Source organism: Erinaceus europaeus, chromosome 7 (assembly GCF_950295315.1).
Source record: "Erinaceus europaeus chromosome 7, mEriEur2.1, whole genome shotgun sequence".
Classification (NCBI taxonomy): Eukaryota; Metazoa; Chordata; class Mammalia; order Eulipotyphla; family Erinaceidae; genus Erinaceus; species Erinaceus europaeus.
Window position 1 is genome coordinate 67,174,483 of NC_080168.1, and position 110,306 is coordinate 67,284,788.

Genomic DNA, 110,306 nt, shown 5'->3' on the forward strand with positions numbered 1-110,306 from the left:
TCTTTGATATGTTGACTCTCTCAAAGGCCTAGACCAGGGAGAACAGAAGCAACCGGTGGCACAGCTATATACAAGATGTTGGGTATTGTACAGCAAATCCTAACAAAGGGACTTTTCAAAGTTAACCCAATTACCAAATAATGTGATAACAATAACTATCCATTATCATCTTAAACCCTAAGACAGCAGGAACCTCACATTTCCACTATAGAGCCTATATTCCCCCCAGTCCTGAAATCTTAGGGTGGGGCGTACTTTCCTGCATGCTTCTCTCAATTCATAGCACCTGCTGACCACAACCCAATCAATACAACAAGTGCCACCTCAGCATGCTTCACTTCAGACTGTGTCCAGAGACTTCAGGTGTGGAATGACAACCCTTCAGCTTCATCACTCGGGTGAGACCGTTCCTTTCATAGTATTCTCTAATTCCATTCCAGGTGGTTCACTTCCTAACAAAGTCCCAAAACCTAGATATAGACCAGGTCCTCTGAGATAGAGCATATGTTCACATGTGTCCGTAAACTAGGGAAAAATATATACCTGAAAGCAAAAGTACACAATAGTTTGCAGTGAGTACCTCCCAACACTTCATCTGCACCACTATACCAGCCTTTAGGTCTATGATTGTTCAACAATTTGTTTGGCTTTGTATGTTAACTCTCTTTTCAGCCACCAGGTTCTAGATGCCAGCATAATGCTGACCAGACTTCCCTGGACAGATGACCCCACCAGTGTGTCCTGGAGCTCCACTTCCCCAGAGACCCACCCTACTAGGGAAAGAGAGGCAGACTGGGAGTATGGATTGACCAGTCAACGCCCATGTTCAGCAGGGAAGCAATTACAAAAGCCAGACCTTCCACCTTCTGCATCCCACAATGACCTTGGGTCCATACTTCCAGAGGGATAAAGAATGGGAAAGCTATCAGGGGAGGAGATTGGATATAGAGATCTGGTGGTGGGAAGTGTGTGAAGTTGTAACCCTCCTATCCTACGGTTTTGTTAATGTCTCCCCTTTTAAATAAATAAATAAAAATAGTAAAGAACAAGGGCTGGGTGGTGGTGCACCTGGTTGAGTGCACCCATTACAGTGCACAAAGACCCGGTGCAAGCCCCCAGTCCCCACCTGCAAGTGGAAAGCTTCATGAGTGGTGAAGAAGGGCTGCAGGTGTCTCTCTGTCTCCCTCCCTCTCTATCACCCCCTTCCCTCTGATTTCTGGCTCTGTCCAATAAATAGATAATTTTTTTTTTACAAAAATGGAGGAGAAAAAGGAGGAAACAGGCTGTTTGTAATACTTGGTGAGAACTATGGTGTTAATCTTTTGGGAGGTGGGTGTGATGTGGAACTATGCCCAATAATCTTAAAAGATTGTAACTCACTATTAATCACAAATAAAAAAGAAGATAAAGGGGGACAGAGAAAAGACTAGATTGAGATAGTGAGGAGGGAGGGGTGATGGGAAAGGAAGAGAGCAGAGGAAAGACTAGATTGAGATAGTTAACAGAGAGGAGAAGAGAGAAATGGGGAAAGTGGGACACAGGGGTGATGGGAAAGAAAACTAGAGTGGAAGTGAGAGAGAAGGTGGGATAGAGAAAGACTATATTGATAATGTGAGGGGGGAGTGAGACATAGAGATGGATGAGAAAAAAGAAAGTAGAGTGGGAGTGCTGGAGAGAAGAGACATGGATATGTGAGAGGAAAGACTGGATTGAGATAGTCAACAGAGAAAGAGAAAACAGGAGAGGGTGGGTGACGGAGAAGTGAAAGTGGGGGAGGAGGAGAAATGGTTAGAAAGAGGAATAGAGAAAAGGAGAGAGTGAGTGATGGAGAAGAGAGACATGGGTAGAGATAAGGAAAGAAAGGAAACTAGAGAAGAAGAGAAAGTGGGATAGAGAAAAGACTAGATGGAGATAGTGAGGGGAGAGAGAGGGATGAGGGGAGAAGAGAGAAAAGACTGGCAGAGAGAATAGCGGAGAGATGGTTAGGAAGAAGGAAGAGAAAGTGGGATAGAGAAAGGACTAGACTGAGATACAGTGAGGGGAGAGAGGGAGAAGAGAGAGTGGGACATAGAGAGGGATGAGAGGAAAGAGTAGACAGTGAACAGAAAGAAAGAGAAAACTAGAGAGGAGAGACCATGGATAGAAGGAAGTGGAAGTGAGGGGAGAGAAAGGGTGACAGGAGAGAAGACTGAATAGATAGGATGTGCAGGAGTGGAGGTGGAGAAATGGTTAGAAAGAAGGAAGAGGGGGGCCGGGCGGTAGCGCAGCGGGTTAAGCACACGTGGCACAAAGCTCAAGGACCGGCGGAAGGATCCTGGTTCGAGACCCCAGTGCAGGGGGGTCACTTCACAGGCGGTGAAGCAGGTCTGCAGGTGTCTGTCTTTCTCTCCCCCTCTGTCTTCCCCTCCTCTCTCCATTTCTCTCGGTCCTATCCAACAACAATGACATCAACAACAATAATAATAACTACAACAATAAAACAACAAGGGCAACAAAAGGGATAAATAAATAAACTATTTTAAAAAAATAAAGAAGGAAGAGAAAATGGGATAGAGAAAAGACTAGGTTGAGATAGTGAACACAGAAAAGATTGGACAGAGAGGAGGAGAGAGAGAGAAAACTAGAGTGGGACATAGAGGGGAGTGATGGAGAGGAGAAGAGAGATGGATAGAGAAAACTAAAGTGGATGTGAGGAAGAGAAATGAGGAGAAATGGTTAGAAGAGAGAGAAAGTGGGATCGAGAAAAGACTAGATTGAGATAGTGAGGGGAGAGAGGAAGCCAGTAGGCGCGATGGAGAGAAAAGAGACATGGATGGGTGATGGAAAAGGTGAGAGGAAAGACTAGATTGAGAGAGTGAACAGAGACTAAAAAAACTGGAGAGAGTGGGTGATGGAGAGGAGGAGAGAGATGGATCCAGAAAGAAGCAAGAGGAGAGAGTGGGACATAGAGAAGGGTGATGGGAAAGGAAGAGAGAGGAAAGACTAGATTGAGATAGTTACAAGAGAGAAAACTAGAGTGGATGTGAGGGAGAGAATAGAGGAGGAGAAATGGTTAGAAGGAAGAGAAAGTGGGATAAGACTAGATTGAGATAGTGAAGAGAAAGAAGGTGATGGAAAGAAGGTGAAGAGAAAGAAGGTGAAGGAGAAAGGAAAGACTGGATAGAGAGAAAGGAGAGAAATTAAGTGGGAGAGAGAACAGAGGAAGAGAGATGGTTAGAAAGTGGGATAGAGGGAGTCAGGCGGTAGCGCAGTGGGTTAAGCGCACATGGTGCAAAGTACAAGGATTGGTGTAAGGATCCCGGTTTGAGCCCCCGACTCCCCACCTGCAGGGGAGTCGCTTCACAAGTGGTGAAGCAGGTCTGCAGGTGTCTTTCTCTCCCCCCCTATCCAACAATGACAATGACATCAATACTAATAATGACTACAACAATAAAACAAGGGCAACAAAAGGGAATAAATATTAAAAAAAGAGAAAGTGGGATAGAGAAAAGAGTAGATTGAGACAATGAGGGGAGAGAAAGAAGCCAAGAAAAGGTAGAGAGTGGGACAGAGAGGGGAAAGACGAGGTTAAGAGTGAGGAGAGGGGTGATGGAGAGAGAGACGGAAGAGAAAGAAAACTAGAGTGTAAGTGAGGGAGAGAAGGGAGAACAGAGGAGAGATAGTGGGACAGAGAAAAGACTAGCTTGAGATAGTGAGGAGGGGTGATGGAGAGGAGAAGAGAGACATGGACAGAAGAAAGGAAATGAAAGACTAGATGGAGAGTGAAGAGAGGGTGATGGGAAAGGAAGAGAGAGAAGGGTGGAGATGATACCTGGCCTCCATGTGTTTGTCCGCTAAGCCTGGGCACACCTATGCTGGGAGGAAAAAAGCCCCTGCCCATCCATGTACTCAGTAAACTCCCCCTGTGGCCCGCCCCCCCCCCCCCCACATCCAGAGTGAGACCCAGGATGGGCACAATTGTCCCCGCTGGAGACCCAGGCAACACCTCAACCCCTCCACCTTGATGGCCTGGCTGGGTGACAGGTGCATGACGCCCACCCACCACGTCCCGTGGGACTCGGGACCCCAGGGTATCACCGCACTGAAGTGGGCCAAGGCTTGCCCCCTGTGCCACCAGCTGCTGGGGACAGGGAGAGGTCAGGCCCTGGCTGCCAGGACACCAGCCAGCTGGCACCGGGGACAGTGACTATGTTCCTGGTGCGCCTCTCCCACAGGGAGCTAACTCACCCCTCCAGCTGGTCAGTGCACACCCTCTCTGCACCAGGGCAGCCCTGCTGGAGGGGCGCAATGGCCTGGGGGCAGATGGTGCGCACCTGGGGCCGCCTCCAGGGGGTGCCCCAACAACTCTGTTCCTGGACACACAACCCTGGCTGACCACTGCTCTTGGCCAGCTCGGGCTGGATGTCAGGTGAAGCACAGCCATGGCCTCAAGACAGACAGCAGGGCCCGTACACCACCCGAGACTGGAGCAGCCTCAGCAGCAACCACGTTCGAGTTTAATGAGCCCCCAAGCTCTGCCTGTGGGATGGCCAGTCATGGGGTTAGGGGTCCTGCAGAGGTGGGGCACCTGAGAGCTGGGCCAGCGTCTCCAGCTCCTTCATGACCCTCAGACACAGCTCTTCCTGCCACGGCAGGGCCACACACTGAACAGCCACTGGCAGTCCCACGCCGCCCATGAACATCTACGGGGTTTGAGGGGGTGCTCAGCACTGGGTGGCCCTGCTGCATCCAGCCCCAACAGGAGGCAGCCTTCCCTTCTGCCTGGCCTGTCCCCCTCCAGGCCCATGGCCCTGCCCGGCCTCACTCGCCTCAGGGACATTCTTGCCCAGCAGGTCCTGGTGGTAGCCCTTGTAGTCCTTCAGCTCCTCCTCATCCTGCTCTGTCACCCTGCCCACAGGGACAGTGCCCGCAGGGAAGTTGATCACGTTGTACAGGATGGTGTAGGACCACAGGCCTGCAGCCCGAGAGATGGTTAGAGCCCCCCCCCCAAGAGTCCCTTCTTCCGCACGCAGAAAGCAGGGCCCTAGGGGTCTTCTGCTGAGAGGCCCCTTCACCAGGATGACCACTCTCCTCTCAGCACTGTGCACAGCACCCAGGGAGCCCCATGGAGGGTGGGTCTGGTCACTTGCATAGCTGACTGGAGCTGGACAATGGGAGCAGCCTAAGAGGCCACAGGGTGTGTCTACAATGGACACTACAGTGAAAAAAGATGCAGTTGTATCATCTAGAACACAATAGGAGGACCTGGAGGTGGCCACACTGAGGACAACAGCTGGCGGCTGTGCTGGTCTATGCAATAAACAGATGATCAGCTGCCTCCTGGGATCTGTTATACCATATTAAATCTGCCACCCTAATAAGTCACTGTTAAGAAGGAAGAGTCTACAGCTACTCAACACACAGCCACTCAGCAAGCTAGGAGATGAGGGAGCTGAATGCACCTGCTACCGTGCACAAGGACCTGGGTTCAAGCCCCTGCCCCCCACCTGCAGGGAGAAGGAAGCTTCATGAGTGCCAAAGCGGAGCTGCAGGTCTCTATCTCCCCCTCCCTTCTCAATTTCTCCAATTTTTTTAAAAGACAGAGTAGCAGCTTGGAAGGGGTGGCCGTGCCATGACATGGAGCTGTATCCAGGCTGTGTGTGCAGAGGAGGAGAGGCGGCACCACTTACTGACGTGGCCAACGAAGACTGAGCTGGGTGCGGGGCAGGGGCAGGGGCAGATGAGGACATCCAGCTGCAGGGCCTGCCACTGCTCCATGAATTCATGTTGGTACTCCTGGGGGAGAGCCAGGCTCATCAAGGTTGGGGGGGGGGTCTCATGAGCCTGGAGGCTCACAGGGCCCAGCATGGGGACCACCAGCTCCTGCACAGCTGCCCAGGGCCACTGACATGCCCCTTTCCCAAGAGCCCAGAGGCATGAGGGCTCCAGCCCAGCTCTTTCGAGCCCTCCCCCAGCAGATGGTCACCTTCAGGGCCTCCTGCTGCCTCCAAAGCTCCTTCACAGACCTGCAGAGACAGACAGATGTTCAGGGCAGACCCCCACAGCTGCTCTCTATTCCAGCTGGGTCCCACACCAACGCCCACAGGCAGCTCACCTGACACCACAGGCCAGCCTGAAGTTCTGGGCCACCTGTGGGCACTAGAACAGACAGATGCAGGCCCATCAGTGTGGACTGCAATGACAAGGGTGTGGCAGCCCTTAGTCTCTCTCTCTCTGTCTCCCCTCCCATTTCTCTGTCCTGTTAAATAAAAAAGGTGGGGGGGCAGTGGAGCATGGGGTTAAGCTCACATAGTATGAAGCACAAGGACCCTCTCAAGGACCCTGGTTCAAATCCCTGGCTCCCCACCTACAGGGGGGTCACTTCACAAGCAGTGAAGTAGGTCTTCTGGTGTCTCTCTTCCTCTCTGTCCTATCAAGTAAAATAAAATTTTAAAAAAATGGCTTCTAGGAGCAGTGGATTCATACTGAGGCTCTGAGCCCCAGCAATAACCTTGGAGGCATGAAAGACAAGAAATCTAGCACCAGGAGTGCTAGATTTGTTGTAAAAGCACTAACTGTAGTGACAACCCTGGTTCGAAAGAAAAAAAAAAAAGCCGCAGTTGGGTATTAACCCCAAAATACTGAATCCTGAAGTCTGCTGCTTTTGCTGTTCCAGCAAAGTCACAAGCCCAAGCACCAGGGGTGTGTCTGCCTATGGGGACGGGGATGTGGGGGCTGCAGACCACATTGAGTGTCCAGGTCAGGGCACCGGCGGGCAGCTGGGCAAGGCCCCTCTCTGCCCCTCCCTGAGGCTGGGCAATACTCCAGGCCCAGGGAATAGACATGGGCCCCTCCGCTCTCTGTGCTCCCGGGGGTCAGTCCCAGACTCACCAGGGGCCTCCAAATAAGGGACAGGATCCTCTTGAAGAAGCGGGGGTAGCAGCTCAGCCTGAACAAGCTCTGCAGAGTGCGTTCCACCGGCTCATCCTTCCTGGGATAGAGACAAGGGTGGTGGCCTCCTGCTCCCCTATCCCTATGGAGAGCTCCCCTCCTCAGACTCCAGCAATAGGCACTGAGCAGAGAGCTCTGAGACTCACAGGCATGAGTATATATTCTCCTGGCCGTCAGCCATCAGCCCCCCCCAGAAGAACTGGGACACGACTAGGTCGATCCTGGGCACAGAGAAGGGGACAAGCTGTGGAGTGGGGGTGTGGTCAGAGCAGAGGCCAGCAGAGGGAAGTGCCTTCCACACAGCACCAGCTCCAACCACAGGGCTAGCACCCCACTCCTGGCCCTGGCAGTCTCCCTAGGCTGCCAGAGTGTGGACAGGCCACACTGAGGTACAGTGCAGGCCTGGATCCCAAGGGTCCACACCCCTCCCTGGAGACCCCAGGGCCCAGAGGACAATTAGAGCACATATGCAGACTCCACCAAAGGGGATATGACACCCAGGGACCCTGACAGGACAGCACTGGTGTTGGGGACTGCCCTGGAGGCTTCTCCTCATCTGTGGGCAGAGGCAGCAGGAGGAAGGGTAGAGGCAGCAAGAGGAAGAACAGAAGACATGGGGAACAGAGGACTGTCGTCCTCAGCAAGATGTGGAGCCCTCACCCAGGCAGGGAGCTTGGTGTCAGAGACCTCCTGGAGGGGCCTGGAGACAGCTCTCAAGACAGGCCTGACCTCCCTCAGTGTCCCCTCAGCCAGCCAGGCTTCAGCAGAGATGAGAGAGTAGAGGATCCCTCCTCCCGCCTCAGACTTGTGTCCAGCATGGCAGCGGCCACCTCAGAAGGGACAGCTCACTGCTGTCACCCATGTCTGCAGGCTCCTCTGGCACCTGGACCCCACGGCAAGCCCTGTGACCACATGGCCGCCCGGCCACCTGCTTGGGCCCTGCTGGCTCCTCCTGACTTGTCCCCCGGCAGCCTTGCACCCTGAGTCCTCTGAGCTGAGGGAGGCCAGACAGCCCCACAAAGTGGCCAGAGGCATCTTGGGGCCACAGCAGGTGCTGGCCAAGGCCCCGGCCCCAGGTCCCCAGGTGCCCACCTGGTGGCCAGCCCCCTGGAGCAGGTGATAGGCGTGTTGCACAGCCCTCCGCATACTGGGCGTGGGCTGGCTGTAGCCGTCACTCTCGTAGTAGCCGACACGCAGGGGCCGGCGGCTAGAGTAGACCTGGATGCACCCTGAAGCTGCTGCACTGCCCACTACTCCAGACCTCTCCGGGGACCAGTGGGGTGAGCAGGGCGTGTGACCCCAGGGTGTGGGGGACCCAAAGTGTGGGAGATCTCAGGGCATGGGAGGTAGGGTGTGGTGAGCAGGGAGACCCAGAGTATGAGGGAGAGGGACCCCAGGGCGTGTTGGAGGGGGCAAGAAGTGAAGAGGGTCCAGGTTGTGGGGCACAGGGAACCACCAGGGTGTGGGGTGGGGACCTGTTATAGGGAGTCAGGCTGTAGGGGCCCAAGAGCAGGGCTCCCAACAGGGGCCCCTCCCAAGCTCCAAGGCTCTCCCTGAAAGAGCTTCCAGAAGGTTCTGGCCCCGCAGGGAGGAGCTGTGGGGTGGGGCTCCTGGCTGGGGTGTGGACCTGGCCATCCCTCAGTCCCTGGCTGTAGGCTGGTAGCCTTCCAGGGTCTCACCTCCTGGTTGAAGGGCAGTGGCGGTACCAGGGGGTCTAGCCGGAACATCTCGTCACACAGCAAGGCATGTAGGAGCAGGGCCAGGCTGTCCACATCCCTGGCCATTGGCCCCACGGCTGACGACACTGGGGGGCAGGGCAGCAGAGCCAAGGCCACCCATGTGGGGGCAAGGTCTAGAGCTGCCCTGGCTATCCCTGGGTCTGTCCCTGAGCCCGGCACGTACAGCCTCCCTAAGCTGGACTTGAAAGGACAGCCCACATGCTGGCTGTTGGCCCCAGCCCTGGCCCCAGGAGAGGAACAGGAGCACACCCAGCAGGGGCAGTGTGGGGACAGAAGGTCCGTGGAGGCCTACCTGTGGTCAGGCTGTTCAGGGTTTTCACCACTCCCCAAGAGCTGCAGGCAGAGACCCAAGGGACGAGTGCACACAGGGCCATAACAGAGAGGGACTCAGGGAGCCCCCCCCATCCATGGGAGCCCCCCCACTCAGCCCTCACCCCAGGGTGCCCGCCCTACCTCAACCGGGAGGCAGTGGGCTTGAGGCCGCAGATACCGCAGAAGGCGGCAGGGATACGGATGCTGCCCCCCAGGTCAGAGCCCAGTCCCACTGGGGAGCCCCCTGCTGCAATGAGGGCAGCCTCGCCGCTGGAGGAGCCCCCTACGAGCCTGTCAGGGTTGTGGGGGTGGAGGGTCTTCCCGTAGATGGGGTTGTAGCTGTAGTAGCTGCAAGGGCAGGAAGGTGGAGCCCGATGCCCTGCAGCCCCCCCCCCATGCCAGCTCCCCACAGACACCGGGGCCCCCACCTCATGTCCAGGCCCTCCACCCCTCCACCTCAGCATGGCCTGCGATACACTGGTCTTCACAAAGGGCAGGGCGCCCTGGCTCCTCAGCACCCTGACCAGCACACAGTCTTCTTGGGTGGGCACCCCCAGCCACTTCACCAGCCCACAGCTGGCACTCAGGCCCTGGGCAGGCAGGTGTCAGTATGGACCTCCCCCAGCCTCAAGAGACGGGACAGGATGGGAAAGGACCAGGGACGGGGTAGAGGGGCCTTCATGGGCCATGCACACCTGCCTCTGGGTGTACATGTGTGTGCACATGTGTGAGTGTACACATCTCCATGTGTGTGTGTGTGTGTGTGTGTCTGTCCATATGCATGGGCAGTGGGGCCCAGAAGAGCCTGGAGGGGGTTGGGGGCTGGGAGTCTGGGAGTCCAGGAGGTCCTGGAGGGGCTGTGGCCAGGGCGAGGTTCCTGGGGTGCAGGTACTCACCTTGCAGCCATAGTTGTCCTTGAGGCTGATGGGGACACCGTGCAGGAAGCCCTTGCGCTCCTGCTGCTGCAGCTCCCACAGTGGTTCCTCCCAGGGCAGGGTGGACGTGAGGCAGTTTAGGGCACGGTGCACCTCCAAGGCCTGTGGAGCCCCCCATTCCTCCGTCAGCCCAGGGCAGGGCCACAGGCCCTATATCCCCCTCCCACCCGGCAGCAGGGAGGCCCCAGGGGCCCTGGCCAGTCCTCCTGAGGAACAGTTCAGAGACCTGCAGCCTGGCTGATCCTGGGGTGCCCCAGTCCCCGCCCAAGACCAGGCCGGTGTCACAGGCTGTCCCCACTGCACCCCCTACACAGGAGGCCTGGCTCACAGCCCCGCACCGCACAGCCTTGTCCATTCTTCCATGTGGCTGCAGAAGGCAATTGATGGGGGGCAGTGGGAAGAGACACCACAGTACTGTTCCACCATCCATGGTGCCCAGTGGTGCTGTGGTGTCTCTCTCTCTCTCTCTATCTTCTTCTTCTCTCTCTCCTCCCTCCCTCTCTTTGAAGCTAACCATAGAATGCAAACTGGGCTGGCTCCTGTGGAAGGCTGTATGAACAGTCCTTAGATAAATAAACATGGGATTGCCTTATGACCCAGCAACACCGCTCTTGGGCATTTACTCAGTGGACACTCAAGCACTAACTGGATGGGTCACATGCAGCCCTGTGTTCACAGTTGCATCATTCACAACAGCCAGAGTGGAAGCAGCCTAAATGCCCATCCATAGATGACTTGCTAATGAAGTTATGGGATATAGACTCCATGGAATACTACTCTGTCATCAATCTTGTCAATATTTCCATTTTATAAATAAAAATTTTAAAAAATACAATGATGTGTCTTTCGGGACAAAATGGAGGGAATTGGAGGTGATGGTGCTTAGTGAAATAAAGACGCAAAAGACAACAAACAGGAGAGTTTCAATAATATGTGGGGCTCTAGAGATCTGATTCACATGAACTTACAAAAAAACCATAAAACAAAGGCAAAAAATTGCATCTAAGTCTTTGTGAGAACCCTGGTGGTCCTCTCTCGAGGTGGGGGTGGGGGGCACAGACTTCAGTGTTGAGAGTGGTGTGGAACTAGCCCGTCATCTTATGGTCTTCAAACCCAGGAAAAAATATGTATTTTTTAATTTCCATTTTATTGGAGAGAAACAGAGAGAAATTGAGAGGAAGGGGAGATAGAGAGGGAGAGAGACAGAGAGACATCTGCAGCCCTGCTTCACAGGCTTGAACCAGGTCCTTGCACGTGGTGATAAATAAGTGTGCTCAGCTAGGTGTGCCCTGCCCGGGCTCACTTCTAAGGGGAAAGGATGCCAGTGAAGTGCCCGTGTGCCTCTTCCCTCCCAGGTCTAAGGTGGGACCCCAAGAGCTCACCTTGCCCAGGTAGGTATAGAGGACATGCTCCGAGCTCAGGGTGTCCTTCTGCAGCTGCTCCCTCAATTCTGACAGGGGTAGGGTGCGGATGGACTCAGCCTGGACCTCAGGGTGCTGGGGTGGGGGGGTGAGGGCAGGGGACAGACTCACTCTGCAGCCCAGCCCCCACAAGCCCAGCTTAGAGACCAGCTGCAGAAACCCAGAGTAGGGCTTCGGGGTCTCCCAGCAGCAAAGAATATGTCCAACCAGGCAGAGAGGGCAGGGTCAGCCTCCTGACCAGGGGAAGGTTCTGTCATCCTCTCTGCAGGGATGCCTCCTCCAGCTCCTGGGGCCTGAGGCCAGCTCAAGGCAAGCGCAGGAACAAGGCCAGGGGGACAGGCAGGCTGTGCTGGAGCAGGGGGGAGCAGGGGGGAGGTCTGGCTGCAGGCAGGTGTCCCAGTCCAGCTAGCTGGATCAGCAGCCCTGCCCACCCACTCTGCCCACCCACCCATCCAGCTGCTGGAGCAACTTCCTGCCCAGGAAGCTCAGGAGGGTGGGACATGGGTGGGGGCAGGGGGCCTTAGGTGGACCTCTACCCACATGGTGGGGAGTGGGCTCTGCCTAAACCTGGGGAAAGGGCACAGCCCCCCGAGCTCCTCCCAAACCCCAGGGGCTCTACCCCCTCCCCCACGGGGGGCTGTCCCTTCCCCCAGTGGGCTCTGCCCCAAGGCCTGCCCAGCACCTGAACCCAGCTGAAGGCCTGAACACCCCCCACACACAGGCGCCTAGGAACTCCTGGCCTCAGGCCTGCACCCTGGTCAGAGGAGGGCTCAACCCACCCTCAGCCCCAGGGTTGCACCCTGGCCACCCAGCACCCACAGTGATGGACAGGCTATGTTCCTGGCAGGGTCTATCCCTGGTCCCTGCTGTCTCCTGGGCCTCCTGCCCCCCCATCTCCCATTCCACCCATCTGTGCCCCCGTCCCATGGTCCCATGCTACCTCTCTGCAGCCTCTCTGACCCCTCCTGTCCTGAGTCCCCAGCCTCCTATCCCCTTGTGACCATGGCCCCAGACCACTGTTACCCTGACACACCCTCCCTATGCTCACTGTCCCCAACCTGTCCACCCTGTCCCCAGTGTCACCCCATGTCACCCTTCTGTCCCTCACCTTGCTATCCTCCCGTCCCCTGTGACCTCATGTCCCATGTTCCCCCACCATTACCCCATGTCCCAGGACCAACCCCCAGCCCCCCAGTTCCCCAGACCCTTGCATCCCCAGCGCCCACCTGAGCCCTGAAGTGCACCAGGGCAGCCTCTGCCTGGGCCACCAGCCGTGCCCTCTCCTCCTGGGCCAGTGCCACCCTCTGGGCCAGCCTGCGTCGGGAAATCCAGCGCCGCAGCAGAAAGCCAGCCCCCCAGCCCAGGAGCAGGGCACCCAGGGGAGCAGCCAGGTGGGCAGGGGGCAGCTGCAGCAGCATCCGCAGCCCGGGCATAGTGGGTGATCACTGAACCTGGGCCTGAGCAAGGTGGATCATCCTCCCACTGGCCCCACACCCTCCAGGCTGATCATTAACCCTGCAACCTCCCTGCCTCCAAGGCCCCAGTTCTTCTTCTAGCGTTTGCCCTTCTTCCATAGCCAGTCAACAGCATCAGGTTGAAAGCTGTCAGGAGCTGCTTGTTGCTGGCTTTGAAAGTGACTGGGATCCATGTGGATTCAGTCGGCTAGGAAGGATCGTCAGTTTCCCCAATGAATGGGTACTCACGGGATGCACCACGAGAAGGTCGATCCAATGCATCCCAGGGCCCCAGTGACAGCAAATAGCAGCAGAGAGGCTCTCCCACCTGCAGGGCACTCTATCTTCCCTTCCTCTCTCAGTGTCTCTCTGTCCTAGCCAACAAAAAAATTGGGGAGAAAGGGGTGGATGCCCACAGGGGCAGTGGATTGGCAGTGCAGGGACCAAGCCCCAGGATCACCCAGGTGCCTCGAGAAGGGGCAGGGGGTGAGGGGCTGTGGCCCGTCAGGGTCACGGGAAGCAACTCAGCACTCAGCCTACAGGCGCTCCTCCCTAACCCCTCCCACCACCTGCAGCGCCAGCTCAATATTGGGAAAGTCAAATATTTAAGAGTGGAGTGTGGCAGGGCAGCTGATACTCATCTCCACTCCAGCATCATGCTGAGCCCTGAAGGCTTGATCTTCCCGGTGAAAACAGCCTGGCTGCAGAGAATGTGCTGTGACCAGACCTCAAGAAGCGGCAGGGGGTGAAGGTGGTGGCGAAGAATCGGGCAGGATCTACAGGTGCTCGACCCACTGTGACCAGGACAACCGTCCACAGTGGCCCGGGGTGGGCCAGCGGGGCAGGGCCCCTCTGCTGAGCAGTCAGCCAGCACCTGGCACCCAGGGCTGACACAGCCTGGGGTGACTGGGACAGGACAGAAGCCCAGGAGGGCAGGAAGCAGCATGGTCATGCCATGACTTGGCTGCATCCTTAGTCGACGAGCAGAGGTGTCTGTGACTGGGGGGCTTTGGCTGCATGTCCTCAGAAGGACTCTGGTGGCTGTTGGGACCCAGTACAAGTCCCTGACACAACCCCGGCCTTCTGAGCAGTGACTAAGGAGTGTCTCACAGGAAACCCCCCCCATGCCCTCTGAGCAGTGACTAAGTGGCATCTCAAAGGAAGCCCCCCAGTCCTCTGAGCAGTGAATGGGGATGTCTAACTTGCCCATGACAGTGAGTCAGGGCTGGCAGGTGTCAGCGGGGCTGACCTCACTGAAACAGCAGCCCCCAAGGTGACATGCAGGGACACTTCCTGAGACAATTTTTTTTGGGGGTAGAGGACACTGCTAACGCCCATGTTCAGCGGGGAAGCAATTACAGAAGCCAGATCTTCCACCTTCTGCACCCCACAATGACACTGGGTCCATGCTCCCAGAGGGATAAAGAATAGAAAAGCTATCAGGAGTCGGGCGGTAAGTGCATGTGGCGCAAAGCACAAGGACTGGCATAAGGATTCTGGTTCAAGCCCCCGGCTCCCCACCTGCAGGGGAGTTGCTTCACAGGCGGTGAAGCAGGTCTGCAGATGTCATCTTTCTCCCTCCCTCTCTGTCTTCCCCTCCTCTCTCCATTTCTCTCTGTCCTATCCAACAACGACAACATCAACGACAACAACAATAACTACAACAATAAAACAACAAGGGCAACAAAGGAGAATAAGTAAATAAGAAAAAATAAAAAGAAAAGAATAGGAAAGCTGTCAGGGGAGAGGATGGCATATGGAGTTGTGATGGTGGGAATTGTGTGGAACTGTACCCCTCTTATCCTATGGTCTTGTCAGTGTTTCCATTTTATAAATAAAAATTAAAAATAAAAAGGAGCCTTCATTTTCCTTCACAGCTGAGTAGTATTCCACTCAGCCACTCATCTGTTGCCAGACACCTGGGTTGCTTACAGGTTTGGGTGGCTACAAATTGCTCAGCTATGAACACCAACAAGGGATAATATGCAAAATCTACAAAGAATCCACCTAACTCAGCAACAACAAAAGCAAATGACACCATCCAAACACGGGGAGAGGACGTGGACAGAATATTCACCACAGAAGAGATCCAAAATGCCGAGAACCACATGAAAAAATGCTCCAAGTCTTTGATTGTCAGAAAAATGTAAATAAAGACAACAATGAGATACCACTTCACCCATGTGAGAATGTCATACATCAGAAAAGGTAACAGCAACAAATGCTGGAGAGGTTGTGGAGTCAAAGGAACCCTCCTGCACTGCTGGTGGGAATGTCAATGGGCCCATCCCCTGTGGAGAGCAGTCTGGAGAACTCTCAGAGGCTAGAAGTGGACCTGCCCTGTGACCCTGCAATTCCTCTCGTGAAGATACATCCTAAGGAACCAGACACACCCATCAAAGAAGATCTCTGCACCTGCGCTCCCTAGCGAGATCTCTGCGCCTGCACTCTCCAGAGATCTCAGCACCGACAGGCAGCAGAGCTGCAGTGGCTGTGAGGACTGGACAGGGCGCCGCGGGGGAGGCAGCTGACCGGCGTCCCCAGCACCGGCCCCAGGGTCCCTCTGCAGCTCGAGACCCGGACTGTGCCCCGGCCCCAGAGGGAGGGCCACTGTTCGGCCTCCACCGCCGTCCCGCGCGGCGGAAGACTCGGGCTCCGCGGGCACAGGCCCCGCCCCGTTCTTACCTGCTCACGGCAGTAGCCCACCGGCGCCCTCTGGCGGTCACGCGGGATCCCAGCGCGCATCACGGCACCCGCTTCCGGCGCGCTCCGCCCGCCCCGGCGATGACACAACTTCCGGTTGACGTTAACGTCACTTCCCGCGCGCCGTCCCCGGAAACGGTGCACGCAGCCGCGCGCCGGCCATGGAAGGCCACCTGTTCTCTGCGGCGCTCAGCGGCTCGTTCCTGGCGTCGTGCCTACTATTCGCCGCTGTGGGCCGCGCGCTGCGGGAGCCCTACATGGACGAGGTCTTCCACCTGCCGCAGGCGCAGCGCTTCTGCCAGGGCCACTTCACCGAGGTGCGCCCTGCCGTTGACCCCTGACCCCAGCCCCGGGCTGCGGGGTGGGGGGGCTGACCCCTGACCCTGGGTCCCCCAACCCACCCCGGGCTGTGGGGGAGGCTGATCTCTGACCCTGGCCCCCCCCACCCCGGCAGCAGTGCGGGCTGACCCCTTCCAACCTAGGGGCTTGCCAGGTGGAGGCTGACCTCTGACCCGCGCCCCAGCGGGGTGGGATCCTCCGGGTCAGTAGCAGATAAGGACCAGGGTCGCCTCGGCCCTGCCTGCCGGGCTGCCAACCACACTGCCCCACCTCCACCCCCGGGCGGGTGGACGCCGGGGTCCCCATCCCCCGACGGCAGCAAACCCACCTGGGGGACCCCCAGCCTCCAGGGACCCGGCCGCTCCTGACCCGCGCCGGGCCACCTGACTCCCCGCGGGTGTCCCCCGTAGTGGGACCCCATGATCACCACGCTGCCTGGCCTGTACCTGCTGTCCGTGGGCGTGGTCAAGCCGGCAGGCTGGCTGCTGGGCTGGCCCGAGCAGGTGGTCTGCTCCATCGGGGCCCTGCGCTTCGTCAACCTGCTCTTCAGCGCCGGCAACTTCTACCTGCTGCACCTGCTGCTGTGCCGCACGCAGCCGCGCCACAAGGTAAGGCTGGGGCAGGGGACTCGGCGGGCGGGCGGGCGGGCAAGCCGAGGGCATAGGGTTCCTGCGACTCCCTGTGCTTAAACCCGAGCGCATCCATGACCCCACGGTCAGCCCCGAGTGGGCTGGACAGCTGCCCGCCCTGGCCCCGTGGCTGCGGGCAAGCGGCCCCTAGTCCCAGGCGCAGAGGAGATGAGTGATTTCTCTCTAGAAGAGTAAGGCCTCGGCCCAGTCCCAGCATCACACGGAGCAAGCGCCATGGACGCAGGGCTGGGCGCCACCGGGCCACTAATCTCAACAGACAAACCGCAGACCTCACCCGACCAGGGGCTGCTGTGAGCACTGGGGGTACCCCACCCTCTCCTGTGGGGTGCTGAGGACTCTGTCTCTGCAGAAGGCCTCTTTCCACCTGGTCACAGCACCCCCTGTGCTTAGCGACCCTAGGCCCTTCAGGGTGCCCACCCCACCCCCCTGCCAGCTGGCAGTAGTCCTTGGGTGGGCCTGAGCGGACCTAGCCCCCCCCCCCACCTCCACTCAGCAGGCCTGGTGCCCCCGGCCCCTCCTGCAGGCCTCGTCGGGCATCCAGAGGGTCCTGTGCACGGTGGCGCTGGCAGCCTTCCCACCGCTTTATTTCTTCAACTTCCTGTACTACACGGACGTGGGCTCGGTGTTCTTCACGCTCTTCTCCTACCTCATGTGCCTGTACGGGAACCACAAGACAGCCGCCCTGCTAGGCGCAGGCGCTGTGCTCTTCCGGCAGACCAACGTGGTGTGGGTGGCCTTCTGTGCAGGCAGCGTATGCGCCCCAAAACTGGCGGAGGCCTGGCAGGCGGAGCTGCGGGTCCGGCCTGCGGGAGGGGGGCCCCTGCAGCGAGGCTGGGCGCTGGCCCGCTTCCTGGGGATATTCTTGGGACGCAGGGAGCAACTGTGGGCCCTGCTGCCGGCGCTGTGGCCCTACGCCCTGCTGCTGCTGCTCTTCAGTGCCTTTGTGCTGCTCAACGGTGGCGTGGCCGTGGGTGACAGAGACAGTCACGAGGCCTGCCTGCACCTGCCACAACTCTTCTACTTCTGCTCCTTCACGCTGCTCTTCTCCTGTCCACACCTGGCCACCCCCTCAAGGCTGCGAGCCTTCCTGGGCTGGGCACGCCGGCGCCGGGCCCTCTTCCTGTTGCTCACTGTGGCCTGCATGCTGCTGGTCTGGAGGTTCACCTACGCCCATAAGTACCTGCTGGCTGACAACCGGCACTACACCTTTTACGTGTGGCGGCGGCTGCTGCAGCGCCACCCAGCAGTCAAGTACTTGCTGGCACCCGCCTATGTCTTCGCGGGCTGGGCCATCCTCGACTCACTCAGGGCCAAGTCCATCTTCTGGACCCTGACCTTCCTGGTCTGCCTGCTGGCCGCCACAGTCCCACAGAGGCTACTGGAGTTCCGCTACTTCATCCTGCCCTACCTCATCTACCGGCTGAACGTGCCACTGCCTCCCACTGCCCGGCTGGTGTGTGAGCTGGCGGCCCACACCGCTGTCAACGCCCTCACCTTCTACGTCTTCCTCAACAAGCCCTTCCGCTGGCCTGACAGTCCAGACTTGCAGCGCTTCATGTGGTGATGAATGGTGCCCAGCCAGTGTGGGACCACCACCCCAAGACACACAGCACAGCCTGCCTGTGGCCCCCAGAACCCAGGAGCTGAGAGTTGGGGCCACTGCAGCCAGGGAAGGGACCGTCCACTGCCAGCAGCAGGCCCCTCTGTGCCCCCAGACCCATCCCCAGCCAGGCAGCAACAGGGGACACAGCCTGGAAAGATGTTCCCAACTGGAAGGCCGTCCCACAGAACATGGCATGTGATTCAGATCTTCAAGTCAAACAGCCTTGACACTCCTGAGTCTGGGATCAGGGGAGGTCAAGCTTTTAATGACCACTGGCCCATAGCTGGCGCCCACTGGAAAGGACTTGTGGAGGGTGACCCCTCTCAGGAGGCCTGCTGACCACTGACCCTGTGCTTATTTGCAGGGCTGCTCTGACAAGTGGCCACAGACTTGGGGCTTAACACACCCCCCTCCCCCATTCCAGAATCTGGGGGCCTAAAAGGAAGGTCTTGGTGGATTGGTTGTCTCCAGAAGCCCAGGAGGCCAGCTTTGACACCCCAGTAGCTTCTGGGCCCCCCGATCCCCTTCTGGTTCTCCAGGACAAGGCCTGACCATGGCTGGTCTGGATCCAGGCCCTGCCTCATGTCTGCAGGTGGAAATGGGCAGTTCCTGGGTGCCTAGTGACCTGGTGCTTTGTGAGATATGCTTCAGCCTCTCAGACTCAGCAGTGAAGAGTGAAGCCTCTAGCTAGGAAGTCACGTCTACGTAGACAGCTGTGCATAGCATTGTGTCTGTACAGGGAGGTCACGTGGCCCAGGAACTAAAGGCACATGGTGTATGATGTCGCTGTGACACGTAGCAGACTTGGATGGGGGGGGTCTTAGAGTCATCTGCTTGAGGCCTTTGTAGTTAGGGATGGCTGCAGGGGTGTGTTGTGTGTGATGTCTGCTGTTTGGGGGACATTCCTTATACTGTTCTCTCCTTACAGAAAAATAGTATTTGGACCCATGAACTCTTCTGTGTACCCTCAGAACTGTGAACAGAGTTTATCCTTAGCCTTTACATTCATAAACTGACAGCCACTTATTGGTCTTCACTACTGGACCATGTGTTCTCTGGACCTGAAATGACGGATTTGGGAAATCTTTGCAAATAGAACTTGTGCAGAGCTGGAGTTACGTGTGCAGCTCTGAGTCACAAGTGTGCTCTCTTAGTGCACAGACACACGCACTTAGAGGAGAGCTTGTAGGATGAGTGTTCCCACCTACACTAGTTCTTAAAATTAGACAAGAAAGCACAAAGAAACTATTCTTTAGCAGAGACCTGAATTGCAGGGAATCAAAGTTATGTAGAGATAGAAACTTCCTGAGGATTATTTCCTCTAATGAAGAAATGTCTTCTCTGACAATTTCTCCAGTCCAGCCTGGCGGTCAGGTGGCCGTGCCAGGCCCTGTCTCCGCTCCAGGTGCTAGGACTGTCCTAGCATCTGAGTGGATTTCCCAAGAGGCCTTGTGCCAGGAGGCAGGCGACAGTCCATGTTTCCACAGCACTGAAATGCAAGTGCCCAGCGAGTGAGGGCCCTGGACCAGCAGGTGCTACTGAGCTCAGCCTATGACAGCCTCCCAAGCTACACCTATTTTGCATTTTTCAGAAGTTTTCAAATAGGTGTTTTACATGTACTTTTTAAAAATCAGACGAGTTTCATTAAGAGGTGACTGCCAACATATTGGTAAGCCAGGGTCTGTAGAAACTCCTGTTACAGTAAAGGTCTAAACAGAACTGGTTGAAAGGATGCCATGAAAAGATCCAAGCCACCAATTCTTCAGGCCCAGTAATGACTCTTCTCTCTTTTCTACCTTGCATGGATTGTGCAGATACAGAGCATTATCTGTATAGGTTAGTGAAGCCCTCTTCCCATGGTTTTTACACTCTTAGCAGAGACTCAGAAATCATTTGTAATGTCTCTTACTCAGAAATGGAACCACCCGCATGTGACAGAGTTTAGAAAGCCTGTTCTGAGTAAAGACGTCTGCCAGCCGCCTCTGCTGTGCCTGCTGTGCCGGATCTGCCTCCAGGCTCCTGGCCCTGCAGCTCAGTGTGTGGTATCTGTGTCTGTGCACTCTGCAGCCACGGCTGAAGGGAGGGCATGGGGGCCTCCCTATGGATCACACCCACCAACCTGGAGCCACTGTTGGGAGACTCGCCTTAAAGTAAAATGTTCACATAAAACTAAATCCAGTGGCACATGCACTTGAGCACACGTTATAAGGCACGAGGACCTGAGTCTGAGTACTCACTCTCCACTTACTGGGCAGAAGCTTCATCAGTGAAGTGGGTCTGCAGGTGTCTCTGTCTGTCTCCCTCTCTGTCTCCCCCCCTTCTCAATTTCTGTCTGTCCTGTCAAATAAAGTAGAAAAGAAAAAAAAGGCCACAAAGAACAGTGTTTGTGATGCCGGTACCGAGCCCCTGCAAAGACCCTGGTGGCAATAAGAAAAATTTAAAAATGAATAAAATAAAACCCAACCCACGTCTGCTGGGCAGCAGAGGGTATTCCTCAGAGCTAACTCAGAAGGAGCACCCTGCTGTGACTGCCTGGGGCCTGTGCCCAGGGAAGCGGGTCTGTGAGGGCTGGATTCACGGCTGTGGGGTCTCAGGAGGTGGTGGTGTGTCCTGTCCAGCTTCTAAGGCAGCAGCTGCAGCAGAGTTCAGGGACTTAGAAAGCACAGGCCGTGTTATCAGGAGCTGATCTTAGGATGTAGATCACTTCTCCCAAGGAGAAGGAGCCAGAGCTGTTTCCTGCCCAAGTTTCCCGGCCTAGGTTAAAAGTCTCATACCCACCAGTGTTTAAAACCACTACAATTACTCACTCACCTGTGGACACACTGGTGCTTCTAAACAGGATGTGATTTGATTGAGACACTTTGAATGTGATGACAGGGATCCAGGTCACATCAACTGTCCCATCGTTAATGACAATAGCACACTTGATGGTTATTAGGCTTTGTGGAAAAAGAATCAGCACACTGTTAATCCAGCAGGGCTGCACTCTGCTACTTTATGAGCAATTGTTAAGTTTTTTAAAGATGGTGTTATCATAAGCACTTAAATGTCAGCCACAGAAGCACATCTAATATGCTGAAACATGTCAGTCAAGAATAATAAAATGGACAGATGGGGGGTGTCCCCAAGTCCCACACTCCAGTCTTCAGCGCTTGGAGACCATTTCCAGGGCAAGACATTTGTCCCCGAAGTAATTGCAGCATTCTGAAAGCTTGCTGCTGAGGTGACGAAGCCAGGCTGGCTGTCCACTCTGGCTGGACATGCTGCCAACATGAGGGGGAGGGGCATGCGTGCATGTGTGTATATTAACACAGACTGGGTCTGTGTTAATATAAACGTGGGCTTTTGTGTGAGAGAATGTGTATTAGTGTGAGTTTGGGCCTGTGTCTGTGCCGAGTGGGGAGCAGATGGTGTCCTGTGGCTGTTCCTCCTAGTACCCAGGCTCCTCCCCACCAGGCAGCACTACCCCTGGCCTGTGAGTAGAGACTGCAGGTTGCTGGCCTTGGGTGGGTGTGACTGGGTGTGAGGCCCCACCTGTGGCTCTCGATGGCACGCAAAGGGCAGGAGCAGTCCTACCCTGTGCTGACCCACTGGGGGCACGTGGCCTTGTGCTGGCTGCAGCTGCTTCAGAAACTGGAAACTGCAGGTGCCAGCTGTGGAAGGGCGGAGCCCAGAGGATGCAACAAGGTTGCTGGTGTGTCTGGGAGCTGCCATGCTCCTGCCCACAGGCTCAGTCAGGTGGGAGAAGAAACGGGGGGTGGGTAGGGGGCAGTCAGAGCTCAGTGGGGCAGGCGGCCTTTCCTGATCTCTGCGGGGTTGCAGATACAGGGAGGAGACAGGTCTCTACAGAGATGCCCCAAGACGCAAACACATTGAGCTGGCTCCAGAACCAACCTCTGAGGCTGACACTATGGCTGCACCCGGTGGTCTCTGTCCTGAGGCAGCCAGTCCAGTCCGTGTGCCTTGCTGTCTTGCTGTCGAGACAGCCCGAGGGCACTTCCAGCTCTGGTGGTGACAGTGCAGGGACCCTCTAACAGTCACGGGGTATCAGCACATGTCTCTGGGCAAGAGACGAGGGAGACACCCGAGGTGAAGCTTCTGGGGGGGCCTCACCCTGGGCCATGAGCCTGGCAGGGTGGGTACCCTCTCAGGGGAGCCATCTGCAAAAGGTAGTCTCGAATTCTTTCCTAGGGGAAGGGAGAACCCACGGCTCCCCTCCCTTTGCAGCTTCCTCCTGCAGGCCTCACACAAGGTGGCGGCAGGAGGTGGCTCAAAACCGGGTCCTGTGCAGGGAAGCCTTTGCCCTGTGGGAAGCCGCCTGGATTCCCTCCTGAATTTACCCCCAGGCAGCTCTGCCAGGTCCGAGGCAGCACTGCCATGTTCAAGGAGTCCAGCAGGTGGCGCTGCTGTGCTCAGACACCAGCGTCAACTCCTCTGGGTTTGGGTGATCCTGTGCTGCTGGAGCCACCCTGCCTGTGCCATCACACGAGTCCGGGCTCTGCTGGGAGCTTCAGCCTGTGTCCCCTGCACTGTCTCCCACAGGTGAGGTTGGGGGGGGGGTCCCTGGGGCACAGCCCACAGCTGCCTCCTCTAGTCCAGGGGACCCTGCTCCCACCAGGCACCTCCTGTGGGGCCCAGGGTTGTCACCAGCTGCCCCGTCTGCCCCTGGAGCTCTAGGCCCTTCCTACAGTTTCCCTAGCCAATTTTCTCCCCCCACCCCCCTTACATTTTTCCCAGAGCAAGGGCCTCTCACGTTAAGATTTCACACACACCCATGCCACTGTCCATCCAGAGAGAGGGACACACACCACAGTGTAGCAAGACGTGTGCCTGCCAGTGGGCTGCCTTTCCCCCTCCCTATCCTTCTTGTTCCTCCTCTCCCTCTCCCATATCCTCGTTTTTAATGGGGTTTACATTCAACAGTATTTGTATACTTTTCCCATATTTGGGAGCTACTCTCTTCCCTGATGCAGCTTTCTGGTCCTTTTTCCAGCCATGACATCATCTCCCCCAGACAATAACTTGGATCCACCTGCATATCAGATTTCAGGCTCAGGGGGAAAAAAAAACTAGTATAGTCACAGGCCCTTTGGGATAGAAAGAATTAAAATAGGCCTACTAGCTATCTACAAAATGGAGAAACCCCCCCCCCCCCCAACTCTTCATCTGCACTATTCCAGCCTTTAGGTTCATGATTAGTCAACAACTTGTTTGGCTTTGTATGTTAACTCTCTTTTCAGCCACCAGGTTCCAGATGCTACCATGATGCCAAACAGACTTCCCTGGACAGACGACCCACCAATGTGTCCTGGAGCCCCGCTTCCCCAGAGCCCTGCCCCACTAGGGAAAGAGAGAGACAGGCTGGGAGTATGGATCAACCTGTCAATGTCCATGTTCAGCGGGGAAGCAACTTCAGAAGCCAGACCTTCCACATTCTGCATCCCACAATGACCTTGGGTCTATACTCCCAGAGGGTTAAAGAATAGGAAAGCTATCAGGGGACGGGATGAGATGCGGGCTTCTGATGGGAGTTATGTGGAGTTGTACCACTCTTACCCTGTGGTTTTGTCAATGTTTCCTTCTTATAAATAAAAAAGTTACTCATTTTGTTCTCGAATGTTTTACTTATTTTTTTTATTATTTTTTTTTATTTAAATTTTTAATTTAAGAAAGGATTAGTGAACAAAAGCATAAGGTAGGAGGGGTACAACTCCACACAATTCCCACCACCCAATCCCCATAACCCACCCTCTCCCATGATAGCCTTCCCATTCTCTAGTCCTCTGGGAGCATGGACCCAGGGTCGTTGAGGGTTGCAGAAGGTAGAGGGTCTGGCTTCTGTAATTGCTTCCCCGCTGAACATGGGCGTTGACTGGTCGGTCCATACTCCCAGTCTGCCTCTCTCTTTCCCTAGTAAGGTGTGTCTCTGGGGAAGCTGAGCTCCAGGACACATTGGTGGGGTCTTCAATCCAGGGAAGCCTAGCCAGCATCCTGGTGGCATCTGGAACCTGGTGATTGAAAAGAGAGTTAACATACAAAGCCAAACAATTTGTTGAGCAAACATGGATCCCAAGATTGGAATAGTGGAGAGGAAGTGTTGGGGAGGTACTCACTGCAAACTCTAGTGTAATCCTGCTTTCAGGTATATATTTTGCAGTAGTTTATGGATACGTGTGCGCATACGCTCTCTCTCACAGAAACTGGTGTATGTCTAGGTTATGGGACTTTGTTAGAAAGTGAACTACCTGAGATGAAATTAGAGTGTACTATAAAAGGAAAGGTCTCACCCGAGTAATGAAGCTGAAGGGTTGTCATTCCACACGTGAAGTCTCTGGATACACTCTGAGGTGAAGCATGTTGAGATGGCAATCGTTGCTTTGGTTAGGTTGTGATCGACGGATGCAATATTATTTGGTATGGATTGGGAGAAGCATACGGGAAAGTGAGCCCTATCCATGGGTGCCAGGACTGGGGGAAGTAGGGGCTCTATAGTGAAGATGTGAGGTTCCTGCTGTCTTAGGCTTCAAAAAGACAATCAATAGTTAATATTATCATCACATTATTTGTTGATTGGGTTAACTTTGAAAAGTCCCTTTGTTATGGTTTGCTGTACAGTACCCAGTATCTTGTATATAGCTGTGCTATTGGAAGCTTCTAATCTACTTGGTCTAGGCTTTTGAGAGAGTCCGCATATCAAATACGTTGCCTATCTATTAAAAAGATTCAGTTTGTCTTTTGAGAACCTTTGAGACATACAATTGATTTCCCCCTCTCATATTAATTAACTACTGATTTATATGTCTACATTTTGCTAGGAGTGTACATAAACACCATTCCCATCACCAAAGGACCGTGACCCATCCCTCCCGCCCATTCCCACCCCCCACTGGCCCAGGAAGCTACATGTCTACCCCTCACCACTGGGTTTTTACTTTGGTGCCCTATGTTTTACTTATTTTTACTGGATAGAGACAGAGAAGTTGCAAGGAAGGGAGACAGAGAGATGCAGTGCTGTTTCCCCCCTGCAGGTGGAGGAGCAGGGGGCTTGGATCCAGGTACTTGCACACTGTAATGTGTGTGCTCCTGCCTGGCCCTTATTTTGATGAGAGAGACAAAGACCAGAGCCCTGCTCAGCTCTGGCTGCTGGTGGTGCTGGGGACTGAACTTGGGACCTCAGAGCCTCAGGCAGGAGAGCCTGCAGAACCCCTGTGATGTTACCCAGCATTATCATTATTTTCTTTTTTTAATTTTTATTTATTTATTTTCCCTTTTGTTGCCCTTGTTATTTTCCCCAGAGCCCTGCTCAGCTCTGGCTGATGGTGGTGCTGGGGACTGAACCTGGGACCTCAAAGCCTTAGGCAGGAGAGTCTTTGCAGAACCCCTGTGATGTTACCCAGCATTATTATTATTATTTATTTATTTTCCCCAGAGTCCTGCTCAGCTCTGGCTGATGGCAGTGTTGGAGTCTGACCCTGGGCCCTGGGGTCAGCTTGCAGAAGCTTCATGCTGTCTCCCTGGCCCCACTTCTTCCTCTTTCTACCCCTTTTCTTTTTCTCCCTGTCCACATCTTTTCAGTCATGCTCGTGCTCTATTTTTTTGTTGGTTTCTGTCGCTGGTGCCTGCATGACTCCACCACCCCTGGCAGAGTTCCCCCCCCCCCTCCTTGCTTATCTCTTTTCCAGACAGAAGCTGAGAGACAGAGAAGAGACTGCACAACACTGCTTCCCCAGTGCACCGCTCCCACACGGTGCCGGGGTCTCAGACCCCGGTCCCCCCACAGGTGCCACCTGGCTTTCTTTACGGGAACAACCCAGAAGCCCCTGGCTGAACCACCCCACCTTTGGGGCGGGCCTCGCCCCGTGGGTAACTGTCACCCTAGCCCAGGGATGCCCATGGCTCCCGTCCTGGACAGTCAGCTTCCTCAATGCTCTTCTCAGAGGACATCTGCATTTTCCTGAAATCCCTGGACAGCATGGACGGCACTGCTCTGAGCCAGCCTCATGCCCCAGAGTGCTCCCCACGCCCTGCTGGCTGAGGCTTCTGGGATCCGGGCCTCATTCTGTGTCCTGGCCCAGGACCCCAGGGCAACTCCTATGCACTGTCCCCGAGGGCTAGCTGCAGAGACATGTGGCTGTCCCTCTAGGGGAGACGGGTCTGACTCCTCTGGTCCCCGGGCACGTGGGAGCAGATCCAGGGGCGGTCTAGCTGCTACTGTCAGCTGACAGTTACTACTGCTGACATTTTCCACCAGACTTTGTCTTTTCAATCCAGTTTCAACAGTGAGTCAAATTTCCTGCACATTCAATATTCCTGCTTTCCAATTACCCAGAATGTTTGAATTTCTGATATAAAAATAAAAGACTTAGAGTCAACACTCTCATTCCCCTAAACCACTTAGTGCAATTCTCTCCTGCTCACACAATGCTTCAGGAATAAATCAACCACAGATGGCTCTCTCACCTACACTTAGCTGCCATGTGTGCCACTGGTTCTTTGCCATTTTAGCCTTTGCACTGCTTCACAAAAGCAATGAAGAATATGAAAAACATAAATTAGACAAACACAAGGCTCTGGAGGATCATCCAATATTAGATTTGAACACACTGTAAATGAAGAGCATGTTTCAGACTGAACAGAACCAAATGAGGGAAGAAGTCTGCCCAGCCACCGCCCAGGTGCAGGCTCCAAGCTCTGGGGAGGACAGTCATGCTGAGTACCCCAGTACCATGGCCTCCTCCCCACCGGAGGACCCACAGCAACCCAGGGATCCACGGACCCACAGCTCCAGATCCTCTCAGCAGCTCCAGCCCCCTCCCCACAGCTCCAGTGCTTACAGACAGTTCCCTATTACACAGATTCTTTTTTGGTGGTTGAAAATGCCACTTAACAATGGCATTAATAAAACCAGTAGTAGCAGGACAGCAATGTCAGGAAAACACATGCTCATAGTGAAATAATCTCATTTGGAGAGTTGATTTGATTCTTCCCCTAATGGATGGTGTTTTTTTCTGAGTTCCAATCACAGAAGGAATGACTTTGTAACCCAGCTGTTTCCAATACATGGGGGGGGAAAAACCCTTATCTCTTCTTCTTCTAGCGTTTGCCACCCTTATCTCTAAGACACTATGTAATCCTGTTAATGAGAATTACAATGCAACACAGCCCTGAATCAGGCAGGCAGTGCATGGATTCCTCATTATCTTGCTACTTGTGTGGCCACATCTTTGTCCAATATCAGAAACTACACCCCATTGGTCTCTTTCTCTCCCTCTCCCTCTTCCTCTCCCCCCACACATAGATGCAGACATTTCAAACTCTTTTGGATGTCTTTCTTTAGCACTTCATTTCCTTGGCACAACAGCTCAGCAATTAGAGATGTGGTCCCGGAATTACCAAATCATCTGTGAAAGGTCACACTGTCTCTGCATGTGCATGGATCTGCCCTTTGAAGCTGCCAGGCCTGAAAGTCTGTTGCCCCTCGGAGCTTGGGATTATGGTGCTCAGCTGTTGGGGGCCTTCATGGGGAGCGTAACCTTTAGGGCTGCCCACCTTCAGGGGTCTTGCTTACGGCGCTGCTCAGCTTAGAGGGATGGCTCTCAGCTGAAGGCCCCCTTCTAGAAGTCTGTGCCGCTCACCCCAATTCATTTACGGCTGGCAGCATTTTATTTTTATGGCGAATGCACTGAGGTGGGATGCACTCCCGTACCCCTCTGGGCTGGCCTATGCCCCTCCCTAGAGCAAGCAGGACCAAGCCTCCAGGGGTGTCTTCACAGCATGCTCAGAGGCCCCAGACAGCAGCTGTGACACCAGGCTCACCACCCTCTCTGACTTCTCACCTCCCTGACTCGAGCTCAGCTCCACCGTCAGGAGCACTGGGGTTAGGATGCAGCAGGAATGTGTGTTTAGCCACCCAGAGAGCCCAGTGCACTGGCCAGGGAGACACAGTTGGACAGGAGGACAGAGAGCTAAGTGACAGACACCCCAGGGCCCTTGCCCCCCCCCCTCTCTGCCTGCAGCCCCGGCACCTGGCACCCAGTGCTTCCAGAACATTCCTGATCCCCCTCAGACTCCCCCTCTTACCCGGCTGCCTGGCCCATGCCCCAAACTGAGGAGCTCCAGGGCCCCGGGTGTGACTCCCAGGGCAGCAGGGCAGCTGGACCACAGTCCAGTCCAGGAGCGACCCCCCCCTGCACACCCGTCCCCATGCCAACTGCTTCCTACATGGAGTTGCTGCCTTGTCCCTCAACACCCTGTGACCAAAGCTGCTCTGGAGCTATATTCTCATCAGTTCCGTCCATCCTTCTGTCTGTCTGTCCAACCAGGGAGAGGGCTCACTGGTCCTGCTGCAGATGTATGTCTGAGACCCCAGCTCCAGCCCCACTCCGCCATGTGCCAGAAGGGGGCAGCACCATGCTTCCTCTCTCACAAAAACCTGTAGGACAATTTTTAGAAGGCTGAGTTAGGGGGGCCAGGTGCCGGTGCACCCACATGAGCACACACCTTACCATATATAAAGAGCTGGGTTTGGGGTTTGAGCCCCTGGCCCACACCTACAGGGGGTACATTTCGTGAGGATGCAGGTTTCTGGTTTTTGTTTGAAACTCCCCCGGTGACCCCAACAAAACCAAGACAGACACTGGGGTGAGGCCAAGCAAGACCAGCAGCTGGGAGACAGCACAGCCGGCAGGGCACTGGACTTGCACCACGGGGGCCTCCGTGTGAAGGCTCACACTGCATGTGTACAAAGGGACTCTGATTGCCCCCCCCCCATGAAATAAATATATTTGAAATAAGAAGGGCCAGGTGGTGGCGCACCTGATAGAGTCACACGTTACCATAATGTGTAAAGACCCAGGTTCAAGCCCCCTCCTCACCTGTTGGGAGGCAGCTTCACGAGTGGTGAAGCAGGTCTATGGAACTCTGTCTCTTTTCCTCTGTTTCCCCCCTCCCCTCTCAATTTCTATCTGTCCTGTAAAATAAAATAAAAGAAAGTAAGTAAGACATAGCCACTAGGAGTGATGGATTCATAATGCCAGCATAGAGCCCCACAGAGGATCCTGATGGCAATAAAATAAAATAAATAGGGAGTAACGTGGTAGCGCGGCGGGTTAAGCGCAGGTGGTGCAAAGCGCAAGGACCAGCATAAGGATCCCGGTTGGAACCCCCAGTTCCCCACCTGCAGGGGAGTCACTTCACAGACAGTGAAGCAGATCTGCAGGTGTCTTATCTTTCTCTCCCCATCTTCCCCTTCTCTCTCCATTTCTCTCTGTCCTATCCAGCAACGACTATAACAATAACAACAACTACATAACTACAACAATAAAACAAGAGCAACAAAAGAGAATAAATAAATATTTAAAATAAAATATTTTGTGTCTGGTGAGACGTAGTGGCTCAATTTCATTCTTCTGCATGTTTCAATGCAATTTTTCTAACACTACTTGTTGAAGAGATTCCCCTTCCCCCATTTAATAGTCTGGGCCCCTTTGTCAAAGATGAGATGTCCATTGGTGTGGGGGCTTACTTCTGGGTTCTCAATTCTATTCCACTGTTCAGTGTGTCTATTCATGTTCCAGTATCAAGCAGTTTTGATGACAATGGTCCTATAATACAATTTGAGATCTGGGAGTGTGATGCCTCCAGTTCTGTTCTTTCTTCTCAAGATAGTTTTGAGAACTCTAGGTCTTTCCTGGCTCCAGATAAACATTTTCAGCTTTTGTTCTATTCTCAAAAAAACAAAACAAACAAACAAACAAACAGAAAAGACTGGTGGGACCTTCATGGGGATTGCATTAAATTTGTATATGGATCTGGGTAGAATATTCACTCCAACTATGTGAATTCTTCCAGTACATGAACATGGAATATCTTTCCACTTTTTTGTGTCTTTTTCTATTTCCTTTAATTATGACATAATTGTCAGTACACAAATCTTCCACTTCTTTTGTTAGGTTTATTCCTAGATATTTTATTGTTTTGTTGCTATAGTAAAAGGTACTGATGTCTGGATGTCTTCTTCTTCTGGCTTAATGTTTGCATAAAAGAATGCCATTGACTTTTGTATGTTAATTTTGTAGCCTAACACCTTATTATATTGCCTGATAATTTCCAGGTGGTTTCTGGATTCTTTAGGTTATTCTATAGAAATGGGGAGAAGATATGAACAAAATATTCAGCAAAGAAAAGATCCAAAAGGCCAAAAAACATATGAAAAAATGCTCCAAGTCATTGATGGTCAAAGACATGCAAATAAAGACAACAATGAGACAACACTTCACTCCTGTGCGAATGTCATATATCAGAAAAGATAGCAACAAATACTGGAGAGGGCTGTGGAGACAAAGGAACCCTCCCTCCTGTACTGCTGGTGAGAATGTCAATGGGTCCAGCCCCTATGGAGAGCAGTCTGGAGAACTCTCAGAAGGCTAGAAGTGGACCTGCCCTATGACCCTGCAATCCCTATCTTGGGGATTTATCCTAAGGAACCAAACACACCCATCCAAAAAGATGTATGTATACCTATGTTCATAGCAGCACAATTTTTAATAGCCAAAACCTGGAAGCAACCCAGCTATCCAACAACAGATGAGTGGCTACATAAAGGAATACTACTCAGCTGTGAAGAATAATAAAGTGACCTTCTTCACTTCATCTTGGATGGAGCTTGAAGGAATCAAGTGAAGTGAGATCATCCAGAAAGAGAAGAATGAATATGGGATGATTCTACTCATAGAAAGAAGTGGAGAAATAAGAACAGAAGGGGAAACGCAAAGCAGAACTTGGACTGGGTTTTGGGTATTGCACCAAAGTAAAAGACTCTGGGTTGGGGGAGGGGGCTTTCAGGTCCTGGTGCCTCATTGGGGAGGGGCAGGAGATTGTTTTGTCAGGAACAGAGAAATGTTACACATGTACCAACAACTGTATTTAGTATTAACTATAAGTGACTAATCTCAATAAAAAATATGAAATCCAAAGGCCACGAGGCTGTATGGAGCCCCCCTCCCACCCACCCGTGGGTTGCAGGGGCCCAGAGAAGCCTGGCTAACAGGACCCCATACCAGGCCGAGCAGAGCTGGCCGTGAGCCCCTCAGTGCCACCAAGGAGTTGTGTCTCCAGCTGTCCCTGCACTGTGGTCACTGTGCACACACACTCTGACACACAGGACCCCCAGAGACCCCCACATGCAGAAGTCTTCCTGCTCTGCTCCATGGCCCCAGCCACCCGTCTGTAGCCACCCTGGGCTGCCCACACCGCCCCGTGTGCCTGCTCCCTCCTGGGACCCAGGTTGCAGGCCAGGCCCCAGGGCAGTGCGGATATGCAGGGTGGGAGGACGGCGGAGCAGCAGGAGCAGCGGACGGGCTGCAAAGTATGAGCTGGGGCTTGGGGGCCATAGGGTGAGCGATCCCCAGCATCCCCTCACTGTGAGGACTGCCCCCCCCAGAGGGCCAGGCCCCCTCCCCAAGGACCAAGGCCTAAATGCCCTGGATGCCAGCCCGGAGCCCGTAAGAGCTGGGCAGGACAGTGCCCATCGGGGCTCAGACACACCTCTGGAGACCCACGGAAAGCAGCAGTGAGAAGCACCAGGGACCCCATCACACTGAGGCATCAGGGCCACACTAGAGACCCCCGCGGCACCAGGGGGAGATCTGCCACAGGCCATACAGCAGACTGGGGCTCAGCAAACGGCCCAGTTCAAGCAGGCAGGCGAGGCTGTGCAGGGTCCCCACCCACCACGAGGTGCCAAGGGCCATGAGCCACCTGAGAACTTGGTAAGGGGGTGTGGGAGCAGCAGGAGCACCACATGGCCGGTGGCCACAACTGGGCCATTCTGGGGCCTTCCGCCTCCCCCTACCTGGGAGGAGACTTACAGCAACCGCAGCAGGAGAGCAGGCAGGGAGCCCCGTGACCCAAGGGGCTGCAGGGAGGGTGGGGCAGACCCTCAGCGTGGAGCCCAGCGGAGGCTGCACAGGGCCTGGACACATGCAGAGCAGCACTGCGCAGTGCAGAGCAGCGCCTGCCAGCCGGGGCTCAATTTTCCTCCTGGGGCCACCGGTCATGCAGGGCAGGGCTGGGCCGGACAAAATTCTCTGACCTGAGCATTCACTGACTACATGGACTCAGCTCAAGGAGCCCAATACTCACTGACTGCAGGGACTCAGCTCAGGAGCCCAGTACTCACTGACCGTGGGGACTCACCTCAGGAGCCCAATACATACTGACCTCAGCCACAACAGGAACTCAATTCAGACTCCCAAATACTCACTGACCTCAGGGGCCAAGCAGTCACGGCCACCTGTCTGTGACCTGTACAGACTCGTGTGAGCCACACAGCACTGCGCAGCCTGCACGTCCTGTGCCCTGGCCGCGAAGCCTGAACCCCAGCGGCCTCCTTCCCGGATCCGCTGCCATGAACCCCGGGGTGAGGGCCGACGGTGCAGGGGCAGAGCCCAGTTGCTACCCACCTGTCGGTCAAGCAGGAGGCCGTCCATCAGTCCGTCCGTCCGAGCTGAGTGATAGGAAGCTTCCAGAAGCTCTTCAGCAGGACTCGTGCTGGTGACCACTTCTGAGCTGCAGGCCGGGACCTCACAGACCTGGGACCCCGGGAGCCGAGCCACGAGGTGCCTAGGCGGAACCTTCACGGCTCCTGTGCACCGGCACCTGGCTGGCGAAGCACGTGCGCGCGGGGGCGGGGCTATAAATACGCGTACGCGTGGGGGCGTGGCTGGAGGGAAGCAACTGTGTGTGTGTGTGTGGGCGTGGCCAGCGAGGCCATTCCTCCACCCAAGGAGAAAGGAAGAGGCTGGACACGAAGGAACAATACTGACCTCGTTTATTTTTGGATTTTGTGGAGGAGGGGAAATAAAAACACGTAGGTCACTGGGCTGTACTAGAGTTATACTGAGGACCAACCAGGAATGGGGGCTCGGTGTCACTCACACGACAGTCATTGAGAAAGTCACCCTTCAGAGGCTTGAATACGTGTTTTAAAATGGACAATTCAGTGTTACATTGTCAGAACATCATATTGTTAGATATGTAGATATATATATATGTATATATACTTTTTTCCAGTAAAATAGTTTCATGCTTATAAAAATCAGTGTGGAGCAGATAGAACATACAGTAGAAACAAACCATAGTAAATCGGACATCAGTTAGGAAAAGATACATATATATATATATATATATATGTATATATACAAAGCAGTGACATTGTTAACACAAAAGAAAAATACACGTTTCTATTATTTGAAGGCAAGTCACAATTGTTTCCAGGAATTCCATGAGAATTTAAGGCCATTAGTTCTAAGGAAATGCTTTAGGTCGGACATGATGTCGCAAACTGTGATTCTGGTAAAAACTGGACATGCAGACCCTTCCAGTGCACTGTGCCAGTGCTGGGGCAGGGGGGCTGTGAGCAGGGCCATGGCTGCCATGCGGGGGGCACCCACCTGCACCCAGGGCCATGCGGCCAGGGGCCTTAGAGCCCAGGGACTGAGCAGAGGGGCCTCTTGGGGTCCCCCATACCCCCCTGCAGGACAGCATTGCCCAAGGCCCTCTCTCCAGGAGCAGGCTCTTCCCCAGGGAGGCCTTCAGCCCCATGGGCAGTGGGTGGACCCCAGGGCCCCCTCCAGGTGAGGGAGGGCAAGGCCCCTTCAGGTATGGGAGGGCAGGCTGCCTCCGGCCTGCTGGCTAGGTGCTGGGCGTCCACCCAGAGAGATATTGCTCATGAGGACAGCTATTGCGACTTAGGAGACGGCGGCTTCCGTGTTAAAACACGTATTCTTAAGAACGGTTATAAAAATAGTGAAAGTTAAAAAGTGACAACGTGTAAACATGGAGCTGGAGGCCCAGGCCGGGCGGAAGGGGCAGCTTCCCTTAGGCAGCTGCCATCCCTGGCCTCCTAGGTAGTATTTACAGTTCCAGCTCAGGAAGGGGCTCATATCTGTGTCTGTAGCAGGGTGGCGGCAGGCGGCGTGTAGGGTGGGGGTGCAGGGGCTGGCTTGATGCCATGGGCACGCATGTAGGACAGGAACTGCTCAGGGATCTCGGCCAGCACATCCTTGGCCAGCCGCGCCATGCTCAGGATGTGGTTGCCTCCGCGGTCCACATAGTCCCTGAAGGGCACAAACTGAGACGGGACCAGTCACACAGCGGGAAGGGGATGACCATGGCTCTACCCTCCACCCCAGGAATGGGCCTGGCTCCACCCCCTGCCCAGGGGTGGGCATGGCTGCACCCTCTGCCCTGGGGACTGGAGGCGCTGCCTGGCTGCCCAGCAGTGCTGGGGTCCCACATTCCTGTGCCTAGGGCCCTGCTGCCCCCTCCGTCATCCAGCTCAGTACTGAGACACAACTCAGCTGGCAGGGCAGAGCTCTGAGACCTGGCTTCAAGCCTTGGCTCTGCGTAGGAGCACCAATGATGGCACTGAGCAGTGGTATCTCTCTTCTCTCTTCTCTCTCCCTCTCTCTCTCCCTCTTTCACTTCTCTCCCCTCTCTCAAAGAATAGAGATCGGCTGGGAGGTGGCTCAGGGCTGTGGAGCAGTAGGCAGGCCATGTGCACACCCCATCCTTTGAGTACCATGTGCAGCACTGTGGCCCTCAGCTGCCCAAGGCAAGTGTGAGTCACCATTACTGGACCACCCACACAAGCAAGCAGCAGGAAGCCCCACACTGGGCTGGGGAGGAGGCAATGTAGCTGGGACAGCTACACCGCCGTGAGCTGGACTGTCTGTCTGTCCCCACTTGGAGCATACTAGACACACACTTGAGCCCGGATGGGCTCTGGGCCACTTGCTGCTGCTGCAAGCTCTCCTGTTCTGTCTCCCACTGACAGGCACTGACCTGTTAGAGGCGCTGCGGCTCTGGATGCAGCAGAGATCATGGGGGAATGGCACTTTTGCAAGGATTGGAGGGGGCATTAATGTCCAAGCGTGGCACCCTGAAGTCTGCATGCAACCTTTTCTCACCAAGGGAAGAGGAGTGGGCCCCTGTCCCCCTACACTGGAGCACAAGTACATTTGGCTCCATCCTGAGAGCCAGGCTGGAGACAGAGTGCTTCAGGAAACACCCTGAGCAGACAGGCTGTGTGGGCAGCAGAGGGCAGGGTTCCAGGGCTCAGATTAGCTGTGCAGGGGTCAGAGGAGACACCCCCTGATCCTCCCTCAAGGAGCAGCCTGCAGGGCCCTCTCCCCCTCATCCAACTGCCTGGCTTCCAGAACAGTGTGGAGAATGGCTGCGAGCCCCGGAGCCACCTGATGAGACAAGTATGGCAGCCAGCAGGTGTGAACAAACAGCTGAGGTGCAAATGGATTGGTGGGCTTCTCTGATGCTGTTCTCCCTGACGCTGCCGTCAAGGCAGGGAGGAAAACACAGCTCCATTCAGTGAAGGGCCCGGGACAGGTGTGGGGTACACACAAAGGCCATTCCTATGTAAAGCTGCAGTCTTGAAGACTGGCATTTAGGACAGCTGCTACGAGCTGGCTGGCTGGCTGGCTATCTATGCATCCATCCATCTATCTTCTCCGTGTGTGTGTGTCTGTGTGTGTGTGTGTGTGTGTGTGTGTCTATCACTCATCTGTTTATCTTAAATTGCCACCAGGATTAAGGCTGTACCTATACTAGGATTCAACAGCTCCAGGTGGCAAAGTTTCCCCTTCTTTCATTGACAGAGACAGAGAGAAATTGGGGTGGGAGAGGAGGGGTGAGGTGGTGGCTTGCCTGGTTGAGTGCATGTATTACCATGTACAAGGACCAGGGTTCAAGTCCCCGGATCCTAACTGCGGCAAGGGGGGGGGGGGTTCATGAGTGGTGAAGCAGGTCTGCAGGTGTCTCTCTGTCTTTCCCTCTCTCTCCCTCCCTTTCCAGTTCTCTCTGTTCTGTCAGAGACACCCTCTGTCTTTCCCTCTCTCTCCTTTTCAGTTTCTTTCTGTTCTATCAGAAACACCCCCAGCACCCTGGCTCAGGGAGCTGTGAGCAGGGCTAGGGAGACCCTGCAAAAGATGCAATCAAGGGACCCATGATTATGCTAATGACATCAGGACTGACCCTGTCGCCCTGGGAAGAGAGGATGCCTGATCTAGCCATGTCCACTCACATGTTCCCAGCGCAGCTGCCTTCAGCCCAGTCATGCTGTGAGCTCTTTTCATTCCACCAAGAGCATTAGGTTCACAAGTCTGTCACATTTGATCACCTTTAAAAAGTGCTAAGCAGAGGTCCCTAGTTTCAACTCAAATCTCTGCAGATGGAGAGCAGGGCTTGGCTTTTGCAGCATCAGTCCGGAGACTCTCGCTGAGGACTAAGCATCAGATGGGTCAGTACCACCTGCCAGTGGGTAGTGCTAAATCTCGGGCCCCTGCAGCCTGAGGGGAGAGTGGAGGGTGGAGAATGGTCCCTACCTGGCTCCCCAGGCAGCCTGCCCCCTGAGTCCCCTCAGGGTCACTTATGGCCAGGGCATGAGCGCCAGACAGTGAGCTGGGCTTCTTACCTGTACAATGTCACGCTCTGCGAACTTGCCCCTGGAGGACACACGTACCTCGTCCCCGTCCAGCTCTACCATCGCTGGGAAAGAAGGGCATCTCAGACTAGGAGCTACCACTTGACACCAGGGCGTTGCACAACAGCCAGCCAAGGGTCACAGCCACCACTGTCTACCATGACCACTGCTTACAATGAGCAGTGGCCACAGCACCCACTCAACACAGTGTCGACTCAACACAGCATCCACTCAACAGTGACCACTCAACACAGTGTCCACTCAACATAGTGCACACTCAACAGTGACCACTCAACACAGCATCCACTCAACACAACACTCACTCAACAGTGTCCACTCAGCAGTGTCCACTCAACACAGTGCACACTCAACAGCAGCCACTCAATACAATGTCCACTCAACAAAGCACACACTCAACAGTGACCTCTCAACATAACATCCACTCAACAGTGTCCACTCAACACAGTGACCACTCTATAGAGTGTACACACTCCACAGTGGCCAAGCTGCAGGGTGACCAGCCAGGGGTCCCAAGGCCATCTGTCCACCTGCACAGGACCCATGGTCTCCCCCACAGAAGCAGAAGGCCCATCCATGCTTCAGGTGCTCACTCACCATCAAACTCGGCTGGCCCCACTCCCACGATGATGATGGACATAGGCAGTCTGGACGCCTGCAGGAGGACAAGGTCTCGGAATCAGAACCAGCAGTCCACAGTGTGGCTCACGGTGCTGTCCACAACAGCCTGGACCATCCAGACCAACACTGGACAGCACTTATGATGCCCCTCCAGCCTGCCAGGCTGTCCTGTGCTGGCTCCGGGGTCGTCTGTCTGGAGAGCACCTGCCTATCCCTGGCCGGCCCGCCATGGCATGGGGGTCTTGGCCTCTATCGAGCAGCTGTCAGCAGTGGGCAAGGTGCCGCCTTGCACAGGGGTCCCCTGGGTTCCCTCACTCCAGGCGAGGGAGGGGCACGGGCCTCAGCCTGACAGCACAGAGCCATGACGAGGGTGACATACCATGGCCCACAGTGACACCCTGGCTTTCCTGCTGCCTTTCCCCGAGTGGCTGGCTGTCACTCAGCCGCAAGAGTGGGAGACCCAGCCGGGACACTCAGATCCACACCCACCACCAAGAAGAAGGTCCCTGAAGGAAGGGCCACAGGGGTTCCTCTCCCAGCCATACTGGAGTGGGTGTGATTGTGACGCCTGCATTTTAAAGTGTACATGGAGGGGAGCACACCCTGTGGAGCACACACACATCACAGTGAGCAGGGACCCAGGTTCAAGCCTCTGTTCTCCGCCTGCAGGGGGGAAGCTTCACAAGTGTGGAGTAGAGCTACATCTAGGTTTCTGTCTGTCTGTCTGTCTGTCTATCTATCTTCTCCTCCCCTCCCAACTTCTTTCTGTCAAAAGAAAGAAAGTGTGGGGGAAGGGAGGGGGAAAGAGGAAGAGGGAGGGAGAGGGGAGGGGGAGGGAAACAAAGGAAAAAATGGCTGCTGGGAGTGATGGAGTCATCATGCCAGCACCAAGTCCCAATGATAACCCTGGTGGCGATATAAATAAACAAATTAAGAAATAAATATTTTTTGAGTGCAACACCCCACTAATAGCACAGGAGGGAGCCCAGAACACTCATGACCCAAGCATGTCAGGTTAAGACTACAAGAGCACGTAGACCCCCCTCATCAGGTGTGGCCTAAGTCTGCGTCTGTGATGCACTTGCCATGCCCCATGCGCAGGGGGTCTTGCATACCAAGCTCCTAGCAGGGCTTTCCCTCCTAATAACTGTAAGGTCTGCTCACCCATCCAGCCCTGCAACCCTTTCTCTGTCTGCCTGATGCCAACACTGCTGACCCCCCTGGGGGGGAGGGAGAGAGAAAGGGGAAGAGAGAAGAGGGAAGAGAGAGAAAGGGGGGAGAGAGGGAGCATGATGAACAGGGAGAGAGTGGGGAGAGAGAGGGGGAGAAGGAGAGAGGGAGACAGTGAGGGGGGAAGGAGAGAGGGAATGAAGTGGGGAGGGAGAGAGGGGGAGTGAGGAGGGAGAGAAAGGGAGAGAGAATGAGTGGGGAGAGAGAGTTGGGGGAGAGCACAGACTGTGGTCTCCAGGGGAGGCTAAGTCATGACAGAGCACAAGGACAGGCACAGAGCTGGTGGTAGTGATGGAGAAGGTGGCTGACCCCCACAGCAGCGAGTCAGCACTCCATGTGTGGCACAGGACTATGGATGGGGGATGCCCCAGGCCCAGGCCCCGGCCCAGGCAGAGCAACAGACCATGGCAGGCAGGCTCAGTGCCCTCTCCTCTCAGGGAAAGTGTGCAGGGCCTGCAGTTCAGGGTGCAGGGTGCAGGATGCGCTGCCCGTCCCTCTCAGCTGGGCTGCCCAACCCCGGCAGGGGCCCCACTCACGTTCACAATGGACTCCTTGGTCTGAGCCATGTCCGAGATGACGCCATCTGTCACTATTAGCAGCACAAAGTACTGGGAGCCATCCTTGACGGAGGAGGCATACCTAGGTGGGAGGGGAGCCCAGGGAGGAGTGTGGGAGAGGAGGTGAACTCAGGGGGGAAGGTGAGGGGGTGTAGGGGCAGGAAGGGCATGCAGTGCAGAGTAACTGGCCCAGGTTGCACGGGAAGGGTGGCCAGTGCAGCAACCGAGCAGGGTAGCCCAGCTCTGCTGAGGCCCCACTCCCTGGAGGCCTCCTTGAACCTCTAAAGACCCATGTTTATCCTTAAGTTTTCTAAGCAGAGCAGAAGCCCCCCAGCTCTGGCTCCCTGCAGTTGGCTGTAAACAGGTGCACAGAGCCTGGGGCCATAGTACCACTCTGCTGAGAAGCCACCAATGTGCCTCTCTGTGGGTGCTGGGGATGGGAAGCTTGGTTATCCCTTGGGCTCAGTGCAGCACTGCGAATCCACTGCTCCTGGTAGTCATTTCCCCCATTTTATTAGACAAGACAGAGAGAAATTGAGAGAGTGGGGCAGAGAGACATCTGCAGACATGCTTCACTGCTTGTGAAGCATCTGCCCTGCAGGTGGGAAGCAGGGGCTTGAACCCAGGTCCTTGCACAGGTCCTTATGCTTAGTACTGTGCAAGCTTAACTTGCACACCACCGCCCGGCCCCCTGGCTGTGCTGTCTTGAATCACTTTAGAGGAAAGGGAGGAGAAGCATCTCTGCACAGTGGCACAATGTGAGAGGGAGACAAGGAATGTGTGTGCATGGTGAAGGAAAGCAAGCATGATTTTTGGGAGAGATGCCACAGCACTGAGCTTCCTCTGGGGCTGCAGCCTTCCCACACGGTGCTGGGGGCTTGCAGCCAAGCAGGCCCTGGAAAGACAGTTCTTAAAAAAAAAGTCCAAAAAGGATGACAGAGGACCTAGTGGGGGTTGTATTTTTATGTGGAAACTGAGAAATGTTATGCATATACAAACTATTATATTTACTGTTGAATGTAAACATTAATCCCCCAATAAAGAAATTTTATTTAAAAGTCAACATTTTTACCACTTTCCCTCACTTAAAAACTCTCATAAAGGCATTATGGGTGGTGGGTTATTTAAGGAGACCCTGGAAGAGTCTGGTAGCCACTGTCCCTCTGTCTGAGGTGGTTTTTTTTAAATATTCATTTATTTTCCCTTTTGTTGCTCTTTTTTCAATTGTTGTTGTAGTTATTGTTGTTATTGATGTTGTCATTGTTGGATAGGACAGAGAGTAATGGAGAGATGAGGGGAAGACAGAAAGGGGGAGAGAAAGACACCTGCAGACCTGCTACACTGCCTGTGAAGCGACTCCCCTGCAGGTGGGGAGCCGGGGGCTCGAACCAGGATCCTTCAGCTTGTCCTTGCGCTTCGCACACTTAACCCACTGCACTACCACCTGACTCTCTGTCTGAGGGTTTTTAAAGGCTGTGCCAAATATGAGAAAGAAGGCTGTGCAGCCTACAGGTTTGGGACACAGAAGGTGGCTGGGAGGCAGCTCACCTGGTAGAGAGCACACAGTATTTGGGGGGGGGGGCGGGCCTGAGCCCCAGCACCACGTGGGAGGACCTGCCTGCATGGGGGGGGAGCTTTGTAGGCAGTGGGTTGGTGCTGTGTGCTTTCGGGGTTTGATCCCTGGCTCTGAATATCAGAACAATGCCCTGAGTTTCTTTCTCTCATGGGTGAATAAACACTTCTAAAAATAAAAGTGGGGGCTGGGCAGTAGCACGGCAGGTTAGGCACACATGTTATGAAGTGCAAGGACCAGTGTAAGGATCCCTGTTCAAGCCTCTGACTCCCCACCTGCACGGGGGTCGCTTCACAGGCAGTGAAGCAGGTCTGTAGGTGTCTGTCTTTCTCTCCCCCTCTCTGTCTTCCCCTCCTCTCTCCATTTCTTTCTGTCCTATCCAACAAGGGCAACAGCGGTAAGAATGATAACAGTAACAAAAACAACAAGGGAACAAAATTGAAAAAAATGGCCTCCAGGAGCAATGGATTTGTAGTGCAGGCAAAGCCCCAGCAAAAACACTAGAGGCAAAACAAAAAAAAGTGGTGGCACTGCTCGTTGAGCGCACACACTATCATGAGTAGGACCCAAGCTTCAGCCCCTGCTCCCCATCTGCAGTGGGAAAGCTTCATGAGCAGTGGAACAGGGCTGCAGGTGTCTCTGTCTCTCCCCCTATTTCCCCCTCCTGTCTTGATTTCTGTCACTATCCTAAATAAATAAATAAATAAATAAACAAAGGGGGTCAGACAGTGGTGCACCTGATTAAGCACACACATCACAGAGCACAAGGACCCGGGTTCAGGCTACCGCTCCCCACCTGCAGGGGGGAGGTTTCATGAGTGGTGAAGCAGGGCTGCAGGTGTCTCTCTGTCTCTCTCCTTCTCTGTGTCACCCTCCTCTCTCAATTTCTCAATGGATTCATAGCACTGGCAGTGATCCCCAGGGACAACCCTGGTAGCAATAAAAAAATAAAGATAAAGGGCCAGGTGGTGGTGCATGTACAAGGACTGAAGTTCAAGCCCCTGGTCCCCACCTGCAAGGGGAAAGCTTCACAAGCAGTGAAGCAGGGCTGCAGGTGTCTCTATCTCTCTCCCTCTCTATCTCCTCCTCCCTCTCAATTTCTCTCTGTCCTAGCAAATAAAATTAAGTTTGAATTAAAAAATTAAAAAAAAACAGAATGGTAATACTTAAATAAAAATAAAATAATAAATGGGTAAAAGTAGCATGTGATCTGTCTGTGGGCTTCTGGCAGGATGAGAGGCATCACCCAGAAGGTGAGCCTGCTCTGAGCAGCACCCGTACCCTGTCAGTCAGCCCCCTCAAACCAGCAGGCCAGGCCTGAAGGGTACCTGTCTCATCTCCTGGGAGCCTCCTGGCCCCTGCCCACCCACCTGCTCCTGCTGGAGCTGCCCCCTTGCTGCTTGAGAAGCCTGGTCTGGGGAACGAGTGGTAGGGTCAGAGTCCAAGGGGCAGGGTGGCAGGATCCAGGTTTGGGAAGCAGGGTGGTAGGCCCTTGGTCCAGGGGGCGGGTCAGGTGGGGTGCCGGGAGGGGCAGGCCTCTCACCTGGCCACATGGTTGATGACGGGTGCGAAGTTGGTAGGGCCATAGAGCTGCACAGACTTGAGGCTCTGGTAGTAGGCCTCCATGACACCCTCGATGCCAGCGCAGTAGGGGTTCTGCGGGTTCCCATTCTGCGGGCACAGCACGCGGCGGTCAGCATGCTTGCAGGCAGCCAGCCCAGGGGACACACACTGCTGTGGGGCCTGTGTTTCAGAGCCGGGCCTCACACCAGCTGTGAGGGCTCTGAACCCCTGCCATTCGGAGAGCAGGAGACACAGCTGGCACAGAGCTTCCCCTGGTGCTGCAGCCCCTCTCGTGGTGCCAAGATTGGAATCTGGGCCTCGAGCATGTGCAGGCAAGCAAGCTGCCTGCCTTCTGAGTTATCTGCTCAGCACCCAGGTATATAGATTCCCCACTCTCTCTGCCAGAAGCCATTTCTCCGCTTGATAAGCTTTGAAACAATGGAAGCCCTCGAGACAAGTTCCGATTTCCCCCCGGGCAGGCCATTTCCCCTCAGGTAGACCATTTATCAGAAATCAAGTGACACAACACATAGTTGTGGTAACATACATGGTTTCAGCCATTGTATGTTGCAAGGAACATTCCACTTTGAAGATTGCTCCCCCTCCTCCTCCTCCAGCATTTCCCCCCCTTCCCCAAAGCCTTATAATGCCTGTGAACACAATAAAATTTTGCAGCTTGATCAGAATCCTGTCTTGCTGTTGTTCCTTCGTGTCTCTTGTCCCTGTCATTCCAGATCCTGAGGTTCCTAGCCCCTGTTCACCGCTCCGCTGGTTGGGGCATCTGGCGCCCGGACCTGGGGCGAAGAAGCCTTCTGGACCTAGGAACTCTGCTGGTCGGGGCATCTCTCCCTCTCTTTCTCCCAGAGTCTTGCTGAGCTCTGATGGCTGTGCTGGGGATTGAGCCTAAGACCTCAGAACCCCAGGCAGGAGAGTCTTTTTGCAAAAACACTGCGTTGTCTCCCCAGCCTCCTCCTCCTTCTCCTCATCGTTTTACCCAGGGCCCTGGTCAACTCTGACTGATGGTGGTGCTGAGGATTGAACCTGGGGGCCTGGAGCCTCAGGCAGGAGAGACCATTTGCAGAATCCCAGTGCAGTCTCCTCAGCCTGATACTTTCTTGTTGTTATGAGCTGGGCTCTCACACAGCAGGATGCCAGCATCAGCAGCCTCCCAGGCCAGTGCTTTCTCTCCATTTGGAGAGGAGGTGGGAGGCTCTGGGCTCAGTCCCAGCACCAAGGACAGACAGATAGATGGACAGGCAGGCAGTGTGAGGCTGAGTGCCACAGTTCCAGCCTGGAGGCTTCCGTCCAAGCCACCCCAGCCAACCACCAACCGATGGCAGTGATTTGTGGGATTCTGCCTGCCCTGTGTAGCCTCACGCTCAGCCCCATCCTCACCCAGGGCGGCTTCTGCTAGAACGTCCCCAATGGAGGGGCTACAACACAGTCACTATCCACAGTGTGCAGGTGGGGAAGCCCAGGAGGACTCACAGGAAGCAGATGGCCACTGGGCACCGCCCCTGCTGGTTTGTTCACCCAGCCATCACAGTGACCCTCCCTGTGATGAAGCCCAGGGCTGACGGACCCAGCTTGGGCAGACCTGTCCCATGAGGAAGCCCCTGCAACTCTGCTCAGGGAGGAGGGGGCGTCCCCTCAGGTGAGCTCCCAGCACTACATTCAGGGGGTGCTATTTCTCTGAAGCCATGTGTGCACTGGGGCTGGGGTGTGTAAGCCACTGCTCCCTCATCTCCCCCACCCCAGGGACACCCTGGGCTTCCCCTAGTCACCTCACCAGGGGAGTGAATGTGCAGGCTGTGGCTTCAGCCTCAGTGCTGGGCGGACTCCTCCTCATGCCTTAATGACAGAAACATCTTATTCCACAGAACTGCAAGCTTCTTTGTCAGAGGTGCTTTGCATGACATCAAAGTCACTTTAAATATTCCCAAGCTATTAAAAGGAAATGGTTCTATCTATGGCAAGGCTGTGCCAAGTTACAACAAGATGGTTGGAAAATCTAAAAATTCAGATAGCTTTGGGGTGTGAAGATGCTGAAACAAGCTGACGGCTGGGTCTGGAGAGCAGAGCATCAGCTGCTTCTGAAAGGAGGGGTATCCCCTGGTCACCACTGAGGGGGCTTCTGGACCTGTGTCCCTCCACCAGCTCCCCACCTTCATAAAGTGACAGGTGCCAGTTCAGAGTAGGATGTGCATGCAGGGCAGAGCTCACAGGCACACTGGCCCCACAGGCCTGTGTGTGTCTCTGTGTGTCTCTACCTGTGTGTCTGCATGTGTCTGTCTGTATGTGTGTCTCTGTGTCTGTCTCAGGGTCTGTGTTTCTGTGTCTCTACATCTGTGTCTCTGGGTCTGTCTCTCTATCACTGTGAGTGTGTCTCTCTGTGTATCTATGAGTGTGTTTCTCTCTGTGTCTGTGTGTGTCAGGGTCCTGCCCCCTCCCCTGACCGGGTCCTAATGTGTCCATGTCCTGGCATCTGTTCTCAGCAGCAGCAGTCCAAGGGCTCAAGGCTGCCATGGAGCTGGAGAGGAACCCCCCTCCTGCCACTGTCCATGGGGCTGGGAGGGGCGGGAGGGCCCCCACCTCTAGGAACTAGGAGGAGGTAGAGGACCCCCGTCTCTAGGGGCTGGGAGGGGCTGGAGGGTTCCCAGGTCACTGCTGTCACCTTGTCCTGCGGCTCTGCTCAGAGCAGAATCCTCACAGCCAGGAGCTGGTGTCTGCATGAGGTCTGGGTTTGGTCCCTGGCTCCACAGCCCAAGTGATGTGATGCCTAATCTCCCTGTCATTCAGTCAGTGACCAGTCAGTCAGTAGCCAGTCATCCTCTGAAGGCATGCACTCCAGTGGGGACCAGCTGCATGTGGGCTGAGCTGGGCAGGGCTTTGCCTGGCTGACACACCAGCAGCTCCCACATGTGTGAAGCTGACACACCAGCCCCCCCTCCCCAGCAGCCTCACTCACCAGCGCAAACTCATGGGAGACCCTGCCGTCGGGGGGCAGCCGGGCCCCGAAGCCAAGGGCGGGGAACATCTTGTCGCTATCGTAGTCCTGCACGATCTCGCCCACCGCACGCAGCGCCATGCCATAGGCGTTCAGCTGATAGGGGCTCATGTAGTGCAGTGAGGTGGGCTGTGCGGGGTTCCCTGTGGGCACACGGGTGGTGGGCAAGGCAGCCCTCCCCCTCCTAGCCCCGGGGACGCCCACCAGCGCCAGCCCTGGCACCCCAGGCAGCATCCCAGGGCCATGGGAGGACCAGGGCTGCTGCTTCCCTCCCGTCTCTGAAGTCCTGCCCTCAGGGGTGGCAGGTGCCTGTGCCAGGCTCAGGCAACCTGGAAATTAAACAGAGGCAGGTGAACTCGGGACAGTCTCGCCCACACTCAGGCCTCACAGCAAAGGCAGAAAGGGGTAACAGGGTGAAACCTACACTGGGTGGTGTTTGCAGCAAAGTAGAGGACTGTGGGAGGGGACGGCGGGGCTGGTGAGGGTGCTGGGCCAGGTGCAGGATGGCGGACAAGGGTTTACATGGGGTGACAGTGTTCTGCAGACACCTGTCATGGGGACATGAGGGGCTGTATACACATGCCAATGACTCATTGTAACCCACTGACCCTAAGAGTAGGTCTCCTCCCCCAACTCTTCATCTGCTCTATTCCAGCCTTTAGGTTCATGATTAGTCAACAATTTTTTTTGTCTTTATATCTTAACTCTTTTTTCAGCCACCAGGTTCCAGATGCTACTGTGATGCTAAATGGACTTCCTTGGGCAGATGACCCCACCATGTGTCCTGGAGCCCTGCTTCCCCAGAGCCCTGCCCCACTAGGGAAAGAGAGAGACAGGCTGGAAGTATGGATCCACCTGCCAACACCTATGTTCAGCAGGAGAATCAATTACAGAAGCCAGACCTTCCACCTTCTGTACCCCATAATGACCCTGGTTCCATGCTCCTAGAGGGATAAAGAATAGGAAATCCGGGGGTTGGGTGGTAGCACAGTGGGTTAAGTGCACGTGGCACAAAGCACAAGGACCGGCATAAGGATCCCGGTTTAAGCCCCTGGCTCCTCACCTGCAGGGGAGTCACTTCACAGGCGGTGAATCTGGTCTGTAGGTGTTTATCTTTCTCTCCTCCTCTCTGTCTTCCCCTCCTCTCTCCATTTCTCTCTGTCCTATCCAACAACGAACGACATCAACAATAACAATAATAACCACAAGGCTAAAAACAACAAGGACAACAAAAGGGGGGGAGAAATGGCCTTCAGGAGCAGTGGATTCATGGTGCAGGTACTGAGCCCCAGCAATAACCCTGGAGGCAAAAAAAAAAAAAAGAATAGGAAAACTATCAGGGGATGGGATGAGATACGGAGTTCTGGTGGTGGGAATTGTGTGGAGTTGTATCTCTCTTATCCTATGATTTTTGTCAGTGTTTCCTTTTTATAAATAAAAATTAAAAAAAAAAGAGTAGATCTCCTACTCTGCACATACTCAACAGAGTACTATGCAGCAATAAAAAGTGATGATTTTGGGTCCTTTGGGATAAAGGGGATGGAATTGGGGAAGATGATGCTCAGTGAAGCTAGTAAGGAGGTGAAGGATAACTACAGGATGGTTTCATTCATATGCAGAATAGAGACAACTGAGTGTACAAATGTGAAAAAAACAAAATGTCAACCTATTTCCAAGACTGTAGGAGAACTATAGTGGTTATCTATGGGGGGTGGGAATGAGGATGGGGACACAGACCTTTGGTGATGGAAAAAATATATACATAAAAAAGAATAGGTTTTCTTCAACATACTACTTCACTCCAGTGAGAATGTCATAAACGCGTCAGGAAACAAAATCTGCGACAAGGTCTAGCACCCTCCCCTTAGAAATACACAGCACAGGGGCTGGGCAGTAGCACAGTGGGTTAAGCTCAGATGGCGCCAAGCATAAGGACCTGCTTAAAAATCCCAGTTTGAGCCCCCAGCTCCCTACTTGCAGGGGGGTCACTTTACAGGCAGTAAAGCAGGTCTGCAGGTGTCTATCTTTCTCTCCTCCTTTCTCCATTTCTCTCTGTCCTATCCAACAACAACAGCAATGATAACAACAATGATAAACAACAACAGCAACAAAAGGGAAAAAATGGCCTCCAGGAGCAGTGGATTTGTAGTGCAGGCACCGAGCTCCAGCAATAACACTGGAGGCAAAAGAAAGAAATAGATGGCACATTTGAAGAGGTGTGAAACTCGACACATGAATATACATGACACTTCTGTGGTTTGATCCAAGTCTCACCACAGAAAGGATAAAATAAAAACATAGGAGACAAAAATGACAACATTTGACTGTGTGTATGTGAGTGTGAATGTGTGTGGGGAGGAGTGGTCCAGGCCCCTGCACACACTGACTTCACAGCTATAGGCCCCTCCTTCATTCAGACAGAACACAGGCCCCTGCACAGCACTGGACTTCCCCCAGGGCCAAGGCACACTCTATGTGGAGCAAGGGCTTGAACCCAGGGTGCACATATGCCTTGTCATGTGCCCTACCTGGTGAGCTATCTTTCTGGTCCTAATCCATTTTAAAGGGACTGATGCACACATTGTTATCTATCTTGTGGTTTGTTGTTGCTTGTTTGTTTTTTCTGTATTCCTGACCTATGAAATTTTGGGTGTGGGGGGAAAGTTCAGGTCCTGGAACTGGATGGCAGAAGAACTAGTGTTGTATGGAAAAATAAGAAATGTTATGCATGTACAAACTATTGTATTTACTGTCAACTGTAAAACATTAATCCCCCAGTAAAGAAATAAATTTAAGTGGTCCGGGAGGTGGCGCAGTGGATAAAGCATTGGATTCTTAACCATAAGGTCCTGAGTTCAATCCCCAGCAGCACATGTACCAGAGTGATGTCTGGTTCTTTCTCTCCTCCTATCTCTCTCAGGAATAAATAAATTCTTTTAAAAAATTAATGAATTAAAAAACTTTCTGCATCACACTACAAAAGTGTACGGAAGTGGAAGTAGATTTCTAATTCCATGAACACAAGTCCGAAGATCATTTGCATGAGGGCACTCTAATACTCACCATTTGATGCTGTGAAGTCGATCGCCACGGTGAAGTTGATCTGCGTTCTGGAACAGAAGGAAACGGGAGTCACTGGCACTGACATGACCTCCCAGGAGTCCTCAGGGATAACTCGTGTTATCACAGATGTCAGCTCAGAGCTCTCCTCCATGTTACAAGCTAAGATGCTGCAGAACAGCTTTGGAGCTGCCAGACTGTGGAGAGCGTGAACCAGGTGCTCACCGCAGACCCCAGCCTGCCGCCCCTGGTCACCCCTGCAGTCCCGAGACACAGCTCCATCCTCTCCAGAGTGAAGGCCTAGGGGTGTCAGGGGCACTACACGCTGGCACAGAAGCACTCAGAGCCAGTGCCCGGGACAGGCATGGGCACAGGCCCTGGAGCCTCGGCTTGTGGACTTGAGAGTCCCTGAGTGCTCTCCTTCCTCCTGACAGAGCAGACCCGGTGGGAAAGGCGTTGTTTCTGGGGACAGCCGTCTGCGCCTTTCCACCCCTTTCTCAACAGGGAGGCCCAGAGACACACCCCAGTGACAGCCCTATGACACACGGTGGTCACACCAGTGGGTGTCTATCTGGCAGGACCCTCGGCAGTGAGCGAGCCCTGTCCACTCAGCACTGCATGAAGGGCAGCCCCTGCACCCCCCACAGAGCCCTGGCGACTGTGCAGGTGTTGAGGCACATCTGCCACCATCTCCCACTCTCCCTGAGGAATGGACAACCTTTTGTACTGTGCTGCTAATTAAAACCACGGCAGGTTCTCCTTATAGCCGCACAGTGATTGTTTCCCAGAGTGAAAGTGGGTTTGTAGGCTAAGAGTGTGGGCTGTGTGGGCAGAGCACCAAAGACAGTCAGTGTCTGAAGAGGCAACAGGGAACTCGAGGAGGGTGGCTGGTCCCCGAGGCCCTGGGGGGGCAGTGAGTGCAGAGTCCCTACAACACTGCTCAGCTGAGGGACAGCAGAGCAGACAGGGCTGGGGCTCAGCTGTGGGTTCTCAGGACATGCCCTCCCGGTGTCCCCATGTCCCTACCACTGTTCCTCCAGTCCTCCCTGCAGCAAGGACTCTCACCACAGCCTGCTTCCCCTGTGAGACTTTACTCCTTTTTCTGAGTTGCTAGTGATCCCTGGTGTAGACGCCTCTTTCTTAGCAGCTGGGGGCCCTGGGGCTACCAGCACGCATACCACGCTCTTCATAGCACTGTTGGAGGCTAGGCCACAAGGAGCATGGGAGATAGACGTGGCTTTTCACTTCCTATGCAGAGAGAGCTTTTTCAATCAGCATGCCTGCTTTCTTTGGGTGAATGCCAAAGCCAGGGGTGGTTTGCCATATGCCAGGGTAGCTATACTTCTGATTCCTGGGAAGCCCTCATACTGTCTTCTATAGTGATTGTGCCAGCTCATATCCTCTTCAGGGACGTGACTTATTTCTACATGTGATGACTGCTGAGTGTAGGGGAATGGACTAGCCAAGGGGTGACGGTGTAGGCCAGGGTGGACAGTGATGGCCCAAGGTCAACTCCAACAGAATCCATCACGCCACATGTCTCTCCAAAAGACCCCTTGTGGATACTCTTCTTTCTATTTAGAAAATAAAACTTTATGGGGCCAGGTGGTGGCACATCTGGTTAAGTGCACATACTATGGTGTGCAAGTACCTGGGTTCAAGCCCCTGGTCCCCACCTGCAGGGGGAAAGCTTCACGAGTGGTGAAGCAGAGCTGCAGGCATCTCTCTATCTTTCTCCCTTTCTATCTCCCCCTCCCCTCTGAATTTCTTGCTGGTTCTATCCAATAATGAATAAAGAAAGAAAAGAAAGCTTGACTGCTTCAGGTCATAAATATATCTTATGCTCCAGAAACAGCATGGAGCTATTTAACCCCCTGAAAAGGCTAGAGATTAGAATTTTTCTTTCACAGACAATTTGCTTGAGAACGGAGCCCTGCTGTTTGGAAGAAGAGTGCCTGGGTACTGGCCCCAGGGGCCCACATCCTGGCAGACAGCTTGGGACACAGGTGCCCAAGGAGGGGAGGGCGGACAGCACAGGGCTTTATGGGCCCTGGCATCTTTATGAGAAGGTCTGCAAGGCTGGGAGTGGCAAGAACCCACATTCCCAAGGCTTGCAGTCAGAACTGGAAAGACGCCTCTTAGAAGGGACAGTGCAAGAGGACTGTGAAAACAATTCTGTTCCATCCAGAAATGTGCACATTCTTAACTCTGTATAGTATTAACTTGGTTCCAGGAGAACACAAGGAACATTTTAATAATTTTGTTTCAGTCCTTTTTTTTTTTTGACATGCTATGAGAATTATAAGTACATTTCAAAGAGGTCTTGGTCTTTGTGGGGGTCGGGCGGTAGCACAGAGGGTTAAGTGCACATGGCACCAAGTGCAAGGACCAGCATAAGGATTCCGGTTCAAGGCTCTGGCTCCCCACCTGCAGGAGAGTCACTTCACAAGTGGTGAAGCAGGTCTGCAGGTGTCTGTCTTTCTCTCCCCATCTCTGTCTTTCCTTCTCTCAGTTTCTCTCTGTCCTATTCAACAATGATGACATCAATAACAACAACAATAATAACAACAACAACAATAAAACAACAAGGGCAGCAAAAGGGGGAAAAAAAGGTCTTTGTGAGGGTTTAATCATGCTGGCTCTGCCCCTTCCCCATGAGGCCCTCCACAACCACCTGCTGTGAGGGCTGGGACCAGTGAACACAGGTGCTCCCTGAACCAAGTCAGAGGGCCTGAGCCAGCCAGGAGGACAGCCCAGAGCAGCTCCTTCTGCCCCCACGATTCCTCAGCCTTTCTTTGGTCAGTCAAGATCTAGTAGAAACAGCTCAACAAAAGGTTCTCGGAGAACTGGCACACAGCTAGCAACAGCAGCAACCAGCAACCACTCTTGGGGAAGCTGGTGAGGGCCACACAGCGGGGAGCCTCCAGAGAGGAGGGAAGAACTACTGGACACCCTGTGATCAGCTGTGAAAAGCTCCTGCTTGCTTATCACACAGATGTGAGGTGGGATTCCTGCAGAGGATAAAGTGCAGAGAGCTAGTGGGGCCCACAGAGAGTCTGGGCATGCACTTCTCTTTCACTTAGAGGCCCCCACCTGCTCCACCCACTTTCCTTTCCAAAAGTCCTCCTACAGTGATCACGGCACTTCCACCAACTGTCCTACTTTTTCTCAGGGCCACCTTCAAGTTCTTCCCCATTGGTATGGGGGAACCGGTGATGGCATGAGATATGCCTAGACTATTTGGTATTCCAGACCTCTTGTCCCTGTGCTGTTCCTAACCCATCCAAGTCACCAGCAGTGTGACCATGACAGCCACCACCAAGCTATCCAAGTCGGCACTGGAGCAATCCACAACTTGCAATGGCTGACACTCCAGTGTTCTGGTATTCTAAACTAAAAGTAAGCACTGGGATCATGAAAAACCAGCTCAAAACAGGACGTATCCTGACAGCTTCTGAAATAAGCTTTGGGGATGTGGTGGGGTGAACAGCCGGCTTTGGCAGGTGAGAATTCTACCACTGAACTACTAATGCAGCAGCCGGCTTTGGTCACTGTAGCGACCTTCCAGTGGGTCACTCCTCTGTGACCCCAGAGCTGCCTGGGGTCTCCTGGCTGGCTGGCCCCCAATGTCCATTCCACCACCCTTCTGCAGTGGGAGTCCGCTCGGAGGCTGCTCATGCGTCTGCTAAGGGTACCCTCAAAGCCTGGGCTGTGGACATGAGCCAGGACTGGGCCACGCAGAGGAGCAGGGCCAGAGAGGGGACAGAGCAAAAGGGCGTTTGCAGTCCAGGCTTCCTGAGTCCTGGCCGCCTCAACAGCAGGCCTTCTCAGAGGACAATCGCTCCCGAACGGGTCCACAGGTGAAAGCTAGCACCGACCTGGATCTGCTACTGATCCATCAAGTGATAGGATGTGAGCCTGAGTGACACCACTCCCTGAGGCCCTGTCTCTGCACGTCCAGGTGTCAGCAGCCTTCCGGCGGCACAAGAGATACACCTGCATACACTGAAATGAGGGTCCACCCCGTCCCCTACGGCCCTCACGTGTGACCCTGTGTGGCTCTTGCTTGCTGTAAGGGGAGCAGAGGCTGTGAGGCTCACAGGAAGGAGCTGAGGAAGGGCTGCCTTGGGGGAGGTCCTATACAGTATGGCTAATGAAGAACACTGTGCCCTGTGTTGTATCACCCTGGAAAACAATGTGGGGGTGGAAACAGGTGGTGGTGCAGCTGGTTCAGTGCGTGTTACCAAGTGCAAGGACCTGGGTTCAACCCCCACCCCCTACCTGCAGGGGCGAAGCTTCACAAGTGGTGAAGCAGGGCTGCAGGTGTCTCTCTGTCTCGCTCCCTCTCTATCTCTCCCCTTAATTTCTCTCTGTCCTATCCAATATAAAGTTAAAAAAAAAAAGTAAAAAAGGGCTGGGGAGACAGCACAGTTCTGCAAAAGACTTTCCTGCCTGAGGCTCTGAGTGCTCAGGCTCCAGTCCCAGCACCACCATCAGCCAGAGCTCAGCAGGGCTCTGGTCTTTACCTCTGTTTCTTTCTCTCTGTATTTGTCTCATTAATGAATAGATATCTTCAAAGAATAAAGAATCAGAGAGTGGGGCTTGGCAGATGCCTCCCCAATGCACACACCTCTGTGCTGCATGACTGGAAGAAACTGGGCTTCTGACCAGTCATCATTTCACATTTTAGGTGCATGATGTGAAACACAAATATAGATATCCATGTTAGGAGGCTGTGAGACATTCCTCCCTCTCCCCAAACCTCAAATGAAATCCAACTAAAGGTAATCTGCGGCCTCAGAAAAGCCTTAGGACACGGAATACTAAACATCACTGAGGTGCTCAGTGATGTTTGTGTTATAAAAGCCCGAGAATGCTGATGGATGGTCATAAGAGAAATGACATTCTATGCAGACCATAGTTCACATCCATTTAGATAACCTGATCATGTAGAAATGACGTTCATTCCAGTTAAATGTCCTGTGTCATGATATTTAGACCCTGTCTTCCAAGCCTTGTTTATAAATAAATTAAAGGAATAAAGAGAGAAGCAAAGACAGGAAGGAGGAAAAGCCTGAATGAGAGGAGGAATACCACACAGGAAAAGCCTGAATGAGAGGAGGAATACCACACAGGAGCATTGCCGCTCCATCAGGGAGCCCACTGTCCCCTGGTCCAGCCCCACAGCCTCAGCCCCAGGCAGATGCAGAGGCCAGCTACCCTGGGATACGGCACGGTGGCCGACAAGCTGGTCAGGGGAGCATGTCTTTGTGCTCCTGAAAGGCTGCTGAGACTCCAGTCCCAGCCCCACAGCACTGGTCAGTGTGGGGGAGCTGGAAGCCTCTCTGCCATGGTGGGGTAGTGGATTCTGCTGCCTCAGAGCCTCCACCCACAGTTCGGCCTTGATATCCACGCATGAGCCCAGCCTCCCGGGATCCCCCCACCCTCCTGCCACACTGCCTGTGGGGCTCAGCTACAGGCTTCCTCTGCCTCTACCTAGACAGGCCTCTGGGTCTCTATGCGGATGGGGAGCTACCAGGTGTCAGCAGGGCCTTGTTTGCTTTGTCTTCTTGGCTGAGAGCACCCAGGGGCAGCTCTGCTCTCCGGGGTTGCCTCGCTCCCTTGTGCCCTGTCCACTGGGTGGCTGGGCCTGGGTCAGCATGGGCGTGAGGTACTGAGTCACAGGCAGGAGGAGCTGGGAAGGGTCCTGTCTCAGGCCTGTCTGTCACAAAGCTGCAACCACCACCACCACCACCACTACCACCCATCACTCCTGCCTGCTGCAGATACAGGCTAACACCCAACAGGTGGGGCCGTGGGCACACCTGAGACTGAGGTGAATGAATCCCTGAGATGTGTGCGCTCAGGGAGGAAACGTGGGGGCACTGGCGTCCCATGACTGCAAGCGAGGCTCTGTCCCCACTCTGGAAGTCCGGAAAAGGTCCCCAACTGCCATAGATGTTCTCCCCTTCCTCCAGCCCAGGGAGCACAGAATCCTCATCCCTCCTCTGTCCCCTCTCCCCCCAGCACAGGGACCACAGACTCCTCAGCCCTCCTCTGTCCTCTCCCCCAGCCCAGGGAACACAGACTGCTCAGCCCTTCTCTGCACAGCTTTTGGGACAAGGTGATCTGGAGATGAAAGAAGGAGTTACAACAAACCCTCGAGGACCCTTCTGTTCAGGAGAAGACAATGCCAGCATCTGGAACATCCCCCATGCTAGGCCAGGCAAGAGCAGCCTGTACCGTGCACATCACAGAGCTGTATCTGCAAGGACGACTAACACTCAAGCTTTTTCTCTCAGACCAAGAAAGACATTCCTGCCCATAAGGTGGGCACCACTGGCCTCCAGGCATCTGTCTCTCTGCAGGCCTGGAGCAGGAGGGAATGTGTCTGTCAGCATCGCGGAGTTCCCAGGCCCGGGTTGTACTGGGACACTAGGAGTGAAACTCTCGCCCCAGGGGAGTGACTCCCAGGACTTACCCGCCCTTGATGTAGTCAAGGAATGAAACTTCTGTTTCCACCAAGAAAGAGAGTAAGGTTACCTGGGGAAGAAAAGAAAATAGGATAATTGCTTCCCAGGACTACCTGAACCCCAAATAATCTTTTTGCTCTTTGGGAGTAGCTCTTCCCAGGACTACCTGAACCCCAAATAATCTTTTTGCTCTGTGGGAGTAGCTCTTCCCAGGACTACCTGAACCCCAAATAATCTTTTTGCTCTTTGGGAGTAGCTCTTCTCTCAGTACTATGAGAAACACTGCTGACTGGTGGCCTTCTTCACAAAGATCTGCTAGAAAGGCCGTGCCCTGGGGCCGAGTGGTGGCGCACCTAGTTGAGTGCAAATGTTACAATGTGCAAGGGCCAGGGTTCGAGCCCCTGCTCCCCACCTGCAGGGAGAAAGCTTTGTGAGTGGTGAAGCAGTGCTACAGGTCTCTCTCTCTGTCTCTCTCCCTCTTATCTCCCCCTTCCCTCTCAATTTCTAGCTGTCTCTATCCAATGAATAAATATAATAAAAAATTTTTTTTTCGAGCCCCCAGCTCCCCACCTGCAGGGGAGTCGCTTCACAAGCAGTGAAGCAGGTCTGAAGGTGTCTATCTTTCTCTCTCCCTCTGTCTTCCCCTCCTCTCTTCATTTCCCTCTGTCCTACCCAATAACAACAACAACAATAAAAGAAGGGCAACAAAAGATAATAAATAAATATTTAAAAAAAAATTTTAAAGGAAGACCATGCCCACATCTCAGATGCTAGAGGGGGAGGCTTCTCTGGCCCCTTTGAGACCAGCTCCATCCTCCAAAGAAAGCCATGGAGATTATCGAGCAGGATAGCCTGTTTCTTCCCATTTTATATCAAAGGAAAGATGAAAGGACTTGGAAGATAGTTAAAGCTAAGACACTGAAACAGTGAGATGTGCTGTGTAAAGGGCCTACATGTCCTGCCAGGGCCTGGCTGAGGTCCTGGGGGTCTGCACGCCTTGCTGGGCTGACACCGTCCAAGGGCATGCAGAGAGTCAGCTGTACTGCTCTTGGGACAGCCACTGCAGGGACGTCTCAACGTGGGATGACCCTGCTCACCCTTGCAGGTGCTTTTATCCCTGTAGCCTCCTGTGCCCAGGGCACAATCACCTCCCACAGCACCTCAGCAGGGTCCAGGCCCGGGGAAGGGGGGCAGCCCCTCTCTCTGAGTGTCCTCACACCTGGCCACATGCCCCTCCTGGGAGTGAGGAGCTCCCCTAGCCTCAGCTGCCCTGCAGGACTGTCCACTGGGAGGTTGGGAGGCTGGCTATCCAGCTGCACACACCCTCCTGTGCACCCTGTCACGTGGCTCAAGTTCCAGGCTTCCTGATTCCAATCACAATGGTGTGTGTCACCGGTGAGAATGGCGACACAGCAGAGCAGGAAATGCCAGGTGCTGGAGGTAGTGGAGAAGAGGGAGCACTAACTGGGGCAGCCCCTGTGGAAGACTATATGGAGAGTCTCTAAATAAACATGGAAGTACCTATGACCCAGCAATACCACTCCTGGGCATTTATCCAAAGGACATGCCAACACTAATTAGAGGGGACGCCTGCAACCCGGTGTTCACAGCTGCATTATGCACAACAGCCAGAGGGTGGAAGCAGCCTAAATGCCCATCCACAGATGACTGGCTAGAGAAGTTATGGATATATATACAGTTCATGGAAAACTACTCTACAACAACAACAAAAAAATGAAGAATTTTGTGTCCTTTGGGACAACATGGATGGAACTGGAGGTGATTTTGCTTAGAGAAATAAGTAAAGAGGTTAAAGAAGGAGGAAGAGAATGACAACAAAACAAACTTTCTCTAAAACCTTGTTAGAATTATGGTGGTCAATGCTGAGGACACAGAATTGGGTGGTAGGTGTGGTGTGGAAACTCTACCCTGAAGTGTTACAACCCGTAACCCGGAACTAAGCCAGGAAGACCCTTCCCGTAACCCAGGGCTGGGAAACTTTCTTCTGCCAGGGGCCATCTGGATATTTAGAGCACCATTCATGGGCCATCCCCAATTATCAACTTGAAAGTTAGTACTTAGTGCTGCTGTGAAGAAAGCTTCTTCATGAGTGGTGAAGCAGGGCTGCAGGTGTCTCTCTGTCTCTCTCCCTATTTCCCCCTTCCCTCTTGATTTCTGTCTTTGTCCAATAAATAAGTAAACAAAGCATTTTAAAGCTTAAAAGAAAAAATGGGGTGGGTGGAGAATACAGGTCCAAGAAGGATGACAGAGGACCTAGTAGGGGTTGTATTGTTATAAGGAAAACTGAGAAATGCTATGCATGTACAAACCATTGTATTTACTGTTGAATGTAAAACATTAATTTCCCAATAAAGAAAATAAATAAATAAATAAATAAAGCTTAAAAGAAAAAGAAATAAAGAAAAAAGAAAACTCCTGGGTTTGTTGAATCCCGAATCCCCTATGGCAAACTTAGCAGACCCGGGAGTTTCAAAGGTCTGTCACACGAGACCCTGGGCCTGGCACTGTTCCCTGGCCTCAGCCATGGGTGGGCCTGGCGGGGCCCTTGTGGCTTCCTGCTCCTTCTCTCCTGGGTGGGCTACTGCTCTAGATGTAACGTGTAACCGTGTGCTATTCAGAAGCTCCGAGTTTACAGTGATTTAAGTGCAGGTATCGCAAAGCACAAGGACCGATGGAAGGATCCTGGTTTGAGCCCCTGGCTCCCTACCTGCAGGGGAGTCACTTCACAGATGGTGAAGCAGGTCTGCAGGTGTCTATCTTTCTCTCCCCCTCTGTCTTCCCCTCCTCTCTCCATTTCTCTCTGTCCTATCCAACAATGACAACATCAATAACAACAATAATAATTACAACAATAAAAAAACAAGAGCATCACCAGAGCATTCGCCTGCACCCTCACAGCCTAAGTTGCTACTTGAGCCGCCCTTATGCCAAACTTCCCAGCATCCACCTTGCTCCCTGTGGCCTGGGGGGTGGGGAACGAGGTGGGGAACTTGGCGGGTGCCTGCCCCTCCCAGCCCAGCCCCAGCTCTTGCTCTCTCCTGAGCAGCCCAGCCAAGCAGTGACCAGTGGTGACGTGACGACTCATTTAAGCCTACTAATCCTTAAGAAACAGCAGGAAATGTGACTTACGGTGCCTGAATTAGTGTACTTTTTCTTCTTTCCTTTCTTCTTTGGATTCACCACCTTAAAAAGTAGACAAAGCCATGTGTTAGATTTATGACTGAATTTCTGAAAACAATTCTAACTCAACCACTTCCCTTCACTTTTTAGATGCTGCACTGTGGGCACTTCTCCAAATGCCCTCAGTGAATGGAGACAGCTAGAGGCAGAGTGTGGGAACACATGCTCGGGGCCCAGGTTCAAGCCCCAGCACCACTTATGCTAGAGCTGAGAGCTGCTCTGGTCTCTCTCTCCCCACAGAAATATATATATGAATCTAGAAAACAAGAGCAAAAGTATCCAGTGATGGCTCACTGGTAGAGAGTACCACCAAGTTAGCCACACAGAGGGGACCGAAGTCCTGTGTTAGCAGGGTGCTCAGGGGTGAACCCAGCGCTTCCCAGAGCAAAGGGAGTGGGCACAGGAGTGAGGCCCCCACCCAGAGGTGCTGCACCCAGGGAAGCTGGCCTCCTGCCTTTGCTGGGGGAGCTTTCCCAGGTGGTAAACCTCCCCACAACACCTCCATAAGAGTCCAGAAGCCTATGCCTGTCCAAGACATGCTGACACAGGTGGGGGTGAGATGAGGGGGGTGCTAATACAGGTGGGGGGAGACAGCTGGGTGTGAGACAGGTGAGGGGAGCCAAGTGGGTGCTAGGCAGGTGGGGGAAACAGGTGGGGTGCTCCTCAGGCGTGCCTGCCAGCTGCTGGCCACCAATACCCTACAGTGCCCATCCATGTCCCCAGTCTGACCCAGGGGATAGCAGCCTGGTGGTGACCACCTTGTCTATGTAGGGGCATATCCTGGAAGACCCCGTGGGCCCAGTGGAAGGGGGGGTTCTGCCCTCTCTTCTCAGAGGTGGCTTGGCATCCACCTGAAGGAGATGTGGTCAGCAGGCTGGGTCTAAGGAGGCCCATCTGCCAGGTCCAGACACGCACAGGACAGCAACAGGGACACTGGGCAGGCTTTGCGCCTCTAGCAGCTGCTGACCTTTGGCTAAGGCCAAGCAGCCTCCTCCAAGGCTGACTCCTCCTTCTCTTGAGCTCCTCCTTCTCTCTTGCTCCCAGTTGCCTCAGCAGAGCAGCTCTGAGGCTCACTCCACCCCATACAGCTCAAGAGAGCAGCCTCCTCTTCAAGTAAGGGGCAGAAGGCCAGCATAAAGGCTGAAGCTTAAGGAAAAACACACTCTGACCCATACTGCAATCCTTCTCTAGCTCCCCCTCCCGTTTCAAGTTCTCTCTGTCCTGTCAAATAAAATAGTAACAATAACAATAGAAAAGAGGGGGGAGGAAAAAATGGCCACAGGAACAGTGGATTCAGAGTGCCAGCACCGAGTCCCAGCAATAACCCTTTGTCAATAAATAAATAAGAAGAGTTCCATAGCAAGAGAATTCAGTCTCTAAGTGCAAATTAAGAAGACCCTGCCACTCCAAGGGAAACTCAGTCTCAGAAACAAGTCAGTCGGCTCGACATGTCCAGGACCCCTGAGAAGTTGGTGCTCCCCCTGGCCCATAGCCACTCTCTGGGGAGCACCTACAGGGGGAGCACTTGCATGGGGAGCAACTGCATGGGGAGCACCTGCATGGGGAGCATCTACATGAGGAGCATCTGCATGGGGAGCATCTGCATGGGAAGCACCTGCATGGGGAACACCCCCATGGGAAGCACGTGCGTGTCTAGAGCGGGACCCATGCGCTGCGGGGCTGCAGCTGAGGCGAGCAGCCTCACCTCGTACACATTGAACTGCGACTGCCCTCTGGAGAGCTCCCGGTAGCTGGTGGTGAACTCCCCAATGAAGTCGTGGCTGAAATTCAAGGAAGACATACCATCAGCTCTCAGATCCTTGTAAGTCATAGCTCCAGACTTTGCAGAAACGGGTCATTTCATCATGAGAAACTGCCGTGCCCTTACTGTGCGCACAACTCAACTTGGGGCTGAGACGGACACATCTGTCACTGTTCCCAACCCCACATGACACTCGGGCTACATCCTGCTAGTATTCACACAGCCCTCAGTGCACCTCACTGGCACTGTTGCTCCATGCGGGGAGGAATGTGGGAGGATCTCCTCAGGGACAGAAGTGAGTGGAGGAAGAAGAACAGAAGGGCAAACACACAGCAGAACTTAGACTGGGTTTGGGGTATTTCACCAAAGTAAAGGACTCTGGGGGAGGGTTCAGGTCCTGGTGCTGATGGTAGAGGAGGACCTAGGCTGGTGGGGAGTGTTATGTGGAAAACTGAGAAATATTACACATGGATCAACAACTATACTGACTGTAAACCATTAATACCCCAATAAGAATAAAACACAATAATTATCAAACTACAAAAAAATTGAAAGAAAAAGGGGGGTGCCACTGGGAATGGTGGAGTCGTGCAGGCACTGATTCCCAGCAGCAACCCTGGTGGTAGAGGGAGAGGAGAGAGAGCGAGAGAGGGAGAGAGAGAGGATGAGAGAGAAGGGAGAGTGAGAAAGACTGTGTGAGAGAGAGGGTGAAAGAAGGGAGAGTAAGAAAGAGGGAGGGGGAGAGAGGGAGAGGAGGAGAGAGAAGGAGAAAGAGGGTGAGAGAGGAAGGAGAGAAAAAGAGGGAGGGGGAGAGAGGGAGAGAGGAGAAAGAGGGAGAGAGACAGAGAGAGGGGAGAAGAGAGGGCAAGAGGGAGACAGGGAGAGAAAGGGGAAGGGGGGAGGGAGAGAAAGGGGGCAAGAGAGGGAGGAAGAGAGGGAAAGAGGGGGAAAGAAGGAGGGAGGTAAACAGGAAGAGAGAGGAAGGGAGAGGGAGGGGCTTGGGGTATTTGTGCTGCATTTGGATGCCCAGCCTCTCTGCTTGCTGATGGCCAAGGCCCCCAAGCTCCCAGCTTCTGGTCTTGCTCCTCTCTGCAGGGCCAGTGTCCTCAAGCACAGGGGACCCTAAAAGGGAGTGGCTGCAACCAAGACAGGGGTCTGCAGTGAGGGACCAGTCTCCGCATGCTTTTTCATGCCATGCGGCAGAGCTGCACCCTCCTCATGAGGGAAGCACCCTGCTGACTTCTGGAACCACAGCCACTCCTGCCCAGCTTCTGTCCTTGCTGGGACTGTGAGCCTCCCAGCTGTGGAGGAGACAGAAGGTCCTAGAGGACCCTGCGCACAGGGGGCTCACTGGTGAGTGTGGACAGCTCCTCACTCCCACTAGGGGGAGGTAGCCAGGCCATACTGGTGCCTGGGCTCAAGGAAACACCCAAAGGTTGGGGGGGAGGGGAGATTCTCTGTGAGCTGCCTCTTGCAGGAATGTCTGTAGCTCCCTCCACACACTGTCCACCTCAGATGCTGCCCTGAAGCCTCAGCTGAGTGCTTCTTAGCCCCTTTTCCTAGTATCACCAACTCCTTCCAGATGCAATGGGAATTAAGAGAAAGCTCGGTGTACTTGAATATGGGTCTGTTCCTGATCAATTTCATTAGGCTGAAAAAGAAGCCCTCTGTCCACATATGGGAGTATAGTGGAAAGCGCCCTGACAGTCAATCACCGCGACAATCTCCGTTTGCTGTTTCCTGCAGTGTGCTTGAGGCTAACCTGATTACTGCGAGGGCAGTCCTGGCAGTGGACTGCTGAGTTCAGGCCTGTTTATCTCATCTGTGTCTGCCCCTGACTTTCTATGATGTGCGTGTGCCCTTCTCCATGCAAGGAAAACAAAGAGACTCGGCTAACCAGAGTCCCGCCCAGCTCCGGCATGCAGGTCTGTGCCCACTGCCACCCGGCTCCCCACCCCACAGGGGTCACTCTTTTTTTAATTTTCCCCTTTGTTGCCCTTGCTATTTTAGTTATTATTATTGATGTCGTCATAGATAGGACAGAGATAAATGGAGAGAGGAGGGGAAGACAGAGAGGGGGAGAGAAAGATAGACACCTGTGAATCTATCTTTCTATCTTAGCCAGGTGAGCCCTGTGAGAGCTGGGGCCTGTCCCCATCCCTATCACTGCTGTGGGAGGGGAGAGCTCTGTGACCCCCCTCTCCAGGGGTGCAGTCAGTGACACCAGCACCTCACAAGGACAGTGATAGTGACAGAGGCTAGGCCTCACCCAGGGTGGTCCCCAGGCTCTCTGACGTGTCCTGTGTGGGGCTGGCGGGGCTCACCTGCCATCTCGGTCCCAGTCGTACACCTCCACCTTGATGGTCCTGGCAGGGAAAAGGCAGAGTGACCGCATCATGCCAGCAGCCAATGGCCTCCTCGGGGAAGGGCAGGGCAGGGCAGGGTATGGCAGGGCACTGCGCCCTGAGCCTCTCTGACAGAAGGTGTCAGGACCCCAGGGTGTGCAGGATGTCATTTCTGTTCTTGGAAGATCAGTCAGTTTAACCAAATTTTAGTAAAATTTCCACCCATCCCCAAACATCATGGGTCATTTCTATTCTAGTGTGTGAGGTGTGTGTGGGGGGCACCTCTGGAGCACATGTGACCCACAGTGTGGGGCTGTCTCCTTTTATTGGGGAAGAGGGCACAGTACCTCTCTGCCAGCTCTGCCCCCTGGGCTTCCCACGTGCTGCCTCCAGCCCCACTGTGGACTGAAGTCACCGTGAAGTTGTGCAGAGCACCCAGTAGTGAGCCCCCAGCTGAACTCCTGGCATAGGGACAGAGGGAGCCGCAGGGCCCCAAGCTCCTCACCTGTCGTGATCCCCATTACACAGGGCTCGCACGGAGATCTTGAACGCCTGCCACACGGGGTTCAGCGTGTTCTTGACCACTTCCGTTCTATGACAGATGGTAAAACTGTAAAACAAAACCAACAAAAAACAAACGCACACACACACAGGTCTTGGTTATGTTCATGGCTTGACTATGGTGTCGCGGCTGCTCTCCTCCTCCTTCTGGGGCAGGACAAAGCCCATGATTCTGTTGCTGCGGTGTCACCAAGCACAAGGGCCTTCACACTTTGATGGCTGCAAACTGAGCTGTGATCTAACAAGATCTTGCAGAAAATTAGGAAACAGGCAGAGTGACAAAAACTGGGTGTACTGTTTGGTTTCAGACATAGACATCGGCCTTCCCTCGTGACATGACACCTGCAAGACCCCAGAGGGACAGCTCTTCTCTCTGCCGTATTCTAGCACAGGTCAAGACTTTGGGTGGTGACACAGGTGGCTGGAAGGACATACAGACAAATGGCTATGGGTGAGTGGATGGATGGATGGATGGATGGATGGATGGATGGGTGGATGCTTGGGTGGGTGGATGGCTGGGTGGATAAAGGGACAAGTAGGCAGGTGGGTACACAGAGAGATTTATGACCCCACAGACAAATGCACAGGCACAGGGACACCTAGATAAAAGAGACACAGGGCAACCACCACCTCTAAGCAGGTGCAGCCAGCTACTGACTTGGCCATGTGTTTGCTAATCATCATGTGGAAAACTTCTGTTTCATTCTTAGTGTCACTGGGGCTGGGTGGTGGTACACCTGGTTGAGCACACAGGTTACAGTGTACAAGGACCTGGGTTCAAGCTCCCAGACCCCATGTGCAGGGGAAAGCTTTACAAGCAGTGAAGTAGGTCTGCAGGTGTCTCTCTATCTCTCTCCCACTCTATCTCCCCTTTTCCTCTTGATTTCTGGCTACCTCTATCAAATAGATAAAGATGATTAAAAAAATAATTCTTAGTATCACCAATGACAGTGACTGAGACATAGACACTGAGATGTATTAAGAAAGTGTCCTGTGGTCCAGGAGGTGGCGCAGTGGCTAAGGCACTAGACTCTCAAGCATGAGGTCCTGAGTTCAATCCCTGGCAGCACATGTACCAGAGTGATGTCTGGTTCTTTCTCTCTCTCCCCTATCTTTCTCATAAATAAATAAAATCTTTAAAAAACAAAAGAAAGTGTCCTGACCATGGGTAAGGGTCTCAGCTGGCATAGGACAAGCTCCTGGTTCCAACCCTGGCAGAGCACATGCCTGAGGGGGCTCTGGATGCCATGCCCCTACTGTCCCATCCCTCTGTCTCATAGGAAATAAATACATCTGTTTTTAAAGAAAGCATCTCCTCTTAGAGCTGTCTGTGACTGGTGGCGGTCATCGTCTTCTGACCCTCTGCCCTCTGCAAGCATCAGGTAGGACAGACAGTGCCTTCCCACTAGCCACCGCAGGACCAGCTAAGGTAGGGCACTTCCAGAGGGTCTAAGCCACTCTCTCCAATACTTACTGGATGGATGGATGGATGGATGGATGGATGGATGGATGGATGCGTGGATGGATGGAAGGATGGATGGATGAGTGGATGGATGGATGGATGGATGGATGGATGGATGGATGGATGGATGCGTGGATGGATGGAAGGATGGATGGATGAGTGGATGGATGGATGGATGGATGGACGGACGGATGGATGGATGGATGGATGGATGGATGGATGCGTGGATGGATGGAAGGATGGATGGATGAGTGGATGGATGGGCGAGTGGGAGGGTGGATAGATATATGGATGGATGAGTAGATGGATAGATGATGGATGAGTGGATGGGTAGATGAGTGGATGGGTGGATGGGAGGGTGGATAGATGGATAAGTGGATGGATGAATGAGTGGATGGGTGAGTGAGTGGATGGATGGATGGGTTGACGGATGGATGAGTGCATGGCTCACTGGTAGGACAGACTATTTCTCAAAGGCCCTGAGCTAAAAGGACTCAAGTGGAGCACACCTGCTTCCTGATGCCCCTCTTCTCTTAGGGATATATCATCTACTCCTCATGAAAACTGAAGTCAGAATTTTTTTCACTTCCTGAGATTAAGTATATGCTCCACCTTTTCTAAGTAAATCTATGTTCTTTGCCAAAACACAAATGCTTACATGAAGTCATTTTCCAAAAAAGAGCATTCCAAAAGAAAAATCATACTTAATTATGAATACAGGTCAAGTTACTAGATAATGTGAAAGCATAAAAACAAGAATTTATAAACATGTATTGTTAAGGTTTTATAAAGGTTAATACTCTCTAGTTAAAAATCCACTTCATCATTTCTTATAAAGTTAGCTCTAGACATACTAGGCAATTTCTTGAAATGGCACTACATTCACACAAGTATTAAAAAAATAAAGCGATGAAGCCCAAGGACCAGTTTAAGGATCCTGGTTCAAGCCCCCGGCTCCCCACCTGCAGGGGAGTCACTTCACAGGCGGTGAAGCAGGTCTGCAGGTGTCTGTCTTTCTCTCCCCTTCTCTGTCTTCCCCTCCTCTCTCCATTTCTCTCTGTCCTATCCAACAATGATGACATCAATATTAACTACAACAATAAAACAACAAGGGCAACAAAAGGGAATAAATAAATAAATATTTAAAAAATATAAAAATAAAGCAAAAATTTCTGTGGTTAACAGCAGTGACATAATGGCTGGGGAGACCAAACAGGGGTTCTACAAGAGATTCTCCTGCCTGAGGCTCCAGGATGCCAAATTCAATCCCCAGCATCACCATCAGCCAGAAATCAGCAGGGCTCTGGTGTTTCTAGGTCCTTCTCTATAGCATGCTCTCTCTCTCTCTCTCTCTCTCTAAAATGCACAAAAAAAAAAACTAGTATGGGCCAGGTGGTGGTGTACCTGGCTGAGCTCACGTTACAATGTGCAATGACCGGGGTTCGAGTCCCTGGCCCCCACCTGCTGGGGTAAAGTTTTACAAATGGTAAAGCAGTGCTGCAGGTAGGTATCTCTCTGTCTCCCTCTCTCTCTCTCTCTCTCTCTCTCTTTTTTCCCTTTTGTTTTCTTTGTTTTGGGTTTTTTTTTCTTTCTTTTTTTATTAGTAAGTTAATATTGATTTACAAAATTTTGAGATAACAGAGTATAACTACAGATCATTCCCACCACCATAGTTCTTTGTCCCCATTCCCTCCACTGCAAACTATAGTAGTTCTCCCAAGGTCACAGATGTGAGTTGATTATTATTTCTATAACTACCTATATTTATATATATATTTACCTATTTTTGCTATGGTCCTGCTCTTCCTTTCTTTTTAAAAAATTTCTTTATTGGGAAATTAATGTTTTACATTCAACAGTAAATACAATAGTTTGTACATGCATAACATTTCTCAGTTTTCCATATAACAATACAACCCCCACTAGGTCCTCTGCCATCCTTCTTGGACCAGTATTCTTCCCCCACCCACCCATCCTAGAGTCTTTTACTTTGGTGCAATACGCCAATTCCAGCTCAGGTTCTACTTGTGTTTTCTCTTCTATTTTTATTATTATTATTATTATTATTTATTTTATTTTATTTATTCCCTTTTGTTGCCCTTGTTGTTTTATTGTTGTAGTTATTATTGATGTCATTGTTGTTGGATAGGACAGAGAGAAATGGAGAGAGGAGGGGAAGACAGAGAGGGGGAGAGAAAGACAGACACCTGCAGACCTGCTTCACCGCCTGTGAAAGGACCTGCCTGCAGGTGGGGAGCCAGGGGTTCGAACCGGGATCCTGACGCCGGTCCTTGAGCTTAGCGCCACCTGCGCTTAACCCGCTACGCTACAGCCCGACTCCCGTGTTTTCTCTTCTGATCTTGTTTTTCAACTTCTGCCTGAGAGTGAGATCATCCCATATTCATCTTTCTGTTTCTAATTTCATTTAACATGAATTTTTCAAGGTCCATCCAAGATCGGCTGAAAACGGTGAAGTCACCATTTTTAATAGCTGAGTAGTATTCCATTGTGTATATAGACCACAACTTGCTCAGCCACTCATCCCTTGTTGGACCCTTGTTTTCTTTTTTTAATCATTGTTGTGGCTATTACTATTGTTATTGATATTGTTATTGGATAGGACAGAGAGAAATGGAGAGAAGAGGGGAAGACAGAGAGGGGGAGAGAAAGATACACACCTGCAGAACTGCTTCACCACCCCCCTGCAGGTGGGGAGCTGGGGCTCAAACTGGGATCCCTCCGCTGGTCCTTGTGTCACATGCGCTTAACCAGCTATGGTACCACCCAACCCCCTCTCTCTCCCTCTCTATCTCCCCTTTCCTCTTGATTTCTGACTGTCTCTACACAATAAATAAAGATAATTAAACATAAATAAAACCTGTAATAAAACTAATGACACCAAAAGGAGAAGCCAAATCATTTTTACTCATTTAAAACACACACACACACATACATACACATACAGTGACACATGCTATATATATAGATGTATATAGATACATACATACATATTTGGTTCTAGCTAATAAACTAGCTTTTTATATGCAAGATATACATAGAAAGTTTTCTGGAGTGGAATTCACCAAAAGTTAACAGATGTTTCTTAGGTCATTTGAGGTTTTTTGCTTAGTTCTATTTATTTCTTAATATTTCATTTAACAGTTGAATACATTTTGTAAGCATAATACATTTCTGTACTCTAACTCATGCCAGTAGCCCTGGAAGTGTGATGGATAGAAATTCTGTATTATATAACTAATCTGTATAAATAAGTAGGGCTAATAAGAATAAAGATAGAAAGTTCAGGAAACAAGCTGTTCAGACAGTAGGAAGCACAGGAACATTGTGATTCAAGAAATGCTGAGCCCTCCTCCCATTCTTTTGTTTCCCTGCTGTCAAAACAACAGGAAGGGACTGGCAAGACACACACGTGGAAAAGGACTGCTTTGCCATGCACTCGACACGGGGTTTGAGCCTGGCGCCCACCTTGCTGGGGGAGCTTGTCCCCACCCCCACTGAGAAAAGCTGGCAATGAAGTCCCAGTGACAACAACAACAACAACAAAGTTTGCTGGGAGCCAGGTGGTGGTGCACCTGGTTGAGTGCACATGCCACCATGCGTGAGGACCTAGGTTCAAGCCCCCAGTCCCCACAGAGACTTGGGAGGAGGCCAAGCTCCACAAGTGGTGAAGCAGGGCTGCAGGTCTCCCTAGATTCTCCCCATCCCCTCTCATTTTCCTCTATCTACCCAATAAAATAAAATTTAAAAAGTTTGGAAGCATGGGATTATTGTCTTCACTGTCCACAGTTTTCTCCTGGATAGACTCACTGTCTAGATGACATGCTGCTCTGGCCCTGGCAGCCGTGTGAAAGGCAAAGAAGAGAGCTCAGCTAGGGGATAGCAGGTGGCCTATGGCTGACCCCAGCAGCATGCACACAGCCTCTGTTGCCCTGGGTCACCTTCATGAGCGAATGTCCCCACACGCAGTGCCTGAATCCTCACAAGACCCCAAAGCCTCCCCATTCCACTGTGAGTGGGCCTGGGGACAGGCTTCCTTTCCTCGGTCCTCCATCTGGACCCCAAATGACCCTGTGCAGCTCACTTTTTACTGTGCATGCTAAGGAAAGACAAACAAGGGACTCACTCACTAGATGCTGGTGATATTTGCATTCATCTTAGGTACAATTATGTGTGTGTGTGTGTGTGTGTGTGTGTGTGTGATAGAGAAAGAGTTTGAGTGTGTGAATGTGTATAAGAGTGTGTGTGTGAAAGTGTGTGTGTAAGAGACAGAGTTTGAGTGTGTGAATGTTTGTGTGTAAGAGTGTGAGTGTGTGTGTGAATGCATGTGAGTGTGTATGTGTATGATAGTGTGTGAGTATGCATGTGTGTGTGTGTGTGTGTGTGTGTGTGAATGCATGAGTGAGTGTGTGTGTGAGTGAGTGTGAGTGTGTACAATCTTAGGTTAGTGCCCTTAGTGGCTGTGAGAGGCACTGGCATCACGGGCCCTCTCTTAGTGGGGAGGAAGTTGAGTCTCACCCAAAGCCCAGCCAGTAAGAGGCAGGGTAACAATTAAAAAGGTGACAACAGAACCCCAGTTCCCAATTGCAATGAAATTTCCAACTAACATTGACAGTGTGAATCACAGAGAATAATTACCAAATATTTCATGGGAGAGACACACATATTAAGTGATAGGCTACATTCCATGGACGTGTTTTCAAACCACACCGAACCTGGTCTAATCAAGAGTGGCAAGATATCATAATTACTAGAATTTGATTTTCAGCTCCCACAGCTGAAACAAACCTCTAGAAAGTAACCCATACTCTTCTGAAGGAAGGTGGCTCAACCCCATACAGAACACATCAGTGTCATCACTCTAGCCGCCCATAAAAACAGGATGCTTCTTTACTGTGAAAGCAACATTATAATTTTATGAAAAGCAAAGAGGAAATGTTTTTATGTGCTGATAGTCATTCATTTTTAATTGCCAAACCAAGCAGAAAAACGCCATAAACTTGAACACTGACATTCAAATGCAAAATTCACATCCATTTTTAAGATGCTGAAATATCCCACCCTGCTTGTCAATTTAATAAGAGGATCTGAGGGGAAACAATAATTCAAATGCCACCCTCACCCTGTGGAAGTAAAATACATCAAACACAAGCCTACCTGCCATCTTCATTACTGCGGTAAAAGACAAGAAAGGGATCTGATTTTCCAAAGAAGTCCTTCTTGTCCAATTTGTTTGCACAAAATTGCATTAGAACAGCATCCTAGAAAAAAAGTGAATAGAACAACTCAAAGTCTGGCTCATAAATAATGACAAACTGCACATCACCAGCAAGATCTGACAAGAAAATGAATGTGTCCTTTCTATGCCAATAGCGAGCTTGCAGGAGTCCCAGACAGTGCTGACTTGTCTTTGTAAGGACCGTGGGATGGAAGTGCTTGTCCTATTACCAAACTATTGCATTTCAAGACTTTTTACATTCCCTTTCCCTGAAATGGGACAGTATTCCTGGTGCCCAATATTTCACGGTATGTATAAGACACCTACTTTGAGGACAGGCACCTGCTTTGAGGACAAGTGTGTTCTTAGCTGCTCAGGGATGTTTACACTGTGGACGTGTGTCAGCAGCCAAGATGGGTTCAATAAAGAACGAGACAGACCACTCTGAACTAGCAGCTAGAGGTATGGGTGGGAGGGGATTTCTGTCTTAATCAAATACAGTGCACACGGCATCTCACTGAGAGGATGCAGAAGTGATTTCTCTTGTGGTGCGCTTCAAGTGAGGCAGAGCACCTTCACCTGCAAGCACAGCAGATGGTGCACCTGCCCGTCAACTGTCACGCCCAGCCACCTCCTAGGCAGTGCAGACACTGTGGCACTGCCACCCTCAGGGTTAAAGACAGCCGGCTGGGCATCATAAAGCAAGCAAGCAAACATGGCCCCAGCAGCGTAAGCGACTTTTTAAATATTTAATTAATTAATTTGTTTATCTATTGGGTAAAGACAGAGAAATTGAGAAGGGGAGTTAGAAAAGAGAGACAGAGAGACACCTGCAGCCCTGTTTCATCACTACTGAAGCTTCCCCCACAGGTGGGTAGCAGGGTCTTGAACCAGGATTCTTGCACATTGTAACATGAGCCTTTAACCAGTGCACCACTAACAGGGCCCCAGGATAAGCATCATATATACATATGATAGGAACGGAGAGAAATTGAGAGAGGAAGAGAAGATAGAGAGGGAAAGAGACACCTGCAGCCCTGCTTTACCACTTGTGAAGCTTCCCCACTGCAGGTGAGGAGTCAGGGGCTCAAACAGGGATCCGTGCAGGGGGTCTTGCACTTTGTACTATGTGTGTTTAATCCAGTGCGCCACCATCCGGCCCCCGGGATAAGCATTTTTAAAAGGCAGAAAATAGAAAACAATTCAAACACTGGAGTCAATGTTTTGGGCTAGCTGTTTTCTTAACTGGCAGGAAAGGCTGGCATCTGTGACAGAGATCAAGGTTCCACTGGGAGACCACAGCCAAGGGCTGCTACTGCTATTGGGGACAACATCTCAGCACCTGACAATCTCTCCCACATGACCCAGACTGTGCACAGCACATGAGAGGTATTAGGCACGCAGCTTAGTAAGCACTGTGGAGTGTTATCCGACCGGATGGGGCTTGGGGGCTGTGCCATGAGGGCACCTGCTCTCCCTGCCCACCTCCACAGGCCTGGCATGTGCGTGTGTGTGTGCATGTACACACACACACACACACACACACACACACACACACACCAGCATTTAGCTGCTTATCCATTCATCACATTGTTTTTTGTTGTTGTTGTTATTTTTCCCAGAACCCTGCTCAGCTCTGGCTGATGGTGATGTGGGGGACTGAACCTGGGTTTTCAGAGCCTCAGGTAGGAGAGTCTCTTGCATTAGAGGAAAATTGCCACTCAAGCCTCTCTAACTGGCTAATGATGTAAATCTGGACAAGTCATTCCAGCTGGTGACATTTTGCTTCCTCATTCTTTTTTTATTATTATCTTTATGTATTTATTTGATGGAGACAGCCAGAACTTAAGAGGGAAGGGGGAGGCAACGAGGGAGAGAAACAGAGGGACACCTGCAACAATGCTTCACAACTGGCAAAGTCCCTGCAGACGAGGTCAAGGGCTTGAACCCAGGTCCTTGCACGTTGTAACATGTGTGCCCAACCAGGTACACCACCACCTGCCACCACCCCATCCCCGGCTTCCTCATTCTTTAGGTGAATGTCACCACCTGCCCAGGAGATGTGTCTTTGGTGCTGTTTGGTTCTGAGCTTAAACAAGAATTCTCTGACTTTCACATCATGCTACTTTTGTCATCTAGCATGCTGATCTCTTCCTGCCTTTCTTTTTTATAAAAGCCTACTGGAGTAGGGCACCAAGTAAAAGCCCCGGTGTGAGGGTGAGGGTGGATGTTCTGCTTCCTGGGCGGGGGGGGGGATGGGACACAGTCTTTTGGTGGTGGGAATGGTGTTTATGTACACTCCTATTAATTTGTAGTCATATAAATCACTATTTAATTAATATGAGAGGGGAAAATTGATTGTATATCTCAAACTTCAGACTGAGTCTTTTTAATACATAGGCTGAGTCTTTGATAGTTGACTCTCTTAAAAGCCTAGACCAGGGAGAACAGAAGCAAACAGTGGCACAGCTATATACAAATAATGTCAAAATACATAAATTATGGTGATGTGTATGATACAGCAAATCCTAACAAAGGGATTTTTCTAAGTTAACTCAATTGCCCAATATTGTGATTATAGCAATAACTATCTATTGTCTTCTTAACCTTAAGACAGCAGGAACCTCCCACTTCCTCTATAGAGCCTATTATATCCCCCAGTCCTGGAACCTCTAGGGTGGGGCTCAATTTCCTACATGCTTCTCTCAATTCATACCAAATGATATTGCATCCGCTGATCCCAACCTAATCAGTGCAAGGAGTACCACCTCAGTTTGCTTCACTTCAGACTGTGTCCAGAGACTTCAGGTGTGGAATGTCAACCCTTCACCCTCATTACTCGGGAGAGACCTTTCCTTTCATAGTATTCTCTAATTCCAATCCAGGTGGTTCACTTCCTAACAAAGTCCCAAAACCTAGATATAGGCCAGGTCCCATGAGATAGAGCATATGTTCACATGTATCCATAAATTAGGGCAAAATATATACCTGAAAGTAAAAGTACACAATAGTTTGCAGTGAGTCAGTATAAAGTCCATAATGAAATAGTATCTAATTAGACTTAGCTACCCTCCTCACCTACTTCCTATTACAGTTCTCTCATTACTCCAAAACTAACCTTATCAAAGCAAGGACTGTAAAAGCTGAATAAGGGCAAGAGACTGGCAGTCTTTAATGATGCCTTTTTAGTCACTATCAGGCCACCCCATCAGCTGGGTCCCTATTTGGGGAGTCCTGAGATTCCCAAACAAACATGATGGGCCTAGACCTCAAAAAAAAACCCTCTCTCCATTGTTACTGGTCATCTCTATCAGGAACAACAAAATAAACCCCTTTGTGGGCCCCCATAGGACCTTGCCCTCAACTTGGATAAACAACGGTAGAGAATGTTCTACCCTCCGAAGGGAGGATGGACAACCTACTGTATGCTACACCTGAGAAAGATGGGTCGATATTGGGGCAGCTTGGAATGTTCCTACTCATGACCACAGAATATGAGCTCAGATCTACAGGGAAGCAGAGGTCACATGGGCTCCTAAGCTGAATATGGGGCCCAGACCAAATCAAATCAATGGGGTTTACAGTCAACAACATTTATTTATTTATTTATTCCCTTTTGTTGCCTTTTTAAAAAATTATTATAGTTATTATTGCTGTCGTTGTTGTTGGATAGGACAGAGAGAAATGGAGATAGGAGGGGAAGACAGAGAAGGGGAGAGAAAGACAGACACCTGCAGACCTGCCTCACCACCTGTGAAGCAACTCCCCTACAAGTGGGGAGCCAGGGGCTTGAACCGGGATTATTATGCCGGTCCTTGAGCTTTGCGTCACTTGCGCTTAACCTGCTGCGCTACCACCCAACTCCCTACAGCCAACAATACTTATACCCCTTTCCCGTATTAGGGAGCTACTCTCTTTCCTGATCCAGCTTTCTGTTCCTTTTCCATCCATGACATCATCTCCCCAGACAATAACTTGAATCCATCTGAATATCAGATTTCAGGCTCAGGGAAAAAAAATTAGTATAGCCACAGGCCCTTTGGAATATAACTAAAATATGCCTACTAGCTATCTACAAAATGGAGGACACTCCCCCCCCCCCCCAACTCTTCATCTGCACTATTCCAGCCTTTAGGCTGATTATGTCAACAATTTGTTTGGCTTTGTATGTTAACTCTCTTTTCAGCCACCAGGTTCCAGATGCTAGCATGATGCTGACCAGACATCCCTGGACAGAGGACCCCACCAATGTGTCTTGCAGCTCTGCTTCCCCAAAGCCACACCCTACTAGGGAAAGAGAGAGGCAGGATGGGAGTATGGATCAACCTGTCAACGCCATGTTCAGCAGGGAAGCAATTACAGAAGCCAGACCTTCAACCTTCTGCATCCTACAATGACCTTGGGTCCATACTCCCAGAGGGTTAAAGAATAGGAAAGCTATCAGGGGAAGGGATGGGATACATAGTTATGGTGATGGGAATTGTGTGGAGTTGTACCCCCTTTATCCCATGGTTCTGTCAATGTTTCATTTTTATAAATAAAAAAATAAATAAATGAAAGAGCCTATTACTGCTTTAATGGTGACTGGGCAGAAGATTAGGTGATGGGGTGGACTTCTACACAGCTTCCCCAACCAGAGTTGCAAGAACACCATGGTTCTCCCAAGATCTTAGAGACAGATTGGCTACATTTTTTCCCCCAAGTTCTTGTGTTTCAGTTCTCTAGATACCACATGTGTAAAACCATCTGGTGCTTGTCTTTCGCTTCCTTCACTAAGCAGAACCACCTCCAGCTCTATCCATTTTGTCTTTTTTAAATTGCTGAGTAATATTCCATGGAGCACATGTCCCATAACTCCTGTTTCCGGTCACCAGCTGACAGGCCTTCAGGGGCTCCCATATTTGGGCTGTTGTGAATGACACAGCTGTGGATGTGGGGGTGCACTTCTCTCTGTTCATTTTCACACCAAGAGCATCTGGTGGCAGTGCTCAGGCGCTCAGCAGAGAGAGGGACAGACACCTGACCAACCCCCTGAGAGGCCGCAGCTCTCTGGCTTTCAGGAGTGTGGGCAGCACCCCCTTGTGTTTCTCAGAATGCCCAGAGGGGAAGGGGAGGGGAGGGTGCTGGTGAGTACAGGCCACCCACCTCCTCAGGCAGTGGGTGCACATCCTAGGACTGAGAGGACAGGGAGGAGAGGGACCTCTCCATCTCCTCCAACCTTCCCAACAGGCCACTGTTCAGCTATGAAGTTAAAAGTGCAAACTGTCCTTTCTACCCACTAAAGAGGGAGTGCGAGATTCACCTCTGATGATGCAAGTAGAAAATCAAAGACAAAAACGGAGGTGGGGGAACTGAGCTTGGCCCTTCATCTTCCTGTGTGTCTGCATTAGCTCCCTCCTGGCTGGCTGGCTTCTGAGAACACACATCTCTCCTGCTGCTGTCTGAGCTGCTCCAGCATCTGGGCTCAAACCAAGGACACCCCAGACATACCCCCCTTACTACACATGCCAGGCCAGAGACAAGTGGCTGGGTAAGTCTACAGAGAGAGGAAACACCATCAACATAAGGATGTTTTGTGATCGAAGCCAGCTGCAGCAGCAAAGTGAGCTCACACTAGAGCCTGCAGAAAAAATGACTGGTTCCAAATCGTGGCTTATTTCATGGCACCCCATCTTATGGCCATGGGAGACACATTGTCTGCAGTCACCCAGGTTAGTCGCACCACAGGTTAGTCGCACCTCCTCTGCCAGGCACAAGAGAAGGAGACACAAGCATGCATCCAGTGCTAAGTCTGCTTGTTTTGATGTGGAATGAGGGCCTCATGCAAACAAAGCTTTTCCTCTGGGCCGAAAGCTGCCCGGGAGAACCCAAAGGCCTCTCCACCCTGTCCCCCTCCAGTGTGACTGACCCACTTCCTGCTGAAGGAAGGGGCCGGAACAAGCCCAGGTCTCACCCTGCAGCCACCCCCATGCAGCACTCCTGGCCTTGCTCCCACCTGCCTGTGAACCCTCTCTCAGGCCCCTCTAGTCTTCACTACTGAGGGGGCATCTCCCCATGGGCAGCAAGTGTGCTCCCTGCACACTTCTCTCTCTCTCTGTCTGGACATGTCCAGGCCAGTCTGTACTCAGCAGGAAGCTGTACCAGCAAGGAGGGTGCCACGCCTCTGTTCTCGGCTAAATGCCCGGGTTACCCAGTACTCGAGATCCAAGGGGCACCCTCACCATGGGCCCGGCAGCCAGGCAGCCCTGCCTCTGCCATCCGCAAGTCCCCCTCCCCTGCCACAAGCCCCTCCTCAGAGCATGGCTGCAGGGCCATCTTCTCCCTTCCCACCACAAAGGGTAACCCAGTGACTGCAGATGCCCTCAGAGTCTCACAGATCTTCCCAAATGCACCCAGGGGTGCATGGAAATTTCTACTATTAGCAACTCCCCCCAACATTATTGAGATTAGGCTCTAATTTAAGGATTTCTGTCCCTTAAAAAGATTGTCACAAGGACCAAGGAAACAGCATAGAGGTTCTGCAAAAGACTCTCTTGCCTGAGGCTCTGAGGGCCCAGGTTCTATCCCCAGCACCACCAGCAGCCAGAGCTGAGCAGGGCTCTGGGGAAAATGATGATGACGATAATAGTAATCATAACAATAGGGCCCTGGAGACAGCATACTGGCTTTGTAGAAAGACTGCTGTCTGGAGCTCTGAGGTCCCAGGTTCAGTCCCCAGCACTACCATCAGCCAGAGCAGAGCAGGGCTCTGGGGGGGGAAAAAAAAGTCATAATAAGTGATCATTTGTTCTGGCTTATAGGACATCTTCTCTCTGAGCAGAGCACTGAAAAATCTAAAATAATAGTTATGGGTTACAGAGTTATATAGAATGTAGTGTTACTTGTCTTTTACTGAACTGCCTCAAGCAGTAGTCAGTCACTTGAGCAGCTTTGCCAGGGGAGCAGCCCAGAGCTGAGCACAGCCCTGCCACACACAGAGAGAGCTGTGGTGTTTCTCCCACTCACTGTGCCTCTGTTTAAACCCAGGGCAGTGCCTTGAGTGCAGCTTTGGAAACCCATCTTCCAAGACATGTCAGGTGCAGGTCTCAGAGTGGGGTGTGTGCTTACCCTGCAGCAGTTGAGCTCCTCTGCCGTGAGGATGATGGTGCCGCACCTTTTCCCTGGGATGCCCCTGAAACCATAGAAGCACAGAGCTGCATTAACACCAGCATGGACCTCAGGGCATACAGGTGCTGAGCCTCATCTCCTGAACCAGGGCAGCCAGTGTGAGTGTCCCCTCCTCATCCAGGGCAGCCAGTGTGAGTGTCCCATACTAAGCCAGGGCAGCCAGTGTGAGTGTCCCCTACTCAGCCAGAGCAGCCAGTGTAACAGTGTCTCCTCCTCAGCCAGGAAGGCCAGTGTGACAGTGTCCCCTCCTCAGCCAGGGCAGCCAGTGTGAGCGCCACACCCCCCACAAAGGGCCCAACATGCCTGCTTCAGATGCTAGGACCAGCACTGTGGAGACGCCTGTTTTCTGTCAGTGTCCAGAGTCTGTCTGTCCACGCAGACAGTGGCACACAACATGGTGCTCTGAGCTTCCTGCCACAAATCTACTCCACCTCGGTTTCCAACATTTTTCTCCTTCCATCGACTGTTTGCTCACTGGGTTCACATCCGTGGCACTATGATAAGAGCTGCCACTTCCCTTCTTCACCTCAAGCTACACCCCCTGCCCCCAGGTGAATTCCATGTGCCCCCTCCCCATCTCGTGGCTCATCATAGGAGCTGCAGTCTGTGCCTCAGGCCTGCGTTTAACTGTGCCATGTGATTACAACCCCACACCTTCCATCTTTTCTCTCAGGCTGATTTCAGGCATGAAGCCCTGGGGCCCAGAGAGGGTGCTGCCTGAGCAAGGCTGGATGCAGAGTGGGGGGCAGGAGACCAGGTCTTGGGGAGGGGGAAGCTGGAGGGGGGCGCAGGAGAATGTGGCTCTCCAGCCCCCTCCCACACCCTGGCTTGCCCCCCCCCCCCCCCCCCGCGATGTATTTGCTTTGGCTACAAGCATGGACCCCTGGGGGTGCTTCCTGCCAGGAATGTAGTCCAGGCTGGAGGGAGCAAAGCCCAGGCCCCAGCCCTGCTCCTGCCAAGGCCTCAGTCTGAGGGGAGGTGGGGCCACACGGGGGTGCTTCCTGCCAGGAATGTAGTCCAGGCTGGAGGGAGCAAAGCCCAGGCCCCAGCCCTGCTCCTGCCAAGGCCTCAGTCTGAGGGGAGGTGGGGCCACACGGTAGCCTGCCCTGCACAGCCTAGGGCCTGGAGGTCTCCATTCTGGCACTGCTCAGAGTCCCAGGTGGCCATGCTCTGACTGGCTCTGCAGCCAGGGCAGCGGAGGCCATGTGCAGCTGCCCCAGGAGACAGGGCAGAAGGAAGGCACAGGCACCGCACATGGCCCGAGGACCTTGCACGCATGGGACGGGGAGCCCGGGCTGTGCTGCTGTTCTAAAAGGCAAATTGGTACCCAGGCTGCCACTAGGGCCCCTCTGCTCAACCTGCTCAAAGCTTCCTTTCAAGCCCTTTGACTGTTCCCTGTGGGCAGGCTTGGTAGGGGGTGCGGCCTCCTGCGAACCCAGAGCATGTGAGGGCCTTGCTCCTTGAAGAGGTGGAGGTGGGCACAGCCCAGCCCTGGGGGGCCTAGCAGAGGTGGAGGTGGGTACAGCCCAGCCCACAGAGGAGAGTGGACACCTGCCTATAGCCCAACCCACTGCCAGGAATGCAGAACACAGAGGAGAATGGACACCAGCCCCCGTCAAGAGGGCAGATCACAGAAGAAAGTGGACACCAGCCCACAGCCCAGTCCATAGCCAGGAGACCACACTGAGAATGGAAGCCAGACCACTGCCAGGAGCACAAAACACAGAGGAGAGTGGATGCCAGCCCCCGTCAAGAGGGCAGGTCACAGAAGAGAGTGGACACCAGCCCACAGCCCAGTCCACAGCCAGGAGACCACACAGAGGAGAGTGGACACCAGCCCACAGAGAAGAATGGATGCCAACCCACAGCCCAGTCCACAGCCAGGAGACCACACAGGACACCAGCCCACTGCCAGAAGCACAGCACACAGAGAGAATGGACACTAGCCCCCATCAAGAGAGCAGATCATGGAAGATAGTGGACACCAGCCCACAGCCCAGTCCACAACCAGGAAACCACACAGAGGAAAGTGGACACAGCCCACAGCCAGGGAGAAGACCACAGAGTGGACACAGCCCATTGCCAGGAGCACAGACCACACAGAGGAGTGGACACAGTCCACCGCCAGGGAGCAGAACACAGAGGAGGTACAGCAGGAGTAGTGAGTATCCTGTGCAGGGCTATGTGGGTTTTCTGAATGATTCACCCCGAAATGCATCTTGGCACTGCCTGCACAGAAGGAAATGTCCTAGAAATTCATTTGATTAAAGCTAGGCATTTCCATTAATAAAACTGGAATTACTTATTCAGAAGACACCCTCAAAGTAGGGCAGATTCCAGCTGCCACTTCTCATGTCAGGGTTTCTACTGTTTCAGCCCAATGTGAACAAGGGCTGCACTGGCAGAGAGGGCAGTGTGTCACTCTGCCTGTCTGGCACCTCCTGGTCCCTCGCTGCAGTGAGGCCAATGTCTACTACACAAGTGCTGCCGGAAGGCTGACCACCACTTGCAGCCTTCCTGGTGAGCTGGAACAGGCCAGACGTGGCAGCACGGTGACATGTGCATGGGACCAGCTCTCCACGGCCATAAGCTGCTTCCAGTCACCCACAAAAACTGGCATCCAGCCTCCCACTGCTGTCCTCAGAGTCCACACAGCCAGTGTCTCCTCTGAGCTGGCTTCTTCAGCCTGTGATGAACACCCTTACGCTCACCCACCTCCTCACCATCTCCCTCTCTTCTCCCCGTGCCTCCTTCTGTACACAAAAGTGAAGCACCCTCTTTCAGCAAGTCCTGAGTGTTCCCACTGGCCTCTGATGACAAGAGTGTATGGCAATGAAAATGGCCTCCTCCACGTTCTGGTGGGGCCTGGGTTGCACCTTTCAGGGTCAGATGGATGCCTGGTGTGTTTATATGTGTGATTAGGCCTTGGATGAAGCGATTATCCTCGTGGGGGAAGGAATGGCTCTGTTTGTGGAACAGACGCCCATGCTTGCTGCTCTGGACCAGAACAGTTCTGCAGAGTAAATGAATTTTCAGGAGTCCCGAGATTTTGACCTTGACTGTGTCTACCTGACAGGAGACAGGCCCAGCTATGGTAAGGTTCACACTGCATGGACTGAGAGGGTGGGGTCGCTCAGCTCAGTGCTACTTCTTCAACAGACCAGAATTGCAGGTCCCACAGTCAAGCAGACCCAGAACAACTGCCCCCTGGGGGGGCTGCCTCCTAGTGCCCATGCCATGGGCACCAGCCTTTCTCTGAGGCGTCTCTGCCCTAGTGGTCCTGATCACTGGGCGGAGGTGGGTGGACAGAGGCCCGTGTGCAACTGCGGCCTCACTGAGCACTGACCTCTGTCCAGAGCCTGCACTGAGGACCCATCTGCATGGAGCAGAAAGCTCTGGCCACACAGAGCTAAAGCCCACTCTGTGGAGGATGCTGGAACCCACGGAGGACACAGGAGAGGACACGGCCCCTGCTCTGGCAGGGAGACCCCTCCTGCCCTGCAGGTCCTCATGGTGCATAGCAACCTCGCCCCTGCTCCTTAGCAGCCAGCCAGTCAGTGGTTTTTGTTTTTTTAATCACCAGGGTTGTCTCTGGGGCTTGGCACTTTCATGATGACACCATCACTCCTGGCCCCTCCTCCCCTTTTGTTTTTCTATTTTATTTGATAAGATAGAGAAATTGAGAGGGGAGGGGAATACAGAGAGACACCTGCAGACCTGTTTCACTGCTCATGAAGCTTCCTTCTGCAGGTGGGGAGCAGGGGCTTGAACCAGGATCCTTGCGCTTAGTACAGTGTACACTTAACAGGGTGCACCACTGCCCAGCCCCATAACTTTATTTTTAAAACTGTTGTTAAAAAAACAAAAAGTGGTACTTTGTGTGATATGTCTGTCATGAGGACACTGGAGTTTAGTAAGCTGATTAGTAAGTGATCATTAGGACTATTGCTACCACTGGCTATGCCAGTGTCTTTAGGGAAAAGCTGTGAATCAGCTCGTGACCCCTCCCCCCCAATCTCTCTTTTCCATATAGGTGCACAGGAGCTTAGCTGCTCAGACAAAGGGGAAACACACAGTGGACTCAACCACACCCACACCAACTGCTACTTGTTGGCCGCTCTTTCTCAGTCCACAGCTGATCCATCAATCGGGGAACTGAACTAGCTTTCTGCTTCCCATTGATCTGGGTTTCAGGACAGGGTGGAGTTTTGCCGGAAATGCCTTGAGTCTCTAGAGCATTTGGCTCCCAGATCTCTGCACAAAGCAGATGTAGCCCAGAGATCAATACTGGCAGGTTCCGCGTGCCTTCCATCTGGGAAGGCCACAACAGTGCGTGCAGCTATCACTGATCTCCACTGAGACTCACTCATGCTGGGTGGGGTGCAACGGCCTGAGTACATACTGTTTACATGTTATCTTCTCTTACGCTACCCCTCTGTTTCCCTCTGTTCTCTCAAATAAAATGTGGGGAAGATGGGGAAAAATGGCCCCCAGGAGCAGCGGATTGACAGTTCAGGCACCAAGCCCCAGCAATAACCCTGGAGGGGAAAAAAAAAGTTAGTTACTCAAGTTTTAGGTGAGAAACAGGGGCTGATGGAGTGCTGGGCTCCCAGAGCTGAGTCCACCCATACTCAGAGGCTGCTACAGTGCTGGGTTCCCAGAGCTGAGTCGACCCACCCTTACTCAGGGGCTGCTGGAGTGGTGGGCTCCCAGAGCTGAGTCCACCTCACTCAGGGGCTACTGGAATGCTGGTTCCCAGAGCTGAGTCCACCCTCACGCAGAATGTGCACAGTGTGGGCAGGACAGCTGCACTGCAGGCTGGGAATTTTCCCCTATAGGACAGTGGCCCTCCCTCCCTCCTCCTCCCCACCCCCGACCCAGCTTTGAGCGTGGACTTGGAGGGGTGGACATGGAAGAGTGGACCCAGGGGAGTGGACATGGGAGGAGTGGACCAGGCGATGACTTTCAGAGCCAGATGGCAGCCTTCCTGGTGTGGCACTGCCGCAACATGGGGGAGCCTGCCTCCCACCTGTGAGGCCCCTGAAGAGGAAGGGGCCCAGGGCATCAGGCAGACAGCCAGCAGGAACCCACAGTGGGACGGAAGGATTCACACGGTGGTGTATAACGGCAGGCTTGATGGGGAAAAGTCAGCTCAGGGCAGATGACACCAGACAGACTAGACTGAGTGATGCTGTCAGGATCCCAAACTGCTCTCACAAAGCACGTTTCACACTCCCATCTATGGATTCCAAAGCACCCACCCAAGTCCCCACAAAGCCTGAGAACTGTTCATGGCTTTCGTGGCCAGGGGAGAATCTGTCTTTGAAAGTGATGGGAATGGTGCAGGCAGGAAAAGAACATGAGAGCTGAAGCTGAAAGCTGACTGTGTCACAGGGCATGTGAAGCCACCTTCCCCTGGCGCCAGCCAGTGCCAGTCTAGACTGCTCACGCCCCCTGGGCTGACACCACTGTCCCTCAGAAGGGCCCTCTGCTGGGCTCATCACAGCGCCATTCGGGAGCTGGAGAAACCCTTCTCCGCTCCAGCAGATAGTAACTGAAGCAAGGCCATTGTGAGTGGAGCCTGGATAACTTGAAATACCAATGGGGAGGGAATCGGAACATAAACCTCAAGTTTCAAGCAATTAGTGAGCAAGCACTCAGTCAGGAGGAGGGAAGCACAAGGGGTCTGGGAGGTTCTGGCCACTCTAGTTCTGGCTACCCCCTTTGGGGCCCTAAGACCCCACCACATCCACCCAGAGAGGCCCAGGCCCACACACTAGGCTGCCTGAGTGGCCCTGCTGCAGCAGGAGGGACTGATGGGCTCCGTCACAAAGACCTGGGAGCATCCAAGTCCCAAGCTCAGGGACAGGGGAAGAGGAGGGTGCTGGGGCAAGAGGAGGAATGAGACACCCACAAGGATGAGCTGGAAGCGACCAGGTGACACGGTGCCAGGTGGCCCCTCTCAGTACCAGCCCTTGTGTGGAGACCCTACCTAAAGGCCAGGCGCAACACGGCTATCCACCACCAAGATGGATGGGGTACAGGGTGCCTGGGAGCACAACCACCCTGCTCAGCTCCCCTTCCCAGAGTACCGGTAGAGAATGAGCCCTCACGGCCATGCCACGCAGCTTGACAAGCGTATGCTGCACGGACAGACTTGGGGCCCCTGCCATTCCTGCCAACACATGGGGGTACTCACACGATGGGCTTCTCCAGGCGGCTGCCCTGCGAGCCCACGATCTCCCCCAGTGTGCAGAACACCTGGCCCAGGAAGTCCTGAAACAGACACAGTGTCAGAGCCCCTCCACCCAGTCCTCACAGTGCAGCAGCCAGGGCGGCCAAGACACAGAGTTCTGTGGGGAAAGACGTGATGCTCTTGCGCATATTAAAACGTGATGCTACCTGCGGGACATTCCTGACAGCTGAGGTGGGGGCAGACTGCCAAAAGGGTCACATGGCTGAAATGCACAACTTCTGAGCTCACGACCCTCCACCTACAGACACCCACACCTGGCAGAGGGGGTCCACCCTGAGCAGATGGTGGTGGGGTGGGGCATAGTGCGCCTGATTCCAGGGTCGCTTGGAGTGTGCCCAGCAGCCTGGACACCCATGGCCCACCACCTCCTCACAAGAGGCTCCACATCACTCAGCTCAACCTTCACTTTGTGGGGGGTGGTGATTTTATTCTTGTTTTTGTTGTGGTTTTTTGGTCATTGCATGGGCTACATGGTTCCAAATCAATGCTTTCAGATAAAAAGAGACAGAGGCAGAGAGACACAGCACAGCAGTGAAGCTTCCCCAGGGTGGTGAGGTCCAGGCTTGCATGTGGCAAAGCTCACCCCCCACACACACCTGCCTGCCAGCCAGGCTCCACTGCCAGCCCTCCTTCAGTGGTTCATGCTGGCATCCCCTACCCCCTGGGCTCCACTGCCAGCCCTCCCTCAGTGGTTCAAGCTAGAGAGTGTGCGCGTGCGCGCGCACACACACACACACACACACACTAGGCTGTGCTGCCAGCCCTACCTCAGTGGTTCACGTTGGCATCGACACTCCTGCTATAATTAGCTCCTCTAGTGGGTATTTTTAGGTCTGAGGGTCTATAGTCAGAAAGACAGGGATAGAAATGGGGTTTTGTTTGTGCCGTGAGCTGCCTCATTGCTGGCTGTGGGGAGGGTTCCAGAAGATGTGTCACAGCCTGCTAGGGATGTCGTGTGTATGTCCCCCACCCTGCCCTGCAACTCTGCCCAGCTGACCCCCACCCAGGACACTGTCCCTCCCCACCTGTGCCAGTTGACCCCGACTCAAGATGTTCCCCCTCGAAACTCTGCCCAACTAAACCCAACTCAAGATTCCATCCCTATAACTCTGTGTAGCTGACCCCTGCCCAGGATGCAAACCCCTCAGTACAGTAGTCGTTCCTGGGACTATGGAGGGAAAGAGAGTGGGGGTGGAGAGGCCTGTGGGTCCTGTCCCATGAGCTGCACCTGAAATCCTAGAGGTGAAGTGCCAAGGGAAGAAAGGTGTCTGCCCGCTAGACTAGGATGTGTGGGGAGCGACTAGCCCTGGAGCCATCTGTGAAATCCCCTGGCCTTGTCCTGCCCAGGCTACGGCAGGCTGGAAGAGGCTTTCTGTTGGGGGGGCTGTCTCCACAGCTATGGATATCAGGGCTACTTCTCAAGATGGTGTCTGCGTGGCCAGGGAATGGTGTGAGGACTAGACAGTGGCCCTTGGCAGAAGAAGCTGCCCCAGCCTCACCTAAGATATGGGAAGACAGTGGCTGCTGGGGAGTGGGGAGTATGTGGAGGTCCTGGGTGGGAGGGTGTCTGGTGTGAGGGTATGGAGACTACGCTGAGGGGGCCTGTGAGTCTTGGGCACACACAGACATAAGAACACATACACAGGGGCCAGGTGGTAGCACACCTGGTTGAGTGCACAGGTTACAATGTGTAAGGACCCAGGTTCGAGTCCCCGGTCCTCATCTGCAGGGGGAAAGCTTCACAAGTGGTGAAGCAGGGCTGCAGGTGTCTCTCTGTCTCTCTTCCTTCTATCCCCCCTTCCCTCTTGATTTCTGGCTGTCTCTATCCAATAAATAAGTAAAGATAATAAAATAATTTTAAAAATAAAAAAAACACAGACACACAGAGAAACACACACAGGCAGACTGTTGTGGCATAATTAGCATGCTGCTGGGGCTGAAAAATGTAATTAGCTGATGAACTGAGTGTAATTAGCATATGGCTGATGTCAGGCTGACGTCAGGACTGAATTTAAGCACAGGCTGGGTGGAAAGTCTGCCCCTTCTTCTTCCTGGCTCCTTGTCCTGCTCACGTGGATGCCGGCTTGGCTTCCCAGAACCTGCATGCTGTCTCTCTCTGCAGGAACTGAACATATGTAGCTGAGTTTGGTAAACTTAGCTTATAGATTCTACTCTGTGGCCATTATGAATAACCTTTATCTTGCCAATAATTGCTTATCTTGTACCTAAAATTTATCATTCCGTACTGCTGGACCACCACATAATAAGCCTTTGTCTTAAAACTGCGCCAAACCGCACTCCTGCAAAGTCCTTTATTTTTTACTTACTATGGTAGACATACAGAGAAAGACACACACATGAACATACAAACACATAGACAGATACACACACACTCATGAGAGCACATGCATGAATCTAGACTCCCAGAACCTTAGAATACTGTAAGCAGAATGGAATCGATTTTGAAAATCAAAGGTAAATGAGAGGCCTGTTCCTCTGAGTCTTCACACACTCCAGTGAACTTTCAAATGTAATCTGGAGACACCATACTCCTACTGTGAAAGCCAGGTGTGTGGTCTTAGAGACCTGCTTGAGGAAAGACAGTGTCTTGTGGTCTGAAACTTAGTGCCTGCCCCCCAGATCACTAGACCATGCTCTGGTGCCTGGGGGGTAGGGGTAGGGGTCTCAGCATAGGGACGGGCTTGTATCTACAGCAGACGCCTCACGGCACCCAGCTGCCCTGCATGTCCCCCCCAGGGATACTGGAGCAGTAAGTCAAGCCCAGGGGGGATGAGATGAGAGCTCACATCACAGCCCCTGGCACAGGACACACATCCTAAAGGCTACACACCCTTCGGGCAGGTGGCCTTTCCCACAAGCCTCTGTGTCTCTAGCCCAGCAGCAGGGCACCACACCCTACAGACTGCACCCAGGGGCGGGCCCTGCACTTGTGGGTGCCCTGCCCCAAGCCACACCTGGGTGGGGTGAGCCACCCCTGCACCAACACCTCCTACCCATTAGCAGTGGTTAGGTCCTAATGCAGTGCTGGCGGCACAGATGTCTCAAAACCACCCTCTGAAAAGCCTCCCTTACTCTCACCAACTCATGTGCCCCTGTGCTAGCACCCTTCAGACCTGAGGGAGACAGTCACAGGGCAGGAACCCAGGCACAAGCCATGCAGGAATTCCTAGATGCACAGCAGAGAGGGAGGGGGAGCACTAAACAGAGCAGGGGAGCATGGCAGAGAGAGGGGAGCATGAGGAGCATGGCAGAGAGGATCAAGAGTCCAGCAGAGAGGGAGGACAGAAGAGCATGGCAGAGAGGGAGGGGGAGCACGGCAGAGGGGGAGAAAAGCAGAACGGGAAGCATGGCAGAGAGGAACAGGGAACATGGCAGAGGGGGAGGGGCACAACATAGTGAGGAGGGGAGCATGGCAGACAAAGTGAGGAGGGGAAGCATAGAAGAGAGGAGGGGGAGTGCAACAGAGAGGGATGGAGCATGGCAGAGGGAGGAGGGGGAGCACAGCAGAAAGGGAGGTGGGAGAGCCTAGCAGATTAAGGGGGGGGGGCACAGCAGAGAGGGAGGATGGAGAAGTAGAGCAGAGCCTGGGCGCCATACAGTGGAGTACTACTCGGCCATGAAAGGGGGAGGTGCTGCCCCTGCAACAGCTTGGAGCGACAGGGCCTGCCAGGAGAAAGAGAAGCACCACGCCAGGCAGCCTCCCTCACTCACAAGTAGGATCTAAGGGTCAGCAGAGGGTGAGCTGTGGGTGCCTGGTGACATTCTCCTGAGGGTCCGCCAGCTGAGGGCGGCTGGGGGTCAGGCTTGGTGCTCTGAGGTCTGGGTTCAGAAACCCTCCCAGCACCCAGAGTGGGAGCACACCAGGACTCTCCAGACAAGGGAGATGGTACTGGGTCACCAGCTTCACTCTCTGCTGGCTCCTGCCCTCACAGGCCCCACCTGCCCCTCCACACTCAGATGTTCCCTGTGGCCCCTGTTCTAGAGCCACCACACAGCAGTTTTGGGGCCTGCCTCAGTCTTGACAGAGCTGACAGGTCACACACCACAGCTCATGGTAGATCCAGGAAGAATACAGAAGCTGGACTTACATGTTTGGACAAGTTGGGACTCTTTGAATCAACATCGTACCTACAAGATTAAAATATAAAACTCCCATTATTTCCAGAGCACAACTGAAGAGAAAGGCCCTTGCCTTACATACACACCCACCCCCCCATATACATACACACACACTCACTCACATACACATATACACACCCATACCCCCACCCACAACCACCCACACACATACACACCACAAATGAGGGGCCAGCAGTGTAGGGAGGGAGAAGGCTCTAGTCTGCTTGGCCACATGGGTCTAGGAATTTGCAGTGGTCAGTTCAGCTCCTGAGCAAGCTGAAACTCCCTGTGCTGCACAACAGGACCCTGACAGCCCCCCAATCCCGGGTGTCCTCCTCCAGATATGATCTCGAGATAAGCGGCGCCATGAACACACCACCTGTCAGCATTCACACCCAACTGCTGCTGTTAAGTATGAGATCCAGGTAATGTCGTGCTGAGGGGTGGCTCAGCAGTACAGACAGGCTTTTCCATTTACAAGGTCAGGGTTCAAGCCCTGACACTGCACGGGAGCTGACACAGCACTGAGCCCTCGGCAAGCAGACTGTGTGCAGCACTGAGCCCCCCAGCAGGCAGACTGTGTGCAGCACTGAGCCCCCCAGCAGGCAGACTGTGTGCAATACTGAGCTCCCTAGAAGGCAGACTGTGCAGTACTGATCACCCTTAGCAGGCAGACTCTATGCAGTACTAAGCACTCCTGGCAGGCAGACTGTGTGCAGTACTGAGCACCCCTGGCAGGCAGACTGGATGCAGTACTGAGCACCCCTGGCAGGCAGACTGTATGCAGTACTGAGCACTCCTGGTAGACAGACTGAGTGCAGTACTAAGCTCCCCTGGCAGGCAGACTGTGTGCAGCACTGAGCACCCCAGCAAGCAGACAGTGTTCAGTACTGACCACCCCTGGCAGGCAAACTGCATGCAGTACTGAGCATCTCCGGCAAGCAGGCAGGTGCTGTGAGTGCAGGGTGCTGCATTCTGTGGACTCAGAGGCCCATGAGCTAAAGGAGGCAGAGGATGAAGAGGTCAGCAGAAGGGGTACCAGCAGCCCTGGCCTCTGAATTACAGGCCCTGAGGGTCAAGACAACCACAGTGGACAGAGAGCTGGGAGCAGGTCCAAGGGAGAGGAGGGACACCCTGACCAGAGACCTCAGTCCAAGAGTATCAAGGGCCGCTCTGAGCAGAGGACATGGGGGACAGGGTCACAACCCAGGAGCAGAGGCCACACTGCCCCAGCCGGCTTCTGGTGGACAGGAAAGAGCTCTCACAGCTTCTCACCCAGTGCTGCAATGGCCTCACCAGCACTTACAGGTCAAAACGCAGATTCTCTCTTTCTTCAAAGAAGTAGTCCAGAATGAATTTCCTTACAAAGTCAGGATTTAAAGTGTTGTCAATCACTTCAGTCCTTCCAAACTGGAGAGAGAGAGAGAGAGAGAGAGAGAGAGAGAGAGAGAGAGGTGGAAAGTCAAGTCTGCATGATGGTTGACTGCTGTCTGTGTTCCTGTTGACACAACACCTTCCAAACCCAAGAAAAACACCCAAATGAGCTGTCAGATATGCCCCTGGGAGCCTGTCTTCAGAGCTCACAACCTGCCTCCCTTCCTCCCTTCCTCTCTTTCACTCATGGAATCACAAACAGTCCCACCTCACCCATGTTCCTGGAAGAGTCACTTCTGACATTCCCAGAACAAGCCACAGCACAAAGCCCTTCTCTCCATAGCACACAAAGTAACTTAACTTCTCCCTTAGTTATAAAATTAGAAGTTTTTAAAATTTTTTTTCTAAACCGTATTATCACTCCTCAAACATCCTAGGGTCCTACCTGGACTTCTCTATACTGAGCAGTGACTACAGCTGAATCCATACACACACCCCAGAGCAGCCCCTTGCTTTTTGTTTTGCCTTGATTTGTTTCAGTTTTAGGATATCCAGACAGTGAAAATGGACCTCCAATTCCTGCCTGTTTCTAAGCAACCAATTGCACTTTTACCTGGAAAAACAAGTGTCTGCATCTGGGGGGGGGGGGGCAAGAGATAGAAGCTTGAGTTCCTGTGGGTGACCGAGGATGGAGGGGGGGTGTTCTCCATGGACAGAGTAGATCAGAGCCTCTACAAACCCAGGGCCTGGGCTCTGTGGAGGGATCCTGCCCTTGAAACCACAGCATTTGCATCCCTGTCTTGACAGACAGCCAAGACCATTGAGAGGAAACACTATCTTCTGATGTGACCTCAGCTAACACAGGTCTTAATAAAACTGTGCTACAAACAGTGGTGATAGCCAGTGGGCCAGGACTATGAGGCCAGAAGGGAGCTCTGACTCCTCTCTCTCTCTGCCGCTCTCTATCACACAAGAAGCTCACTCTCCCTCATAGGTAACAAGGAAAACAAAGCTTTAAGGAGAACTGCTTAGGGGCCCAGCAGTGGCACCCCTGGTTAAGCATATGTGTCACCATGTACAAATACCTGGGTTCAAGCCCTAGGCCCTACCTGCAGAGGGGAAGCAAGTCTGCAGGTCTCTTTTTCCTCTTTCGTTTTTTAAATTTTATTTCATTATCTTTACTTAATTAATGGGTAGAGACAGCCAGAAATTAAGAGGTGGAGGGGTGATAGAGGAGAGAGAGACACCTGCAGCCTTGCTTCACCATTTGCAAAGCTTTCCCCCCTGCAGGTGGGGACTGGGGGCTCGAACCTGTGTCCTTGCACATTGTAACATGTGCACTCAACCAAGTGCACCACCACCCGGCCCTTCTCTCTCCTTCTCTATTTCCTCCTTCCCTCTCAATTTCTCTTTGTCTCTATGCAATAAATAAATAATTAATTAAAAAGAAAGAACGAAGAGAAGAAAGGAAAGAGTAATGGAGGGAGGGAGGGAGGGAGGGAGGGAGGGAGGAAGAAACAGTTGCTTGACAAAGGAGGTGGCTGGTTCCAAGTATGGGACCTAGGTTGGAGGAGGCCCAGGCACCACAGAGTGGTGGGGTGGTGTTATGGTGTCTCTCCCCTCTCTGTCTCCCTTCTGCTTCTGCCTGTGGCTGAGAGGAAAGTCAGTGACTGGGAGTGCTACCATCACAAGGGCTCAAAGCCCCCGCAGCCCACAGAGAATTGCGCCCAATGGCTAGTCCTCACCAGGTGAGGCTCGTCCTGGCCGCACGCCATCCTTGGCAGGTCACACGGCCACCTCTGGCTCTCAGACCACCTGTGAACAGCCCCACCTGGGGCCAGCATGCAGCAATCAGCACCCCCCTCCTCCTCGGGCTGACTGTGAGCTGCTGTGAGGGGATGTGAGGGCCATCTGTGTCGGCTTCACATGGGGAATAGGGAAGGGCTGGGCATTCACATTTCAAACCCCCTCTCTCTCCCTCTCTCAGCAATATTGAAGCTGACACATGGGAGCCTGCCAGCAGCTGTGATGCTCGCCCTTGAGCCTGTGAGGAGGGATGGGACATACCTGCTCTGGGAAGACTGCATGGGGACTCAGAGACGGGTTCTCTACAGAGCAGCTCTTTACTCAAGCACAGGGACCAACTTTGGAAATGATGACTTTAAATTAGAAAACTGGATTCTTCTTATTTATTTATTTACTTTACCTTTTGTTGTCCTTGTTTTTTATTGTTATTGTATTTGTTATTGATGTCGTTGTTATTACATAGGACAGACAGAAATGGAGAGAGGAGGGGAAGACAGAGAGGGGGAGAGAAAGATAGACACCTGCAAACCTGCTTTACTGCTTGTGAAGCGACTCCCCTGCAGGTGGGGAGCCAGGACTCGAACAGGGATCCTTATGCTGGTCCTTGCACTTCGGGCCATGTGCGCTTAACCCACTGCACTACCACCCGAATCCCAATTGGATTCTATTGGATTCGTTCTATTGGGTTGTTGGGAAAAGGTCATGGTGCTTTTTTTTTTTTTTTTTGGAGAACGACATGCATTAGGGGCCAGGTGGTGGTGTACCTGATTGAGCACACATGTTATAATGCACAATGACTCAGGTTCAAGCCCCTGGGTCGTGCAGGGGGGAAGCTTTGCAAGTGGCGAAGCAGGGCTGCAGGTGTCTCCTTGGCTCTCTTCCCCTCTACCACACCCTTCCTTCTCAATTTCTGACTGTCTGTATCCAGTAAGTAAAGATAATAAAACATATATATATGGAGAGAGAGAGAGAGAGAGAGATATTCCCTTTTGTTGCCCTTGTTTTATTGTTGTAGTTACTACTGTTGTTATTATTGATGTTGGATAGGCCAGAGAGAAATGGAGAGAGGAGGGGAAGACAGAGAGGGGGAGAGAAAGATAGACACCTGCAGACCTGCTTCACCGCCTGTGAAGCGACTCCCCTGCAGGTGGGGAGCCGGGGGCTTGAACTGGGATCCTTACATCAGTCCTTGCTTTTTGCGCCACGTACACTTAACCTGCTGCACTACTGCCCGACTCCCAAGATCTTTTTTAAAAAGATGTGACAGGGAGTTGGGTGGTAGCGCAGCGGGTTACGTGCAGGTGGTATAAAGCACAAGGGCCGGGGGAAGGATCCCGGTTTGAACCCCCAGCTCCCAACCTGCAGGGGAGTTGCTTCACAGGCAGTGAAGCAGGTCTGCAGGTGTCTACCTTTCTCTCCCCTTCTCTGTCTTCCTTTCCTCTCTCCATTTCTCTCTGTCCTATGTAATGATGACGACATCAATAACAACAACAACTACAACAATAAAAAACAACAAGGGCAACAAAAGGGAATAAATATTTTTTAAAAGACATGATATTAGAGTCTTTAATAATAAGACTCCAATAATAGTGAGCAGAAAAGCAACTTTAAAATGTAATGTATTCATGCCCAGATAGAAGCTTTAAAAATAACTAGAGCACATGGAATGAAGCATAACAACCAGCATAAGGATCCTGGTTCGAGCCCCTGGCTCCCCACCTGCAAAAGGGTCACTTCATAAGCAGTGAAGTGTTGGTATGCATGAGACCCCTTCTGTTTCATTTGGTTTAAATCCCCCCTGCTTAACACTATTCTATTTACATAACCACTGTTAACAAGCACCACCCTCCCTCCAGGGCATTGGTGGTTCAGTGATAGGATTCTCGCCTGCTCCGCCCCCTCTTTGTCACACTCTGATTTTCACCAGTCACTTTTCTCTCCACCCTCTCTATGTCACATCCTGTTTCCACCCTACTTGGCAAGTATATATAAAGACAGCATTGTGAGTTTTAGGGTACCTTGAGTTTAGCTTAGCTCGGTTTAGATTGTGCTGTGTCCTGCATGAATAAAGAGATACTGCCTAAGCTCAACCATGAGTCCCTGGTTGTCTGTTACCCGCCCGTGAAGCCAGCCCGGTGAAAACAACATAGCACGTCAAAAACAACAGTGAAGCAGGTCTGAAAGTGTCTATTTCTCTCTCCCCCTCTCTTGATTTCTCTCTGTCCTATCCAACAACAACAAGGACAACAAAGGTGAAAAAAAAAGGCCTCCAGGAGCAGTGGATTCATGGTGTAGGCACTGAGCCCCAGTGATAACCCTGTAGGAAAAAAGGAAAAATAAAAACATAGGGAGTCAGGCGGTAGCGCAGTGGGTTAAGCACACGTGGCGCAAAGCTCAAGGATCGGTGTAAGTATCCCAGTTTGAGCCCCCGGCTCCCTACCTGCAGGGGAGTCACTTCACAGGCAGTGAAGCAGGTCTGCAGGTGTCTGTCTTTTTCTCTGTCTTCCCCTCCTTGTTCCATTTCTCTCTGTCCTATGTAACAATGACAGCATCAATAACAACAACAATAATAAGTACAACAGTAAAAAAACAAGGGCAACAAAAGGGAAAATAAATAAAATAAAATAAAATGAAATAAAGTAAAGTAAAATAGCTAGAGAGGGCTCCACACTCAGACGTGCACTAAATGGATTCACTAAAACTTAGGCCACAGGGCCGGCAAGCTAGCTCACCTGGTCAGTGTGCTGCCATCATGTGCATGAAGCAGGCGGGAGCCAGATCCACTGCAGTGAAGCGAACTTCAGCACTGTGGAGCCTCTCCCCCCACCACCATCTAAAAAAAGGCAGTAGCAGGGCCAGGGAGGGGGGAGTCAGCAGATAGAGCATATGCCGCCCATGCACAAAGCCCTGGGCTCGAGTCCCTCTCTACAGGTGGGAGCACCATGGATGGTATCAGAGGAGCCCTTGGTTGGTGGAGTCTTGCTGTGTTGTTTCTCTGCTCTCTTTCTCATAAAACTATACAATAATAAGCTGGGCCTTGGAGGTGGCCTGAGGCCCTGCGGTCCCTCTCTGGCCTACGGGAGAAGCAGGCAATGATGACGCCACACACCCTAAACTCACTGTCCACCCGCCAACCATACACACCTCTAAACAGTGACCTCTGACCTTTCATTCACATCTATTTTGCCAGCTGGAGCCTTCTACTTCAGTACAAATCCACTGCTCCTGACAGAGTTTTTCTTTCAATCCTATTAATAGAGAGCAACAGAGAGGGAGGGAGAGACAGAGAGGGTGAGAGAGGCTCAGCCTGTGAAGCTTCCCCTGTGTGTGTGCTCACAGTGGTGCTGGGAGTTCCAGCCCAAGGCCCAGCACACAGTGAAGCATGCACTCTGGCAGGGAGCCATCTCTGGCTTCTGAAGCAAGTGCAGCTCCAGCACTGCCTCAACCTCCTGAAAGCCCCTGCTACAGCCGCCTCTGAGAACCTGCTCTGAGCCCAGGACTCAAGCGGGAGTCTGCCAAGGGACAGAGGATGGCTCAGACCACCACCCTGCCGACAGCAGCTGAGAGAGTCACACAAGCACACAGGCTGTCATCTGGGAGCTCAGTAACAAACGTGGAAGCCAGGCAGCCTAAGGCCAGGCGCAGGGCAGCCAGGAGGCCTGTGGGTCCTGTCTCGCAACGTGCTCTGGCTGGCTGGCACTGGAGGTGTCCTTGGAGTGGGCACACAGCTCAGTCCCAGCTCTTCCTACACTCAGTGTGCTCACAACTTTGAAGTCTACGATTTTCTGTCTCTGTCTCTCTGTCTCTCTGCTGTGCTCCCATGTGGTGCCGGGGCTCGGGCCCAGGGTGAGGCCTGTGGCCTCACAATGTACCCCCTGGCCCAAGCATGCGTGCAGTGGATGCTCAGACTCAGATTCCAAAGTAGCCTCCACTTGTGTGCTAGAGAGCGGTGTGCAAGAGAGCAGCGGGCAAGCCGTAAGTCTCCTGCCAGGAGACAGAGCACACACCACACACAGCATCAGAGAACGGGGTCACCCATGCCACTTCCTCTAAGAACAAAAGAAACATAGCGGGGGTGGGGGGTCTAAAAACATAAGAAATGAAGCAGGAGACACAGGAAGAAACATTACAACACTGTGATCCAGGGCCAGGTAGGGCACACCCAGCTGAACACACACATTACCATGCACAAGGACCCAGGTTCAAGCCCCTACTCCCCTTCTGCAGGGTGGGGGGAGACTCATGAGTGCTAAAGCAGGGCTGCAAGTGTCTCTCCCTCTCTATCTCTTCTTCCCCTCTAGAGTTATCTCTGTCCTATCAAAGAAAGGCAGAAAGATAGAAAGCTGTGACCCATGTCAACAGATCCAAGGACAAGAGGTGAGTGTGTGTGTGTGTGGGGGGGTGGTGAGGGGGATAGGAACCCAGCTCCCTATGTGGGCAGACATGACTATTGGGGGGTAAGATTGGCTGACACCAGTCTTGGGGAGATGAGGCAGTGTACCCCGGTGGTATCCATGGTCTTGCAAATCAGCACTTCTGTGTTAAAAGTGATATGGGGGGCACAGATGGAGAGCTGAACAGAGGCTGCAGAGCATGGTGTCCAGCATGGGCTCATAGCCAGCACTGCACAGAGGTGGAAGTCAAAGGCAACAAGGATCGGGCAGTCAAAAGCATGGGGAACTTGAGAACAGGTCAGTAGAACGAGCTAGCATTTGCAGAACAGGTCAGTAGACGAGCTGGCATTTGCACTGAGCCACCAGGAGTTTCCTTGACACACTTCCTCACCAGAGAACTGGGCCTGCACACCTGCATAACCTCTGCTTCCAGCAGGTGGGTCTTTTATCAACCAGAAAGGGAGAGACAGCCATGGAGGGAGAGGGGGAGTGGCCCCACAGCACAACTCCACCCTCAGGGCTCCCACTGTTGCCAGGAGAGTGAAGGTGTGTGTTCCGAGGAGCCCTCTCCTGGCTCCTCCCACTCCTTTTCCTTTGCCCAAAGTGCCCACAGGGGTTGGGCACAAACCTGGTCCTGCACATGGTAAAGGGCGTCCTCTGTAGGGTGGGCCACCTCCCAGCTCCTCACTGTCCTCTGGACATGTGTCTGTCTGCATCCACACACAGGTCAGCCCACATGGGAGGAGAGTGGGTGCTCACACACACACCCCACCACCCTGTCAGTCCCTGCTCAGGCCCAGCCCAGCCCTACCCCTTACACCTCCATGAACGCACAGACAGCAGCCATGTTCTGAGAGTCTAATGTCTCAAACAGAGAATGACGAACAGCATAGCTCCTATGTGCCTTCTGGGAGCCGCCTTACTCTCACCCCTGCCTTGCTAACCTCCCCCACCCCCCACCCCTGCCTTTCTTCCTCCCACCCCACCCAGCTCTCCCCAGTCCCCCCCCCCCACCTTGCTCTGCCTAGCTCTATCTCCCCAGTTCCCCCACCTAGCTCTGCCTAGCTCTCCCCAGCTCCCTCCACTTTACTCCCCTGTAGCCTCCCCCCCACCTCACACCCCTGCCTAGCTCTGTGTGGAGAGGCCTTCAGAGATGCAGGGGCAGGGCCCTGAAGCCTGCTTCCCACTCTGAGATCATCATGCACTGAAGTACCATCTTAGTGCTCCGAGATCAATTTTCTCAAGAGCTTTTGATAATTCACAATCATTATAATTAATAATTGAAAACTCGAGGCCACTGTGACAGAGTCAGCCGTGGTTTCTAAATTCCCAACTGAACTTTACTTTTGGGTTGTTTTTTTGCCCGCAGCCCTCAGCTGGGTGCCAAGCTGCCACCTGACCCCAGCAAGCCAGCCGGCCCCATCAACTCTCCACTGGACTGTCCCTCTGAAAGGGAGGACTCCTGGGACAGCAGGGCCTCCAGGCAGAGACACAAAGGTCAGTCAGACAGGTGACTGGCAGAGAGAAGGTCCAGGATGACAAGGAGGTTGGTCAAGTGAGAAGGGTGTGACGTTCAACTCCTTGCCCTGCAGGTGGATCATAGGAGGAAGGTGACAGGAGAGTCAATGTGAGGGGGGACATGGGAGAGCTGCAGATCTGGGGTGCCAGCTGGATGGGTACTTACAAGGGTGGGGGGCAGAAGTGAGGATAGCAAAGGCTGACCTGGATGAGGAGGTGAGGAGGGAGGGGCCCACAGGGACAGAGAGGTGAGGACAGATGGGCTCACAGGGACAGGAAGGTGAGGACAGACGGGCTTACAGAGACAGGGAGATTTGGGTGTACAGACTCATATGACATCTCTGGGCTCTGTGCCCACCAGCATCAGTGGGGTGAATCTGGACGGGGACCCCTAGGAGGAGGGGGCCCTTCCGCTGCCCTGGGGAGACAGAGTCTGTAAAAGGGCTGCAGGCACAGCACCCAAGGCTCATGCAGCAGGACCCCCAGTGGGACCCAGAGTGGGACTGTTCCAGCACCACATATCTGGGCTCACAGGGCTCCTGAGCAGCGGGTCTCCTGAGAGAGATGCCCTCAAGTCCCCTCCTGCGCTGGCCTTGGTCTGAGCATGGCCCCATCCGAGGACGTAACCAGAGTGAGAACTGTGCCTCCCCGTCACTAAGCAAGTTTGTGAGTGTGAGGAGTGGATTCTCTGTTGTCTTTGAGTAGTGCCACTAGGCGGGAAGAGCAGGGGCCAAGCACCTCACTGAACACTGCAGCAGTAGGTCAGAAAGCACAGGGCTGACTCTAGCGCAGGAGTGGGCGGAGGGTCACACCTTGAGGTTAAACCATGCACTTGTCTGCAGCCTGCTGGTGCTAGTTCCCACTAAGGGAAACACAGTTCCAGGGCTAGAATATGCCACAGGACAGCAGCCAAATACGCAGGATTTTTATAAACATGGCACAAAGACTACTGTCATAAAATGAAAAAAGAAATTCAATCTTGGGGTTGATGAAGACTTAAAATAGATGAAGAAGGCAAAATATCACCTTGATCAAATTGTAGCTCATATTCTATTTTCTAGCACAGTGATTTAAGAAAAATATAATTCTTACCTCTCTCCATTCTTTATTTCCAACTCCTTGTACGTATAAGACACAAACTATAAAAAATAAAAGATTATATTTACAAACAGCAGGCATAAACACATGCAATTTATTTTCCTGCTCTCCAAAACCTTGTCACAGTTCATTCCTGACCTAACTCTTACAAGGAAGATATCAAGATCCAACTCTATGCACAGAGGTAGAGATGGGAAAGAGGGCTGGGGGGGGGCCGTGTGTGTGCAGCTGGTAAAGTGCACAGTTTATCATGCTCAAGGACCCAGGTTCAAACCCCTGCTCCACACCCGCAGTGGGGGAAACTTCATGAGTGGTGAAGCAGGACAGCAGGTGTCTCTCTCCCTTATTCTCTCTCTCTCTCTCTCTCTCTCTCTTTCTCTCTCTCTCTCTCTCTCCCTCCCTCCCTCCCTCTTTCCCTCCTGATTTTGCTTTGTCCTATCAAATTAAAAAAAAAAGGGAGGGGGCTGGACAGCAGCGCAGCAGGTTAAGTGCACATGGCACAAAGTGCAAGGACCAGCATAAGGATTCCGGTTCGAGCCCCTGGCTCCCCACCTGCAGGGGGTCACTTCACAAGCAGTGAAGCAGGTTTGTAGGTGTCTCTCTTTCTCTCCCCCTCTGTATTCCCCTCCTCTCTCCATTTCTCTCTATTCTATCCAACAGCAATGACAACAATAATAATAACAACAATAAACAAGGGCAACAAAATGGAAGAAAATATCTTCCAGGAGCAGTGGATTCATAGTGCAGGCACTGAGCCCCAGCAATAACCCTGGAGGCAAAAAAAAAAAGGGGAAAAAAAATGGCTTCTGATAGGCAAAATAACAACAACAACAATAATAATAATAATAAAACAGACTTGGGAAACCAGTGCCCCCTGAAGTCCATCCACCAGGGTGTGACCCAAGACAAAGTCACATGCCTGTCAAGGGCCCTACCTTCTGGCCTCATAACTGCTAACAGGGAAGAAACCCTCAGCCTGGCCAGGGGGCCCGAGGGACCCTGGATGGGGGTGGAGGCCAGAGAAGAGAGGAAGCCGCCTCTCCCTGCACCCCAGAAACCGCTGGCTGTTTTGCTTCCCCCACTGTCCTGCCAGTCCTAATGCCTGTCGGAAACCTCCACCACAGGCCCACTGCCCAGGTCCTTCAGAGGACGTGGGGCTCCAGCACATGGAATGTGTGTGTGTCGGGGGAGGGGAGAGGTGCTCAAGCCCATTCCTCCCACCAGGTGCCCAGCACCTAAGTGCCTGCACAAGGCCCTCACTGGCACCCCCCCAGGTGCCCAGCCTCTGGCCTCACTCCCTGGGGTGGGCAGCCCCTCCCCCAGACACCCGGCCTCTGGCCTCACTCCCTAGGATGGGCATGCAGGGGTCCGGGCCCCAGCCTGGGCCTAAAGCCAGTAGGTCAGCACGAAGCAAGAGTGCGATGTCTAGAAGGTCAGGTGGGCCAGGCCTGGAGATAGCAGGTTGGGCCCAGGCACCAGTGCAGGCACTCACTCGGGTCCGACTTGGAGAAGGTATCTCTGTCCAGCAGGTTTCTGTTGAGGGAAGCAGAGAAGGTGGGTAAATGAAGGGGCTCGGGGGCACAGGAGTAGGTGGCACCTGCCATGTGAGATGTCCACACAGGTGAGCAGAGCTCTGCTGTGGCTACCACCACCACCCCCCCATGTCTCCATTGTCAGACACTGCACTGGGAGCGAGGCCTATGATCTCTGGTCCCCACCTGTGTCTAGAGCTCTCAGAGCTGCACACAGGGCTCCCTGGGTGAATGTGCCTCTCCCCCGGGCAGCAGTGAGACCCCCACCCTCTGCATCCTGCGTGTGGCCAGGGAACCTCAGAAACAGAGATGCACCTGAGCAAAGGACATTTAGCGGCAACAATATAGATAAAGAAATAAATAGAAAGAAAGAAAGCTCAGGTGAGAGAGACACATGGCCTTCCAGTTCCTCCCTAGCCTTCAGACAAACAGGTTCCCCCCCCAACACACATACACACCCCTGGAAAACAGGGCAGAGACCCCCACAGCCTGAGGGCAGGACTGAAGGCATCACCACAGTCACAGAAGGTGCAGGCAGGCTGAAGCACACGCACAGAGGAATCTGCTTCCCGGGGGCTACACACACACAACACTAGAGGGGAAGCCACTCAGGACCAAGGTCAATGAGTGACAGAGGACCAGCTAAGGCTCACTCACACTTGGAACAAAGGCCAAAGCAAACATCCCAGAGGAGATGATCACTGACCCTCAGGGAGGACAAAGGAAACCTGGGCTAAGAAGAGGGGCTCCTTTGGGGGTAAGGGTGAGGAGACAGCTGCTAAAAGCACAGGAGGAGGTCCTGGTTCAGTTTCCAGCACCACCCTAAGCAAGTAAGTCACTGGCACTTTGGGAGTGGAGGTGGTGACATTTCTATGACACGACAGTCCTGGAATCCCAGACCCAGAGGCAACATTAAGTCCATGTACTAAACAGAGGAGACCCAGATAAGCTTCCGCTCAATCCAGGCAATGGTTCAGGTGTGAGCGGGCAGTGGAGAGACAGGCAGCGTGCCCGCCCGGGGCCTGGGGATGACCACACACTGTGCCAGGCCCAGCAGGTGCTGGAGCCCGGAGCCTGCTGCCCACACTCCCTGCACATCCAGCCTCTGAATGTCACGCCGGCCAGAATCAATCAGAGCCAACTGGAAGGAAACACAAGGTGCTATTTTTAAAACCCTGGCGTGAGGAACTTTCTAAGCTTTACAGGAAGCACAGAGAAAAGATGAACGCAGCTGACAGTGGGGGCATTTCAAAGTTCTGTGCATGCAGGAGATGCAATAACCGCAGTGCAAGACAATGGCCTCAAGCGCCGGCAGGTGAGACACCCATGCTGTCCACATGAAAGCGTCCTCTAGATTCATACGAGACAGAAAGGCGGCAAGAGAGAGAGACGCCACAGCACCAGAGCTCCCAAGCAGAGACCTGGCTCACACACGGCCAAGCAGGTCTGTCCCCAGCCAAGCTGTCCTGTCTGCCCAAAGACCTGTTTGAATAGAACACCCCCGACATCTACATCTTGCCAATCATTTCTGCTCTGGTCCCTGTTAACAGTGCTGATGCCCAGGCCACCCTGTAGCTTCCCACTGACTGACAGCACTCGGGAAACGTGATGACTGAGTCCTCTCATAGCAACTGTCACTCTTGGAGAAAGAGGTGGGGGGGAGGGGCACATTGGGGTCAAAAGAACTGAAGTTGGGGGTGAGAGTGTTCTGCAGACACCTCAGAGAGAGACAAGAATCCGTACCAATATGTAAACAACTGTGCTGTCATCCATTATGCCCCCAATGAAAGGATAAAAAGAGGGGGGAGGGTAGGAGCACATATATACCCCACCCCACTCTACCCCACCCCTGGCAATGGGTGTGGTATACAGATACCTGAGGTGCAGAGATAAACTCCACTTAGGTGAAACAGTCTCATAGGTCATTATTCCCCCCCCCAATAAAATGATTTTTAAAAGAACAGAATGAGGGGCTGGGCGGTGGCACACTTGGTTAAGCATACGCAGTACCAAGCCCAATGGCCATGCCAGAATCTGTATTGGAGCCCCCAGCTCCCCATCTGCAGGTAGAAAGTTTGGCGAGCGGTAAAGCAGGTCTGCAGGTATCTCTTTCTCTCTCCCTATCTGCCCTACTCCTCTCTTAATTTATCTCTGTCCTGGACAGTAACATGGAAAACAATGGCCACCAGGAGCAGTGGATTCGCAGTGTAGGCACTGAGCCCCAGTGATAACCCTGGAGGCAAAGATTTATTTATTAATGAGAAAGAGAGAAGCAGAGCACACTTTGGCATCCACAATGCTGGGGACTGAACTCAGGACCTCACACATGCAAGTGTGGTGCTCACACTAGACACCTCCCAGGCCTCAAGAAGGAATGTCACCCCCCCACCCCACCTCCCACCCCACCCCCCATAAAGCAAACCCAGAAGGGGGCCTGCTTACAGAGCCCTGGGGGCTGGGGTGCCAGGAGGCAGCCTTAGTCCAGCTCCCCCCATTCCTGTGTGCCCATTCCTGGATACCCCCAACTGTGTGCACCCCACCCCTGCTGCTGACATCATCCATGCTCACTGGACCCTGCAGATGAGCCCCAGAGGCCATCTCCCTGCCCCCCCAGTCCTATGTGACACAAGACAGTGATGGCCGTGGGCCTGAGACAGGCCACCAATCACCGAAGGAGACAGAGGAAGGTGGGTACAGCCTCTGCCCGGTGGGCCTTCCCAGCACCACACACAGCCTGCCTGCCAAGCACATGGTCCCTGCTGCTGGGGGGCAGAGAGGTGGTGGTGGGGGCGGGGGTGGTACCTTCAGGCTCAACAGCTCAAAGGGCCACTTCCCAGTAGGGCTGTGGCATCAGCTCATTCAAAACTCATGATCAATACACACTTAGGCCAGCAGGGGCAGAGCAAGTGAAGGGAGCAATACAGGGCTCACCCTCAGGGCTTCCTCCAAACACTTAGAAGCAGGGAGGGCTTCCATCTCCCAGCAGCAAGGGAGCTGAGGGTGCAGTGGGCAGTGGCTTTGGCTGCAGAGGGCTGGCTTGCCCACATCCAGGCTCCTGGGGTCCTGGCGAGGGCACAGCAGACACTGGGGCGGGGGCAGTCCAGACCTGGGGGAGGACACATGGGCGGGAGGGTCCCAGCCAGGCAGCTGCGGAGCACTGAATCCTCCCCTCACCCCAAGGCTGCAGGACATGCCTGGAGCACACTCCCACCCAGGGCCAGTGCAGAACAGAAGCACTAGCCAAGCAGGTGTGTCTGCCAGGTGTGTGTGTCTAACCAGGCATGTCTGTCTGGCAGGTGTGTGTATCTGACAGTTTCTGTCTGACCAGATATATAACTGTGTTTGACTGTGTTTGACCAGGTGTGCCTGCCTGACCAGGTGTGTGTGTCTGACCAAGTGTTTCTGTCTGATCAAGTGTTTCTGTTTGGCCAAGCACGTGTCTACCTAGTCAAATGTGTCCACATGACCAACCCTGTCTGTCTGGCCAGGTCCATCTGTCTGACCCAGGGGTGTGCCTACAAAGGCCTGGGGTGCCTGAGGACCCAGTGGAGCTCACCGTTCTGCACCCTCTGCCCAGGCTCCGTCCTGTACCAGCCAGCAGCACAGGACACACAGGTGTACACACTGCACCAGGGCCCCAAAGGGCTCAAGAATGACCTCCAAGAGGGGACAGACCCCAAGGTTAGTAAGGGACCTGCATAGGTCACAGCTTCCACAAGCACCACACGTTCTTCTCAGCAGTTGGGCTACAACACTCCTAGGCAGGTGGATCCGAGGTCACAGCACATCTTCCCACGCCCTGACCCCAGGTACCAGGTTATAGCACACCTCTTCCCACACCCTGTCTCCAGGTACCAGATCACAGCACACCTCTCCCAACGCCCTGTCCCCAGGCCCTGAGGTCACAACATACCTCTCTCTATGCCCTGTCCCCAGGCTCTGAGGTCACAGCACACACATACAGACACCCATGCACACAGCTTGGCCATGAAGGAGCCACCAACACTGCCTTCACCTGTTCTGCTGTCCCACAGCTCAGTCCCCAGGAGTCTTCTGGAAGGATGATGGAGAGCAGCCCTCACCTGTGAGGGGTCAGGGAAGAGAGCACAGGAGCCACCATGCTGTGCCCCCTGGCCTCAACAGTGGGCCTCCCCAAGCCCACAGTCCTGTCCCACTGGCCAGGCCTGCAGCTCCCCCGGGAATGGCCGCCTTCTGGCCACATGGGGGCGCAGCTTGGCTTCGTGAGTGCAGGGAACACAGCCTGCTTGAGACCCAGGTGGGGCCCCACCACATGTCTGGACCTGGGCACAACCGGGAGGCCCTGGGTCCCAGAACTACTCTGTATTCCCAGGCCCAGCTGACTAGCCTGGAGCTCCTGGCTGCAGGTGTCTGCAGAGCTGGGCTCCAGCTCGCCTCAGTCAGGCAGTGTTCAACTGAGTCCTCCAGCCACCTGGCTGCATGGGATGCTTGGGAGTCCCCAGGGCCCCACACTACACCAGCAACTCCACTTCCCAGGACCACTGTGAGCACACAGGGACCCCTGCCTGTTTTGTCACCTCGGAAATCCACTGCGATCTGACCAGCACTGGCCCCTTGGGCTGGGAGTGCATACCTTGGGGCTGAAGCCTCTAAAAGAAGCACTGTGGTCCCCAGGCGCAAAGGCACCTGGGCCAGATCCACGGTTTCCAAGGCCATCCCTCCAGCTGTGGCCAGTTTAACTAGGTAACCCAATTAACCTGATCCTGAGATTAGCACGACAAAGAAAACAAATGCAGGAGAGCAACAGTCCAAAACAGAAGAGGGCTCAGGCCATCTGCAGGATGTGGTGGCCTGGCCATGCTCACCTGTACCTGGGGGCAGCACAGGCAATGACTGCACCTGCACAGGTCAGCAAGGTCATGTCAGCCCCTTAAACCAGGCCCCGCCGACTCAGGCCATGCCACGCCCCACCTGCCTGCCTCCTCTGTCATGTCACTTTCCACACCTGTCCATGTGTCCTGATGAGGTGAAGCTCAGGGCTCCCAGGATATCCCAGGGCCAGTATGATCCAAGAACGGGATCCTCTGTTGGGTTCTCTGAACCACACTTCCAGGCATTCACAGCTAAGTATGGCAGCATCTGGGGCTGGAGGCCACTCCCAGCCCCCCTGAAGCTCAGGCCGACAGGGCCCCTGGGGCACCCCTGCACTCTCTGCTGCTGGGGCCTTGGCACCACAGTCCATGTGCCTGCAGAGGCCGCCTGTGCTGCACCCCAGGGTAGGGATGCTGACACACCCATGGACTTGCTCTGTGGAGACTGCCACCTCCCCCAGCTGGGAGATCCCACCCTGGACATCAACACTATGGGGATTCCTTTCCTCTCTGAAACTTGGAAACAAGACAGCTGGTCTGTGGCCCCAGGCGAGCAGAAAGCCCAGCATTCACCCATGCTTGAGGCTCAGGGTTCAATCTCCCACACTGCACTTGCCAGAATGGTGCTCTGACTCTTTGTCCTCAGTAAACGGAGGATTACAGCAAATGCCCCAAACCAATGGTGTGGCAAGAGGCCTCCGGGCTCCCAAAGAGACATGCAGAGGCAGCTCTCAGAAGCTTCCAGAAGCTGTGCTGTGGCAGCTTTGACTCTTTTGAGTCAGAGGAAAAGGAGGGACCCGGCTTGGCCAGGAGGACACTTCCAGCCCTATCCTGCCCCAGAACTGGAGACCACGGGGGTGGGGGAGGGGTGGGGGGGGAAAGCCCTCCCTTCCTTCCAGTAGCCGGCCATGTTGGGCACCAGCTCTTCTAGACTCATCTACACCCGCGGGAGCTGCTTCCACTCCTGTACAAGTTAAAAACAGCTGGGTGCAAGGAGGGGGCGGAGCGGTGGGGAGGAGGAGACCCCCAACTTTACCGACAGAAAGCAGCAGAGTCCCAGCGGGGTCCCCGCATACACTTTCCCCCCCACACACACACATACAGGAAGGAAGGGCTGCCCCCACCCATAGGAAGGAGGGGTGCCAGGCAGGCCCGGGATCCCGGATCTGGGCCGGCCCAGCTGCTCTGCTCCAGACCAGGAGCAGGAAGTGGGTGGGGAGCCAGGGAAGAGAGAGGGGGACTGGGGTCCCACCCTGCACCCTTACCACCCAGAGGCAGAGTCTCGGCCTGCACAGGGAACTGAGGGTGTCCTGGCCTGCACACAGGGAGCACAGGGTCCCTGGTCTAGCACACAGGAAGCACAGGGTCCCTGGTCCAGCACACAGGAAGCACAATGTCCCTGGTCCAGCACACAGGAAACACAGGGTCCCTGGTCCAGCACACAGAGAGCACAGGGTCCCAGGTCCAGCACACAGGGAGTACAGGGTCCCTAGTCCAGCACACAGGGAGCACAGGGTCCCTGGTCCAGCACACAGAGAGCACAGGGTCCCTGGTCCAGCACACAGGGAGCACAGGGTCCCTGGTCCAGCACACAGAGAGCACAGGGTCCCTGGTCCAGCACACAGGGAGCACAGGGTCCCTGGTCCAGCACACAGGGAGTACAGGGTCCCTGGTCCAGCACACAGGGAGCACAGGGTCCCTGGTCCAGCACACAGAGAGCACAGGGTCCCTGGTCCAGCACACAGAGAGCACAGGGTCCCTGGTCCAGCACACAGGGAGCACAGGGTCCCAGGTCCAGCACACAGGGAGTACAGGGTCCCTGGTCCAGCACAGAGAGCACAGGGTCCCAGGTCCAGCACACAGGGAGTACAGGGTCCCTGGTCCAGCACACAGGGAGCACAGGGTCCCTGGTCCAGCACACAGAGAGCACAGGGTCCCTGGTCCAGCACACAGGGAGCACAGGGTCCCAGGTCCAGCACACAGGGAGCACAGGGTCCCAGGTCCAGCACACAGGGAGTACAGGGTCCCTGGTCCAGCACACAGGGAGCACAGGGTCCCAGGTCCAGCACATGGGGAGCACGGGGTCCCAGGTCCAGCACACAGAGATGGAGCACAGGGTCCTGGATCCAGCACACAATGAAGGCAAGGGACCCCAGCAGCACACGGGCAGCACAGGGTCCCAGGGTCCAGCACACAAGAAACACAGGGACCCCCCGAGTCCAGCACAATACGGGCACAGGGTCCCGGATCCAGCACAGAGAGGGAGCACAGGGTCCTGGGTCCAGCACACCGGAAACACGGGGTCCCAGGTCCAGCGCACGGGGGGCACGGGGTCCAGGCTCCAGCGCACGCGGAGCACAGGGTCCCCGGTCCAGCGCACGGGGGACACGGGGTCCCGGGTCCAGCACACCGGGAGCACGAGGTCTCGGGTCCAGCACACAGTGGAGGGACCCCGGCAGCAAGCTGGGAGCAGAAAGGCCCCGCGGGTTTGAAGGGTGCAAGGCCGGGGTTCCCCGCTGAGTCACAGCCCCGTCAACTTGCAACACACTTCCTGCGGGCGGGTGGGCGGTCCCGAACCCAGTCTCCCTATCCCCCCACCCTTGTCCCCCCCCATCCCGTCCCGTCCCGTCCCGTCCCGTCCCGTCCCGCCCGTCGGCTCGCTCACTCGCTCGCTTGCTCACCGGCAGCACACTGACACCTCCACGCGGGTGGCGGGGATGGCCGCGCTCAGCCGGTTCAGGTCGCCCAGGCCCGAGCCGCTAGTGTAGCGACTGTCCATCCCGCCGCTGCCTGCACACTGAACCGCGCAGGGAGGAGCCGCAGGGAGACCGCCTCCGGGCCACCCCCGCCCCGGCCCGCCCACCGCCAGGCCCGGCCCCTCCAGCCCGCGGCCCGGCCCTCTGAGCCCCTGGTCCTGAGCCCCAGTCCCCCTGCTGCCCCCACCACAAAGCCCCCTGCATCTTCCCCGGACCCCAAAGGCCCCTGCTGCCCCCACCCCAAAGGCCCCTGCACCCTCCCCGGACCCCAAAATTCCCTGCTGTTCCCTGCACCTTCCCCGAACCCCAAAGTCCCCTGCTGCACCCACCCCAAAGCCCCCGCACTCTTCCTGGCCCAAAGTCCCCTGACCCACCCCCCCAAAATCCCAGTCCGGCCCGGCGGTCTCCAGCCCCGCCCCGTGCGACTCCGCACCCCGCTGCAATGGGGCGCCCTCGGGCCCCTCCCTCCCAGCTCCGCCCCTCTCCCCCTCCCCCCAGCCCACCTGCTCTTTCTCCCCCGCGCAGCCCCAGACTTACCTGCTGGGGGATGGGGCAGGGAGTGGCCCTGCTCCTCTTTGGGGCCGGTATGGGGGTGAGGGTGGGGAGGGACCGAAAAGTCCAGTTCCTTCTCGGGGTGCACCGCCCCCGCCCCAAGTCTGGCTGCGAAACTGCGGCTCAGAGGCTCGGCTGCTCTCCCCAGGCGCGTGGGCGCCCCTGGGTGGTCGCGGTCTGTAGGTAAAGGGCTTCTCGCCTCCCTGGGTCGTTGGCGAGGTCAGACCTCAGTGCACTAGGTGGAGTCCCGGCGGGGAAGCGGGGGCAGGGGGGGGCCCTCGGTGGCACCACACCTGGGTGGGAAAGTCCTGGCTCCCTTGGGGGTGGAGCAAAGCACCTGGGGGGGGTGTTGGGGAACAGAGACCCTCACCTGGGGACCAGATTTCCTGAGGCCCGCACCTGGGTGGGGGGGACGCGTCCAGGCTGCCTGGGGGAGTCCGGGCCTCCTTGGTGGTGGGGGGGGCGGGGTTCGCCGCCCTGCAGGCAGAGGGTCCATCCCCTTGAGTCCCTAGACTCTGGCCAGCCTGGGTGGGGCCGCTCGCTTGCCTTCCCCTGTTGCCAAAGGCGCAGTGCCAGGGGTACCCTCACCCCAGCACTGCCCTGCTGCCGGAGACTATGGGGGGATGGGGGCTGCGTGCAGGCTGTGGCCAGCCAGGCCTGGAGAACTGTAAACCACAACTCCCCAGGGGAGGGCGTTGCTTTGCCAAGTGCCAGACTCAGGGTCCTCCTGTCCCCACAGCACAGAAGGCAGCAGCTTCCAAGCTGCTGTCTCTTTCTCTCTGCCTCCTCGGTTGGTCTCTGCAAAACAAAAGCTAGCCAGACATTTTTTTTGGGGGGGGGGGTAGGTAGTTGCAGGGGGAGGAATGGGAGCTGCGTCTGCCCCCAGCCCCAGGCCCCCTGAGCTCCCCTGCTGTGAGCAGAGGTTGATGGAGGCAGGCCCTCTCACCCAGCAAGAGCCAGCCCAGCCCCCAGTGTCTCCAGTGGTTGGAGCCCCAGCCAGCCCTGCAGTCCCCACTGGCCCCCACACCTGCCCTGGGCATGGCTGGCATCGACCCTCAACAGGTTGAAGACATATCTGTTTTCTGTGCAAAAGTGCATCATGACTTCTCTGCAATCCTGTTAAATGCCCTTCCACAAAATCTGGTTCACTCTGTTTTGTGTGGGTATATTTAGATCATTCATATAGTACTGTGTATGCTGTCTTGACATGTATAACGTCCAACCACAGACATGTGCAGACATGCACACACCTGTGTGGGCTGCTGGTCCTCTGGCCTATCTCTGTGCTGACTCCAGAGCTGCAGCACTGCTGTCAACCACCCTGCCCTTGCAGAAGGGGGGGTGGGATGGGCCATGCTCCCAGAAGGAATCTTGGAGGCCTGCAGTGCTGGGTACCGCCGGGCGTGGTGTGGCTGGGAGACTATCCCAGGCCTGGTGTGCTCAGTGATCCCACAGAGAGAAACACCCAGACTTCTCTACGCCACAGCACTGAAGCTGCCAACAGGCTGCAAGGACGTGGCCTCCCCCTCCTCCCCACACACACACCTTTGCTAAGAGCTGCTCTCCTCTTTGCTGATTTACTTCTTTTGAGTGAAAGAGGTACCAGAGCCCTACTCAGCTGCCATGAGTGGCATTGGGATGGAACCTGGGGTCCCAGGTGTGCTAAGCATGAGCCACCTGCCCTGTGTGTTTGACTCTTTAGTCTTTGCCGTTCTGTGTGAATTTGAGAACCCACTTGACATGGTCGACAACAATGTACCTGCTGAGACTAGAATGGAACTGCATAGATTCTAGAGAGTGAGCAGAGAGAGATGGCTTCTCCGAGCAGGTGTTCTGACCGGGAAGCTTCTGCCTTCCAGCTACTGGGGGCTTCTTGGTCTGCTCTCAGAGGACAGAGGGGCTTAGGGATACAGACCCCAGGAGGAAGGCTTGTGAGACAGAGACAGAGCAGGCCTAGAGCTCTGCCATCCCACCCCAGGATACCAGGTCTGCTGTCCCCACTCTAGGCCTGGTCCCTTCTGCCACCTCCATTTGAAGTGCCCCCTCCAGACCCTGGGACACACGTCTCTGAGGTTCTAGGGAACTCAGCCTGGGATGCTCTGTGATGGAAACTTTTGGATGTGTGATAACAGTGATGTCTGTGTCCTGTTGCTCTGCAGGCTCAGTGCTTCCCAGCTCCTCAACACCCTCTGACTGGGAGTTGAATTCTCTGCTAATGTGCTCAGCACAGAGCTGCACTCTTAAAAGTAATTGTAACACCCTGATTAACACCATAAATCATGACATGTGTATTTACCTAAACTTTTGTTTGGGATAGGTTGTCGTTGTTCTTATTGCCACCATGGTGCCAACACTATGGATTCACCACTGCTCCCACAGCCTTTTTTTCCTTTCTATTTTATTTGGCAGGACAGGGAGAAATCAAGAAGGGAGGGAAGACAGAGAGGGAGAGAGACATCTGCAGGCCTGCTTCACTGCTGATGAAGCTTCCTCCTTGAAGATGGGAAGCAGGGGCTCAAATCCAGATACCTTTTCTTGGTAGTTTGTGTGCTCAACCAGGTGTGCCACTGCCTGGCCCCCTTGAGAGGATTTTTTATGTGACACTAGGAATGACCTCAGATGGTCACAAATGTGTGATGGCAGCAAGTGGGCCCAGGTGACTTTACCTCTACAATGTTGTTTTCCTCCAGGGTTATCTCTGGGACTCAGTGCTGGTACTATGAACCCACTGCTCCTGGCAGCCATTTTTTTTCCCATTTTATTGGATATAACAGAGAGAAACTGAGAGAGGAGGGGGAGACAGAGAGGGAGAGAAACACCTGTAGACCTGCTTCACCACTCCCCCTGTAGCTGGGGACCAGGGACTTGAACTTGGGTCCTTGTGCACTGTAATGTGTGTGTTCAGTTAGATGTGCCACCACTTGGCTCCCCTAAGATGTTATTGATTCCTATGAGAGAGCTGGTGAGAGGGAGAGACAGAAAGAGGGCCCCCATCCACGGAACTCCCACGAGGACTGAACCCAGGGTCTCATGCACAGCAGGGCCCATCGCCCAGCCCATGGTCCATGGTTTGGAGTGATGTCAGCAACAAGTCACAGGCACTCAAGTATCTAAGTGGCATAGACAACTTCAGGCTGAGGGCCAAGAAGATCAGAGGAAACAACCGCCAGGACTGAACGTGGAAGCAGCTGCACTCCCTGCCAGGCTCCAGAGCCAAGGGCCAGCGGGAACAGGGAGCACAGTGAACTGGTGACAGGTTACTTCAATTCAAAGATGCCATTGGTCCAGGGGCCTAGAGGAGACCTCAGGCTGCAGGATAGCACTCTTCTCTGAGATATGCTTTCATGAAGAGTAACAGGGGTCCCCCCAGGTCACATCCTCCTCCCTCACACCTACCACTGCTGTCACAGCTCTCATATGCCCTGCTGGGCAGAACCGCCTGTGTCCCAATAAGCTGGCTGGGACGTTTGCTGTATTTGCCCCAGGTACACCAGAAACCCCTGCACACTTACCCCCAAGGCGTCCTGGCCAGAGTCAGACTTCCCTGTGACCGCCTGGTCTTCAGGCTGGACTTGACCTGCCCACCTTACAGGGTCAGCTGCTGGAGCTGTG

At 53.6% G+C, this 110,306-nt stretch overlaps 3 protein-coding genes across 14 annotated transcripts in view; 1 reads left to right on the forward strand and 2 right to left on the reverse strand.

The window, feature by feature from the left end:
- The window catches only part of LOC103121245 (vitamin D3 hydroxylase-associated protein-like), a 13,724-nt gene extending 931 nt beyond the window's left edge, over positions 1 to 12,793 (reverse strand). Inside the window, 15 exon segments of the mRNA XM_060194648.1 lie at positions 3,812 to 3,854; positions 4,568 to 4,954; positions 5,670 to 5,775; positions 5,966 to 6,005; positions 6,095 to 6,138; positions 6,871 to 6,970; positions 7,077 to 7,174; positions 8,023 to 8,148; positions 8,610 to 8,848; positions 8,851 to 9,002; positions 9,123 to 9,329; positions 9,438 to 9,571; positions 9,878 to 10,018; positions 11,299 to 11,412; positions 12,564 to 12,793. Of these exon segments, the coding sequence (XP_060050631.1) occupies positions 4,704 to 4,954; positions 5,670 to 5,775; positions 5,966 to 6,005; positions 6,095 to 6,138; positions 6,871 to 6,970; positions 7,077 to 7,174; positions 8,023 to 8,148; positions 8,610 to 8,848; positions 8,851 to 9,002; positions 9,123 to 9,329; positions 9,438 to 9,571; positions 9,878 to 10,018; positions 11,299 to 11,412; positions 12,564 to 12,770 (1,959 nt within the window). The 5' untranslated portion in view covers positions 12,771 to 12,793 and the 3' untranslated portion in view covers positions 3,812 to 3,854; positions 4,568 to 4,703.
- A 2,807-nt stretch (positions 12,794 to 15,600) lies between these two features.
- Positions 15,601 to 23,703, forward strand: ALG10 (ALG10 alpha-1,2-glucosyltransferase). Of its 9 annotated transcripts, none has more exons than XM_060194642.1 (4): positions 15,601 to 15,811; positions 16,244 to 16,441; positions 22,314 to 22,628; positions 23,327 to 23,703. In XM_060194642.1, exons 1-4 carry the CDS (start codon positions 15,656 to 15,658, stop codon positions 23,570 to 23,572), a joined length of 915 nt encoding a protein of 304 aa, XP_060050625.1. In that variant the 5' UTR covers positions 15,601 to 15,655; the 3' UTR covers positions 23,573 to 23,703. The 9 variants fall into 9 exon arrangements, with proteins under 9 accessions (XP_060050625.1, XP_060050626.1, XP_060050627.1 ...); XM_060194643.1 differs by having other exon boundaries at positions 15,602 to 15,811; positions 22,378 to 22,628; XM_060194644.1 differs by having other exon boundaries at positions 15,603 to 15,811; positions 22,473 to 22,628.
- A 9,196-nt stretch (positions 23,704 to 32,899) lies between these two features.
- Positions 32,900 to 106,204, reverse strand: CPNE8 (copine 8). 4 transcript variants are annotated; one of them, XR_009550723.1, is made up of 21 exons: positions 106,068 to 106,204; positions 98,497 to 98,537; positions 96,999 to 97,045; positions 88,121 to 88,224; positions 86,784 to 86,823; positions 82,618 to 82,694; positions 76,359 to 76,422; positions 69,191 to 69,294; positions 62,498 to 62,602; positions 61,972 to 62,013; positions 59,591 to 59,666; positions 57,835 to 57,888; positions 54,693 to 54,754; positions 48,215 to 48,261; positions 45,113 to 45,294; positions 42,125 to 42,324; positions 38,988 to 39,090; positions 37,198 to 37,255; positions 36,574 to 36,647; positions 36,280 to 36,448; positions 34,083 to 34,218 (listed from the first exon to the last, which is right to left on the reverse strand). XR_009550723.1 is itself a non-coding variant. In XM_060194637.1 (20 exons), exons 1-20 carry the CDS (start codon positions 106,163 to 106,165, stop codon positions 34,027 to 34,029), a joined length of 1,752 nt encoding a protein of 583 aa, XP_060050620.1. In that variant the 5' UTR covers positions 106,166 to 106,202; the 3' UTR covers positions 32,900 to 34,026. The 4 variants fall into 4 exon arrangements, 3 of the variants coding, with proteins under 3 accessions (XP_060050620.1, XP_007531818.1, XP_060050619.1); XM_060194637.1 differs by lacking the exon at positions 36,280 to 36,448 and having other exon boundaries at positions 32,900 to 34,218; positions 62,498 to 62,584; positions 106,068 to 106,202; XM_007531756.3 differs by lacking the exon at positions 36,280 to 36,448 and having other exon boundaries at positions 32,900 to 34,218; positions 42,125 to 42,252; positions 106,068 to 106,202.
- Between the last annotated feature and the right edge of the window lie 4,102 nt (positions 106,205 to 110,306).

Bases quoted from the DNA above. Each gene is read 5' to 3' on its own strand.
- CPNE8 (XM_060194636.1), bottom strand. From the start codon at position 106,165: ATGGACAGTCGCTACACTAGCGGCTCGGGCCTGGGCGACCTGAACCGG. The intron at 97,046-98,496 runs GTGAGTGCCTGC...TATTTTTTATAG, and splicing joins CTTCTCCAAGTCGGACCCGA to TTTGTGTCTTATACGTACAA. The intron at 54,755-57,834 runs GTAAGTCACATT...TTTCTTCCCCAG, and splicing joins AGTACACTAATTCAGGCACC to GTAACCTTACTCTCTTTCTT.
- ALG10 (XM_060194638.1), top strand. From the start codon at position 15,656: ATGGAAGGCCACCTGTTCTCTGCGGCGCTCAGCGGCTCGTTCCTGGCG. The intron at 15,812-16,243 runs GTGCGCCCTGCC...TGTCCCCCGTAG, and splicing joins GCCAGGGCCACTTCACCGAG to TGGGACCCCATGATCACCAC. The intron at 16,442-16,976 runs GTAAGGCTGGGG...ACCTCCACTCAG, and splicing joins GCACGCAGCCGCGCCACAAG to CAGGCCTGGTGCCCCCGGCC.